The 144,179-nt window shown below is 41.7% G+C and overlaps 3 protein-coding genes and 1 pseudogene across 7 annotated transcripts; 1 reads left to right on the top strand and 3 right to left on the bottom strand.

Annotated features, from left to right (window-relative positions):
* Positions 1 to 2,766: 2,766 nt before the first annotated feature.
* Kcne3 (potassium voltage-gated channel subfamily E regulatory subunit 3) lies at positions 2,767 to 12,735 on the bottom strand. 3 transcript variants are annotated; one of them, XM_074082988.1, is made up of 4 exons: positions 12,570 to 12,735; positions 10,860 to 11,048; positions 7,229 to 7,336; positions 2,767 to 5,007 (listed from the first exon to the last, which is right to left on the bottom strand). In XM_074082988.1, exon 4 carries the CDS (start codon positions 4,968 to 4,970, stop codon positions 4,647 to 4,649), a length of 324 nt encoding a protein of 107 aa, XP_073939089.1. In that variant the 5' UTR covers positions 4,971 to 5,007; positions 7,229 to 7,336; positions 10,860 to 11,048; positions 12,570 to 12,735; the 3' UTR covers positions 2,767 to 4,646. The 3 variants fall into 3 exon arrangements, with proteins under 3 accessions (XP_073939089.1, XP_073939082.1, XP_073939084.1); XM_074082981.1 differs by having other exon boundaries at positions 11,013 to 11,048; XM_074082983.1 differs by lacking the exon at positions 10,860 to 11,048.
* A 15,131-nt stretch (positions 12,736 to 27,866) lies between these two features.
* On the bottom strand, positions 27,867 to 29,991 carry Lipt2 (lipoyl(octanoyl) transferase 2). Of its 2 annotated transcripts, none has more exons than XM_020158657.2 (2): positions 29,503 to 29,991; positions 27,867 to 28,770 (listed from the first exon to the last, which is right to left on the bottom strand). In XM_020158657.2, the coding sequence occupies exons 1-2, from the start codon at positions 29,966 to 29,968 to the stop codon at positions 28,541 to 28,543; spliced, it is 696 nt and encodes a 231-aa protein (XP_020014246.2). In that variant the 5' UTR covers positions 29,969 to 29,991; the 3' UTR covers positions 27,867 to 28,540. The 2 variants fall into 2 exon arrangements, with proteins under 2 accessions (XP_020014246.2, XP_073939078.1); XM_074082977.1 differs by having other exon boundaries at positions 28,559 to 28,770; positions 29,454 to 29,991.
* Positions 29,992 to 43,133: 13,142 nt separating this feature from the next.
* On the bottom strand, positions 43,134 to 59,878 carry LOC109683025 (signal transducer CD24-like; annotated as a pseudogene).
* A 29,422-nt stretch (positions 59,879 to 89,300) lies between these two features.
* Positions 89,301 to 143,950, top strand: Pold3 (DNA polymerase delta 3, accessory subunit). 2 transcript variants are annotated; one of them, XR_012450763.1, is made up of 13 exons: positions 89,301 to 89,486; positions 91,092 to 91,147; positions 99,279 to 99,381; positions 106,175 to 106,214; positions 107,435 to 107,567; positions 111,782 to 112,046; positions 113,259 to 113,331; positions 116,361 to 116,526; positions 119,208 to 119,314; positions 124,192 to 124,307; positions 125,292 to 125,370; positions 129,706 to 129,984; positions 141,776 to 143,950. XR_012450763.1 is itself a non-coding variant. In XM_020158658.2 (12 exons), the coding sequence occupies exons 1-12, from the start codon at positions 89,427 to 89,429 to the stop codon at positions 129,906 to 129,908; spliced, it is 1,401 nt and encodes a 466-aa protein (XP_020014247.2). In that variant the 5' UTR covers positions 89,302 to 89,426; the 3' UTR covers positions 129,909 to 130,987. The 2 variants fall into 2 exon arrangements, 1 of the variants encoding a protein (XP_020014247.2); XM_020158658.2 differs by lacking the exon at positions 141,776 to 143,950 and having other exon boundaries at positions 89,302 to 89,486; positions 129,706 to 130,987.
* Positions 143,951 to 144,179: the final 229 nt, after the last annotated feature.

The following is a 144,179-nucleotide window of genomic DNA, read 5'->3' as shown; positions in this document are numbered from 1 at the left end:
GCTGTGGTGGATGCTGGTGATGCCCCCACACAGGTCCCCTCACCAGGCTGCAGGGAATGTTGGGTGCCATCTCCTCAACACCGCCCTCTTCCCCCAGACACTTAGCCTCAAGCAAATGGGACCACTTCCGGGAGGATAAGTATCCCTCTAGAAGCCAGCAGCCCTAACACAGGATAGAAGAGGACAGTCACAAAAGATGGAATCAACTCTTTGGTAGCTTCAGAACCTTCCCCAGGAACTACACTGTTGATAATCTCCAACAAGAGCTCTTCCTTACTTAGCTTGCTTTCACTGTTCTACCCTGCAATGAATAGCTCACTGCTGTCAGCCCTCAGCTGATAAGAACCTCTCTGTGACCCTCTTCTAGTCCCCCACCTCAGAAGGGTGACTTACAACCAGTGACTGACAGATTTGGGGTTGCAAAAGTGCCCTTCTCAAAGTAGTATACATTCTGCTATTTGGTTTATGTTCTAGCCATAGAAGTTCCCGTGGATCAGATCAGAGCTAGACATAACCTGAGACACACTTTGGCTCTCTTCTTTTCACTGTCTATTTCATTCTCTCTCTCTCTCTCGCAGATTTTTCCTTCAAAGCACTCCTCACCAATAAATGCCTGTCTCAGGTTCTGTTTCTAAGAAGCCCAGCATAAGGCCCCTGGAGTCAATCCTCTGCCTTCATTTTTCCAGATTCAGTTCCTGGGACTTTCAGATCCACTCTCTAGACTGTGAGTGTCACAGGACCTAAATTAGGCCATGGGTGTGTACTGAAGGCCCTAGATAAAAAATAAGTTTGAAGTGATTGTAAGAAATAACCTCCTACATGGTAGTGTTATGAGGATTTTTAAAACTAAATGAGTTGCCAGCCATTGTGGCACACATCTGTAACCCCAGCACTCAGGAGGTGGAAACAAGAGGATAGGGAGTTCCAGGCCAGTCTGGGATAGATTGTGAGTTCCAAGATAGACCCTGTCTCAAAAAAAAAAAAAAAAAGTTGTATAAAATGCCTAAACCTCACAAATAGGAAATGCTCTTAAGTATTACAGCAGGTATTGATTTTGATTACTTATGTATTCTAAGTTTGTCTGGGTGAGTGCTTGGCACATAGTATGCCCTCAATAAAATCTGTTGAATTTACAATTACTGAAGATTTGCTGAAGGCTCAAGGTGATGTGCTAGGATTTGACCAGCAGAGGGCAGAACTTGTGCAGGGAAAGGTCTGATGTACTGAGTGAGACAGTGGGACAGCCCTCCCAGACAATAGGACAGATCTGAGGCAGGACTGGGAGGAATGCCTACATCAGAGCATACTAGACCGTTGAAATGTGCCTCCTTAAAGTCCTACACTTTAATGCACTGAACTCCTGCTTTGTAAATTCAGACAGATAAGTAGTTTCAGGCCCTTAGATCCCTAGAGTTGCTCAAGTGTCTGCAGCTCCTCCTAAACTTGTGAGCTACCCAGTATCTCTCACAAATCCCTTTCATGGGTGTGTTAACATACGCTGGGTTTCCTTAACTTGAAGCATTTGGATTATTTTATGAGTAAGTCCTGGGAATGGAGAACCTCCTTCACAGACGGGGATGCTGAAGTCATAAGAGCAGCCATGCTGGTCCTGCTGCTTGCTCCTCGGTCAACCTGCTCTCTCCAAGACAGTGTTCCCCCACATTTTTGGGGGAGTGGGGAGGACTGGGTTTTGAACTCAAGGTTTTGTGCTTTCTAGGCAGATGCTCTATTACTTGAACCCTTTTTTGCTTTAGTGATTTTTTTGGATAGGGTCTTGAGTTACTGCCTGGGTGTGGCCTCAGACCACGATCCTCTTACCTATACCTCCCTAGTAGTGGGACTACCGGTTCTTGCTATCATGCCCAACTATTTGTTGAGATGGGATCTCGCTAATTTTTTGTCTGGGCTGGCCTCAAACCATGATCCTCCCAATATCCACCTCTCAACTATCAGGGATTACAGATGTGCACTACCATGCCTAGATCTCTCCCACACTTCTGCCTCCAAGCTTCCCTTGTTTTATTATCTTCGCTCACTTTGCTTATTAAAATTGATCCTGTATTTAAAAACTCAGTTTAAGTTCTACCTTTCTTTGACTCTTCCAGAGAACTACTCAGTCTCATTTCTTAAAACTCTTAGAGCATTCATCACATGACCATTCATTCTTTTTTTTTTTTAATTCAGTTAGTTTTTATTTTATTTTGCCCACAATGTGTGTGTGGAGGTGGGGGAGGTGACTGGCTGGCAGTAGCTGGCAGTGACTGCTTGGCTTGTTTTGCTTGCTTTTATTTATTTTTTTTTTTATGATTTTGTGTGGCAGCAGTGACTGCTTTTTTTTTTTTTTTCATAATTTTTCACATGGGCAGCAAGGACAAAGGAGGAATTCCCTGAGTCTATCTGTATGTAATTAAAACTTCTCTCTCTCTCCTCCCTCTCTCTCTCTCCGTGACCATTCCTTCTTACACACAATTGCATTCTGTATTTTATTTGGAGTTTGGGCTTGGTAGTCTTGCAAGTTCTATCAGCTGAAGACTTCAGATGTTACTTCTCCTAAAGGAGGTCTCCACTTCTCCCTCAAGAAGAGATAAGAAAGGTTTGTGCACAAATAGGGCTCAGCACAGATTTGCATGGATTCTGTATACCTGTTCATGGGAAGATGTGTTCTGTAAGCCTCCATTCAAGACACACAGAGGGGGTAAAAGGGTATAGCTCAAGTGGTGGAGCCTCTAGGTGCAAACCTCAGTACCACAAAAAAACAAAATAAAATAAAAAAAGAGAAAGAGAAAGGCATTTATTTTTATTTTTTCAAAGTAGAAGCAGTTTCCTCCCCCCCCCCTTATTTTATAATTAACACACAAATGGCAAATAAGCCAAGTATTACATATATTTATAACAGTGGAAAAGGAGAGTCACCCATAATCCTATGCCACAGAAATAACTTCTATCAAAATATTTCAGAGTTTTGTTATATACAAACATAATGCTTTGGTGACGCCTGTTGAGAACCATGTTGAGATCCTTTGTGATGAAATCAAACAGGACAGTGGGTAGTTCCAGTCTGGGATTTGGAGCAAATAGCTTGTGAAGAATCCACTCACCACAGTGCACAAGTTACACTGAACTATGTGAAGCGACTTATATTCAACTGTTTTGGCCTACAAACACAGAAGTTTTACATGATTTAACTTAATGTATGTGACACCTATGACATCAAAACTGACAGACCCCTGATAGACTTTCAAGTCTAACTATTTCATTGTGCTGAAGAGGACAAATGACCAGAGAGAGAACTGTCCAGCCTAAGGTCATACACCATAGTGGAAGAACTAGAGCTGATTCTCCTTCTACTGAACCATGTGCCTGCCTTTCATACCGGGCATCTTTAAATATGATAATCTTTTAGATGTAATAATAATCTTTAGAAGCAGATTTCAATTTGATATTAGAAAAATTCTCAAAGAATTCAATCAAGGCAGCAGAAGCTACTTCGGAGGTAGTGAAGACCCCATGACTGGAGATGTGGGTGGGACTGGCACTGTGACATGGGCTCAAGAGGCACCTGGACCATGGAGTGCAACATTCACCCTCCTAAGGTTCTAGGGGTGCTCTTGGAAACATATTAACAACACAGTGATACATTTTTGTAATACTAGTAAAAATAAGGTATTTTAGAATTCTATCTATCTGTCTGTCTATCTATCTATCTATCTATCTACCTACCTACCTACCTATCTATCTATCTATCATCTATCTATTGCGAGAAGGGAGGTCTTGTTTTATTGCCTGGGCTAATCTTGAACTTCTGAAGTCAAGTGATCCTCCCACCTCAGTCTCCCAAGTGCAGGGATTACAGCCTCAAGTTCTTCAGGTCTGAATCTATCCCATGTGGCATTGAGTTTCAAAAAGTGGTAGGCAAGGAAGCCAGAGTTCCTGAGTTCCAATCATGGCATTCACCCTGCTTTATTTGCATGGGAGGTAAAATAACAAATGTTAAATGTATTTTTAAAAATAAAATGTGAATTAATACAAATAAGTAACATTACTTAGATTTCCTATCTGTATGGAATAATTATCACTGCTTGTCATAGTTGTTGAAGATCACATATTTTTTTTAAAAAATGTGTCCCCAGAGCACCTTCCTGTTTCATTTCCCTCTGTTACAACTTCCTCTTCTGCCAGTAATCCAGCCATTAGTCACTGGTCTTTATCTTTTCAAAATTTTTTTTTTTCAGAACCAGGCTAGGTAAGCACTTTACCACTTGAACGATGCCCCAAGTCCTTTTGGTTTTTAGTTTTGTTTTTATGGTAGGGTCTTGCTAACTTTGTCCAGGCTGGCCTTGAACTATGATCCTCCTGCCTCTGCCTCCCGAGTAGCTAGACTATAGCTGTGAGCTACCAAACCTGGCTCTTTTCATGCTTCTATGTTTGTTCATGGGCTTCCACTGTTTATAGTTTCTATCTTTGCTTAGAAAAAGTCTTATGCACAGATGCAGGCCTACCAGATCCCCCTATTCCATACCAATGATGACCTCTAAGCACTGATTCATAGGTACAGACATGGAGGCCTGATATGGCCCATAGCTGAGTTCTGGAAGCCCAAGAAAATCTTCAGGTGTCTTGATCTTCCGATCCTCAGGCACCTCATGTCAGATCATAGACACACGGTTCTTTATGTATACATGATAAGGGTCATTACGCTTGTCCACTTTGTGGGAACGAGTGTATCCCAGGATAAGGCTGCCCACAGTGACAGCAAAAAGGAACATAACGAAGAGAATATACATGTAGGAGTTGTCATTACGGCCAGGGAGGCTATTCCGTAGCTCCTCAGTCTGGTTGTCTGGCCCTGGTTCTGACCTTGGTCCTGGTCCCAGACGGCAAAGCAAGTTGTTGTGAAGAGTAGCATTTAGAGCCTTCAATACAGTGTGCAGACTCTCATACCAGGTTTCAGTGCTATTGACAGTCTCCATAGCAACAGAAATGAAGGTGGAAGAATCGGAATATGTTCTGAGGGCAAGAGAAAAAAGGGAAGGGATGGCTTCTGTTACCTGCAGCTTGAATGATCTCCCCAGTCTTCAGGCTCCAGCTAGAATCTCAACATCATGGTCTGTTCTCACTGCTTGTTTACTTGTCTATTTCTTCACTGGACCATAAGTTCAAATGAAGGCAGGCACTAAGTCTGTGTTACTCACGGCTGTATTTAAGCTCTTGTGACTGCACTGTATAGGTGTTCAATAAATACTTGTGGAGCATTGTAAACCCTATTAATCTCTCCTTTCTCTAAATTGTGTAAGTCACTGAACTTCAGGCTAGAAGGGCCTTAGAGATTATTTAATCTAACTCCTTCAATTTTATGCACAAGGGAAAATGAAGCACAAAATGAATAAATGGCCTGTCCATGATCACAGAGAATATCAGAGGTAAAGCAAAGATGTCTACTTTCTCTATCTATTTTTGACATATTTCTCTATATGTCAAATACCCACAATTCACTGACTGATTCCAAAGCCCTCCTTCATCTAGGCAGAATTGTCAACAAACCAAAGTTAACAAACAAGACCATTAACCATAGGGTCTCTTATTCAGAAAAGATGACAGTTCTGACCATGATAAACATTCATGAATGGCTCAATCAGAAGTTGGGGAGAAAAACCCAAATAATATTGCAGCCTCAGAACCAACCCACATTTCATGCAAGGCCTTTGGGACCCTCCACCATCTAGTACTTGTGCTATCTCATCTGATTGATTGATTGGTTGATTAATGGTACTGGGGTTTGAGCTCAGGTCATTATGTTTGCTAGGTAGGCACTCTACCACTTATACCACTCTGCCAGTCCAGTCCAATGCCTTCTCATCTGGATGAAGAAGGGGAAAAGAACAAGGCTCATGAATTAAGATCCGGTAGATAAGAAATTTGCGTCTTCCCTCACATGGGCCCAGTGGCAAGTAGGAGCAGTGCAATGAAATGACTAACTCAATAAATTATTCAACCAGTCATCATTTATCTGGACCAGGCCCCATTCTGGGACACTGGGGAGACTCAAACCCAGTCCCTGCAGTCAGGGACTCACTGCTAGTCTAATATGGGGCAAGCAACAAGCCAGGAGCAGCTTAAAGGAAGAAGTGATGAATTCTGATCAAGGCTCAGAGAATGTTCACAGGTGGAGGCATTTGAATTGGACCTTAAAGGGTTTTTCGGAGGTAGAGAAGGCAAGGGAAGGAAAGAGATGAGCAAAGGCACATCAATAAGAAAATACATAAAATGTTTAGAAGAATGGAAGGTAGCATAAAGAGGTTGGAGCATAAGTGGTACGGAAGGATAAGAGAGATATGGGACAGGAAAAACTGGATCATGGAAGTAAATGAATGCTGTGCTGCAGATGTGGAACTTTATCCTATAACTGGATTTAAAAATGCCATGGAATAATATTTTTAAAGAGCATAAAATAATCAGATCTGTGCTTAGAAAGAACACTCTGGACTCTTTGTGGTCTGAAAGAGATGAGAATCAAGGCAGGGGTCCAGTGACAAAGGTCTTAAAATTGTTTAGGAGCAAAATGCTGAGTCTTGGAACAGGGCAGAGAGAATGACAAAGTGGGGGTGGGGGGACAAATGTGAGATAGCAGAGGTGTTTGGGAGAGGGAATGGCTAGCATGAGGGTTGAAGGAGGAAGGGCTCTTAGACAAGTTTACAGGTAAACAACAAATAACATGAGGCGCCCACTTGGAGGGAAATGAGCTCCTGTTCCTGTTGGACATTGGTTTCCTTATTTATCAGAAAAGATCGTCACTGGGAGTTACACAGTAGGTACACAGCTTCAGTCTTACAAATGGAAAAATTCTAGAGGGGTGTAGCACAACAATGTGAAAACAGTTAACATTACTGAGCTACACATTTAAATGGTTAAGATGGCCAAGCTTTGTATTATGTGTTTTTAGCACAATTAAAATAAAAAAGATTACTGCCCTGCTTCTTTCAAGGCTTGCTATGAATATATACTTTACTACATTGAAGAGAAGTAATTCTTTTCATTTTTTGAGAAGCAAATACACATATGCAGTTTAAAAAAAAAAAAAAACAAGCAGTTTTTTCATATAATGAAAATGAAAACTGCCTCTTCCTAGTCATCCAGGGCAGTTACTACTATCCCTTTTCTTAGATATCCTAGGAAAGGTTTTTAACTGGTAGGGTAGAGGGAGGACAGATTTTCAATATGGAAAACTTACCAAACAGCAGGCAAACTTGCTGGCTCTGAGATGGCTCTGCCTCTTCAAGATGTCTCTGGATACAGCCAGGGTCTCAGTATCGACACTGAGTGTTGAAAATGCCTAGAGCTGGAAAACAGGGTAGAGGCAGAAGAAAAAGGAACCAGAAAACAGAACAAACTTCAGAACCAGGGTGGATCACCCAAGGTCAGTTCCTAAGGGTTGTGCAATACTCTTGCTGTGGGCTCTGAGCCACCCCACCCCCCCATTCCTCTCTGAAATAACTGGGTCACTCAGACCAGTCTGGGGTTGTAGTTACAGGAACTATGCAGTGGCCAAGGGGCATCTGATTATTGTCTCCCAACCCCAGGCTCATGTCTTAACTGGATGACTTCATGAGAAACCTCCATTTAACATGTGGACTCCTACTCAGGACCAGCCAATGATGGAGCCTAAAATCTTCCTCTTCCCAAGAGAACTGGTACCTTAGCAGAAACCTTTTAGAATCCTGACAGAATGATGTGGGTAGTAGAACAGTAGTCATCAGTTACATAGGAACAAACGATATGTTACCAATCAAATCTATTTGGACAGAGAGGATATAAACATGGTCCCAGAATTAACATTGTCTATAGTATAATTTTGTTGTAAAAATTAAAGTAGGACGATATGGAGTGATTGATGCCATCCACAGATGGTGACTGTGGTTTTATTTTGTAGAACAGAGCCTTCAGAGTTCATCTAGTCTAAATGTCCTCATTTTGCAATGAGGGAAATGGAAACCCAGGCATCTGCCTTGGTTTAGCTACTACTTGTGTGGCTTTGGGCAGGTGACTTCCCTTTTCTGGGCCTCAGCTTCTATCTGCATCTGTTAAAATGAAAGGGTCTTGGTCAGCTCTAATGTCCTTTGACAGTATGAATTACAATACCATGCTGTGAGATCTTGGGAGACTGGATAGGCTGGTGAGAGGGGTACTTTGGGGGCTTCGAAAGCCCCTCAAATTCCAAGATACAGAAAGCTGCAGACTTAACTAACAGGCTAAGATATTCCTGAGCCTTGGGTCTGACTCACACTTACTATCCCAGCCTAGGTAAACTGAGAGCCAAGTTGGTTGACTTGTATATTTTTCCTCTTAGCAGCTCACCTGCCAGGGTGGTCTGTTCTGGGGAGGAGAAAGACTGTGTGGAAAGTGGGGCTGGGGGTAGTGTGAGGAACAGGGTGGGCTCTGAGGAAGGGTTTACTGAGAGAAGTGAAGAATCACAAAACCTTTCATCCATCAGGGCCTCCTGGGAGGGACTCTGGATAGGTCTAGATATTTGTGATTCTGATGGGAGATGGAAAGAGGCCATAATTGTATATTGTTTGGTGCCAGGTTTGGGTGGGATTAGAGGCATCCTTTTGGGGTCAGGAAAGACAGACAGCTGATGAAAGGACTTGCTGGTTTTCTATGGTTTGTTTCTGGGACCCATGTTGGGGATTGGCAGTCAACAACATTGAGCATTTTGCTCCTCTTGAATTCCTTGGCTTCCCTCTCCAACAGAGTCATTGATTACCAAGCTCCTGGGATAGAGAAGAGAGAATGACTGTCCTGGAGAGGCCTTGACTTAAAACAAGAGATAAAACAGTTTGAAAGAAAGATGAACAGTTATTGAGCAAGCTGAAAGGAACTTTAAAGATCATCTATAGTCTGGATTCTGAGCCCACACCTCCATTCTGTAGTTGGGAAAACTGATGTTCCAAAAGAGGAAGTGTTTACTCCAAAATAACACAGACACAGTCAGTACATGGCAGAGCTCAGATAAAAACCCAGGTCTTTTTTTTTTGGCAGTACTGGGGTTTGAATTCAGGGCCTCATTGTTTGCTAGGCAAGTGTTCTACCACTTGAGCCACTCTGCCAGCCCTAGATCCCAGGTCTTTGAGGGTGCTGTTGGATGTTCTTTCCACTACAAATGGTAGTGTTCCCTTGCATCTGAGCTGTTTACACACCAAATGCAGCCTCCTTACATCATGGAGCATTCACTCCTCTAACTCCATGAGGAGTGACACCAGAAACCAGGTGTCCTGACTCTTCTTTCATAATCTTTCCAGTGTAAGTTCCCTTCTGCCTGTATATAGGTGAAGTCTAAACTCTTGACTATCAGTCAAACTCCTTGGGATGTGATCTTGCCACTGGCCCCATCTCCTTATGGCTCTCTCCAGTGCCTGTGTCCATGACACTGAGCTACAGGCCATTCTCCAAACATTCCTTGCACTTGGATACCTTTTGCCTTGCTCATACTTTTTTTCTTAGACAGGAATTTCCCTTTTCCTTTCTATCTGTTCAGCAAACTCTTAAGATTCTCATCCTTCAAGACCCAGTTCACTTTCACCTGTTTAGATCCTCTCCTGAGACACCTCCTTCTTTATTCCCTAGCCAGTTAGTCTCTCTCTCTTGGCTGTGTCCAAAGTACTTTTCACAAAGCCCTATCAGTAAGAAAATGTGATATCTATACACAATGGAAATTTATTCAGCCATGAAGAAGAACGAGATGTTATCATTTGCTGGTAAATGGATGGAATTGGAGAACATCATTCTGAGTGAGGTTAGCCTCGCCCAAAAGACCAAAAATCATATGTTCTCCCTCATATGCGGACATTAGATCAAGGGCAAACACAACAAGGGGATTGGACTTTGAGCACATGATAAAAGCGAGAGCACACAAGGGAGGGGTGAGGATAGGTAAGACACCTAAAAAATTAGCTAGCATTTGTTGCCCTCAATGCAGAGAAACTAAAGCAGATACCTTAAAAGCAACTGAGGCCAATAGGAAAAGGGGACCAGGAACTAGAGAAAAGGTTAGATCAAAAAGAATTAACCTAGAAGGTAACACACATGCACAGGAAATCAATGTGAGTCAATGCCCTGTATAGCTATCCTTATCTCAACCAGCAAAAACCCTTGTTCCTTCCTATTATTGCTTATACTCTCTCTACAACAAAATTAGAATTAGGCAAAATAGTTTCTGCTGGGTATTGAGGGGGTGGGGGGGAGAGGGAGGGGGCGGAGTGGGTGGTAAGGGAGGGGGTGGGGGCAGGGGGGAGAAATGACCCAAGCCTTGTATGCACATATGAATAATAAAAGAAAAGAAAAAAAAAAAACCCTATCAGACCTTCATGCTATACTGAAATTACAGGTGTGCCTGTGTGCCCGTGTGTGTGTGTGTGTGTGTGTGTGTGTGTGTGTGTGTGTGTGTGTGTGTTGGGATGTATGAAGACAGGAGTCTGTTCTCAGCAGGCACTCAAGAATAAATGAATCAACACCTCTTCTATAAGAGCATCCTTCCTCAAACCCCATCCACACCCAGCCCTGCATATATTTATGAAAAGCTTTCAATACTTTTTTTTTTTTAACGCAACTTCAAGGGCAGACCAAAACAGATTCCATTTAGGCTGGGAAAGGAGAGGCTCAAAGAAAAGAAGCTTGATCAGATAGCTGAGTTAGGGGAGGAGGAATTCAGAGCCTCCTTTGAAAACCTCTACCTGCACCTGAACCCCATTTAATCCAAAGGGCAAACATTCTTGGCCTCTAAACACCAGCAATGGCTTTGCAGTCCTCTTCCCTGTGTACCCACTTCGGGTGTGGCCATCCACACCCACGAATTGCAGACACACCTTTCAAGTCCCAGTTTTGGCCAGTGATCTTTCTTTTCAAGGGTGCCTTTCATGATGTCAAGGTTGGCTGTATATTTGACTGAGTGACCTTGAGTGCTTATTTCCTCTGAACTACATATGTAAGATGGAGGTAATTATCTCTGCCGTGCTTACCTCACATGAGAACCAGAGATGAAAGTATTTTAGAAACTGCAAACAGAAGAGAAAATTACTGTGCAGCCTGATCACATTGTTTCTCTTCCTGTCTCCATATTTCCCCCCACCCCACATTACCAAGATCAGCCATTCCTATGCCCCCTCTCCCAGGCTCACCAGAAGCCAGGGGGTTCTTGCTAATCTTGATTTTCAGAAACGCTTACATTCTTCAGAAGCTTTCCTTGTTTCCCCTCCCCTCTCTCTGATGATTCCTGCAGTCCCTTACCACTTAGCGGTGTCAGTCTGTGCAATCAAGAGACCTGGATGTCTGCCCCTATTTAATCAACATGTCTAGCCATGCGTTTTGGTTAATTAAGTCCCTTTTTCACTCTGGGCTTCATTTTCATCATCATTAATGTGGAATTTCTTGTCTTGCCTCCCTCTTTTAAGGTATTTTAAGCACCAACACATTATGGACAGAAATACAGTGCTTTGAGAATTCTGAAGTGAGTGGGATGGAGCAGGTTGTTGGTTTTTATCTACAGAGTCAAGAGAATCTGAGAGCAGTTTTCATGCCTCCAGTATGAATCTCCTTCATTTAGAACTGATAAAGTGGCTGGATGAGGAGAGACATGAGGAATTTATACATTTACCATATCCCTTTGTAGGTGAAATAAAGATCCCTGGACTAGGAGTGAGGAAACTTGGGTTCTAATTCTGTTTAGTGTCTGGTGTAAGCCTAGGTAAGTTATCTCCCCTGGACCTCAGTTTCCCTGCAAATAAGCAGGGAGTAGGGAGGGAGATTAGGAAGGCATACTCTCTTCGGGCTCTCACACAAGGGCTGACCTTATTAACTTTCTAGATAAGAGACTCCCAGGTTCATTCCCCTTTTCCTCTCATGTCCCATGGGGTACATGGGGCAACAGGTGCAGGAAATCCATTTTACAGGTGGTGCCCCAGGAAAAGAAAGCACAAGGCACAGAATGGTGGTTGACTAACAGGTTCACACTACCTGAAAACTGGAACCCAAGACTCTTGCAGCCCAGCCTACACCTATGTTACTGGCATCAGAAGATGCCTTTGGGAATCCCCAGGCTTTCCTCAAAACTGGGTCGGGTAGGATGAGAATCAGGGTGGATTAGAACTGGCAAACCAACTCGGCAAAGCCTGCAGCGCTAGCCAAGCAAGAAGACTTGAGTCCTGGAATGTTATTTCCGCGTGTGCACTTGCTGCGGACCAGCAGGTGTTCGCTTGCATATTTACAGACGTGGAGGAGTTATTTGGCCACCTGCAGGGGATCTGGGGGCTCCTAGGCAAACCACCCACGGTTTCCAGGCGAAGCATGCAAGGTGCCCAATTTTCCACCCCCACGTGCTCACCCGGGATCCCTGCTGTCCGCCCTGTGGCAAATCGGCTCTGTATTTGAACTGCACCCTGTTGATCCTTCGGGTCCAACCTTTCAGATAGAAGGCGCCCTGACTTTCGTAAGGGGGGTGTGGTGGTGGGGGGGGGAAGATCCCACATTTTTACCCTTGGCTGCAGCTCAGCTTTCCTAACCCTGAGGGTGTGCCTTACCTGGCTCTCGGCAAGGCTCCGAGGGTGCCCGTTTGCTTGTAGATGCTGCGCTCGGAGGTGGCCTAGACACCGCGCCCCTCTGCGCCAGGTCCACCCCAGCGCTTTCCGCAGACGCCCAGCAGCGCCCGCGCCCTTGCGGCTCTGCGCTCCCGCCCACGCTCGGCTCCCTTTTCGCTTCCACAGCGCCCAGCGCGTCTCCTCCCCCGGCCCCGCCCCATCTCAGCACACCCACTTCTCCCCAGGCTGGCTTCGGGCGCCTCCGCCAGCTTCTTGGCCTCACATGGCTGTGAACTCCGACCTTTCCACCCCCTAACCGCCGCCTGCTTCCTGGACCTGAGACCAAATGCTTCTGGCTTCGCGTTGCTTGGTCTCAGCTAGTCCAGCCTGAAATCCATCTTCCGGAGGATAGGCTAAGCACTGGGTGCTGGTGGAGTCAGCTATTGTCCCATGTAGCTGTGTGGTGGTGGGCAAGACACTGCTCCTCCTTGGGTCCCGTTCCTGCATGCATGTATCACAGGTGGAGTCATATAAGTTCTCACAGTCGGAAATACTCAAACTCAAAGGTCACCGGAGAAAACATCTGATTCTAACACAAACCCTGTTTTCTAGACAGGATGCAGATACCCAGATTGGGGAGGGGATTTGCCATACTTACCAAGCAAGCCAGTGGCAGAGTTCAGACTCTGACTCCACTACACCCTTCTCTCTCCTTAGTAGGAGCAGATGTCTCCCACCAAGCCTCAGCAGCACCTCATGTACCTGACCAACTTGGGAAGAACCATATCTTAGCTGGTATCTGCCCCAGAACACTTCTTTGTCCAGCCACCAGGCTCTCACTCATTGCAGGCCCTAGAGAAGAGAAGCAGCCAGCTTCTGAAATGAAGTTCTTCTTTTGTTGTTGGGACTGGGGTTTGAATTCAGGGTCCTCCACTTGCTAGGCGGGCACTCTACTGCTTAAACCACACCACCAGCACTGAAATGAAATTCAGAAGGCTGGCAGCAAGGAAATGAGAAGAATTGTGCTCAATTCAGAGTTCCTCTTGGGAACTCTGTGGGGAGCCCTTATCCAAGCTTTCTTTACCAGCTGAGGTCCATATCATAATTAATAAACTCAAGCCAGCTCTCTCACTGCCTTGCAAACAAAGATCTGTTCCAGGATATCTGAGGCCATTGCAGAATCTCAAGATATAGTATCTAAGAAGTGCAGTTGTTTAAAAAGATCTACCACATGGTGGACAGTTGTACAAAATTGTTAATCTCCATTAGAAAACATTATTTCTGTGTTGTTTCTGTGGTCACTTTTTCTTTCTTTCTTTCTTTTTGGCAGTATTGGGGTTTGAACTCAGAACTTCTGCAAGTGTTCTACCATTTGAGTCACACCCTGAACTCTTTTGCTTTAGATATTTTTCAAATTGGGTCTTTCATTTTTGCCCCGGGCAGGCCTGGACTCTGATTCTCCTTATTTATATCTCCCTCATAGCTGGGGTGACAGGCACACGACACCATGCTGAGATTTATTAATTGAGATGAGGTTTTGCCAACTTTTTGCCACAGACGACCTTGAACCAGCCCCCCCCCCAGCATAGCTCTGTCCCCCACGTTGCTGGGATTAGAGGTGTGAGCCACTGCATCCAGTTTTGATCTTATGTTTTGACCCAGCTATTCCTCTTTCTCTGGTTGCAAATCACTTCTCAGAGAAAGTCATCCTGATACATTGGAATGCAGTCTCAGTTTTCCATCTGCCTAACAACCACATGGGGAGCTTATTTTAATAAAGTAGACTTTTGGGCTCTACTCCAGAGATTCTGATTGGGAGATCTGGAATAGAGCCCGGAAATCAGCATTTTAAAAAACAAGACTCCCAAATGCTCTGGTGCAAATGGTACTTGAGACTAGCCTTGAGGAAACAGCCCGGGCTCAGTCATGGCTTCCTCCCTGATCTGCCCGCCCTTGCATTCACTCTGCAGGACTAATTAGTAATTGAAAGTAACTGTCTAGTAACTACTAGATTGTTCTACTAGCTGAGTTGAGCAGGTGGCGGTTAGTTCTGTGAAGACAGAGATTTATCTCCTGTTCTAATGACAGTTTAGAATCATAGTTTCGGCATCATCACATCTGAGAGTTCTAGAATCATTTAGTGATAGAGCCTAAGTTGGAAGGACTCGAGTTTTCTAGTCAAATCCTGTACCTAATGAATTCTCTGTATTTCATGTTTGACATGTGGCTGTTCAGCATCACCGGCACACTTTTAGTGACAGGGAGGTCATTGCCTCCATAGCAATGGAACAGTTCTGATTGTTAGGATGTGCTTAGATTTTTTACAAAAACTGCCTCCTCTGACTTACCTTTGGTCCTTGCACCCCCTGGAAACATAAAGTATAAGATTAATCTTATTTCCTTGTTAAGTTCCTTAAGATTTAACAAGTGGAGTGAGGAAGGCCAGGAACCTGTTAGGGAAGGCAGCTGGCGAGGGGCCTCATTTTCCCACTCGTGCTTTGCAGGCTTAGATGAGATAATGTGTCTGATGTGCCCAGAGCTGGGCTTAGAATGAGAAAACAACTTATTTTGTTATTGGATAAGAGGAAATAGAATCCCATAAGAAGAACTCCTTAATCCAAAGAGACACAAAGCCCCGCCCTTGGGGTGGGGGAAGACAAGGGAATAGGGTAGAGGCCAAGTCCAGGATAAGCTGACTGAAGGAATAGGGAGAAAGACTCACCTAGAGATACACCTCCTTTCAGTCTTTGCTTAAATGCCATGTTTGGGGAGGGCTTCCTTGATTATTCTATTTCCAAGGGGTTGTTTGGTTTTGAATTGGATACTGGGTTTTGAATTCTGAGTCTTGCACATGCTAGGCAAGTGATCTACCACTTGAGCCATGCCTCTAGCCCCCATTTCCAAGTTTAGTCCCTCCCTCTGCCTTCCTTGTTTTCCAATAGCATCTAACCAGGTTGTTCTGACATATTTCACCTACTTTTATTTGTTAATTTGTTGGTAGTGTTCTTGCTGCACACCCAACCAAGGCCCCCATCTACCAGCCCTTTCACAGCTCTGCCTGACTCTTGATTCCAGTAATCACTCCTTTCCCTTTCCCATCAGGCCTCAGGGTGGCGATGATGCCAGAGTGTTTCAAGCCCCAGGGTACTTCACGCCCCCTTGTGGTTCCTCACTCTCAGCGCATCTCTGAACAGAGACTTCTCAAATTACTGATTTGAGATGGCCTCTGCTTCCTGCAGGAACCTGACACAGAATGCCATGGTGTTCCTACAGCCCCTTGTGCTCCTACAGTCTCTTGTGCTTCCACTTAACAGCACTTACCATTCTGGGTTTTAACTGTCTGTTTTATTTGTTGACTCCACACCTGAATCATAAACTGCTTAAGGGCACAAAGCCATCTCCAGCACCAAGCCTAGCACAGAGCAGACCTTACTAAGACTGTTGAGTAAATGAATAAATGAGTGATGGTTATAGAAGACAAAATCACTAGGAATTATATTCTTAGGGAAAGCTTCCAAGAAAAGATAAAACCTAGCTGGGCACTGGTGACTTATGCCTGGAAGCCTGGCTACTTGGGAGGCTGAGATATAGAGGATAAAGGTTCAAGGCCAGCCAGGACAAACAGTTCGAAAGGCCCAATCTCCAACATAACCAGAGCAGAAATGGACTGGAGGTGTGGCTGAAGTGGTAGAGCACCTGCTTTGCAAGGGTGCAGCCCTGAGTTCAAACCCCAGCCCCATCAAAAAAAAATAAATAAATAAAATAAAAAGAAAGAAAGAAAAGAAAAAAATCCAAGAAAGCCTTAAAGAATAGCAGGATGTTTTTTCAACCTCTAAGCCAAATCTTTCCTTTTGAGGACCAGACTCCCATATTAACAACCAAATTAACATCTCTGAATAACATGTTGAGGCTGGAACTCTTCATTTCTTTCCCTGGCTTCCCTAAGTCTTCTATCTCTCAGTAAATGGCACCATAATCTATCCAGTTCCCTAATTTATTTTCTTCACAGAACTCAACCCAACCTCCCATTTATTTGTGTACTAATTTGGAGTCTACCTTTTCCATTAGACTATAAACTCTACAGAACAGAGAGCAGATATGTCTTTTCATCATTGTATCTCTAGCATATAACTCACCACCTGTCTAGTGGGGGGAGGAAGAGGGTAGAAAGAAGCTCTCACAGGTAGAGTGAGCATGGATAGTGTCTGTCAATAGTTTAGAAGCCTTGGGCCACCAGGAAAAATGAGGCATGAGTCAGAAGAACTTCAAAGGTCACAACAAGTTATCGATGGCCATTACTCATAAGTCAAGACCTGGAGCCAGGCACTGGTGGCTCCTGCCTATAATCCTAGCTACTCAGGAGGCAGAGATCAGGAGGATTGTGAGACCCTATCTTGAAAAAAACCTATCACAAAAAAGGGCTTGTGGAGTGGCTCAAGTGGTAGAGCAACTGCCTAGCAAAAATGAGGCCCTGAGTTTAAACCCCATTGCCACCAAAAAATAAATAAGTCCAGACTTAGGTTCAAATAATGGACCTGCCTCTAACTAACTACAGCATTCCTCAGTATCTGTGGGGGATTGGTTCCAAGAATCTCATGAATACCAAAATCCAAGAATGCTCAAGTCCCTCATATAAAATGAAAGTAGCATTTGCATATAACCTGTGCACATTCTCCTCTGTACTTTAAATCATCTCTAGATTACTTTAGAATACCTAATGCAATATAAATACAGCATAAATAGTTGTTGTACTGTATTGTTTATGGAATGATGACAAGAAAAAAGTCTGCTACAATGGATAAATGCAATGTTTTTTTCTGAATCTTTTCAATCCATGATTGACTCCAACCAACTGGATAAGAAATCTAAATGTAGATTTTTGACTGTACCTGAAATTGGGCAATTTCTTCTTCTGAACCTCTGTTTCCTCTTCTGAAAACAGGGTCAGTCATACAATACTGGGGACTTTTTACTTGCTGCAAAGATTAGATTCTGTGTGTAGGGTACTTAGACCATCTCTGGGTTATGGTCTTATGGGTTGGGCTGGAGAGTGGTGAGTGGCAGAGCTGAAATGATCTGAATACCAATAACTCTTCACAGTTGCCCACATTTCACAGGGCTCATCATGGCCCTGCCCATTCTCTGACTGTGGACTATGGATCTGTCAGTGTGCCAGCAAGAAACAAGTGGCACCCTGAACTGAGCAATTTGAAGAGAGCAGGGTGGGGTTGGGAAACTAGCAAAGAACAGTGTGGTATACCTGGTTAGCAACTGTGGGGAGAGAAACCACCACTAGGTTGAAAGGCTGAGGGAAGAAAGGAGTTACTAGAACCTGGAGAGGGGAGTGGTGAGGAGAGCAGCCAGGTTGGAGCTGTGGTCTTTGCTGGGGGCCTCAACCAACCATGCTGACCCAGAAAGGAGAGAGCAGCAGAATAAGTACCATCCTCTCTCTCCCCTCCCATCCTGTGGTCTTCTACCACTGCTTCCTATTGGCTCAACCACCAGATGGAAGCTTCAGAGCAAGGAGGCCTATGATGGGTGTAAGGGCAGTGGTACACGAAGGGGAAAGCAGAAAGATTTAGCACCCCTGGGCCAGGGGTGGCAGGGAGGAGTAGCAGAACCCAGAAATGGAGGAGGAGGTTGTAAGCCTGTGTTGTTCACCCTGGAAAGGAGTAGGAGGATGACAAGCTTCAGTTTCTCAAATACCCATATGCTCTCCATCACCTCCAGGCCGCTGCCTATGCTCTTCTCTCTGCCTGGAACACCCTTCCTGCCAGAAACCTCCCCTGACTAGATTAATGCCCTCATCTGTGTCCCTAGATTCCCCTACCATCCCTCTATTTTCCCATTTTTTTGCGTTTATCACCCTGATTTAAGTCCCTGTTTTTGGGGAAGAGTACGGTCTGATGTGGGAAGAGTGGCCCCGACTTCATGAGCCTCCAAACTGTTGGAAAATGTTGCCTTCACTGGAGGTTCCCCCAGTCTGGGCGTGGGGGGGGTGATGTGGTAGTCCCTGAACCATTTTTTTGGGTTTTTTTTTTTTTATGCTTCTATTCTTCTATTTCCAAAGTCCACAAACATTTGGGAAACAAGCAACAGATGTGGTGTCTTTACTGGAGCTCTGGCTGAACCCATAGAAACGTGGGATTCCCTAATTCTTCCTAGTAATAAGAGGCCGCCGTGGATGGTGCTGACATAGGCATTAATTGGAGGGAGTAGTCAGCTGAAGACATCATCAGGCCTGGGCCCCGGGTCTGGGCACCACATTAACCTTGGGTTCCTTCCTGTCAAGCTTTCGTGTCCTGCAAACCTGACAGGGTTCTGAGAAGTAAATCAAGTCATGCTGGCCGAGCGATCGAAGGCTGCAGAGGGATCATTATTGGTTTCCCCACCAAACTAGAAGCTTCTGGAAAGAGGGGGGTCACAACTTGGAAGTTTTAGAGATTTGTAAACCCATAGGAGTCAAAATATGGCAGGAAAACAACAGAAACAGTGTCATTGACTTAGGTTTTCCTTTGAGAAAAACGTATCTAAAGCAAATTTGGATCTCCTAGAAGCAGGCCTTGAAACAAGGAACTGAACACAAATGACTCATGTCTGAGGGGATCCCAAAAAATACCATTAGGATGGGCGCCGGTGGCTCACGCCTGTAATCCTAGCTACTCAGGTAGCAGAGATCTGGAGGATCACAGTTCAAAGCCAGCCCAAACAAAAAAAATTTGTGAGGCTATCCAACACCAAAAAGGGTTGGTGGGGTGGCTCAAGTGGTAGAGCGCCTGCCTAGCAAGTGTATAGCTCTGAGTCCAAACCTCAGTACCACCACCACAAAAAAAAAAGAAAACAAGAAAGAAACACCATTAGGAAAGCGGGGAAGTGTGGGACAGTGATGGAGCAGGGGAATTATAAAAAGGTGTCCCTTTAGCAAACTTAGCCCTGTTAGGGACTCTTAGAGCCCATATAGACCCCCAGAGTTGGCCATTGATGGAGGGCTGTTCCTAGGGGACATTCATTCTCCAGCAAGTGCAGTCTGGCACATGGGTTGATACCTGCTGCCCCTCCAAAAATCCTCAGGCAAAGGTACAGGTGCTGGCAGTTAGAAGTAGATTTGTGGTACAGAAATGGGAAAGCTTTGGGGCTATACATGGGGCACCTGCTATCACCTGGGGCATGCCAGGCACTTGAGTCCCCCAAGCAGCTTCTCACCTCAGAGATGTGCGTGTTTCTCCTTTTACCTGGAACACGCCTCATCTTGTCTACCCCAAAATCCCCTACCTATCTTCTGAGCCTGGTGGATGTCTAGTATCTTGGCCTAATATCATTAATATCTTGTTTTGGGGGGAGTAGAACCTCTCTCTGCCTTTGGGGAGTCACTCCTTTATCCTTCCTTGCCCTGTAGTTCAGATGGAGCTGAGCCCTACTGATTCCCAAGGGGCCATAACCAGTCCTCCTTGGCAGAAAGACTTATTCCAGAATCCTTCCTGTTCCTTAGGCTGAACATATATGAAAATAGAGGTGGATAAATTATAGGATCTAGGTGTGGTATTAACAGAAGTCATCTTTGGTACTCTATAGGACAGAATGAAGTCAATTCCAAGGTAATCAGAGCTAAACACAGAGGAAGAAAGACCAAGTCCTGATGTCATTGTTTCATACCCTGGGTTAATCATGCCTGAAGTCTATCTTCGTACTTTTCAGTTATGAGATCTAAAATACTCTTTTTGTGTGTGTGTGTGGTGCTGGGGATCCAACCCAGGGCCTTGCATGTGCTAGGAAACACTATACCATTGAGCTGCATCCCCAGCCTGAAAATATTCTTTTTTTTTCATTTGAGCTAGTGTGAGCTGGATTTTCCAATAGTTACAACCTAGAATTCTAATTCTAGAGCCTTTTCTGTGCCCCCATCTTCCCTTTTAAGATTTATCACTTCTTTTATGTTCCTGTGGTTCCCCATGCCCACTTCTCTCAGTCCAATTAGCGCTTTTTTGCACATACTTGGTTACAGGTGTGCCACCTCCACAAGGTTGTGAGCTCCTCGAAAACAGGGACCTGGTCTGACCCATCTCTGCACCCTCAGCGTCCAGGACAGGTTGACACATCTTACAGTGGCCAGACCACACCAGTTATGCTATCTTCGGTTCCAAGCAATACAGAGCCAGGGCACATTAGCCAATGGAAGCCCCTTGAAAAGAGGGCTGTGGTGTAGGGTCTAGAAGCCATTTTATGTGAAGAACAGAAGGATCAGGAATGTTGAACTCAAAGAAGAGATCACTTCTGAGAAAGAATTCATTCTCTGAGTTGGCAAACCGTTTCTCCTCCATGTAAGATCTTGGGCTAGGGCTGAGGAAGCCACAGATGACACAGCTACAGTCCCTGCCCACAGAGCTTACAGTCTGGATGGGGTTGGACTCACAAACAAGGAACTACAATACAGTGCGGTCAGTACCATCAGAGAGGGATGAGGGTGTGACCAGGGAAGGCCTCTCAGCGGTGGCCTCATAGGAGGGCAGAATTATGACAGTGTTGGTGGCAGATTTCAGTTTAGGGTGAGGAATAACTTTCCAACAATCAGAACTATGTGACAATGGAAGGCTGGCTCAGGATGCAGTAAGGGCTCTGCGTCTTGGGGTGTGTGAGCAAGGCTGGGAAAACCACGTAATAGAGTGCATGCTCATGTTTACTGACAAAAGCAACAATGTGGAGGCTGTAAAGAATTCTCTTAACACAAGCCATTAAACCACTGCTTTCTTCTATGTTTGAGGCACTGGGATACAAAGACAAAAACAAAAACAGAAGTTCTGGTATAGAAAAGTTCACAGTTCAGGGAAATTGAAAAACTGTAACACCATGGGCTTAGTCCAGTGTCTCCTGAACTTGAATCAGATATGGACCCCTTAAAAATGTATTTTATTAACAGGTACTAGAGAAAAGTTTAGATCAAAAAGAATTAACCTAGAAGGTAACACCCACGCACAGGAAATCAATGTGAGTCAATGCCCTGTATAGCTATCCTTATCTCAACCAGCAAAAACCCTTGTTCCTTCTTATTATTGCTTATACTCTCTCTACAACAAAATTAGAAATAAGGGCAAAATAGTTTCTGCTGGGTATTGAGGGGGGGGAGAGGGAGGGGTGGAGTGGGTGGTAAGGGAGGGGGTGGGGGCAGGGGGGAGAAATGAACCAAGCCTTGTATGCACATATGAATAATAAAAGAAAAATGAAAAAAAATGTATTTTATTAGCATAAATTAATTGTACAAAGGGTTTTTTCCTGCCTCTTGATATAAGACCATACTACTACCTATAAAGCAGACCTGTCCAAAAAAAAAAAACTCACACCTGAATCAGAACAAGTCTCAGGAGCTACCTTTCAATCTTCAGAAATTCAGGAGACAGACATGCTAAATGCTAACACAAGTGCAGTCAACTCAGTCTAGATGGGAAAATTTCACAGGGCAAATCTCCCAGTTTCATCAACAGCAAGAAAGTAAAAGATAAGAAGGTGGAAGGAGAACCTATAGATGAAAAGACACTTAAGAGATAATTTATAAGATACCTGAACCAAATGCAGTATGTAGTCCTTGTTTGGATCCCAGTGTGAACAAATCAAGTGTAAAGAAAACAAAACAAAGTCACCAAAAAAAAATCCAGAAAGAAATCAACTGGAGAAATCTGAATAGTGACTGAATATTTGTTGATATTGAAGACATACGTTTTATGTGGGCTAAAGATACTAAGAATAAACAGAGTTTAAAAGAGACTCTCTTTTGGGAATTCACATGGCTGAATATTTATTGCTGAATTAATATGGTATCTGTGATTTGTTTCACAATAATTATATGGGGAGGCAGGAAGTGGGTGTCAGTTTAAGTAAAGATTGGTTATGAGTTGGAAGGTTTTTTTTTCTTTTAGCTGAGTGATGGTTCCATGGTGTTGAAAATATTTTATTGCATGTTGAAAAAAACTCTAAAAATGGAAAAGTTCTAAGATGCTAGAACATTTAAAATTCAGATTGTACATGGCTGATAGGAAGATAAAGTGGCATCACTACTATGGAAAGTAATATGACAATAGCCATTAAAATTAAAACACATATATCTTTTGGTGCAGAAAATCATTTCTAGAAACACACCCACCCCACACACAGTGTGGGTGGATTCTCATTGCATCCTTGTTTGTAAAATTAAAAGTTAATCACCTAAATGTCTTCAATAGGGACTAGCTAAGTAAATCATGTAAATCATTCGATGGAATACAACATAGTCATTAAAAAGAGTAAGAATTCTCTTAAATGCTGATCTGAAGCAACGTGCATAATGTGTAGGACTATGTGTATGCTACTATGTAAAAAGGAATGTGCTTAGTCATCTATACTTACCCATCATAAATTATCTTTAAAATACTATAAGTAGACATATCATTGTGTGAGCCTGCAGGAAAGGGAACTAGGTTTACAGGAAAAAGGGGTTGCGGCAAGACTTACATTTCAACATTCCATACCTTTTAAATTTTCTTGCATGCATTTGCTTACCTAGATTTAAAAAATTGATCAAATGTTTAACAAAGAAATAAAATTAAGTCATTCAAAAATATAAAGACCATATAAGAATATGGAACATTGTAATATTATGTTTGGTTTAAAAGAGCATACAATATTTTATCCACATAATAATTAAAACTACATGAAAATACTTGCTCACACAAATGAAAAGGCTGTATTAGGTAAGAATGCAAGTTTTTTTTTAATTTTAGGTATTATAATTTCATATGGTAAATGATAGGTTTAAAAAAAATCAGATTTGTACTGTGTTTTAAAAATCTGACTTTCATGGGAGTTTTCAGAGAGAAAAGCCTTTTGTACAGAGCAAGGTGCACCTGGTCATGCTGCAAGATCTGGTTCTGCCTGGTTTCCTGCCAGGCTCACTGGAGAAACCCAGTGTTGGACCAGTAACTGCAGTTGGTCACATCCTGTCCCTCAGCACTCACTCTCTGGACAAACTGTTAATTTATGAGGAAAAGACTCTGAACAATCAAGAAGAGGTTTTCTTGAGGGGGAAAATCAGGGTGTTAAATATCCTCCTTCCTATGCTCAGCTTCCTTCCTTGAGGAGGGGCTCCAGTGAGAAACCGGAGGTGGGATCTGGCCAGGCAGGAAGGAGAGTCAGGAATCCACAGTCAGAGCCTGCTCTGATGCCATGGTCCCAGCCTCTCAACTGTGGACTTCTGCCCTCAGAAGGCTCTGCCCACCTGCTGTTGGAGCTCTTCTCCTGGATGCTGGCTTGGGAAACTGGGACTGACCCTACGCATTACCAACTGCACGACCTCAAGTAAGCTACTTAGCCTCTCTGAGCCTTGGGGTTTTTTTCATCCATAAAATAGACTTACCCATCTTGCCAGGCTGCTAAACAAATGAATGAGACAGACGTGTTATCCCTTTCTGGGCCTCTGCACCACTTCTATGCCATCTGCTTGTCAGTCTCCTTGGCCTGCTCCTCCTCCCCACCCTGTGTGTCACATTTGTCAGTCCTCCACCCTTCTCTCTCTACTATAGCTCCCATATCTAAGCCACCACTCATCATACCATGCTCCAGATCCATTCACCCAACTGCTTCTTGTCTTTCTCCATTTGCATCTTACATCAGGTGTCTCAAAATTAGTTTGCAAACACTGACCTTGTCATTTTCCTCTCCAAACCTGGCCTTTATCCCAGCAACATCTAAGCATCCATCCATGCACTTGCTCAAGCCAGAAACCTTGGGATTCCCCGACTCTACCGCAGTATTCACGGATGGCAGCAGGAGCCATTTCCCACTGAGAAAGCTGAACTGGCGCACAACAGCAACACATACTATGAAGCATGGCAGAAAATCGGTGAGAAAAGACTAGTCAGTTTCCCTAAAGGGCTTCAGGCTCTGGTTCTGTTCTTGAGCCCATATACCAAAGGATGGTCTATGTTATGCGGTCACAATTGACATCCTCTCCATTTAGGTGGGTTAACATTCAGCAGCAGCAGGATATACTGCTTATTGCAGTACCTCAGTCACCATCCTTAATATTATTGGTTACCATTCCAGAGGGAAAGAGAAACTCTAGAGGGTCTGGCACCAGTTATCCAATGCTCCAGTTCAGAAGTGACATGCCACCTCCATTCATAACTCACTAACCAGAACAAGTTACCTGGCCCTACCCAACCATAAAGGAGCCATGAAATACAATCCTGTCCTGTGTCCAGAAGGCAGAAGCCAGAAATATTTAGTGAACATTAATAGCTATAATACATTTCCTACTGTATATTCTGTGCCAGACCCTAAGCTAGAGGCTAGGGACATGGAAATGAGTAAATCATGGCCCACTTCTGTTTTTATTTTTTAAATTAAGTCTTATTTAATTTTTACTGACAATCGTGTAAATTATGGCATACAATGTGATATTTCAATATACTGTTACATTGTGCACAGTCCAAAGTGGGAAATAAGCATATTCATCACCTTAAATATTCAATCATTTCCTTGTGTGGAGAACATTCAAAATCCTTTGTTAGCCATTTTGAAATATATACTAAATTATTAATGATAGTTACCCTACTGTGCAATATTAGGACACCAAAACTACATACTCATTCACATTTACTATTTTTTTTTTTGTCTTTTTGGTAATAGCCATTTGTCTGGACTGAAAATCACTGTAATTCTGATTTGCATTTCCCTGGTGACTAGAGATGTTGAGCATTTTTTTCATATACCCTTTGGAAGTCATGGCCCCTTCCCACAAATAGAATACAGAACTGGTGCTTTGATAGAGGGGTTCACACTCTGCTGCATTTCAGAATAAGGGAATGTCAAGATTAGGGGTCACCAACTCAAATGCCTCCAGGAATCAAGAAACCAATGTCTGCAAAGGGCTGGTGAGAAAAATTTGGGAGGTACTAACTGAAGAACATAATTTAAAACACCTACTTCTCAGCTTCCACCAATTGTCAGGCAGAAGGCCCATTTTTTAGTGTTAGCAACTATTAAATACATACATGCACACAGACATAAGTTTTGTAGGCCACAGAGAACACACCTGCAGGCCAGCAGCGGCCTGTGAGTGTCGGTTTATACCCTCCAAGCCCAGCACAAGAAATGACAATTTTCCAGGTTGTGTGCTGGTCTGTCCACGCCCAGCTCAGCTGGGTGCTCACTTATGGACACTGTACCTAATGTGACACCAATAAGCTGGCACTGGTGCTCAGGCAGGTAGGCAGGACGGGAGATTTTAAATAGTTCAATTTTACTTATGTAAGTACTTACTTATGTGTCAGGCCCAGTGTTATGTGCCAGAGATACAAAGGCAATGAGACAGTCACAGGTATACTCCTGAGGGAGAGTGAAAGGCTCTGGGGATAATTTCCCCATGAAGACTAATGGAAAACAGATTATAACAATACCAACGAGGGTATTTACTGAGCATTTGTTCTGTGTGATACCGTACTGAGTGCTTTACCTGTCATTAGGTCACTTAATTCTTATCACACCCCGAGGCAGATGCTTCCACATCCTTGGTTCATGCAATAAAACTTGAAGGTTAGGAAGGTCAAGTACACTAGCCACTATACCGTGCAACAATCCTCTGTGATCCAGAAGAACAGAACAGGCTGTTGGATGAAAAGAATGTACTTAAGAGGGCGAATACAGTGCCTGGCGCTATAAATATGTGCTGAGTAAATATTTGTTTCTTTCCTCATCTCTGTGGTTGTTCAGGAACAAGCTGTGTAGTCACTTATTACGGGTGCTAGAGAGGGCCAACTATCAGATGGGTAGAAACATTGTGCCTGACCTTCCAACCATGAGAATCGAACTCTGCTTTTCCCAGAATAATTATTTCTCTTCTTGGCAATGATATTGCAAGGTAATTACCAACCACTCCTCAACTCCCACACGCCTAGAACAGCAGCATTTCTCCATGGATGGGAAACTAACAGCTAGAAAGGATATGGGCCAAATTATGGGTGGACAAATTGTCAACTAACTAATATTGACTGAGTGTCTAGGATACATAAAGCATATTGTTTCAAGTGTGCACATCAGGAAAAGAGCATGTGAAAAGGTTTATAACTGGCTTTGTCATCAATTTATTGTGTGACCTTGAGGTTTTTCCTGTCTTGGTTTCATCTCTGTATTCAGCTTGAATGACTCATGCCTGTGGCTCATACCTGTAATCCTAGCTACTTGGGAAGCTGAGACCAAGAAGATTGCAGTTTGAGGCCAGCCTGGACAAATTGTCATGAGACCCCCATCTCCAAAATAACCAGAGCAAAACAGACTGGAGGTGTGGCTCAAGAGGTAGAGCACCTGCTTTGCAAGTGCAAAGCCCTGAGTTCAAACTCCAGCAGCACCGAAAAAATTTTTTTTAAACATCAGACCTCAGAAGTGAAAAAGACTCACTTTTTTCCCTATAAGCTAGGGAGGCCACAGAACCATGGGAACTCAAAATCAGTCTAAGATTATCTCATGTGAACAATAAACACAAATGTGGCTAGTCAAATGAGGTTTTCTTTAAGTACAAAATACACACTAGATTTTGAAGGCTTAGTATGAAAAACTGTAAATTATCTTGTTAAAAATATATTTATATTACTTTGTATACACACACACACACACACACACGCACGCATGCATTTTTTTTTTTTTTTGGTAGGACTGAGATTTGAGCTCAGGGCTTTGCACTTGCAAAGCAGGTGTTCTACCACTTGAGCCACATTTCCTGTCCTAGACTTTTGTTTTTACATAAATTGGATTAAATAAAAATTAACATTACCCCTTTTTTACCTTTTTAATAAGGCTCCTGAAAAATGTCAAATTACAGTATGGCTTATTACACTTACAGTGAACAGCACTGGTCTAAGGGGAAACTGAAGCCCAGAGAGAGGAAACAACTTTTCCAGAGCCAAACCTGAAACCTGGGTCCCCTGACTTTTCAGTCAAGGCTCTTTTCTTCATCTTAGCAGATGGGAGCCATTGTCTAAGATGGCCTCTCACCTGTGATATCCCTTCCTCACTAAATTGGACTCATCTATCAAGAGACTACAGAAATGACTGTATGACTTCCAAGGCTGGTCATAAAAGACATAGTACTTCCTAACTTGTCTCTCTCTGACATCACTTGGCCTGGGGAAGCCAGGTGCCCTATCATGAGAACTGAACCTTCAAATGATAGCTGACATCATTAATGCAAGCTCATGCAAGACCCCAACCTAGAAACGCCCAGCTAAGCTGCTCCCAAACTCCAGAGCCATAAAAAAAAAAATTTTGAGATAATCAATGTTTATTGTTTTAAGATACCACATTTTAGTTTTGTTACACAGCATGAGATAATACACATCCTTACAAACTTAGGGATCTCATATAAGAAAAACTTCTTGGCATTTGTGCAAAGAGATCATTCTTGTCTTTCTTGTAGCCTCTGATCTACTCAGACTACCCCAAGCAAAATAGATAAATTATCAAATTTAGGGACTCCAACTCAGGAAGACAAGATCCCATTTCCTTCTTTGAAGTGGATTTTCTCTTTATTATAGATTGAAAAAGTACTTCACATCACCTTCACCTGGGCATCCAGGGGTTTGATTCCTAAAAAATCAAAAAACTAGATAACAGAAATTGCTTATTTAGATACAGTACTGAGACCATAACAAGTAATTGAGAAATGACAGTCTGTGACATCTGAGTTTCTCTAAGTTGAGAAACTAGTGTTGCTAATCGTGATGTTTTATGTAGCATGCTGCTTTTCATAGTGTTTTCACATCCAGTATCTCTGAGGTAGGTATGGATGGTATCAATACACCAGGATATCAGAATGGTTCAGAACTCATCATTTTGCCCATGGTCACATGGTCAGTGAATGGCAGACCAGTTCTAGAATCGGGTTCTGGTGACTCAAGTTGAACTTCATGCTTTCCAACACAAGACCATCCTGGCTGTGATAATACGAATGCCTTTCAGTTGGGGGTGTCCTCTGAGACCAATGTGCACTTGTAGGCCTCCTTGAAGGCCACAAGGAAAGATGGCATTACTTCATCCACAGTGACATGCCTCTGGAGCTCCTTACTCAGGGATGTGACGCCTGTCCCGACCAGTCCACAGGGCACAATGTGCTCAAACCATGTGAGGTCCGTAGAACAGTTCAGAGCAAGGCCGTGAGATGTGACGTGCCTTCCACAGCGGACTCCTGCAAGGCAAGCCAAAGCATCTTGGAATAGATACCCTTCCCTCCCCAGGATCCCTCTCAGTGTAATGAGGGAACTGGGCTAGATCACTAGTTTTCTTTTTAAAATTAGCATATATTAACTGTACAAAGAGGTTTCAAAGTGGTATTTCCAGGCATAAAAATACTTTGATCCAATTCACTCCCTCTGTTGCTCTTCCTTGTCCCCCACCCCTCCTTTTTAACCCAATTTTAACGGTTTTCTTTATTCTATGTTCATACATGCATACGTACTTCTAACATAATCTCCCATCCCATCTTCTGTTGCCCTCCCCTCTTCCAAAACATTTTACACCAGATCACTGGTTTTCAAATTTTGTTTCTGGATTGTGCATAGCCTGGGAGAACTATGTGGTTCCATCCATATCATCTGTCCTTTTTATAGGGTATTTCTTTATCTTAGAGATTCTGTTGCTTTAGAAGTTTGAAGATTAGCGCTCTGGTGTCTCGTGATTCATAGAAAGCAATAACTTCTGGTGTGTCTCCATTGGTAATAATAAATATTGAACTAGAAGCAGTCAGAGGACTCTTCTACCCCCTGAATATACGATGTATCTGTGAAGAGGCAATAAAACTAGAACGCACGGGATCGCCCTGGTTCAAAGCCCGCCTGGATACTCCACCTCTGGCCTGAGCTCCACACTCACCTCGGTTGGCCCCGCCCCTGGGCCCCAGGCCCCGCCCCGCGGCGCTCACCGATCGCGCAGATCTTGCGCTCGTCCAGCCAGACTCCAGTGTAGGGCGGGGGCCGCGCGCGGGCGCCCGGCAGACCCCGGAACTCGCACAGGCGCACGGCGCACGCCTCCAGCGCCGCCACGTGGGTGCGCAGGCGCAGGCCGAGGCGCCGCAGGTTGAGCAGTGGGTGGCAGAGCAGTTGGCCCGGGCCGTGGAAGGTGGCCAGGCCGCCGCGGCCCGTGACGCGCACCTCGGCTCCCAAGGCCCGCAGCCGCGCGGCCTCCTCGGGCGTCAGGCCGCCGCGCAGCCCAGATGTGTACACGGGCCCCGCTGGCTCGCAGAGGAGGAGCGCGCCCGCCTCGGTCCCCGACAGGGCTTCGGGGCTAGGCTCCGCCTGCAGCCGCCGCAGCCAGCACTCCTGCGATGCCAGCAGCTCGGCGTAGGGCACCCGACCCAGCCACACCAGCCGGACGGCGGGCTGCGGCATAGCGCACGCTGCGGTGTCCGCGGGCCCCGCCCTCCCCTGGGCCTGGGGGCGGGGACTCGGGGCCACGCCCCGAGCCACTTCTCTGGTTTTGGAACGAGCTCTTGCGGGCTCTGTAACCCTAAAGACCCAGGGCAGAATTGACCTTATCCGTGCATTCATTTCAACAACCCGTGTTTGGTATGTGCTGTGTTTTGCAGGCCCAGTCCTAGGCGCGAGATATAGTGGGGCACCGAGTATGAGAAAAAAAATCTGTCCTCGTAGGTTTACCTACCTAGAGCAGAATATAAGAAGGTATTGAAGTGTTAGATAAAGTTATCTCGCATAGTGATAAGTGCAATGAAAAGAAAAAACGGGTTGAGTTCCTCGAAGACTGAAAGGTAAATGAGCGTGCACGAGGTTTATTGGTGGGGAAGCCAGTGCAGAACTTCAAGACCAGCACTTGTTAAGAGAGCAATGGAAGCAGGATAAGGCAGAGGGAGAGTTGAACAGGGAGACAGTTGTATCAGAGTTCCAGGAAGTGCCCTGAGCTTGGTGTGACCCATCAGTTATTCCAATTAAAGCAAGGGGCAGACGTGTATGTCCTTGGCATGGATAGAGGCTACACCTGGGAAGGCGCTGTGATTTCCCTGAACAGAACTCAATTGTGAGTCATTTGCAGTCCACTTGCAGAAGCTGCAATGGGCGATGACTCGCTAGGTCCTGCTTTGCAGTTGGAGTGTCGTTTAAGCTATCTGTAAAAAAAAAAAAAACAACCGAGGAGGGTGTTCTTAAGCATTTTTCTAGGACCTTGGAAAACTTGTTACCTCCAGGTGCTGTGCCTAATGGATACCAGCTTTCTGTGGGTGATGAGGTCACTATCAGAAGTAACGAGGCGGGGTGAATGTAATCTCTCTCTCAGCCTCCCCCACTTCTAGACAGGAAGGCAGCCCCTGTACAGGTGTGTGGCTAGGTGTGGTATGCAATCTGTGGGGCTAAGGTGTAGTCATTCAAGCATAAAAATTAATCCTCATGTAGTTGGGGAATAGTCCTGGTAGTTGGTGAGGCAGGAACCGGGAGAGAAGGAAGGAACCACCAGAATGAGAATCAGGGCCAAGACACTGGGAATGGACACAAACTGGCGGGGGCAAACAGGTTTCAGAGCAGATCACAGAAGTCACTGTGAGTCATTGGTGGCAGGGCTGTGGTTTAGAAAATAAACATAGCATTTAGATAGCCCCGGGCTCTGAGGGAAGAAGAGAGGTTGGATTACATAAGGCTCTGTCCCTGAGCAACTAAAGCTTATTACAAGCATAAGCTGGGGGAAGTAGCTCAAATGGTTTGGTTTCCATAGAAGATGAAGTCGGTGTGCCCACGTGAGACTAGTCCTGACATGAAGTAGGACTCCTGAGCAGGGAGGCCGGGGAACTGGGTTCATGTCTGTCTGTGTCACTATTTCAGAACATGAGCTCTTTGGGGTAGGTAATGCACAATTTTATTCTGGGGTTCCCATCTAGCCTAGAGCCTGACACCCAGTAAGTTTTTAGTAAATATTTGCAGAGTGAATGATGATTTGTTAAATAACTTGCTGTGTGTCCTTGGACAGAGACCTCTTACCAGGGTCTCAACTACAAAAGGAAATATGGGGTCAAAGTGTCCTTCAGGCCCTTAGTGATCCCAAGTTTTCAGGACATGAAGATTGATCTTTGGGTATCATCACGCTAAAAAGTGTTTACTCATAGCATGCTGATTTAAATCTAAACTTAGCCCACAGGTTCATCTCAGAGACTGCCTCCCCCGGCATGCCTCCCCTACCCCTTCCCTCTACACATTGTTTGTACCTCTGGTGACACTGTTACGCCTTGATTGTTCTGAATTGGCATCATCACCTTCCCTGCTCCCTAGTCCTGTGCTCCAAGAATACAGAGTAATAGCCAGCACTTAGTTCATACTTACCCAGTGTTGGGCACTCTAAAAGCTTTAAAATCATCAATACATTAATATCTTAAAGACACATAAAGTAGGTACTCTTATTGTCCTCATATCACCCTGAGAAAACCAAGACATTGAGTAAATTGCTTACCACTGGACTACTAGAAAGTGACCGGGAAAAATTCAAATCTGGGCAGTCAGGCTCCAGAGCCCTTGTCTTCAATCAGGACCCTCTCTTACTGATCTTTACATACCCCATGGCACACATCCCATGGTTCAGCATTTAGTAGGTGAGTTGTAAATGTTTGCTGGATAAGTGAATAGATAAATGACCCTAGTAAGACAGGAAGCTGGGTATCAGAAGGACATGGAGTTTCCCTGAGTACCAGTATGCCTATTGAGCTGTTCCTCCAACATATGGGGTCAATGTGTTGTTCCATCCATCCAGTGAATAGTTACTGTTCTATCCCATTTTTTGCCATCCCACAGTGGGTGCCAAGGATGAAAAAACAAATCAGATTTTGTCCTTGCCCTGGAGAAGCTACCAATCCTGGGGCAGAGATAGACATGTCGCCAGACAATGGCAGTACAGCATGCAATACAATACACAGAAGACAGAGCCACTAATTCTGTTCAGAAGGGTCAGGAAACATGCCCTAGTGTATAGGACAGATTCATTTTGGGGTCTTTCCTGATCCTATCCCACATAGCCAGAGACAGAACAACCTGTCCTCCCAGCTACTGTCTCTTACTCTGCCCTGGGGACCTGACTCTCTCTCTCACACACACACACACACACACACACACACACACACACACTGTGGATTCTGATTCTCGTGACCATTGACCCTGACATTTAACACCTGCCCAGGGGATGAGGTAAAGAAACACATAACTAGGATCTTGGTCTCCAGAATCATTGGTCCTATTTTCAGCCACTAAAGAGGCATGGGTCAGTCTAAGCAAGTAGTCATTCCAGAACAACCACTCTGTGTAGATTTTGTCAGCATTGGCCTGGTGTCAGAAATTATCCAGATCTCTCCCCACTCTGAGGGAATTACCCTTGGGCATGTAGTAAAACAGAGAAAGAACAAGAACTCAGAGCTTCTGGCTGGGTGCAGTTGCTCATGCCTGTATTCTTAACTACTAGGGACGCAGAGATGAGGAAGATCACGGTTAGAAGTCAGTGCCAGGCACGTAGTTCATGAGACCCTGCCTTGAAAAATACCCAACACAAAACAGGGCTGGTGGAGTGGATCAAGTGATAGAGCTCCTGCTTAAGAAGTATGAGTCCCTGAGTTCAAACCCCAGAACCACCAAAAAAAACCCCAAAGCAACACCCCCCCCAAAAAAAAACCCTCAGAGCTTCTGACCTCCAGTCTGATGATCTTTCCATTACAGAAGATTTGAATTCAGTTTATAGTAATGAACCCTTTCCCAATGAAATCTTTCACAGATTCCCCATTATATAAAGCTGAATGGCTCTATTTAAAGTAAGGCTAGGGCATCCACAAGATCACCTTGTTGACTCCTAGCTCCCTGTCTCAGCCTTTAAGTCATTTCTATTAAACTGTCTGATTTTTATCATTAGCTCTTTACAGTGAAAGTCCAGTGAGATCCTAAGCCCAGCATAGACGGCAGACACTTTCCCGGTGTCCCCCTACCTCCTTCCTTCACCTTCTATACTGCAGCCAGAGATCTTTCAAGAACCCAGGCCTATCAGTTCCACCCTCTAGTTTCAAAGCCATCCATTTGTCCAAAAATATTTATTAAATTATTTCATTGATCAAGGTACTCAAGTAGGCACTAGAAGTATAATGAAAATTCCAGTCCCAGCCAGTTTTGGATGGGTAGAGGAGATCACAAACTTGCTGGCAGTCAAATCACTAAGCAAGAAGTGGTGATATAGAATAAAACAGGAGGGTAATCTGAGACAATGTCCACAAAGAGGCCGCTCTGAGCAGGCCAAAGCACAAGCCAGTGTCAATTGGGAGACCATTCCAGGAAGAGAGAAGAGCCTGTGTGAAGGCTTAGGGTGATGGATTGAAGAAAACAAAAGAGTGAGTGAGGTTGGTATGAAAAAAAGCCAGAGAGCTGCATGAAGGTCAGCCCATAGAGAGTCCAGAGGTCACTTCAAGGTTATTGTTGGTCTTTATCTTCAGAGCAAAGAGAATGGTATTGAATGGTTTTAAGCAAGACAGTGACACTTTAAGACCATGCTGGGTGCTGTGGCAAACAGGCTGGAGGAAAGTAAGAATGGAAGCAGAAGCCTATGAAGGAGAGGTTGTTGTAGTCCAAGTGAGTAATGATGGCTACCTGAACTGGAGAAAGGTGCCATTGGAGTTGGAAAGAGGGGAGAGACTTATGATGTACTTTAGAGGTAGAATCTATAGACTCAGCTGATGGATTGGCTATGGAGAGTGAGAAAAAGGGAGGCAGCAAGTAAGCAACAGCACCCATGATCCTGGACAAGAGGGGGCCTCCCCCTTGTTCCCTGTGCTGTAGAGGCCTTCTATATTAGCCCCAGCTGAGCTTCTGTGGGTTGTCTGATGCCCACACCAGAAGTGACCAACGCCTGGAGTAAGGGAAGAATGTGTGTTGGCAAAAACTCTTGGTTAAGAGAGTAGACACATCAATTAACTGTGAAATCTTTTCTCAGACAGCATGAGTACATAAAGAAGGCTACCATTTCCCAGAAGAGCAGAGTCTATTTTCTTCATTCTGTTTGTGTTCTAATTTGTGATCTGGGAGGAACCCAGGAGTTCCTCAGTATCTGCTCCAGTTGCACATAGGAACTAATGAATATTTTGCAATATTAGGCAATTCATATGACTTACATTTATATGAAGACCTAATGGCATGTGTGAATCATGATACTGATTCCTTATAAACTTAATTATTACTTTAATGATGAAAATCATAATATAAGTGGTAGTGATTTATATGATGAACTAAAAACATGATTTGTTACAGTGTTTATAATTTTTCTAAATTTAATGTGTAACTGTAATCATTATGTATTTAATTTGTTATATGTTCAAGAATAATATTTGACTATGAATATACATTTCCTTCTTCCCTTCTGGATTTCTCTCCACCTAGGTTCCAGGGCCACGGCCAAAAGGCAGGGTGAGGGAGAATTGGCAGGGTGTCGAGAGCGGAAGTGATTAAGTGTTGAACGAGGGTCTGGTGATTGTGAGGTCAAAGCCAGGATAGCCCACTGAGAAGGCCAGGTATGGGGAGGCGGTTGTCTCCCTGCCTGGAAGGAAGAAGGATGTCCTGGGGTCACGGATGACACTAGTGTTTTTGGCCATGGGAGATAAGTGAGATATCTAAATTAAGGGGGAAAGGCGGGAGGGAGCTGCAGGATGTCCATATTGCCTATGTGGCAAAAATAAATGTGTCGGAATGTGGAAATAAATGTATATGTAGATAAATAAGTACAGTTTTTTTTTTAAAGCCCCTAACTCCACCTTGTTACAACCATTTTACCAAGGATGAGGGTGGAATTTTAAGCTGAAAAGGGAAACAGATTTTAGATTCCATCTGCTCTGGGGAAATTACAAATGAGGTCTGACGCTATCTTTGTTTCTTTTTCACTATGAAAAATACCTTGCCTGACATGGGCACCCTGCCACCATTGGGAGAACCGTGAGAATCCAGTTTGTTCTCAAAACACTGCCATGGGGGAAGGTGAGGTCACAGGGAACATTGCTTCCCCCCATGGCAGTCCTGACCAAAAATACACAAATGAATAAGTAACAAATGGACAATGTCCTGAAAGAAACACTGGAGAAGGTAGTGGGGCACATGGCTTTTGCTCTGGCACATTTATATATTGCCTGGGGCAAGTCAGTTTTCCCTCTCTTCACTTCATCTCTTTCATGAGCAAAATGAGAGGAGGCACTAGATGACCTCTGAGGGTCATCTTTCATATTGTGTGGATAGGATATGCTCTTTTCAAGCCCTTGCAGAGGCAAAATAGGCATTGGAGAGAGAAAAGAAAATGCTGAGCTGGATGTTGGAGCTGAGAGAGAATCTGAGGGGTCATCTAGCTCATTTGCTCATTCATTCATTCATTCATTCATTCATCCAATATTCCTACACAGAGCCTAGCCCTGTAATGGGAAGTGAGGACCAGAAATGATTGAACTCAGTCCCTACCTTCAGGGAGCTTAGAGTCAAGGGAGAGTGGAGATGACTTTGGGACCAGGCAGGAAGTGGAATGAATGATTATGCTACTGAAATTAATAAGCTGGGGACTGAGCACATAGGATACAGTAAGGTGGTGCAGACCTGCTCAGCTTGTGGAGGCCAGAAAAGTCTTACAGGGGAAGAATCAAAGAGTAAGTAGAAGTTCACAGACAGATGAAGCAGAAAATAGCAGAACAGCCTATGCATAGATGCTGATGTGTGATTCGGACATTCCATGTCCTGCCTTACAGCTTTTGAGTTTCTCAAACCTGAGGTCTGTAGACCCTGTTTGGGTGAATAGATTTATTTTTAGGAGCCTGAAACTTGTTTATGAAAATATTTAAGAATTCTATTTCATTTTGGTGATAATGCAAATAAATGAAAAGAAACATTTTTCAAATTGTCTAGAAGACACAGCACCACCTCCACCATCTCCACCACCCTGCCTGCCCTAAGCACTGTGGTGTTAACTTGTGCTGGTGATCACTTTGGTGCCAAATAGTCCCACATTAATTTTGATAACTTAACCAAAGCAAATTGGGAGGTGGACTTGATGTATGTGATGCTTTTGTACCAAGTGAAGGTCAAAGCAGGTGTTGTTGCATTGGATAATGTGAAGATTTTCCAGACTTCTGATTTGAGCAATAACAAAGGAGCTGGTTTGCAATACACAGAATTATGGGTGTGTAAAACACAAAAAACCTCATGCTAGTGCAATCTGTGCCATATTCAGCAAATTTGCTTTCAGCAAAATGATGACATCTAGCATAATAAATTGCAATACTTAAGTTTTATAGGGTTAGTAGTTTTGTTTATTTACCACTCATCTTGCTTTAGAAAAGCCATCAACACAATGAATTTATATGAGTTGTGTTCTTATAAATATGTAATGTTATTAAAATAAAAATAAGTCAACTGTAGTGTGAATCTGTAAGCATTAGAAAAAGGAGTTTGTGCATTATTTGAGTTTGAGATTCATTCTGTAAGGGTTTTGTGAACAATCCTCATGGTTCAGAATTTCTGCCTGGAGTTGAATGGAGTTTTTTCTGATGTCATTTGAGTTCAAAATGACCTCCAATGGAGATGAACCATAACCTATTATCATGTAGTTCTAAAAAAGAACAGGGCCTCTAGAAGGTAAGTGCATCTTCCAGGGCAAGTTTTCTACTGCCCCTTTCCCTCTGCATATGTACCCTCTGTGGCTGCCATGTGATCAACACCTCAGCAGTGTTCTCTAAACTTGGGTAAAATTCTTCATCTCTCCAAGTTCTGATTTCCTTATCTGTGAAAGTCATGCCAAGAATACCTCACCTCTCAGGGTTGTTTGAGGATGAATTGACAAATGCCTGGAATACAATAATAAGAGTTCTACCAGCCACCACTAATAGTTCCTACTTTATCTCACTTAATCCTCCCCAGGAGTCTACCCAGAGATGATTTATCTCAATTTTATAGTTCAGCAAACAGGATGAGAGAGATGGAGGGAATTTGCTCAATGCTTAAAGTGGGATTCAACCTAACTCTCAGAGGTGCAAATCACTAGCCTTTGCCGTGACCATTGCACAGGCACGACGCACGTGCTGCCAGCTCCACCTGTGGGATCCTACCTGTTTTTTAAAACCTTTACAAGAATTAAGCTCTCCTCCTGTGCTTGTTCATACCTTTTGGTTGGTCCCCTGGACTGCAGGAATTTAATCTAGTTTTGCATCATTCAGGTTCAGTTTACCCAGGACACACCCACTTGGAGGGGCAGGAATAGGGCACATTATCAGCTGTCTAGGAACAATCAAAAGTTCCCTGGCTCTGAGCCTCCACCAGTGAAGTCACCCACATCTACAGCCCCTTCCCAGAAAACTCCCACCACTCCTTTTCCTTGGATGGGTCTCCAGGGGCACGTTTAGGTGTTTGTTACATTGAATGGAGTTGAATTGAGCCAGGAGGCTTGGGCTTCAGCTTCTGTCCTGCAACTACACTATCTGATTTGCATTAGTCATGTCAGCTCTCTGGGCCTCAAGCCGTGCGGAATGTGGTGGCAGTGTGTTTGGAATGGGTACTTGGTGAAATTCTTCTGATCTTTACGTAACTGAGGTTTGAACTCCTGGACTCACACTTGTTCGGTAAGCACTCTACCACTTGAGCCACACCTCTAGCCTCACCAGTCTTAAATATTCTTTGCTTTTAAAGCTGTATCAGAGTGTCAGCATAAGACCTGCAGCCAGATTAAGCTTCTTAAAGCAGGTATTTCCTGAAATTACATTTATTGTAATATACGTTCATGAACTGTAGCAAGAAGGGGAAAAAATGGATATTGGGAAAAAAACTTGCCATAGTTATGTTTGCATTCCAGGGAATGCCATATTTATTAATAAAGGCAAGGCTTTGTCTACAAAAAATACCATAATCATTTTTTTTATGTGAAAGATGAGTCTTTTCCCTCACCCTACTTTCTGTACAATTAAACATTCTATGATTCCATTTTATCACCTTTGTTAGCTTCTTGGCTGTAACAATTTTGTTTTGTTCTTTGTGTTTTAGAGTTTAGAACTTACATTTTTAACTGTCATAGTCCACCTCTAAATAATATTATATGCCATTTTACATATGGTATAAGAATCATAAAATACTATATTTCCATTTCTCTTCTGATTTTTGTGTCATTGCTGTTCATATTTTCTTGAGAATATGAACCTCCTCCTACTAAACCTAACTGGGGGTGACTGGAGATGCAGAAAGGACAAATGATAGAAGACAGACATGCATAAAGCTGGGGCCAGTTGTGCTGGGCACTCGGATGGAGACACACAGCAGCCTCATTTTTTCTTTCTCTAATAGCTCTTCTTTTACTTGGCTTCTTTTCTCTTATTCTTTAAAACCTTACTTCTAAAGTAAGGTTTCTTCTTTTCTGTTAAAGTCTCTTTCCTTAGACTCTCATTGTCCCATGTTTTCTTTAGCTTTTCTTTAGCATAATCTTGGAGTCTTGGCCCTCAGACTTGCACTGTCCCATGTTTCCTCTAATCTCTAGCATAACTCAGCAGCCCACCAATCAATCAACCCCCATCAAAAAACCTCCATCCTCCTTCAGTGAGTCTTTTATATCCAGTGGTTAACAAGGAGGTGGAGCAACAGTTCTAGGGGAGGGGCTGACATTGTAACAAGAGAAACCTGCTTCTCTGAACATAAACAATTTAGGAAAGCAGCTGTGCTGCATTTTGCCTCTTGCTCTCTTCTGCAGCTGGGGCCATGCCAAACTCAGCCTGTAGATCATTGAGCACGACTGTGTTTATGTAAAGTTCTCATAGGCTTCTCATAATCCGCTTCCTCCAATATTTCATTTTTGCACATGTTATAACTCTGTAACAGAAGGGTGATCTCAGAAGACTCTGGTCGAGAAGATCTCAGGTCCTTGTGTCTTAAAACAAAGCATTGGACAGAGATGCAGATGGCAAAGCAGTAGCAAAATTTTGTTGAAAGGGAAAGGAAAGTTAGGCACTGTAAAAGAGTGGTGGGCTTTGGCCAGATGGCTCAGAAGCCCTGATCTTTATTTAAAGGACAAAAGGAGGAAAAAATTAGGGCGGTCACCCATGGTCTGCATGAGCTCATCCTGGAAACCTAACTGGGAGTGATGGGAGATTGAGAAAGGACAAAAAAGAAGACAAACATGCAGAAAACTGGGGTCAGGTGGGCAGGGCACTCTGATGGAGACACAAAAGAGCCTCCACCACCTCCAGCAAGTTTATTATATACAGCAACAAACAAGGAAATAGAGCAACAGTTCTCAGGGCAGAGTGGCACTGTAGTTATTGGAAACAGGGAACTTGCAATTGCTACTCTCTGGATGAGAACATCTTAGGAAAAGCAGCTGTGCTGCATTTTGCCTTTGCCCCCTTCTGCAGTTGGGAGCTATGTCCATCCCAGCCTGCAGATTATTGGGCGTAGCTGTGCTCGCTCCCTTCTGCAGGTGGGGGCTGTACCTGCAGATGGCTGTGCTTATGTCAAGTTCTCACAGGCTTCTCATACTCCACTCTCCATGGCGGTCTTTGCAGGAGGGGCTAGGGTGATTGACAGGTTTGATTGACAAAGTCTAATTACATAACATGTGGCATTTTTCTAATGCACTTATGCTGATTCCCAGGCTTTTGTTGTATGTATGAGATGTGACATTCAATATGTACAAGGTCTTAAGTAGAGGGCTTTGTTAGAGAGGTCAGATTGAGGACAGATTTCCCTTTACTTGCGATGCTCCATTTTTCTGTCTGAACCAGCAAAGAGACTCCCTTGTCTTTGGTGGAACTTACAACTGCAGAGGAATTTATTATTGAGAAAGAATTTACAACTGAGGTACTGGGCAGGGATATGGAGGAATTCAGCATGAAATGACCTTTTGCTGAGGAGGGTCAAGTCACATGGTAAGTCTTCTTTTTTTTCCCCCCCCTGTTACTAACCTGCTTCAACTCTACACTGTTATTTTTGTTAAGCAATTTTCTTTGAAAGAGATTCAAACCATAATTCTCATACATTTGCCCATGCAGATAGCACTCCAGGTACCCTTCATTCCTTTGTACAGATCCATTTTTCCATTTGGTATTATTTTCCTTCTTGCTGAAAATTTTGGTTCAGCATTTCTTGCAGTGCTTGATTCCTGATGATGAAGTCTTTCAGTTTTTATATGTCTGAAAAAAAGGCCTTTGTTTTGTTTTTTTTAAATGTGTTTTCACTGGTTATAGACTTACTGGTTTGCATTTTTGTCAATACTTTAGAGATGTTGCTACACTTTTATTTTCATTTGCATTATTTCCAATAAGAAATATGTTGTCATCCTTATCTTTGTTCCTTTGTATGTAACATGTCTATTTTCCTTAGGTTGCTGTCAGTATTTTCTTTTTATCACTGATTTGGATAAGGTGTCTCTTTTTGCGTGTGTGGTGCTGGGCTTTGCACATGCTACATCCCTGGTCTGTCATGTTTTCTTGTGTTTGGCATTCATTGAGTTCTTTTTTCTTTTTTCCAGTGGGTTTCTAGTTTTGATCAAACTTTTTAAAATTTCAGCTACTATTTCTCCAATATTTTTTCTGTCTCTTCTTTCTCTTCTTTGGAAATTTCAATTATATGTATATTGAACTAATGGATGTGATCTTACAGTTTACTCATGCTCTTTTTTTTTTTTTGCTCAATAAATATTTATTAAAAAGGTGATTTTTAAAATAATACTTTCAAATTTGAAAGAAAAATTCTTTTCAGTTAGATCTGTTCTTTATTTTTTTAATTAATTTATTCACATGTGTGTACATTGTTTGGATCATTTCTCCCCCCTGCCCTCCTCCCTCACCCTCTCCCCTGCCTCATTTCCAGGCAGAACCTGTTCTGCCCTTATCTCTAATTTTGTTGAAGAGAAGACATAAGCATAATAAGGAAGACAAAGTGTTTTTGCTAGTTGAGATAAGGATGGCTATACAGAGAGATTCCTAGCATTGCTTTCATGTACAAATGTGTTACAACACAAGTTGATTCATCTCTAAACTGATCTTTACACTGGTTCCTGAACTCATACTCTTTCCTTAGCCGTGTTCATTAATAATAGTCTTGTTTTTTTCTTTCAGTCATTTATTTCTTTTGTTTACAGTTTGCATTCAGTGCAAATCAATTCCATGAGAAGTCACTATGAGTCAAAACATAAATTTACAAACACAATGCACAATCTTAATAGAGGTGTATGGTGCTCAGGCATGAAGCAAAGGGGAGAGTGTTCATTTGCACATAGATCCATAGCTTCAGGTCCATGAGATCTGGCCATTCCCTGTATAAGTTTCTAAAGTTGGGAAAAATGACTCTGGTTATCATGAATACTGTGGCCATGTTAGATACTGGAACCTGTAAGCATCAGTATGTGAACAAATGATTTTTTTAGGGAGTATCTATTTTTTAAAAGGCTTCTGTGTATTAAGGTTTTCATAAAAGATTTGCTGCAGAATCTAACTCACTTTCCAGGTTAGGTCCAAAGTTCTAACTATCTAAAAATTCTAACTGATAATAGAAAGTGTTCCAAAAGTGGTTATTCTGATCCATTTTTTTTATAAAAGCATTTATAAAAAGAGTGTGAAAGTTTTATGAATCCATGCAAATTAGCTTCCAGTCTTCACTTCCCAAGTGTTTGATTCACAGTTTTGGTTCCTTCACATATTTTCCTTTCTAACTTAAAGATTTGTAATTTCATCCTTAAAACAGACCATAATTTTAAATTGTGAAAAGTATTCAAAACATGCAGAAGTAAAAAGCAGCATTTTAAAATTAGTTGAGGTCAATGCAATTATGCTCTTTGGAATCAGTTAGCTAAATGAATCTGACACTGTTGTTGAATGAAAACAGGTGATGCAAATGTCTGCCATTTGACTTTGAAAGGTTGATTTACTCATGACGTTTGGACTTGGTGGTGGATTCCAGTCCAGCATTGATCTGGCACATGTCAATTACTACATGAAAGGTCAAATGCAATGTCAAATCTAAAGCCATACAGGGAACAACAAAGTTCAGTTCCCAAGAGAACAGTAATGGTAAACAATGTGAAAATTTATTGAGCAGATAGGCGTTAAATTAGTACTGCCAAAACAATACACTGAGAATTTGTATTACACCTGGTAATTCCTTCTAATGTACATAAAAGGGAATCATGGAGGCTTTTTATATTGCCTGACTGTTTAATGTCCTGTAGATTTAACGAACCAAATGAGAACTAAATCTCTATTCTAAAACTTATCCACATTGCTAGATAAAACCTATTCTTGCTTTAGAGTTTTGAGTGTCCACAGTTCTTAAGGCACATTTGAGGAATCATGTCTCAATTTTGGATGGACATTATCTCTCTTCATCTTGTGCATGAAACTCCAGCAGATTCAATATTGGCATTTGTCATTGGCCAATCAAATCTGGATTTTCTGTGTCAATAAAATAAGGTGTGGAATTAGTTGATTTGATGCAGACCTGTTTTTTCCATATCACTCTGGACTTTCAGGTGCCGTTTGGGTTGGGTTTAGAAGATGGGGAAGTAGAGACATTTCTTGGCCTCTGTCTAACTGTAGAGACGTAGAAGAGACAGTGAGACCACAAAAAGTCTGGCTGTAGACTGCAGGGCATTACTACCTTCCCTGGTTGTGGCATTAGTTGGATTTGGGGCATCAGAGGTATTCTGGGAGGAGTTACTTGAAATTAGCACAACACCTGTTTGATGTGATTACATCTGTGTGAGTAAGAGCAATGCCAGGAATAGCAACCCCAGCTCCAGCCTGGCTTCCATCACCCTGCCTGGCCCTCTCTGTTGGTGCACTGGTTCTTCTTGCTGGATGCTAGGTACATGGAGCTGGACTGGCTCAGATGGGCACAGGCAAAGTCATTAATAATATTCCAAATTCATTTTTGTCTCTGTATTTTATTTGGTGTAGTTTATATTGCTGTGATTTCAAAATCACTAATATTTTTCTGTATGCCTAATTTATTATTAATCTCACCTGGTGTATTTTTGATCACAGATAAAGAGGTTTTCATTTCTAAAAGTTTGATTTGTATCTCTTATATTTTCCATGTTTCTATTTTCTTATCTCTTTGAATAATTCTTAATCTTTGATTTTTGATTTGATGTCAGATATTGTGATTTCTACCTCACTGAGTGCTGGATATTTTCATATTCTTGGTGTTTTGTTTTTTTTTTTCAGTACTAGGGTTTGAACTCAGGGCCTCATATTTGCTAGTTAGGCACTCTATTTCTTGAGTCACTCCACCAGCCCCCTATAAATTCTCTTTAGCTTTGCTCTGCAAAATAGTTAAGTTAGTTGGAAGCAGTTTGTTGACCTTATACTGTTTTAGATGGATCTGGAGTAGTGCTCATTCTAGGGCTCGTTATTTCCATTACTGAACCAAGACCTTTCTAATTCCTCCATCCATGGCTTGTGAAAGGTAAGTTTTTCCAGTCTCCCTAGTGGGAATGTGCACTACTCCTGGACAGTACTGAGCATTGTCATCTACAGTCTATTTGGGTGGCTCTTTCTCCAGCTGTGGAAGTTTCCTTGAATGCACACAATGATCACTACTCAACTGGAAGATGCAAGTAAGACTTTCTACAGATCTCTGTAGCTCTGCCTAGGTGAATTTCTCTCTTCTTTATACACTGCCTTTCAACTCTTCCCTAATGAAAATTTGGAAAATTGCTGCAAGTTATAATTGATGAGCATATTAATAAGAATATTTATTGATCAATTATAATTTCTGAATAAGGAAACTGAGCTAAGACAAGTTATTTATCAAACGTCATAAAAACCTGGGCTGGCAGAGTGGCTCAAGTGGTAGAGCACCTGCCTAGAAAGCATGAGGCCATGAGTTCAAACCCCAGTTCCACCAAAGAAAAAAAAAGAGATGGTCTGTCTAGCACTCACACGTTAACCATTAAATCATACTGCCTTCCTCTATGTTTCATGTGGCATTATTAAATCTATAGTTTGGGCTGAATACCAGTGGCTCATGCCTATAATCCTAGCTACCTGGGAGGCTGAGATAGAGAGGATTTCGGTTTGAGACCAGCCTAGGGAAGCATTTTGTGAGACCCATCTCCAAAATAACCAGAGAAAAATAGACTGGAGGTGTGGCACCTGCTTTGCAAGCATGAGGCCCAGAGTTCAAACCCCACTCCCACCAAAAAAAAATCTATAGTTTTGTAAATCGCTGGTTTCAATAGAGAAAGTTTATAATTTAAAAACTGAGCACAAAGAATAAAAGAATGTGAGATAGTGTAAATTACTTAACAATGACAAATATCCTAACATTTATCAAGTGCTTAATCGCAGGCCAGACATTTTGCAATGCTTTGCATACACCCCTGTGCTATTGCAGTCACGCTGGGAAAACAGCGTTAGCTGGAGTCTCTCTTTCCCTGACCTCCCTATTCAGCTGTGGGTCCCATCTGGTATAACACCCAGCTGTTAGGCGCCACTAACTGCTTGCTAATTGCTTTCTCACTTTTTTCAATAATTCTCTAGGGCATTAATTTATCTGTAGCCTAATTTAATTAAATCCAGGTCCTTTTGCAGGAGTAGATTTTGAAACTAGTATTTAAGGGTTGTTATGACACTGAGGGAACTTTTTTTTTTTTCTGTCTCTTTCTGATAAAATAGACCTATGGTTTAACTTGTTGTCATAGAGGTAACAACCTCCTCTTAATTGCCTACCCCTTAAAATCACCCTAGACTTGAACTTGCCACACTTTGTTTTAGGTAAAACCAACTTTTTTGGAAAGAACCTCAGAGTTCTCTGCTCTTATAAGACTATCTCTAGGCAAAACTCTGAGCTATGGCTTTAAGCACTGGCTGAAGTTCATAGCCTCTGATCTTTTAGACTTTTTTTTGTGGTATTGAGGTTTGAACTCAGGGCCTCATGCTTGCTAGGCGGCACTCGAGCACTTGAGTCACCCTGCTGGCCCTTTTTTTGTGTTGGGTATTTTTGAGATAGGGTCTCGTGAACTATTTCCATGGGCTGGCTTTGAACCACAATCCTCCTGATCTCTGTTTTGTGAGTAGTTAGGATTACAGGCGTGAGTCACTGGTGCCTGGCTACTTGCTTCTTCTTGAACAGAACATCTCTCCTGTGTGCAAGGTGGGGTGAAGGTGATCAGAGTCCTGATATTCTCTGCCTGCTACATCTGGGGTAGAAACTCTGCCTATGAGTGGGGGCTGGGTAGAAGAGAGCCCTGACCTCTCGACTATAACAAACTCAAAGCTAGGAAAGATGAAAAATGCTAGTAGCCTGTAAGCAGTAGTCATATACATATCTCTTTAGTGGTTGCTGAGGGAAGAGAAGGCCCCATCTTGGCCACACCTTCTTGCCTGGTGTTTCCAACAGCCAGAGTTGGAGGTAGGGAAGACAGTAATCAGAGAGGGAGTGGATCATGGCCAAGTGCCATATTCATTCTCATTGAGACTTAGTAGACTTTCTTGAATAAGTGTTTGTCATTTGTCATATGCCTTAGGACATTTTTCATATTTTAAGTGGTTGTTTAATAATATTATTTAATAACTTTTGCCCGTTATGGTTGTTTCACTGGGGAATGGGTCTGTGAGGGTTTACTATACTACCTTCCCAGAAGTAGATGCTCTCATTTAACTGCTAAAATCCACTTTCTACTCTTTTCTATCCTGCTTGTTTTTTCTGGAAGGCTGACTGACATCAATACAGGCCCATTTCCTCGGGCTTTCAGTTGTCCATAGATAACCCAGCAGGAGACTGGAGGAAGGAGGATGAGATCAGAGCATTCCCTTGACTCTCTCTAGTTGTCCCACTTTGAATGACTCTTCTTCCCATTCCCAATAACAATTCTGCTGTGGTTCAGGTATTATTTGTCTCCCAAATTCATACAGGATTTTATGCTGGTTAACCATAATTGTCAATTTGATTGGTGGAGACATGCCTAGGAGATTAAGGTACACTTCTTGATGTGTCTGTGAGGGTATTTCCAGAGACAATTAACTAAGGGACAGGGGAAGGAACCTGTCCTGAATGTGGGTGGCACCATCCCATAGGCGGGGGTCCCAATAAACATGGAAGAGGAAGCCAATAGCACAGGCACGCTCTCATCTTCTGTTTCCTGGCTGTCACAAGGTGACACAAAGTTCATTAGAAGAACATGGAAATGTTTGGAGAAACAGGCTAGATAAAGCTTAGAATACTCTAAGCAGAGCTCAATGATTGCTGGCTGAATGGTCCAAGTGGTAGACTGCCTGCCTAGCAACTGTGAGGCCCTGAGTTCAAACCCTAGTCCCACCAAAAAACAAAACAAAAGAAACAAAAAACTCAATGATTGACTCTGATGCATGTTCAAAAGACCAGAATGACAATAAAAATGCAGATGGCAAAGACTGTGCTCATGCAATATCAAATGGAAGTGAAGACTCTATTGGGAATTAGACCAGATGCTATTCATGTTGTGTTCTGGCAAAGAACTTGTCCTTATTTTGTCCACGTCCTGAGATTTTGTGTGCAACTGAGTTTAAAGGTGATGAACTAATGGATTAATTTATCCAATGGAGGAAATTTCAAGGCAGCCCATCATTCAGGCTATAGCATGGATATTGCTGGTAGCTTTTAACCAAATTTGCAGTGAGAATTGGGAGCAAAAATCTGGGCAAAAAGATTTGAAAAACTTGCAGTTTGGCCAAAGAAGAAGTATGTATAAAGATGAAGCCAAGGAAAGTGTGGCTGCTAAGAGATCAGGGCTATTCAAAAGAAACCAAGTGCTTTGTACTGGAGTAATAGAAAAGCTGCCTTAGATTTGTCTCAGAAATCAGTGAGACCCCATCTACTGCAACCACAAGAGTGTAAAAGAGTAAACACACTTGAAAGATTCCCTTGAGAAGAGAGTACCTCTTGGGCACCCTGCTTGTCCATGGCTGCCTAGGAAGTTGTTTCCCCAGGATTTACTTCACAGTGTTCAGCTGCCCAGGCACTCAGCAGACTTTGGTATTATCCAGGTGATGCAGGTTTTGCAGAGTTACAGAGGCTTCCATGAAGATTTGAAAGAAACACATGGAAGGTCAGGCAATGTATGTCAGGATCAGGATTCCTGCAGGCAGCCCCTGAGAGGGCAATATGTGAATCTGTGGAATGAAACCAAAGATGTGGTGGAGACCCCAGGAAGTTAGAGAGGCTGGGAACATGGAACACCCGCTGAGCAAAGCTACAGGTCACGAGCAGAGCCAGTTCAAGGGAGAGGCTACAACCCGCAAGGCTGTAGGGGTGGCACTGCCCAAGCCTCTGGATCTCACCTCATACCACTATGTGTCCTGGATGCAAGACTTGGAACCATGGATTTAATGTTTGCCCTGCTGGGTTGCAGTCTTGCTTTGGTCCCATCCCTCCTTTCTATGCCTCCACTCCTTCCTTCTGGAGTGGAGATGTTTATCCTGTGCCATTGTATGTTGTATGTAACTTGCTTTATGAATTTTACAAGGGCTCATGCTAAGAGTTTGCCTTGAGTCTCTTTGGACTTAACTTTAGAGCAATAGCAGAACTGTTGAAACTTTAGGAGAGGAATTGGTGCACTTTTTTGTTGTGTGCAGGATAGTTACATCATGTTAGGTGGGATTATGACCTTGTTATTATCTTTATTTGGACATTAAGTATGGTTTAAGGAGATGTGTTTGGGTGTCACATTGACAAGGGGTAGACTTGTGATAGTTCTGCTTATCAACTTGGTTGGACAGAGAAATTCTTAGGAGATCAGGAAGGCACACTTGTGGGTGTGTCTGTGATGGCATTTCTAGAGGTCGAAGGGAGGTGGGGGGACCTTCTTTGAATGTGAGTGGCACCTTCAGATAGACTGGGGGCCCACATGGAACAAAAGTGGGAGAAAGAGGAAGCCCACCAGCTCAGGGATGCTCTCTCTTTCCTCTTTGCTTCCTGGCTGCCATGAGGCAAACAGCTTTCCTCTGCCAAGCCCTTCCTTCATGATATTTCTGCCTTACCCCAGGCCAGAAGCAATGGAGCCTGCTGACCAGGTCTGAAACCTGAGACCATGAGCCAAGATGAATCCTTCCTCCTTGAGTTGTTTTCTTAGGTGTTTGTCACGCAATGAAAAGCTCATAGAGTTCAATCCCCAAGTTACATGTTAATGGCACGAGGGTGAAAAATTAATCACTGTGGTATTTAGAGATGAGGCTTTTGGAAAATGATTAGGTTTAGCTATGTCATTAGGGTGGAGTCTCCATCATTGACTCCTAGTGGATTTATAAGGACAGAGACATGCATGCTCCTGTCCCCTGCCATGTGAGACTCTGCATCATCTGTTACTCTGTCAGCAAGCATGCCTCACCAGATGAGGCCCCTGGTCTTTGCACCTCAAGAACTGTGAGCCAAAACAAACACCGTTTCTTTAAAAAGTAGCCTGCTTCAGGTATTTTGTTATAGTAGCGAAAAACACACCAATACACATTGCTTTCCCTTAAAAATGGTTACTTCACTATACCTTGTGATTTCCCTATACATGCCTTTAAAAATCATCCCTTTTTTAGGGGTCGGGGGGAAGGGGGAGAAATGACCCAAACACTGTATGCACATATGAATAAAATAAAAAATTTTAAAAAATCATCCCTTTGCAAAGAACAAAGCAAAACAAACAAACAAAAACCTTGACTTATTCTAATTTGATTGTGCTGTTTCCTGTTGGGACCCCGATTGATATACTACTCATTTCATTTTCATGCATTCTATTAAAATTTTTTCTGAAATCAGGCCAGGCAAAGTGGCTTATGCCCATAACCCTACTTGCTCAGGAGACAGAGATCAGGAGGATTGCAGTTTGAGGGGAAACATTTTGGGAGACCCCATATCAACCAATAAAAAGCTAGGTGTGTTGGTGTATGCCTGTCATCTCAACTGTACAGGAAGTGTAAATAGGATAGCAGTACAGGCCAGCTTGGGCATAAATGACAGATTCTATTTTAAAAATACCTAAAGCAAAAATGGTTGGCAGTGTGGGTCATGTGGCAGAGCACCTGTCTAGCTAAGTGCTAAGTCCTTGAGTTCAAACTCAAGTATTGCAGAGAAAATCTTTTCCAGAAATCTATATTCTTATATGAAATAAGATAAATCTAGTTTCAAATTCTACTTCGACAAATTCTTTTTCTTTGTCTTTCCACAATGTCAGAATTTATGGGATAGCAATAAATCCACAACTACATCAATTTTGTTGACTTAGTTTGCTTACTACTGAGTTTGCTTACCACGAGCCATTGAGAACATAGGCTCTTTTATTCCAAACTTAAATCACTCAGATCACACATTAGGCTTCACAAGGGTTAAAGAGAGCATGGTGCTCCGAGGGCCTGTACTCCAGGCACAGGCAGAGAACTGATGCTGATGCAAGGAGAAGTCTCTGTAGGAGCGGACCACGTAAGAAGCTGTATGAACCACAGGCACAGAGCTGTTTAAGGCACAGGGTTGTCAATGAGGTCCGGTGGCAGGCCATTTTGAGTGTCGGTTTGAGCACTTTGACAAATTCTTGAGCCTTTTTTGTTGTTGTTCTGTTGATTTCTGATGGTTAGTGTGAGGATTAAGGAAGACAGTGGATTTAAAACAAGTAGCATGCAACCTGTGATGTACACAGCTGTGCTGCCTCACAGGCTCCTTCAATAAGGCTTTTTGCCTCAACTTATGGGGGTGCTTCCAGCAGATAACTTCTGGTTGGCAGTTTCTTTGGGGTTTGCTACAGCCATATAGAGAGCTGCCTCATTCAAGGCCTTGTCCTTCCTGGGGCAGACCAGGTTAGGTGTCTGAGCATGGCAGGGTCTGAAGGCTTGGCAATTTCAGCCCACCATGGGATACTCTGCTGGTTTATAAATATTCCAGAAGTCCCCATGGTTAGCAGAAGCTTCATCAGATCTGCAGAGCATTTAGGCTTTATCTTCTCAGTTTTTGTTCCACAGGTGTGATTCTCAGGCTAAATATTTTACAGGCTATACTCATAAACAATATTTGTATCTTGAGAACTCAACCTGTGGAAATGGATGCTAGGATTAGCCAAAAAAAGCAGGTGGTAAGATGGGATTTTAAAGTTGGGTCACTCGCTACCTTGTTGACAATGAAGATGAAGACCACATCCCTGGTGATAGGTGGAGCTGAGACAACACCTCATACAAGTTGGAGAGCCAATCATTAAAACTCTCACCAGTGATGAATTAGGGTGGCATCACTATGAAGGACAGTGCACTAGCTGATGCAATGTGTTTAGCATTTGGGAAGTTGTAAGTAGTTCATTTTCTGTTGCTATAACAAAATACCTGAGGCTGGGAACTTTATAAAGAAGAGAGGTTTATTTAGCTTATAGTTTTAGAGGACTAAGAACATGGTGCTAACATCTGCTCCGCTCTGGTGTCATTGGCCCTTGGCTATGTCACCTCATGGTGGATGACATCATGACAGGAGCACATGTGAGAGGGAATGATGACATGGAGGGATGGGAATCCTTCTCTCAGAAACCAATGGGCATTGCCTGAGAACTACATTAATCCCTTCTGAGAACAGCACCCCCAATGACCTAATTACCTTGCTTAAAGCTCCATCTCTTAAAGGTCCTGACACCACCCAGCATTGCCACACAGGGGTCCAAGCTGCTACCATATGAAGCTACCTTGAGAAAAACACTCAAACCAGATTCAAACCACAGAAGAAATGTGGGAGAAGCACTAACTATTTTCAGTTTGGAAAGTGAGTGAAATAATGGAATCGACTTTTGCTAGGTTCATGCATACCTTAGAAGAAAATAATGGAAACCTGCAGGCAGTTAACAAGAATTCAAAGTCAAGTATGAAAACTTACAAAAAGGCTCTGTCTCTACAGCAGGAGGGTAGAGGACGCTGAAGACCTGGGCTGGGAATTCATACAGCAATCAAATTCTGGAGAAGATTCAATGACCAGTCAAGGAAGCTGAGATATGCTGAGCTTAATGGGACTCTGACTCTTAGGATGGTGACGTCAGTGTATATTTTGAATCTCAAGACTCCCCTAAATCCTTGAGCATGCATAAGCAGCTCCCCGCTCCCTCTAAAAGTCGGAACTCCCCTTCCCCCACTTACTGGAAAGCAATGCAGGTAACTCAGGCATAAACATGAAATATGTCTCCCTCAGGATCTGACGCAATCTCTACTCTTGGCTACCAAGACCCAGCTGGGGATGTGCTTGGCCTGATAAAGGAAGAAAACTATTACTCAACCAAGGAGCTCCTGCTCTTTCTAGCAGGGGTCAGGGCCACACAGAACTGGATTTTGAGGAGGCTTGATCAATGGGGCCAGAATATGAGACTAGTAGAAAAACTTATTGATTTAGTTGATAAGCAAACTTGCTGTTAGGATGGTCCCTAAAATCATGGAACAAGAGACAGCCTATGCTAGGTGAAGTTAGACATGTCAGGACAAATTGTGGAGGAAAGGATTACAGGACTCCTGGGAGTGGGCCTGCTGGCTTGAATACACTATGTAAGGTCAGAGACACACCTGATAACTAGGCTTCAAAGAAATTTATACATTTACTAAAGTCACAAGGAATATGTTGGTGAGAAAGGCACCAGCATTACTAAAAAGTTTAGTGGTGGCTGTCCTGTGCACACCAGGGTTAATCGTAGGAACAACTTACCGAACTAGACACACTAATAGCAAGGGATGACATAAAACGAACCATGACATGACAGAAGCCAGGTGGCCGTACTTAACCACTGGATTGTGGAATTGACTTGAAAACACGTAGAGTCAACTGCAATGAGCAAGTGTTTATTGCCCTACCCCTAGGGGAGATAGCTGCTTAATTCAGTTCTTCTGTTACCTCCATGTTCCCTTTTTTCAGTTCTCTAAATACCCACTTAACTAAATCCCAATTTTTAATTTTTTCATTGAAGTGACTTGTATGGATTCTGTTTTCATGATGGGACTACCTGCTGAAAAGAGTCAAATCATGAGCCTGTTCAGAGTTCCCTCAAGTCAACCCAATCCTGAGTGAGTACCTACTGTGTGCTCAGCACTTAAGTGTATTATGGATACTTGGTGTCACCCCCATCTTTTTTTTTTTTCATCTTTTTTTTTTTTTTTTGCAGTACGGGGGTTGAATTCAGGGCCTACATCTTGAGCCACTCCACAAGCCCTTTTTTGTGAAGGGTGTTTTCGAGATAGGGTCTTGCAAACTTTTTGTCTGGGCTGGCTTTGAACCACGATCCTCCTGATCTCTGCCTCTTGAGTAGCTAGGATTATAGGCATGAGCCACTGGAGCCGCCATCTTAAAAGATAAGAAAACTGAGACTCAGAGAGGTTTAAATAAGTAGTTCACAGTTACCCAGTTAGTAAGGCTAGACAAGGATTCATACCTGGCCTTTTGCTAACTGCCAAACCCAGGCCTTTTCAGTTTACATTTATTTCTTAAACATACTTTTTAAATTAGAAGAGTAATAATATTTTTTATAAGTCAAACAATGGAAATAGTAATATATAAAACACATGTTAATAATTTTCCCTTCTTTCTTTTAATAACTTCTCCCACCACTGTTTCCCATCCCTCTCCCAATTCCCCAATATCAACACTGTGTTGCATATGTACTTTGCCACGTTTCTTTTCCTAATATAAAAATATATTCATACAGAGGAGTTTTACTTTGTTTAAAAAAGAAACAATGACTTGCATTGCACATTACTGTGTATGCTGCTTTTCACTTAACATTTCACGATTATTCCTCCTGGGTGGTAGATATTTAGCTTGTTTTAAATATATTTACGAAGCTCTAACTAACACTTCCTGTTTTTTACATAGCAAAGCCCATATTCTAAAATGGAACATACATGCACAAAAACATAGTCATTTCTCCTTGTTGCACATGCAGGTTATTTCTAATTTTTGTCACTAAAAGCAATATTCTCATACACATCTTTGCACATATATTTTTAGATACAGTATTAAAAGAGATACCTATGTAAAGTTTTAATAGATTCTCCCAGAATACCTTCAAAACAGATTAAGGTATATTGCTATAGCTTCACCAATGTTGTGTAATGATATCTATTTTTTTCCTCTGTAATGATGGGGTTCAAGACATCTACCCCAAAATATGGCACCTTAGCTTTTAATGTATGTGTGCGTGTGAGTGTGTGTGGTGCTGAGGTTTGCACTCAGGGCTTTACACTTACCAGGCAGGTACTCTGCCACTTGGGCCACACCACAGCCCTTAATCTGTTTATTTATTTATTTATAATTTATTTATTTTTTGAATAGGAACTGAATTTATGCCCGGGCCAGCCTAGTCTGTTGTCCTACTATTTATCCTTCCAAGTATCTGGGATGACAGGTGTGTGCTGCCACACCCAGGCTGGCACCTTACATTTGGGAAAACTGCCCCTCTCTACTGAAGGAGGTCATAAACTCTAGGAAAGATTTCTGACCTTCCTCTGGAGCACATGTCCTAAGATCGTCATCTGAGAGGTGCTCTCCCTGTACTCAGAGAAAAGGACATCGTTGCCCCTGAAGACAAACCCACAGGCCTTGCTGCCTTCCTCCAGTTTGTTACCACAGATCTGCCAAGACGTCTCCACAACTATTCACTTCTCCCTCAAGCCTGGCATAAAAAAATAAATAGGTTCAATCTTTTTTTTTTGGATCATCATTTCCTTATGAAGTTCTCCGTACACATAAACCTTACACCAAATAGATGTGTATACTTTTCTCTTGTTAATCTGTCTTTTGTGTAAGGAGCCTCAGCCATGAAACTAAGATGGAGAGGAAAAAGCATCTCTTTTTTCTTACACATACAAGAGTGACTGTTCTCAATCTTTTAAGTTTTGTTAGACATATTGCTGAGAACTGTATCTGATTTTTAAAAATTTGCATTTTGCCGACAAACTAGTGAGTTTGAGTAGCTTTTCACATATCTGCTGTCCATTTGCATTTCTTGTTCTCTGAACTGCTTGTCTAGCCTTTGCCCATACTTCTCTGCAGGTTGTCTGTCTTTTATACAGGTCACACTGCAATTTAGAGGGTCAATGAAAGAACTAGAACTCCTGCCCAGTCTCCCAACTCTCAGTACAGGAATTTCTCCACTCTGGACACTTCCTGAACTGTTACGTGCTTTTGTTATTGTACTGTATATTTCTTTGATCATATGTGTGCCTCCTCTACTATAATGTAGATGTACTAACTCACACTGTTGTAGACAGAAAACCTTATCCCCCCCTGCCACACACACCATTTTCCTTAAAATTCAATTTAGCGAAGGGGTCTTTCCTGTCACTAGATGAAACCTTGGGCAGATCATAGGGTTTTGTGGTTTTTGTGGCTTCTTGGGGAGTAGAAGTTCTTCAGTCCCTTTCGAGTACTAAGCAGTTCAGTCCAGTCTCTGCGATATCTAGTTCCAATCCAGTCCTGTGTCATTATCAAGTCCATGAAAGTTGATTTGTCCTCTTGCCATCCTCGAAGGCAGCCTACTGAGGTGGAGTGAGTGTACAAGGCTTCTCTCTCCCTTACCTCCCAAACTCCCTTGCAGGTTTTTGTTACTCACCCCAGGCAGAGTAGATCCAGTATAAAAGCTGAAGCTTTTATACTTTAAGAAGCCTCGTTTATAGGAGGCAGAATTCTAAAATACCCCCCACGACCTTTGCTCTTGTATAGTCTCCTCTTTGAATATAGGTGGAGCCTGTGAATATCATGAAACATCCCTCCACCCACGATTCTGTTAATGGCAAAAGGGAGATTATTGTGGGTGAGCCTGACATAATCAGGTGAACCCTTGAACAGCAGCTTTCTCCTGGTGACTGCCTGGTGACCCTGGCCTGCTTGGAAGAAAGCAAACGTCTGTATTGTAAACTGCATGAAAGAGGGTATTCATCTTCCCAGGCTGCCATTACAAAATGCTTAAACAATAGAAGTTTATTTTCTCACAGATCTTGAGGCTGGAAGCCTAAGAACAGAGCCCTGGCATGGTCAGTCTCTGCTTGGAGTCCTCTTCATGACTTGCAGATGGCTACCTTGCTGTGTCCTCATATGGCCTTGGTTTATGCACACAGAGAGAGGAAGAGAGAGAAAACATGAACTCTGGTGTGTCTTCTTATAGGTACATTAATCCTGTTGGATCAAGGCCCCACCTTCCTGACTTCATTTAACCTTAGCTACCTCCCAAAGGCCTGTAGGAGCTGAAAGTGGTCCTCAGCTGATAGCTAGCACGAAGATAGGCACCTCAGTCCTCTGAGCACAACCAGTGAGCTTGAAAAAGGACTCTGAATCGCAGACACTCAACACCTTGAGTTCAGCCTGGTTAGACCCTGAGCCAAGAACTGAGTCATATCCTTCCCAGAGTTCTGTCTACAGAAACAAGACACTAAACTTGCCTTATCATTAAGTTTGTGGTAATTAATTATGGGTCAATAGAAAACAAATACACTTTTAAAGAAAAACAAAGCAATCTATAATGCAAAATTTATAGATCTAAAGGGGCTTATGCAAGTGAGGGGCCCTGAAATGTCAGCATGATTAATTTTAAGGTAGGTCAATTTTTGCCTCCAAGAAGGTGAGAAAATGAGGGGAAAGGGCATCAACTGCAGTATGACGTTGCTCTTATGGATGAATCAAAAGTCCAAAACCAATTCTTTCAGGCTGGGTATGTAGCTCAGCAGTAGAGCACTTGACTAGGATGTGTGAGGCCCTGGGTTCAATCCCCAGTGCCACAAATGAAACAAAATAAACGAATCCTTTCTCTTTGAAAGGCTTTAGAGGGTCCTTTGGGACTCTTGCCCTGGAACTTCCAACTTCACTTCCCCAAAATGCCTGTCCTCCACCAGCACCTGAACTGCTAGCATACATCTTCTTTGTTTGGACCATGGTGCCCTCCATGCAATTCTTCTGGAAGCAAGTCACTTTTAAGATCACAGACCAACGAGTTGAGGATTTAGCTCAGTAAAAGAACGCTTGCCTGGCAAGTGCAAGACCCTGAGCTTGGTCCCCTGTACCAGGAAAAAAAAAAAAAGCCAAAAATGATCACAAATCAAACCAGTCATGGAAGTGCATGTCAGTAGTCTCAACCTCTCAGTAGGCGAAGTTAGGAAGATCTCAAATTCAAGGCCAACTGGGCAAAGTTAGTGAGACCCTATCTCAAAATAAAAATTAAAAAAAAATAAATGTGCTAGAGACAGGACTCAAGTGGTAAAGTACTTGCCTAGCATGCACAAGGCCCTGGGTTCAGTCCCCACCACCACTAAAAATACCCCAAAAACCAAATCACTGGTCAGCTCCCTTCTTCCAAGTCCATGTCAGTCCCTAGGTAACACCCATCTTTGCCCCATGGCCAGCTGCACAAGCATTTCTCTCTTATCTTACGAATTCCTTTCAGTTTCTCATCTTTACGTTCCTCAAGCATGTATCAAACATTATCTTCTGATCCCTAAAGTTCAAGATCAGGTCAGATGTCCAGCTAGCTGAGTGGTTTTCTTAAGAGTTTATTGTCCTACTTAGCTTAAGGATGGAGGAGATCGCTACTCTATCCTCCCACCCCGTATATGCTGCTTGTCACCCTGGAGGAAGAACATTGGCAGGGATTTGGAAACCCTGACCTCTATTTCGGTTCTGAACCAACTCCCTGTGTTGGTTCTTTTTCATTTTGGGCCTAGTGCCCCTGGCTCAGTGAAGTGAAGAAGTTGGGCTTGATGTACTTGCTATTTAGTAAATGTTTATTGGGCTCCTAATATATGCCAGGAGCTATTCTAGGCACTGGAAATCATCAGAGAATAAACTAAATAGGCCTCACACTCTTTGATGTTTCTCTCTCACCTAGTTCCCACTCGCCACCCACCCCCAGCAGTGGGCAATCAGTCCAGGTCTCTGAGTTAGCAGTGCACAGCCTCCTGCTGTGGGGACCTTCAATAGACCTAGGGGGGTGGTTCTGAAAGCTGCATTGCTGTCTGTTACTGCTCACTAACCTGGTCTGTCTGGCCCGGAAGTATTGCCTGACCAACGACACCGGAAAAATTTATTTGTAGAGGCCAGGAAGTCCCCATGACCTCTCTCTATCCACCTCTGGGACAGGAAGCCCCAGGAGGAAAAAACAAAAGATGAAACACTGGCTAACTTCCCAGCTTCCAAGTGTTCAGCTGTGCTGTGGTCTGGAGGATCCCTTCTGTCCAATGGACAGAGACCTTCCTCAGCAGCTCCTTCCTTGTCATTGGGCCCCAGGCCCTCAGTTCCTTTCCTGGGGATCCAGAAGGACTTAGGTGACACAAAAGAGGTAAAAGAAAAGAAGATTGAGTCTCTGGGAAAGGATGTGTGATGTCTTTATCCTAAACTAAGTCTCTGTGTCTGGGAGGGAGAGGAGGAGGAGGAATAACAGAAGGGTAAATGTTCACAGGGGTTTCAGAGCTAGTGACTCACCCACTCTGACCTTCCATTACCATGGCTGGCATAGTTTCAGGGAGGGACTGGGGATGGAAGAGATTTCTAAGCCTCAATTTCTATTTATTGGGCAATTTGGAGATCCTTACCTGAGGCACCCTCTTCTATCCATCACTCGTCTCCCAACAGCTTAGATAACTTACCTGAAAGAGTCGCCAAAATGTTTCCAACACGTCAACTGTCTTGGCACAGGTAGACAAGGGAAAAACTAGAGGTTCAGCTAGTCCAGTGGTCTTCCCATTGGGCTCTTTGTCTGAGTAATCACCTCCTCTAAGACACATTGCCACTGGAACCCATTTTCACAACAAAACTTTTGCTTTTGTGGTACTGGGGATCAAACCCAGGGCTTGTGCATCCCGGAAAAGTGCTCTGCCTCTGAGCTATACCCCCAGCCCCACAATCACATTTTTTATTATTTATGTATTTACTTTAATTTTTTTTCATTTTTATTAGTACATACTTATTGTACTGGGGGATTCACTGTGACAGTTCTGAATAGCCTTATATCGTACATTGGTTACATCACCCACCCCACTATCTGCCCCTATAACTCACTCCCCAACAATTAAACTTTTTTTTTTGGTGGTACTATGGTTTGAACTCAGAGCCTCTTACCACTTGAGCCACTCTGCCAGCCCTTTGGTGTGTTGGGTATTTTTGAGATAGGATCTCAGAACTATTTGCCCAGGCTGGCTTCGAACCTTGATCCTCCTGACTTCTGCCTCCTGAGTAGCTAAGATTATAGGCACAAGCCACTGGTGCCCAGTTAAACTTTTTAAAGGGAGTATAACATACATAGAAAATCATACAAATAAGTGTACAGCTCAATGAACTTTCAGAAAGTGTACATCCAGGTAACCAACAGCCAGGTAAAGAAATGAAACATTACCAGTATCCCCAAAACTCCTCTCTGCCCCCTTCCAGGCACATCACCCCATGAAGGTAGCCACTATCCTGATTTCTAACATCATAAGTCAGGTTTGCCCATTTTTGAGCTTTAATAAGTAGATCATAAGTTTGTGTTAGGATTCTTTCACTCACATTAGATTTGTAAGATTCACCCCAGTTGGTGCAAGTAGCATTCTCATTGCTGTATAGTATTCCAGTGATTGGCTATATCATAATGTTCTTAGCCAGTCAACTACCCATGAACATTTAGGTTGTTTTCCAGTTTTTGGCCATTGCAAACAGTGCTGCTGTAGACATTCCTATTCATGCTTTTTGGTAAAAAAAAAAAAAAAAACAGGAGGGAAATGGTTTGGTCATCAGGCATATGTGTGTTCAACTTTAAATAGTGCCAAACTGTTTCTAAAGTGGTTATACCAACTCACACTCCCACAAGCAATGTGTGAGAGTTCCAGCTGTTCCAATCCTCATTAACACTTGATGTCGTTCGTGTTTTTCATTTAGCTATTCTAGCAGATAAGTGATGATGTTTTACTGTTGTTACAGAACAAGAAATAGGGTCTCATTATGCTGCCCAGGCAGGCCCCAAACTCCTGGGCTTAAGTGAGCCTCCTGCCTCAGCCTCCCAAGAACCTGGGATCACCAGTGCATGCCACCGAGCCTGAGGCAAAGCAATGTTTTTGTTTTTGTTTTGTTTGATGTGGTGCCTTGCTCGGGACAGCTTATACTCTACCGCTGAGCTACATCCCTTGCCCTCAGAACTATTTTTTTTTATAACACTCGGATATAAACAGATCACTTGTGTGGATCCCCATAGTTACAGGATTAAACCCAAACTTCCTACCCTGGCATTCAAGGTTCCCAAGATCTAGTGATTACTGACTTATCCAGCTCTACCTCTTGCCTCTTCCCTCTTTCCCCTTTCCATGAGGGAAGGTGTGCACTTCCCCAACCATACCGCATGCTCTGATGCTTCTGTGGCTCTGTTTGTGCTGTGGCTCCTTCTTGGGAAAGATTTATATCACATCTTTGCCATGAAAATTCTTCTTTTCTGCTACCTCTTCTCTTGGGAAGGCCCAATCCCTGTGCATCCCTCAGTCACAGTCCCAATCTCCAAGGGTATCAGTCAGCATTGTGCTACTACAGAGGAATACCCGAGGCAACTAACTTTCTAAGAGAAAATGTTTTGTTAGCTCATAGTTTTGAAGTTTAAGGTCATGCAGGGGGTGAGGGGAGATGGCTGTGGCAGGAGCATATATCAGAGTGAGCAGCAGACATGTTTTAAACTGAAGGAGAGAGAGAGAGAGAGAGAGAGGGAGGGAGAGAGAGAGACAGAGAGAGGTCTTGCTCCCAACAGCCTAAGGACATTATAAGGCCCTCCTTGTTCCACGGGATCCCAGAAGCATCACCCTGGGGACCAAGCCTTTATCACAGGGGCCTTTGGGGGACATAACGTCCAAGGTATAGAACCAAGTGTGGTGATTCTAATCTGCCTGTTTATCTCCCTCACCAGATTGTGACCCTTTGTGGGAAGACCGTGTTGCTTCACCTTCTTTGGGTCCCCAGTACTCAGTGCAGAAGCTGGCACACAGGTGGCATCCCTATTTGTTGATTGATCATTTGAGAATCCCAAATCCTGTCCTGAAGAAGATGCACAGCAAACATAGCCTGCCAAAGTTGTCTTGAATCTTCCCCTTCGTCTTCCCCCTCATCTTCCTGAACATCATCTGCCCTGAGATTCTATTATCTTAGAGGTTTTTTAACTCTTTTGGATCTAGAAGTCATCCCTCTGCCATGTGTGGTAGTGCATGCCTGTAATCTTCCCATGAGAGGTAGAGATAGGAGGATCGTGGTTCAAGTTCAGCCCAGCTACTCAGATGGCAGAGACAGGAGAATTCTAGTTTGAGGCCAGCTGGGCCAAAGTGTGATAACCTATTTTAAAAGCGAACTAAAAACAAAAGGACTGGGGATGTGGCTCAAGTGGCAGATTGCTTACCTAGCAAGCACAGGGTCTTGAACTTAAGCCCTAGTACCTAGTACTGCCACAAAGAGAGAGAGAGACAGAGAGAGAGAATGAAATCATCCTCCTACCCGGGGTACTTGTGTCACAGGTGGTCCTTCCTTATGGACCCCTGGGGGTGGGAAACTTATTCCTTTCTAGAAATCCCCTTTCTTGAGATTTCCCTCCACTTGTGACAGCTGTCTTGAGCACAGGACAGTTCTTCTGAGACAAGGGCGCAGGAAGTATGTTCTTTTCTAGGCTAATGACCACATGACCTCAGCTCCTCTATAAGCCTAGGGAAAATAAGCAGCTCTGAGGCCTATAAGGAACTCTATTTGAGGGCACCCCAGAAAGGCTCCTCACTAGCCCATTCAAGTCTAGAACAGCCTTTCACCACTGAGGAGCTACTCCTTTGAATGTTGAAGCTTCTCTGTTCTTTAATATTCTTCTGCTAACGGAAACAAATTAAAAAATCACTCTTTAGAAGGGAAGGAAATTAACACGAGGGGATGTGACCTGTGCAGATGTCTGGCACCCTGGGCTTGTAAATAGTTCTCAACCTGATTTCGCTGAAAAGCACAACTCCTTACACAGGCCCACAAGTTAACTACAAACAGGAGAAAACCATGACATCTGTCCTTCATTTTGTTTCTGTCTCTGCTCTAAGCTCTTTGAAGTCACCTAGGATTCCAGGAAAGACAGAACTGACAAAATCTTTATGACAAGGAAAGGAAACTACCCCCAACAGTAGACCCTCCTCTGCATGGATCACCCTCCATATAACAAGTCCAGAACCTCTCCCAGAACAAGGACTGAGATTATGACCAACCAGACCACACCTGTGACTGGAACTGTTTAACTATGCATACCATTGTCCCCTGACCCCAGTTCTCTTGTCTACTTAAACCTACAGCTCATGTCTGTACTCAGAAGATGGCTGAAGATGGACTGAATGCATGCTCTGCCTCTTCCCACGGCATGTCCCGAGCTGTGTAATAAATCTCTTTTCTCTGCCTTCACTATGCCTCTTTATTTGGCATATGAGGAAAGTGGCTGAACCAGGCATGAGGAATCCTAGGGTTTGAGTCTTGGGTTCAAAACTCCAGTTTCAGGCATAGAAGGGTCTTGTGCTTAGTGTTCTGCTATTGCCATCTTGAAATGCATGGTGTTTTCTGAAAAGCAGCCCCACGTTCTTATTTTGCTCCAAGCCCTGCAAATCACTGGTCCTGACTCAGAGCAGCCCTGTTTTAGGTTCTATGCCAGGGGCTTTACATATTCATTGAACTCCAGCCTCCCAACTGTGCTGAGCTAGGAACCAGGAACTCTGGAGGAAATTTAGGCTTAGGTAAATAATTTGCTGATAGCCTATACCAAATAGAGGCTGGAGTCAGGATTCAAACCCAAGTCTAACTCCAGAGTTGGTGCTCATTCCTATCCTGAGAGCTGTCTTACCAACATAAATGTCTTTACTTTCCACCTTCTAGAAGAGGTGCATTGGAAAGGATGTTCAGGAGAGTCGGCAGGGGTGGGCAGAAGGGACCTCCACCAGAGCTGGAATTGCAAGCAAATCCTAGGAATATCTCTTTTGCTGATGATCTGTCTGCACACATGCACACATTCACATCGCTGAAACGCATCACCTGACCAGAGCCTGCTTTCAGAAGCAGATCAATTATGTGTGTAAGACCCCTAGGAAAGCATCTGGTCCAATCATCTGATTCCTTCCTTTGGAGGATGAGAAAACGAAAGCTCAGAGAGGGAGGAGACTTGTCTAGAGCACACACTTTCTAAGGGGCAGAGCTAAGGGCCATAGGTTAGTCTCCCGCCCATGTACTGAATAACAGGGCAAGGGGGCGACTGGTGAGAGGCCAGCTCGGGAAACTGTAAGTGTACCTGAACAGCAAGGAAGGTCCATCCTGACGCTAACCAGGCTTTCTTTCTCTTCTGGCCACCATTCTGCTGCGCTCCAAGCAAAACCTATTTATTAGTATCTGAGAAATGCTTTGTTTCTGATGCTTGCTGAACACAGAATTCCCCCAACTCCATCTAAGTGTTCATTGCTGAAGACTCAAATTCACCCAGTTTCAGGGGTCAAGCTGTTTGAATCAGGAAGGCTGAATTGTTCTTTCATTCATAAGTAAAACAAAACACAAAGGTAAGATATAAACAGGATGAGGCATGAGAAGTTTAATTACCCCATAGAAACAGGAAAGTTTCTGTGAAGTAAGAAAACAAACAGGGTACCATAATCTTCCAGGGACTTGCCCTGGAGGAGCAGGTGAACTGGGGTTGGCCCCAGCTTTGGGCATTCTTCTGGCTAGTCACTTAACATAGCCCCCAAAACCAAGCTGGGCTTGCATGGAGTTGTGTGGCTAAAAGAGCAGAGTCAATAATCTCCATCCTTCATTCTAAAGCTTTTCTCCTCATTTTTTGTCCTGGTAGATCTAGGTCCAAATTTTGACTCTGTCACTTACTTTGATTCTGTCACATTCAGGGCACATTGCAGAATCTCTTTAAGCCTCAGTTTTCCTGTCTGTAAAATGACCATGACACTCAAATTTTCAGTGCTAGAACAAGGAGGGTCCCAGGCATACCAGAAATGTTGGTCAAAGTATAGTTTGTTTTCAGTTGCTATAACAGAATGCTTGACACTGGGTAATTTATAAAGGAAAGTTTATTTGACTGGCATCTGCTCAGCTTCTGGTGAGGGCCTCATGCTGTGACATAACATGCTGGAAATGAGGAAGGGCAAGTGGGCACACATAGAAGAGCTAACAGGGGAAACTGAGGAAGCCAACTGACTTTTATTTATTTTTGGCAGTACTAGGATTTGAACTCAGAGCCTCCTTCTTGCTTAGGAGGTGCTATGCCACTTGAGCCTCTACACCAGCCCTTTTTTTGTGGTGGGTATTTTTGAAATAGGGTCTCACTTTTTGCCTGGGCTGGTCTTGACTGAAACTCTCTTGATCTCTGCCTCTCCAGTAGCTAAGATTACAGGTGTGAGCCACCAATGCCCAGCACAACTTGCTTTTAGAACAACCTTCTCTTTCTATAATCTAATCCCACAAGAGCTGGATTATCCCTCTTAAGGACCCCGGCAACTCTTAGTGACATAATGACCTCTTAAAGTTTCCACTCCCTCTCAACACTTGCATGGGGACCAAAGTTCAACATGAGTTTTGGAGGGGACAAACCATAGCAGTCACCTTAGGCTATTAGGAAGATATGTTGAAAAAGTAATGATCATATCTTACTATGTATGTCTACGGCATTTTGTTATAGCATCTTGAGCTGGCTAAGACAGGTGAGGGGTTAAGATCTGGACATAAGATGCTCAGCTTCAGAGCTTAAGGACTCTCGCCTCATGCCACATTCTCTCTCTTCCTAATCTTCTCCATCCTAGTCTTCCTGGGCTGCCTGTAGCTCCTGCTCCTTCTCATCAGTATCTGGCAGATTCCTACTGCAAGCAGCAGAAACAGGTTCTGTTGATGGAAGCAGACAAGGAACTGTTGAAAGGCTATTAAGTAGCTCATAAAATCTCCTGGATGACCCCAAAGAACCAGGCTTGCACCTTTTACCACAGGATCAACTCCCAAATTCACCTTATGATACCTGCCCAGTGCACACATGACAGCCTTCAGTCTGGAGACATGAACCATTGAGATGACAGTGCCTGACCCTGGATTTTGCTGCTACAACTGCTGCTTCTGCTGCCAGCCATGACTCATGCTGATCTGTAGACCCAACTTCTTTGCCTCCTTAGCTTTCTATTATAAGCCTAGCTAAGGCAGTTGTGTCTGATTTGCAGCATGGCACATGCCATGCCTAAACCACATTGGAGGATGAGAAAGGGAGTCTGGCATTTGCCATTACAGTACAGGTTAGCTGGTTCTGACTGCCATATAAGATGAGGACCCCTCCAAATATGAAAAGCTCATCAGCTCAAAACAATGACAACAATTTGCTACTCCATCCCTTCTTTATTCTCTCTGTACTTCTAGGCTATCAACCTCCAAATTTTACATTTTATTTTGTATCAACATATCTCATTAAAATTAACCCAAGTCTTGAAAATTAGCCCAGGGTGAAGTCAAAAATTTTAAGGAATTTACATTTACATAGGTGTCTTGACTAGATGGGATTAAGCATGCAAAGATTTTACTGGTGGAATCATATGTGGAAAAAAAAAAAAGAAGAAGAAGGGAGAGGAAGTGAAGGAAAAGAGGAAGTCCCAATTATTTGGTCTGAGCTCCAAGGTCATTCCGAGTGTGACCCCTGGTGGTCTTTCAACCCTTCTCTTGCTTCACACTCTCAAAAACCCTGACTCCCTTAACAGACAATGATGTCCCCTAATAGGCCTGGTTGGTCCACACCCCTATTTCCTTCCTTCTGCCTAGCAAGGCACCAACCCTCCTTTCAAGACTCCTCCAAGTCATCTCTGTGAAGACTTGCTAGCCCTGTCCCCAAGAGAACTGATCAATCCTTCCTTGTGTCGTCCTTGTGTTCCTTGGGCTTTTAGCATGGGACTCAGAGCACTCCATTTCCCTGCTCAACTATGAGCTCCTTAAGGGAGGAGGCATTCACAGAGAAGAAGGCTTGGCAGAGTATGTTTCTAATTCCATGGGGGCTTTGCATAGGGCCTGGAGCTCGTAGGTTCTTGATAAATACTTTAACTGGTTACATGCTTACATGACCAGACAAGCATGTGAGTAAGTTCCATGAACTAGTGACATTGTAACTGAAGTTGTGTGTGTGTGTGTGTGTGTGCGCGCGCCATGTTTTTAATTTATTTGCTGCTTGATTGGTTAGCTTGCTTGTTTGGTTGGGGCTTAACATCCATGTCCCCTTCTTCTTCTTCTTTTTTTGGTGGTGCTGGGCCTCACGCTTGCTAAGCAGGCACTCTACCACTTGAACCACTCTGCCATCCTGCCCCCTTCTTATATTTGGAGAATTCTCACCATATGAGTCTTGGAGGGGGACAGAGCTTGTCTCCTATTACAGAAGTGAGAAAGGTCAGTTATTTACATTCCCAACACCCACACCCACACCCACACCCCTAAGCTAAAATGTATACACATGGGATTAAGGCTTAATCCAGCAAGTACATCCTATCACAATCTTGTGTGCACAGAAGCAAGAGAAAACTTCCATGTTTAAATCTTGTTATAGTTAGAAAGTTTAAATTAAAATCAGGCTTTTTGATTAGTGAGCCAAATGTAACTCCCTGCCCCTGAACTGGTTTGGATTCTGCACATCACAAGTGGTATTTCAGGAAGTTAGCTTACCCTTGCCCTCCTGATAGCCACTAAGTGTGTTAATCTGAATGTAAGGATGCATGACATTCCTTTCTATGAACTGGGCACCATTACTGATTGTGTTTTGTTAGGAAAGTTCCAACATAATTTGAAAATTGTTGCGTGCCAAGGTCTATGCTTTAGCACAATGAGATTTAATTGCCTCTGGGAGACAGTACAGTTTGTATTTCTTTAATGCTTTTCTCTTAAGAAGAGAAACCTGTGAGTTATGTAGCTAGATCATTCGTTGCATTGGAAAACTGCTTGGACTGGAGGTGTGGCTCAAATGGTAGAGTGTCTGCCTAGCAAGCATAAGGTCCTGAGTTCAAACCCCAGTACCATCAAAATAATAATAAGAAGAAGAAAAATCATAGCAGCACTACTAGAAAGAACTGTGGTAGGAAGGGGAGAAAGAATAAGTTAGGAGAAGCAGTAGTAGGGAAGGAAGAGTAAAAGGAGAGGTGTCAGTAGAAGACCAACATTTGGGGGAGGTATAAATCAGCCTCTGTTACTGCAACAAACACCTGAGATTGTCAGTTTATACAGAGAAAATCTGTTCTTTCAGCATTATAGCTATAAGTGAATGTTATCTTTTGAAAGGAAAATGATCTACTTTTGAGCTGTATGATGTATGATTTTATGAAGCTTATGTTCAATAGCTGCCTTAGAAGATTTTCTCCATTTTCTGCAATGCCGTGCAAGCTGCCAAGCTCACTAATGCACACCTAGACACATTAGGGCTTGGGTCTATAGTCAGCTTCTTTAGGGTTTTGAATTCCTGTGTCTGTGTGATTTGGAGGGAAGTACAAAGCAAGTGTCTTGATTTCTAAGCTCAGGATTTAAAAAACTGACCCCTGAGTGAAGAGTTTGGGAGCTTTGTAAGGTCTTTTTAGCAGTAGTGATCTGTAATTGTAGGCTGAAAACTTCTCTCCGAAAAGGGAATCACCATACCCCCAGAATGGCTGGAGGGGATATGATCTTCTAGATTGGAAAGCTGTCACTTAAGAAAACAAAATACATTTGTTGCCTACTAGCCATGTATCTCTTGCCATTAATTTGTTATGTATACAATAATGGACCTTAATTGTAACAAATTATTAGTTTAATGTTTAACAGTAGTGCCTTTGGTAAATTATTTTACAATCAAGAAGAAAGAAAGGGATGAAGGGAGGGGGGAGGGAGAGAGAGACAGAGGGAGGGAGAGAGAGAGAGAGAGAGAGAGAGAGAGAAGAGACAGAGAGAGAAGCATGGAAGGCTGAGGTGTAGCTCAGTGGTAGAGCACTTGTCTAGCATTCATGGGGCTGTATGTTTAATTTCCAGCACTGCAAAAAATAAAATAAACATTTAGATACAGAGAGAATGCAATTTATTTTGTCCATGGTAGGGACAGTGGCAGTGACATCCAGTCTGAGAGGCAGCCAGCAATGCCAGCAGAGAAAGTGGTGGGTGGCCTCCAGGTCCAGTGTTCGGGGCAGAGATAGAAGTGGCAGTGGTTTTCCTACTGTGCTAAATTAGTTCCATATGATTAGGGCTAAGATTGTACCTGACTTAGTTCCTTTTATTTGTTTGACTTTTTAAAAAGTTTTATTGAAATCTTCACATACCACATAATTTGCCAATTTAAAGTGAACAATTCAGTGATATTTAGCTAGTCAGGGATGTGTGAAACTCACCATCGTCAATTTCAGAACATTTCTGTCACCTGGAAAAGACACTCCATCCATACCCTTTAACTAACATTCTCCACTCCTCCCCATGATACGTCCTCAGCCCTGAGCATTCATCTGCTTTCTGTCTGTGGATTTCCTGATTCTGGACTTTCACAGGAATGGAATCACAGAACATGTGGTCATTGAGACTGGCTGGTTTCATTCACATGTTTACAAGGTCCATGTATGGATCAGTACTCCATTCCTTTTTATGACTAAATAATACTCCACTGTATACTACATTTTGTTTACCCATTCAGCTGTTGACAGTGGTCGGGGTTGTTTCTACATTTCGCCTATTATGAAGAATGCTGCTGTAAGCATTCATATACAAGTTTCTATTTAGACATATGTCTTCATTTTTCTGCCCATGTTTTAGACTCTAAGTTTCCAGGCTTTTGGGTGGCTCCATGAGCTACAGAAAATCATCTTCACAAGTTTATTTCTTACTCAAATCAGCTAGAGTTGATCTCTGTTCTTTATAACCTTGAGGCCTTTTCTCCTTGCTCCTTGGGGCCAGTTTTGAGCCCCAGGACAAGAGTGGTATTGTTGGCTAATATGATACACTTGTCACGCTTGGTGATGTCTTAGCCTTCCCCCACTTTGATGTAGAGAATGAGGTCTAGAAAGAGAAACTGATTCGCTTAGGGTCAGGCAACCACCGACTGGTATAGGTAGGGCTAAAATTTAGGATTCCCGGTGCCTACTTAATGCTCTTTACTCTGCGCTTCTGCACACCAATCCTACAAATGTTTTTATGCTCTGTAGCTACTGTATATGTAGAAGAAGTAGGGAGGATGGAGTCCAAAGACATGATTTTTACTCCTGGTTTTGCCTCTTCCTAGTTTTGTGATCTTGGACAAGTAACTCCATGTCTCTGGGCCTCAGGTGTGTCATCCAAAAAAGTGGGGCTTGAGGACTGCAGGGGGCAGGGACTGGATTAGAGGGTGCAATTTCAAATGCCTCCAGGGGATATCACTGTTTCACTTACCCAACTATAATTTGTTCATTATAATTTATTCCCTCTTAATTACATTCTAGGGCAGAAACATTTCTTTACATCCCAAAGAAAAAAATTCTGCTGAAATCTTGGATCTTTTTTTCCATTTTATTTCCTTTTTTTCAAACCTTTTCCATATTCTTCTCATGATTCTTATTATGTGTTATTTTCATAATGGAATCTTAGATGTGTTCATGCAACCCAGACACACTGCACTTGCTTCATTTTCACAAAGAAATGTGTTCTTCCCCTCCCTCCCACTCTTTTTTTAAAAACTGTGATCCTCTGAATCTAAGTCTGTTAATGCCAGCTTGAGGTGTTGTGGGCTGGTGTCGAGCATCCTTGCCTTCACAGGCCAGAGAACTGGCTCATGAGGCAGGATTGATTTATAAGCCAAATCCAGTAAATGAAGTAGGATTTATTAGAGAGAAAGGAACGGCTACAGCTACAGCAGTGCAGCAGAGCCCAGAAACTGGTAGCTTGCTGCTCAGGTGAAGGCTGGGGTTTTTATGGATGTTCTAACTCTGGATTTGGGTAAGGGTTAGGTGGGTTCTTTTCATTGGCCATGGATTCGCAGGCTTTCTTAGGTGGACTGGTCTGTTTGCCCCTTATGGGAGAGGGGAAACAGTCTTGAGATCATTTTGCTCATCAGCCCTGTGGCAGATCTATCACACCTGGTATCTCCTCTTCAGGATGCAGAAATGCAGATTTACAACTCCTTCTCAGGGTGCAGGAATGCTAGTGCTCTCCATGGGGGATGGGATACTCACTCATCTGCCTTAGGTCTCAGCAAATCCCCCCTTTGAGACAAGTACCCAATGGCTGTTGGGAGAGGGGCAATGACTCATCTAACTGCTTTGTGCTAACAATGGCGCAATGGGGGGTGGAGGGGATAGGGGAGGTGGTACTTGTTTCAGGGGTTGACCTATGTAGTCTCCAGGGGCCCCTGATAGAATGGGATGGAGGGCTCATGCATAGGCAGAGGTGAGTGTTCCTTGACTAAGATCTGGAGTTTGATCCATTGGACCTGTTGAGATATGAATCTGGAGAGAGCATTTATTATACAAGACCAAATAGGAATATTAGTAGAAGCATAAAAAGCAGTCTGGAAAGGAATTCATATCTAGAGATCCAGATTCTGCAAAATCCTGTAACTCCCAAGAAAGCTCTAAGCTGCTTTATGGTATGGGAGAGCGGGAAATGAAGAATTGGGTCGATCCACACATGACTCAGTGTGGGAGTCTGTCCCTTTAAGTCCACACCTAGTTACATGACCTGAGGGAGTCTTAATTGAGCCTTTTCTTTAGAGACTTTGTATCCCTGGGAGACCAGAAAATTTAAAAGGGACTCAGTCACCCTGGAGATGAGGGGCTCTGTGGCTCAATGTGTCATCAACACATTGAAGAAGGGTGGCCTCTAGGTAGTGCCAATCTAATAAGTCTCTGGTTGTTGTGAAGGGTTTATGGGATCTTCAAAGGCCAACAGAGGCTGACTGTCAGGATGCAGAGAAATGCAAAAGAAAGTGTCCTTTAAATCCAGTGCAGAGGGCTGGGATGTAGCTCGGTGGTACAGCGCTTGCCTAGCATGCGTGAGGCCCTGGGTTCGATCCCAGCACCAAAAAAGAAAAGACAAAAAAAAAAAAAAAAATCCAGTGCAGAGTAATATTGGGCTTTTGAGGGTATTTGAGCCCATAGAGTATAGGGATTGGGAACAATTGGTTGGAGGGGACTGACTGCTTCATTAATGAGCTGGAGGTCTCGAACTAATCTCCATTTGTTTGGCCCCTTGTAGACAGCAAGAATAGGAGTTTTGTAGGGGCTGGAGTAACTAATTAGCAGCCCTTGTTTTTTTAAGGAATTTATGATAGGTAAGAGGCCTCTTTGTACCTTGGGTTTGAGGGGATACTGGTTTTGGTGTGGAAACTGTGAGGGATCTTTGAGTTTTATTTGAATTGGGGGTGCTGCTCTGGCTCACCCTACAGTCATTCCATCAGTCCACACTGTGGGATCTACTGGTTCCTGAAGAAGGGGGCAGCAGAGATAGTCACCCAGGGGGAGTAGGATTTGGGCCTTTAGTTGAGATAGTAAATCCCATCCCAGCAGGAGCACTGGAGTCTCAGGAACTATGAGAAAAGAGTGACAGAGGTGGAGGTCTCCCCAAGAGCAGGCCAGAGACCAGGTAAAACAGTGCTCTAGGGGCTGGCCAGAAATGCCCTGAATGATAACCTTGTTATTGGACTGGGGACCAGGAGAGAATGGTAAGACAGAGAAACGGGCTCCACTGTCTAGGAGGAAGATGACCTTTCACTTCTCTACCATTATAGTTACCCAGGGCTCCTCAACATTGATGCTAAGAAGTGCAGCCTGGACAGGAGGTCCCAGAACCCATCAATCCATAGGAGGTGACACCCCACCTTCCATCTGGAGATGGGGGCGCTTAGACCTCCAGAGGTTACCTTTGCAGAGAAGGCAGGGTCCCAGTGGAGCCGGGGCCTCCCGGGTTGTCCGCCTTTTAGGCATTCCTTGTGTAAGTGCCCTTCCTGTCCACAATGGTAGCAAGCTTGGGATGTAGACCCCTGTTGGGTGGGGCACTCCCTGAGAGCTGTAATTAGGTCAAGATTTTTTTTTAATCCTTTTTTCTCTTTTTAGTGATGTCCTGGTTACAGCATACAGACATGGCTAGCTGTATTAATTGGTACAATGATTTTTCCTCTTCAGCCACAGACTTTTGGAGTTTACTATGGATATCTGGGGCTGAGTTAGAAATTTATCTTTGAGGAGAACCTCTCCCACTTATGACTCTGGGTCCACTGTGGTATGCTTTCTGATAGCATCCTTAAGATGCTGTAGAAAGGTAAGGGGGTTTTCTTCAGGGTCTTGTACTACAGTCACCTGGGAATAGTTTAGAGGTTTGACTTTGGCCCTTTTTATCCTCCTTACCATTTTGATCCCTATGTGGATCTGCCAAGGGGACTTCCTGTGCCCCTGTTGGTATAGGCACATTTATTCCCTCATTTCCAGGTTCCATGGGTATTGGAGCTCATTGTGGATAGAAATCATTTCCAACCTGAGAGCCCTGGGCCAGGACCCATTGCTTTTCTAATGAGAAAAGAGTCTGGTCTGGTAGAAGAATAATATCCTTCCATGCCAATTCAAAGGTTTGGATCACAGAGATAAAGGCTTATGTGTATTGGTCTGGGGCATCAGTATAGCTACCCAGATCTTTTTAAATCTCCTTGATCTGATAACCAGAAGGGAACATATGTTGTATGCACATATTAATAAAAATTAAAATAATAAACAAATAAAAGGGAACATAGACCCACCCTCTTCCTACCATTATCTGTTGAAGGGGGAAGCACCCACTAGGAGGTTCTGAATATTGGGGTGGCTTAGAAGGTAGGGCAGAGGGTGGAGTAGTGGGGTGGGGGCCTTGTCATTGACAAGGGGCTTTTCTGGTCCTCCTTCCCCATGTTTATCCTGTGGCTTACAAAGAATGGCCAGCGTTTGAGTATCTAGATAGCAATTATGGAGCCATTCTGGAGATAAAAGAAAAGCTGTATATAGGGGACCTCAGTCTGCCTTTTTTCCCTTTTAAAGAAAAGGTCTAATTGGAGTATGGTATTGTAACTTAAGGAATCCTGTGGAGGCCACTTCTCTTGGTCACCTAAGGGATACTGAGGCCAAGCCTCAGTACAAAGAAAGATGAGGGGTTTTTTCCTTGAGATTAGGGTCAAGATCCTTCCAACATTTCAGTAGACAGGCCAGCGGAGACCACTTGGATACTGAGGCCAGAAGACTGGAGAGGGCAGGTCCCATCTAGAAAGACAACAACAACAACAACAACAAAGGACTGGGTCAGTTCCCCTCTTGTTGGGCTCCTGAGTGGGAACTGACCTAACAAGTCTTGTGACTTTCTTCACCATCCATGACCAGGACCAGAGAAAGTGACTGCATTGGATTAGGTCACCTGACCAGGGCAGTGAGAGGAAACTCTAGGATCCTGTCTTTTAGCCAGAAGCAGGCAGCCTCTTTAAAGGGATGCCTGGAAGGTGAGAGAAGTGTATTTAAAGGGGGTCCCAGGGCCATAACAGTACCACAAGGGACGACTAGTGCTAATCTTTGGAGGGAAAAATTTTTATGCTGAGGTCAAAAGTATAGGAAATTTTAAATGAGAAGTTCAGAGACCATAACAATGGTTACATTAGTGCCTTCTTTTTTTGTGGGGGGAGACCATAAACTTGAGATAAGAATTGGCTCCAAGGGCTCAGTTGGTCAGGTCCGAGGCATGAGGTGGGGCTGGGAATGCCACCCCTCCCACGCCCTGTCTGCCTAGGACAGATCTTGCAACCCATTACCCCTCCCCCTGTGTATGTCCCCTGGTGCGTGGTTCTTTTTCCTCTTATCCCCTTTAGGGGGAGTGGCAGTGGGTCGCAGCTGCCACCATGTATAGCTGGTGGCTTTGGATGCATGCCGGGCTATTTCTATGGATTATCTTAGCTATGGCAGTGTTACTGCTGTGCCCAGACACCGGCATCCTCGTGCACGTGTGTGCCAGTTCGTTTTCCCTCCTCCCCTTGTGGTGGTTGAGTTAGGGCATCTGTGGTGCGGCTGCAGTTTTTCTGAAGGCGCCTTTTCCTCAGCCAGTGCCTAGAGCTGATTTAAAGCTGCTTTGGACCCAGGAGCCTGACAAACAAGGTGTGGGAATAACTTTAAAAAGTCATAAGGTACCATGGTATGAGTTTTTCATGGGAGGCCAGGGTCCCAGTAAGCCCAGGGAGGGGAAGGCAGACAGAGATAACAGACAAGGAGGCAGGAAAATACAAAATGTCATCAGGTGCCACAACCAATCAGGTTTCCTCCAATGTAGCATGAAGCATACCCAAATAAACCCTGGGCTCGGTAGGCCCAGAGCCGGAATCACCATGAGGCCAAAGTTGGCTAGGAGCTGTTGGTTTGATACCATGATGGGAAAGTCCCTCAGGAAGACAGGAACAGGGAGAGAGACAGAGCAAGCAGCACAGGGAAGTCTGCTTTTGGCTAGTTCTCCCTGTTGGTTTGGCACTCAAGTCATACCGACCTTGTTCTAGAAGAAAAGTCCCTTCATGTGGTCACGAAAAATGTTACGTGCTGGTTTGAAGTGTTGCAGGCCAGTGTCCAGCGTCCTTGCCTTCACAGGCCAGAGAACTGGCTCATGAGGCAGCTGATTGACTTATAAGCCAAAGCCAGTATATGAAGTAGGATTTATTAGAGAGAAAGGAAAGGCTACAGCTAGAAGAGTGCAGCAGAGCCCAGAAACTGGTAGCTTGCTGCTCAGGTGAAGGCTGGGGTTTTTATGGACACTCTAACTCTGGATTTGGGTAAGGGTTAGGTGGGTTCTTTTCATTGGCCGTGGATTCGCAGGCTTTCTTAGATGAGCTGGTCTGTTTGCTCCTGATGGGGGAGGGGAAACAGTCTTGAGAGTATTTTGCTCATCAGCCCTGTGGCAGATCTATCAGACCCTGTATTTCCTCTTTAGGATGCAGGAATGCTAGGGCTCTCCATGGGGGGATGGGATACTCATCTGCCTTAGTCTCCAGACCCAGCAAGTCTTTCTTATTTTTGTTGAAGATAATGGCCAAGAAACATTTTATTTATAAGAAATAGGTTTTAGAAAAATGATAATATAAGCATCTAAATTAACAACTGAATAAAATTTAGCCTGTGTATGGGAGAGCCTAGGGAGTGATAAGGACTTTGGCTCATGGTGGAGCCTTGTGGCCTGACAGAGATGGTAGTCATGCCAGGCATGGTGGCACATGCCTGTATTCCCAGCACTCATGAAACCAATGTAGGAGGATCAAGAGTTTGAAGGTACACTGAGCTACACAGTGAGATCCAGGCAGGCCTGGACTACCATAGCAAGATCCTGTCTCAGAAAAAAGCCTGAAATATTATTTCAATATGGAATCCCCTATTCTTTCAATCTAGGCAATTCATTCAATTAAAGTTTGCACCACAGAGCATTTTCTGTTTGGTTGTTGAGGTCCTGTCCTCACTGATACTCTATGAAGGGAAAGAGCACAGCAGCTTCTGGTAGGAGATAGCAAAGGAGAGGTGACTCTGCCATCTGCTGCTCATTGATGGTATGTACCTGTCAGCCCTTCCTGGGGTCAGGTGCCACCCTCATAAAGACTCATACTCTGAAGGCCTTGTCATGGGACATCTATTCCAAGACCCTCATTTCATGGATGGAGTGGGCAAGACACCCCATCCATAAAGGTCTTACATCCCAACACATAGGACCATCTGGCCAGCATCTAAGTAAAGACCATGAGCAGACTCCATCCTTGGTAAGCATTAGTTTTGTGACAGCACGAGGCCAAAGTATGGCTGGAGAAGGATGACAGGGGAGAAGAAGAGGACTGCAGGAGAGACACTAAAAGAAGTTGGAAGTCTTTGCAACACCCCAAGAAAGGGGCAAGGGCTGAAGTAAGAAAATGGAGAGAGAGACAAAGCATGGTGCTTTATGCCTGTGGTCCTTGCACCTAGATGTAATGGTTTACAGAAGCAATCATTTTTTAAGTTCACAGTTCCTAAGACAGGAGGATAATAAGTTCAAGGCCAGCCTGGGTTACATAGCAAGAAGAAAAAGGAGGAGGAAGAAATGAAAAGAAAAACAAATAAAAACAAAAATGGAGAAAAAAAGGGGATTCAAAAAACAACACAGAAAATCAGACTGGTGAGGTCAGATCCAGAGGATAAAGAGGTAGAGCTGCCAGTCCTGCCAATGAGCTACACTTTGTGTACAAACGGCTTTTCATAAATCTTCAGCTTGATCATTCATGAACTCCAGCCTAAGGGGAAAAAAGAAGAAAAACAATAACCAAGAAAAATTATTTAAAAAAAAAAAAACCCACATTCACAAAAATCCAAAAATTCCAGCCTGTTTTGGCTTCCTACTGAAATCAGGACACAAGACAGTTTGTCACCAGGTGGGCACTAAATGTTTCTCCTTAATTCCAGCCAGTCACCCACCACTAGTCTATCAGGAATCCACTACAGGTGAGGATCAGGAAGTTTAAGTCTGAGTCCCAAGTGCAGACATTTTATGGCTGTGTGATCTTGGGAAAAGTCACTAAACATCTCATCTTTAGTTTACTCATCGGAACGGTGGGGCAGTGATAAAATTGGCTCCTTTATGCTGAGCCAAGCTGCATTGGAGCTAATGTCTTACATCAGTCCCCAGGAAGTGGGTACTACCATCGTCTCCACTGTCTTAGTGAGGGCACTGAAGCTCTGAAAGCTGGAGCAGCTGGCCCAGGGCCATATAGCCAGAAAGTGGCAGAGCTGTAATTCAAACCTAGCTTGTTTAGCATTAAAGCTTTATTGCTCTGAATTGCTCTCAGCTTTTGCTATAAAATAACTTGCCCTCAGACATAATGGTTTACAGAAGCAATCGTTTTTTAAGTTCACAGTTCCACCACAGGGTATAGCTCGCAATTCTGGTCTTGGCAGCTCAGGTGATCTATGCAGGGCTCCCACATAGGTGTGGAGTCAGCTAGTGAGTTGGTTGGTAGACGGATGATCTAGCATGGCCTCGCTCATACTTTGGTGAGTGGCTCTCCTACATGTGGCCTTCCCTCCTCCAGCAGGCTGGTTTAGGCTCATTTATATGGTCCCAGGACTCGAAAGAGGCCAGCCTCCATAACCAAGCACGTTTCCAGTTATAGCTTATCACAGAGCTTAACCAGTGTGAAAGGGCACTTCCAAAAGGTGCAGGTAGACGGAAGGGAATAACTTGTGTCCATTTTTACAGTCTGCCATGGCTACTATGCTATAGTCTGTTTATTTCACAGTTTATCAAACGTGATTAAGGATGTAATAAGCTTTGTAAAATTTGGTAAAACACTATCCTGATAAGAAGTGTTAATTATTAGCACTATATTCCACTAGTAACTCAAACTCAGTATGTATGATTATTTTCTCCATTTTACACATGAGAAAACTGAAGTTGAGACAGGTTAGGTGGCTTGCCAATTGTCATAAAGCCAGAATCTGAACCGAGGTGTTTGTATGTAGTACTCTTCAGCAACTTCATTCTCTCTCTCTCTCTCAACAGGGTCTGTGTAGTCCAGGCTGGGAACTCATGATCCTCCTGCCTCTACCGTCCAATAAGCACTGGCTTACGGGCATGCACCACCATCTTGCATCTACTTGACTCTTTATTCTCTTGTTCTCTACTCAGTTTTCCTTAATAGGTCTTGTTTAACTTAACTAAAAGTCCTTGAGGACTTTGTGTGTGTGTGGTGGTTAGCGTTGAACTAAACATAATGTAGACTCTCAGCTGAGACTTATCAAAGACAATTATTCATCATGAATTTATTCACTTTTTAAGCAAACATTTATTGAGCACCAGTTACTCCACAGGTACTGAATACTGCAATACAGAAATAAACAACACACCACTCCTTTTCACAAGGAACTTGCCTAGTAAAAGAAACTATCAAGCAGACAGTATAATATAGTGTGATAGAGAGAAGCTCAAAGGATTATGGGAACAAAGAGGAGCCTTAACCTAGCCTGGGAGGCAGAGACAACACCTGTAGAGGACACTGTGTATTGGGGGGGGTGCTTCTGAAGACAGACCAGCAGAGCAAAGACTTGTCAGTGATAAGTAACACAGAATGTGCAAAGGCTTCTCAGAAACCTGAATTGCTGGAGCATAGGTAAGAAGCAACAATGGGTGAGAGGTGAGGTTGAAAAGTTAATAGTTTAAACTTGATCTTAAGAGCACTGGATCCACCCAAGGGAAGTGAGAACATATTCACACAAAGATTGATATGCAAAAGTTTTAGAAGCAATTTTAGCACCCAAACTGGAAAAAGTCCAAATGTCCATCATCTGGAGAGTAAATAAACAAAACGATAACTCATAAAATTGAATATTATTCGACAATGAAAAGTAATGAACTACTAAGTAGTGAAAACTATGGTTTGGATGTTAGATGTCCCCCAATGGCTCCTGTGTTGAACGCTTGGTCCTTAAGTGCAACACTGTTCACAGCTGAGGCTTTGGGGAGGTGATTGGATCCTGGGAGCTCAAACCTCATCAAAGGATCAATTCATTTGTGGATTCATAGCTTAATGGGCAATTTGAGAGGGGGTTGAAATTTTAGGGGCAGTGCCTAGTTGGAGTAAGTAGATTATTGGGAGGCATGCCCTTGAAGGGTATTTGTCTCTGCCCTCCTCCCCCCAGTCAGTTCCCTGGCTGCCATGAGGTGAGCAGCTTTGCTCTACTTCATGCTCCCTGTCATGACTTCTGCCTTGCAACAGGCCCAGAGCAATGGGGCCAAGCAACCAAGGACTGAAACCTCTGAAACTGATATGCGACAGACAGGTAGCTACTCAGGGGGCAGAGATCAGAAGGGTCACAGTTCAAAGCCACCCCCAGGCAAATAGTTCAAGAGACACTATTTCAAAAATACCCAACACAAAACAGGACTGGTGGAGTGGCTCAAGTGGTAGAACACCTGCCTAGCAAGTGTGAAAAGAAAAGAAAAGAAAGAGAAAAATAATAAAGGATCCAGGGAACAGTTCCAGCACCATATCCAGGTACATTTTGCCAAACATTCTGCTCCACCAATTGACCTGGAGTAACAGTTGATATGGTTGAGGCTACTTCTTGGTACAGCACCAACAGTTCCCAGCAATGACCCCAGTGGGGACAAACTAGCAGTTAGACAGAGGACTCATTTATGTGTCATTATAGCTGCAGTTTTATGCATGCACCTCCACTCAAGTTGCTATCTTGGCTCTGAGGACACCTTATGAGGCAAACTATTCCAGTTCTGGGTTCTTGGAAATGTCCTCCCATTTCTTGGAAAATGTCATATGTATGTACTTATCCTTTGCACATCATTAAACCCTATCCATAAAAGTGTCTAAGACTGGGGGCTCTGGATGCTTGACTGTTTGTTCAAGTGATCCACCCTCAGTTCCTTTTGTGGGTGAGCTATCCTTTCTTTTTACTTGCTAGGCAGTCATTCTCCCACTTGAACCACTCCACCAGCCCAAACTATCACTTTATAATCACTTTTGTTTTTATAAAATCTAGCTTTAGCTTAAATAAATCTTTCTGTTAAAAATGCTACCCCTGAATTCTTTCTTTGGTGAAACAAAGGACTTGCCATCTATCTTCCCTGACAAAGCCATGAGCCAAAATAAACTTTTCCTCCTTTTATTTTGTTTATCTCAGGTATTTTGCCACAGTGACAGAAAGCTGACTAACACTTGGTATTTGCACTAACATGAAAGAAGCTATATTAATTTGCTTGGGCTGCCATAATCAAAGAACCACAGACTGAGTGACTTAAACAATAGGAACTTTTTTTTTCTTAACCCTGGAGGCTCAGAAGTCTGAGATCAAGTATTAATAGAGTCGATTTCCTCGGCAGCTTCTCTTCTTGGCTTGTACATGCCCATCTTCTCCCTGTGTCTTCACGTGGCCTTCCCTCTGTCTGTGTAAATGTCCTAATCTCCTTTTCTCTTTAGGACATGGGTCAAATTAGATTAAGTCTCACTATAATGCACTCATTTTTTTACCTCTTTAAAGACTCTCTTGAAATACAATCGTATCTGAGGTCCTTGAGGTTAGGACTTCAGCCTATTAATCTGTGGGGAGTGAGCATACACTCACAATTCAGCCCATAACAGAGACCATAATAAAAAATGTATACTTCCATTTATATGAAATTTCTAGAAAAGGCAAAATTACAGAGACAGAAACAGATCAGAGGTTATCTGGGGTGGTGGGTGGGGTGGGAGCAGGGGGTGACAGGAAATGAGGGGCCACAGGGAAATTTTGGGGGGAGTAGGTGATTAAGTGTACTAAAATTATATATTGATGGTGGTTTCATAATAAATTTACTGAAACTCATCCAACAGTGCAACTGAAAATGGGTGAATTTTATAATATGTAAAACTTTCTCCAATTAAATCAAAGCAGTGGGAATCCCAGAAACAACTTCACAGAAGGTGAAGGTGGTTGAGGGCAGCTCCACTCTGAAACCATCTTTCTGGTGGTCTGAAGGACAGACTGGAGAAGGTGGTATTATAGACAGGGGGACCAATGGGGAGGCTGAGATGACGAAGCCTGTGTTCAGGGACAAACCTGGCACCTGCTCTTAAGGGAGATGATCTGTGGGAAATATGGCTCCTGTGGACAGCCAAGGAAGGCCCACTTTCTGGAGGAGGAAATGCCTAGTGGAAGTGCCTGGAGAATGGATGGTCCCTTTGTCTGGCTTAATGGGGTTCTGAGAGGCAGAGATTGTTGACAGAGACTGAGAATATATTGCTGAGTATGAATCAGTCCTGAGAACAAGGCAGGGTGGCAGGTAGTGAGAAACCCAACCCTCCGAGATGGGAAGTGAAGACATTCCTCACTGACCTGCTATCCCATGCTGCCCATCTCCATCTAGCCCCATCACAGTTTGGTGGCTCACTGGTGACCCAGCCATGGCAAGGCATTTACTGCTTCTGTATATGCCAGGCCCCAGCTGGACCAAGAAGAATCAAATACTGACAGGCCTGGCTTGAGGAGCTCACAACAAATCTAGGGAGACAGATATGTAAAGTGTGGACACTTCTTTAAATTTTTAGTCAACTGGTGCAAATACCTCCTAAGAAGAGATTAGGAGAATCTAAGATAAAGGGGATATAAACAAACCTATGGTCACCTGGTGCATAAGTAGAGAGACTGTGGGATGTTGTTGCATGAAACAAGGGAGTGTTGCACACACACACACACACGGCTGGGATGCTGGCTGAAGGAAAGGAATTTCAGAGAGGAGAGAACTTGGGTGGGAAATTATGGGTGCAAACTTTGTGGTGTACCCTTCCCCACTCCTCGCATCCTTAATACACTATCCAGACCCCCAAATACCTGCTGTGGTTGGATTTCTGGTGGCAAAGGGAAGCTGAAACAGAATGAGATCACGCCAGAGGAAGGGCAGAATCAGCAAGAGGCTGTGAGGGGGTGCCACGAAGGAGGTTTGGGAGTTTTCAGACTCAAAGGATGGAGTGAACAGGGGGCAGTGTTTGCAGCTGCAGGGAAAGCAGGCAGCAGAGGCACGTGGCTGTGACCCACGTGCTGTTAGATGGTGCATGCACTTCTGTAGTCTGACATTGCCAAAGATAGAGGACAGATCTAGACACTCACTTTTTCTTTGCTAAGATATTAGAACTTTATCTGAAATCCACAGGGAACCACCAAGGGATTTTAAGCGGGGAATAATGCCATCAGATCTGTGTTTTAGAAATATCAACATACTGGAATTGGTGTGAAAGATGGACTGGGGCAAGACAGGACAGATCAGAACACAGATGAGGCCAGAGAAGAGGAGGAACATAAATTTTTTGGGGGGACAAGGTCTTGCTAGGCTGGTCCTGAACTCATGATCCTCCTGCCTCAGACACACACACACACAAAATCCTGTAACTGGGATTATAGGAATGTACCACCATGCCCAGCTATGAATTTGGGTTCTTTGTTTTGTTTTGTTTTGTTTTTTTGTAGTACCAGGGCTTGATCTCAGGGCCTATACCTTAATCCATTCCACCACCCCTTTTTGTGTTAGGTGTTTTTGAAGTAGGGTCTTGCAGAACTATTTGCCCAGGCTGGCTTCTAACCATGATCCTCCTGATCTCTGCCTCCTGGGTAACTAGAATTACAGGTGTGAGCCACCAGCGCCCAGCTGAATTTGCTTTTTTAGCAGGAAAACAACTTATATGGAGGCTTCTTAAAATTCTAAACATAGATCTACCATATGATCCAGCAGTCCTCCTAGGGAGGAACACGACTCAGGTTACTCCAGAGACACCTGCACACCCATGTTTATTGTGGCACTGTTCACAATAGCCAAGTTATGGAAACAACCAAGATGCCCCACTACTGATGAATAGATCAAGAAATGTGGTATTTATGCACAATGGAATTTTACTCAGCCATGAAGAAGAATGAAATCTTATCCTTTGCAAGTAAATGGATGGAACTGGAGAACGTCACCCTGAGCAAGGTTAGCTGGGCTCAGAAGACCAAAAATCGTATGTTCTCCCTCATATGTGGACTTTAGATCTAGGGCAAATGCAGTAATGTGGTTAAACTTGGGTCACACGCTAAGGGGAGAGCACATATGGGAGGAACGGGGACAGGTAGGAAACCCAAAACTTGAAAGTGTTTGATGTCCCCACTGCAGAGGAGCTAATACAGTAACCTTAAAATGACAGAGGTCAATATGGGAAGGTGATGAGAAGTAGTGAAAAGGTCAGGTAGAGATGAATCAGTTTGGGTTGTAATATACTTGTGCATGGAAGCAATGCTAGCAATCTCTCTGTGTAGCTATCCTTATCTCAAATAGCAAAACTGCTTTGTCTTTCTTATTATTGCTTATGTCTACTCTTCAACAAAATTAGAGAAAAAGGCAGAACATGTTCTGCCTGGAAACAAGGGGGGTGGGGGGAGAAATAACCTGAACAATGTATGTACATACGAATAAATGAATAAAGAAAAAAACACTGAGGATAAGGAGGATGTGAAAGAGGGCAGGTGAAAGGAAATTAGAGGTGTGATGGAGGCATCCCCTGGGGTGGTGGGGGAGGGGGAACAAGAGAAGGGGATATGAGGAGAGTTGGTTTGGGGAAGTGTAACATCCAACTTTATCTTTTACTCCAGAGTCTTGGAAGAAAATATCGAAAGGTGAGACTCTTCAATTAATCATCCCAAAGCATGTGGTGTGCTTCTTTAAATTCTAGGGTATAAAGGTCGTGTGTGCAGGAGCCTTTGAAGCCTCCCTCTGGGGTTTCCAATAGCAGTGTGCCTTGCAACTGTCAAACCAGGTTGAGACATGGGCTTGGTCCCAACTAAATCTTAAAAGGTCACTTCTCTCCCCCTCATTTCTGATCACTGGGCCTTTGAAGGAAGCTAGTTTCCCCCCTTGAGCTTATCAACAAAGCTCACCCTGATAAAAGACTATATAGCGACTTTAGTAGTGGAAGGAAAAGTAGATAACACCTTCCACAAACAATAGTCTATAGTTCACAGAAGGGAATGCGCAGCAGAACAATATTTAATTGAGTTTCATTCGTCCATTCATTCAGTTATCAGTCAACAAATATTTGCCAAGGGCCTACCCCATGCTAGCTTTGGCCAGGTAGGGGGCTGGAAATCCAGGGATGAAAAGCCCTTTGAAGAAGTCCCATTCTACAAGAACTGAAGATCTCCTGTGTGCCTTCCTACTGCAGATCAGGTCTTCAGTTTCTACAATCAGTGTCCCTGACTAAGGACTGTAGATGGAGGTGCCCTGAGTTTCTGAGGCAAATGTCCCCCATGTTTTCTCTCCCTGTTGCTTACACAGAGATATTATGAACTTCAGGACATCCTCATCTCCACCTACCTCTCCACTTCCACATGGTTAACTGGCCAGAGTTTGCCCACCTAGTCTTCAGTTCTTCTTCTCGGTCTTCCTCACTTGTTAACTCACTGCACTGGCTGTTGTCCTCTCAGTTCTCTGACCAAGGTCACCAGACTCTTCCTCCAATGCATTCCTCTCCATCCCTATCCAGTGCCATGGGAAGGGGGTATTTGGGACAGTTGGTGATTCCTTTAAATTCACTTCTCTTTTTGTTCCACACTGAGCCCTCCCAGGGCTCCTTCTCCCTTTCAGTTCCCTTTTCAGGCATTTCCTCCTTTACATGTCCCTTAACTTCTGGTATTCCCTTCTGGATTCAGCTCTGTCCCCTCTCATAGCCTGCTACTGTCTATAAGTCACAGATCCTCAATCTAAGCCTGCTCTAAGCACAGACATATTCCTCAGCTTCCTGTTTGTCTCTGATTTGATGCCTCCTGCTCATTTCCTTTTATAATGTGGTCTTTTAACAGTCTATTCACTTACCTGTCTCTATCCAGGGCCATAGGGTCTTGTATTTTATTGGATATCATATACATAGTGAGCTCATAGAAGGAACTCAATGAACAACTGAAGAATGAATGAATGAGCCTATCCAAGGAACATGTCCACTGGCTATTCAGTCTCCTGAAAAAGATTTGATAATATGAATTTTGTTTTTAAACCAAGATAAGCTGGTTCAGCCATTTAGGAATTACAAAACAGAGAACTGTTAAGAAGACAATCTGTTTTGTTTTTTTCTTCTCTGGTGCTGAGGCTCAAACCCAGGGCTTAGTGTATAATAGGCTGAGCTACGCCTCCAGCCTGAGAAGGTCTGTAGTTAGTGATGGGGCAAAAGCTAGAGGTAGTGATAGAGATGAGCCATGGCAACCTATAGCTATTTTTAAATTAAAATTATAAATGGTATGCTAAGGGTAGCGGTGCATACCTGTAATCCCCACAGAGGCAAGAGGATCATGAGTTCAAAGCCAGCCCAGGCAAAGGTATCTGGATTGTTGTTTCCCGAGTTCATGTCCTGGCATAGTTGCCAGACCAGGAGTTAAAAGTTAGAGCAAACATAAAGTTTATTGAAAGGGCAGCAAAGCCTGTTGACAGGTGGAACTTAGTGAAAGAGCTAAGCCAAAGAATGACTGAAGTCCATGATACCGGGTATTAACTGGCTTAGGTCCAAATATTCCATATTTGTGATTGGTTGGCCCCTAATCAACTTCTCATTAAATCTGACCACCTGTCTGTCCTTCTCTTTTTTGAACTGGACATTCCAGGAGGGTCTGGTCAGCTTGTCCTGGCCTTGGAAGTCTGCCCAACTCGTCCTGCCTTGGGGCCCACCATCCACCTTGTGCAGCTGCATCTTGTTACTTTGGGGAGAGGCTTGTTATTTCTCTGAGAAGCCCATTGTTTCCCACACTTCTTTAGATATCTACTTTTAAAGTGCCTCTCTCATCCAAAATGGAGTCACCTCTGTCATTGTTCCCCTTACACTGGGAGCATAGCTCAAGTGGCAGAGCACTTGCCTACCATGCGTGAGGCCCTGGGTTCAATTTGTATACTGCAAAAAAATAAAAAAGAAAGAACTACAAAGGGGTTAGGGGTATAGCTCAGTGACACTGCGTATTCTCAGCATGTATGAGGCCTCAGATCCTCCCAGCACTTACAAAAAATTAAAGGAAAGTGTGGATAAGCCAAAAGAGAAAACATACTAGCCATATGGGAAGAAGTAATGATGTCAAGAGATGAGGAGACAGAGAGAGCAGCTCACTCCAGCAAGACTGGCCAGAATGGCTCTTGCCCTTTTTCACTGGATACTAAGCTGAGTCCACGTGATGTTTCCTTCCCAGCCAGCAGTGTTTGGGGGTGCAACAAGAGTCTCTAAGAGAACAAGTTCTCCTTCTCCTTTTTTAGACAGGGTCTTGCTATGAGACCCAGGCTGGCCTTGAACTCACAATGTGGTCCAGGCTACCCTCAACCCCCCAAATTCTCCTGCTTCTGTTTGCAAGTGCTAGGATCACAGAGAAGCACCACCACACCCAGCTTATATGCTTCTTTCTAGCATTGAACGCCATTCCTCACCTTAAGAATTCAGAAATGATGTGCTTAAGACAAGATGTCTTATAACCAGCTTCCAATTTTCTTCACCATTACCATCCCTATTCTAAAGCAGCCTTCAGGCCCCCAGGAGAAGAGAGAAAGGGAAAAAATATGCAAAGCATATGCATATGGGGATGGGATCCTCCTTTTTTTTTTTTTTCCCTCAATGTTTGAGGCAGCAAATGTGACCAAATGTGACCTTTTGGTGATTGAGCTGAGGAATAAACAGGATGGATGTGGGTGTGGTCAGAGGCAGGATGGGCAGTGTAGGTGTGAGACAGAGGGACCAGCATGTGACGGTCTGAGCGGCTCACCCAGTTAGCTTCAGTAACTGAGGGATTTTACAGTGCCTTTTGTAGAACTGACAGGGTGGTTTCAGAACAAGAACCAGCACCTGGAGGCTTATCTCACTGCCTTGGGCTCCTGTTGCCCCATTTCTCCAGAGTTTTATGTACCCTAGCCTTGGCTGCTCTACATTCTGTAAGTCTATACAAGATATATGTGTTCTCATAAGACAACGTTCTAAAAAAGCAGAACTGGGCTTGTTGTGAGCTTTTTAAAGGCCATAACAAAGACAGCATTCTGAGTTTATTTCTCATGTGTTTTGCCTATGGTGAAAGGATATGATATCTAGCCCTACATACCCAAGTCCAAAGTTTTCCCTTTAGTTCTTTTGACTTTCACCTGTAATCCCAGCAGGACAGTCACCTCCTCTGGGCTCTCAGGCCATCCTGTGATGCCCTCACATTACGTGCTGCTTCTACTCCCCAGACTGTAAACTCCCAAGGTGAAGACCATGTTGTGTCCCTATTAGTCACATAGGGCCTAGTTTGCAGATCTTTAGCAATGTTCATTGAATGAATTACCTACCTAATACCAGTGTGTCAATAAGTCCCAGGTTCCTGACACTTTGAAGTGATGCTTGGGCAGTTCTATGGCTCCTGAGTCATAATCCTTAATCTTGTATTGCTTGGTTCTGACCTGTTACTCTGCCTGAAATGCTATTCCCATGACACCATGATATCCACCCTCCAGGCTTCCTTTCCTGGCAAGGGGCCTGATCCTCTTCCCCTACTCTGAGTCTGGGGATCTGGATTTAAGTAGACTGCTCTTCACCACACCCTAACACTGAACCCTGTCTGGATTTCCCACTCAGGGATCTGTCAGTCATTTGACTCACTTCTGCCAGTCATGTTCTGGGATGATGTAGGGATAAAGAGAAAGACAGGAGAATCTGCCCTTCTATTACTGACATGAATCTTGGTCTCTTTTTTGAGACATGGAGGCTGAGTCTTGATCCTATGGCTCCCACTGCTGGTATCACCTGACACCTACATCCTAACAGTTTCGTATGGCCTCCTGGTTAGCAAATAGGTTGATTGCTGGTCCTGGTTTCTAGAGAACTGCTATGTTCTCAGCATGAGCTGATGACATTAAATCTCATCCTTAAGGAATAGGGAATAAGATTTTTGTTTGTTTTTATAAAGTTTGCCTTTTTTTGTAAAGTTTGCCTTTTTACACTTCAAATAGGGAAAACATTGCAGATATCTAGAATAAAGAAGTTAATTTTATATTGCTAGATGATCCATTTTTCTCAAAATGAACGTTTATTTTTTATGATTATAAAATTACAGACTCTTGTAAAAAGTCACACATGTGTAAGAAAAATAATATAAGGAAGAGAACAAAGATCAGTCAAATGCTATCACCTAAAGACAACCGCACATTGAGAACAAGGGCTTTGGGCACACCTGGTTTGGAAACACATCTCCACCACTTACTGGGCAAATTACTTGTTTGAGTTCCAATTTCTTCATGTGTAAAATAGAGGTAATAATTTAAGCTAGGTGACATCTAAAAATAGGTAGTGGATAGGTGATAAAGATTAAATGAGAATATTTATGTAAAATTTCTAACTCAGTGCCTACACACTCAGTGAATGACAAGTGACAGTGAATATATCTCAGTTCTGCTGGTTTCTTAATCCAGTGTTCTTCCTCTTAAATTTTACTGCCTTTAGTGTAACTGAACTTAAATCAATAAACATTTATTGATAAACTATTAGATGCTGGTATTGTTATTATAAAGAGGGTAGTTCTAAAATCCTATTTAGCTACTTGTTTAAACAAACCTTATTTTGGAATCTATATGGAATTGAATTCACTTTTCCTATTAACAATATAAACTTGATTTCAAATTTGGGCCCTTTCTTTTTTGGTGAAGGATAACAGAATCTAATAAGGTTGTTTGAGTCTTAACTGAGTCATTTACTAGAAGTATGCACAACATGGTAGACACTTGATAAATAATAGATTTTATTATGTGAGAAATGCACACAAATAGATTTTCTTTAGCATTTATGTAAGTGAAGATATTTACTTTTGACCCTAAACTTTTCAGTAATTACATAGATAAGGTACTAATCTCCTGAACATGGTCATAGGTTTATTTACTGGCATTTACTAGCTATTGTTCCCTCCTAAACCAAACAATCATTTGTTTCTATGGACTAAATGAAGTAGAGTAGCACCTGCTACAATATGCCTAGTACTTAATAATGTAATTGCCAACTGTTACTGATTTTATTGTGGGCAGGCACATATTATCTCACTTATATCCCTGGCCAAAAAGAATTATTTCCCTTCAGATCTGCTCTTTCTCCCAGTCTTTTACATCTTACAGGGGGATCACTATTTACCTAAAGATTTAGGTTCCAAATCTAGACATTTTCCTTGCTTCCTGTCTTTTCCACACTCCCCATTCGTTTACTTCATTAGTAGGGTTTGCTGATTCTAAAAGAAAACGCAGGTCAACAGTTCTATTTCCACTACCACTACCCTGTTTTTTTAAAAAAAAAATTTTTTTTGCTTGTTACCACTACCCTATTTTAAGCCACCACTCTACCTCCCAGAACAGTATCTGGCTTTTGCTGTCTTGAATGAACGCATATTGTAGCAAATCTTTGAAGTGGACACTATTGTTATTCTCATTTTATAGGTGAGGAAAGACTGGTGGTAGTTAAATAATTTACCTAAGGTCACACAAATAGCAAATCCAGGATTCAAATCCAGACAGTCTAGTCATAGAGCCTGCTTGGTTATCCACTATGACACAGTATTGAACTAACTTTTCTTCCCTCCCTCCCTTATGAAAAATTTAAGTTGAAATTCTCCAATCTGAAGACTTTTCGCCAAGCTTTCCTGAGAATAAAGTTCATGTGTCTCTTCACACAGCCTGGCAGGCACAGAATGATTTGACTTTTCCAAGTCCCACTTTCCTCACCGGCCTCTTCTCCCAGCCTTCCAGCAACTATAATGAACTTTCTCTTCCTAGCAATGCTCCTGCCTTTATCAGAAACTCTCTCATCAGCTCTGGAAACCCCCCAATTTCTTATTTCTGAAAGATGAACAGGCAGTACTTAATCCCAGCCAGCATCACTTTACCAAAATAACTCGTCTTTACTGTCCACTGCTGCGCACCAGTGCCTAAGAAGCGTCAGGAAACAGAACAGATAGTTAATATATTTTTGTTGAATAAAAGCATCAAATGGCATGGATCACGCCCACTCCGCGTTAAGAGGAATCGAACCCCAAGGCTCTGCGCGCTACCATTCAGCAAAATCCCCAGCCAGCAAGAATTTAGCAATTTCCAGGTGGAAATTGTGAAGTATTTGGTCCTAAGTCTCTGTTTAAGTGACAGAGGTGAGACCTGAAGCCCTGCTCCAAGCTACACACCGTGGAGGACCACCACCAAGCTCTGACATTCATTTCCATCGGCTCCTCCTAGCTCCACCCACCACAGCCCGCGCCGTTCCTGGACTAGTTTGACCCTCAAGCGGCCGCCGTAGCGCGTTGCCTCCGTTGCCGTGGGAGACGACCCCGGACCTGAGAGGGAGCAAAGTTGTTTCCCGCCGGCGGGAGCCGTGGTTGAAGCTAAGAGAGGGGCTCGGAGCCGGTTTGCCAGACGCTGCAGCACCATGGCGGACCAGCTTTATCTGGAAAACATAGACGAGTTCGTCACGGACCAGAACAAGATCGTGAGGCACTAGGACTGGGGAATGCGGGCATGCGAGTGGGGTCCTAGGCCAGGCTAGGGCAGCTGGGGCCTTGACCCCTGTGTTTGTGCCCGCGTGGGGAAGACAGGCCGAGGGGACACAGGTCAGGACGTTTGGTGCCTCGGGGCGCGCGAGGACGCTCCGCGAGCCCGCGTGCCTCGGGTGGGCGCGTGGGATCTGTGCGCCCGTGCCAGCCGCGGTGGGCAGGCCAGGGAGAGACGGGGGCCAGAATTATTTCCAATTCCTTCCCCTCCCCCCAACACCTGTCCTATCACGTGCTTGGCGTGTGAGGTCCCAGGTTTACAGTCGAGAAGGTTGCGTCCTACTCAGGATAAGTCCAAAGTTGTTTATCCTCCACTCGTTTTCCTCTTCCTGATAGAGGCGTGGCCCGCCCCGCAGGCGGGCATAAAGATCAAGTGAGACCGTAGATGTGGACACACTTTGCAAGTAAAACTGTGATGACTGGGAGCCAAGACACCTTGGATATGTATTGTCGCGCGCTTAGTCTTTACAGTGGCCCGCCCCGCTCGCCCTGGAGGGCGGTAGTGGTTTCCCTGGCAGAGGACATTGGAGCAGAGGAGCCATATACCTTGCTTGTGAGCAGTTAGTAAGGGATACAAACTAGCTCTGGAAACTCGCCCTGTCGCCTCCACTAAATGCTACGCTGCCTTTGCCCAACCATTATTAGTCGTGAACGTATGGGAAGCTCAGCATTTAGAATTGGAAGAGACTTTGAGAGAACAAGCATATTGAATGAAGGAAGGATGAATGCTTAATGTCAGTAGTTCCTCATTAACCCTGATACAATGCTTATCCACTTCATTTTTCTGCCCCTGCACCACCTGTGTCCTTTAAAGTTGTATGACTCCAACTTTCCTTAGAAGTTTCTGAGTTATGCTATCTCAAAGTAGTCTAGCTTCTTGGTGAGTTTTAGGATAGTTTTGGGTTGTGGTCCCTCAATGATAAAGTGAAAAAAGGGCATAAGTAAAAGGAGGAGTGTGAGGAAATAAGGGTTTGTTGTTGTTTTTTGAGTATTGGGGTTTAAACTCAGGTTCTCGCGCTTGCCAGGCAGGCGTTCTACCATTTCGGCCATGCCCCTAGTTTTTTCTTTTAATTATTTTTCAATAGGGTCTCTAATTAATGCACCATTGGCCTAAGGGCGCACAACCTCCCTATTTATGCTTAAAGCTTTGCTGTGATGACAGCCATGGGACACTAAGCCTACCTTTTATTGATTGAGGTCACTTGAACTTTTTACCCACGTTGTTGTCAATCTCTGTCACCCTAATCTCTGTCCTCTGGAGCAGCATAAGGTAACACACCTGTTCCCCCCCCCTTTATGTATATTCAGCCTGCATTTTTAGATTCTTTTGTGTAAGTCTGTGGAACAAACTTTTTAGTATTTGTAAGGTAAATATCTTGGTCCTACCCACCCAGATAGATGGTTCTTCTAAATTACAATGACATCTATTATCATTTATACGGTATAATCATCTAAAAATAAGAATCTTTAGGAGTCAACTTTTGGGACTATCTGCATGCTGGAGCAATTTAATTAAACATTTAAAAATGTTCTTTTTCTTGCAGGTGACATACAAATGGCTGAGCTATACCCTAGGGGTTCATGTTAACCAGGCAAAACAGTAAGTTCAATTTACTACCAATTTTAATGACACTGGAGTTTTTTGTTTGGTTTGCTTTGTTTTGACTCTATACATAACCCCTAGGTTAGAACTGATTTTTTTGTTCCCTTGGGTAAATGGGAAAGAATAGTATTTTTATTACCTTTTACTACTTTTGTCTTTCTTAGGAGATTGGTGGACTTGTATACAAATGTGTGGTGATAAATTTACTGGATTTATTTGCAGTCTTGGTCTCTGGTTAATATCACTTTGCTATTTCAAATTTATTAAATGGGCTGGCCAGTTATGTTTATAGCTGAGATTTATGTGTCTGTTGTCTTACATCTTCATCACATTTTCACATGTGCTTCTTAGGCCCATCTTCGGGTGTTATTGAAATATTTCCATAATGAGGCCAACAGGTGTTTGACACAAGCAGTATGACAGTATAAGAAGGGAGAACTATTTACGTAAAACTTAAAAAGGAGTGTTGCCCTTGTTGAATTTTGTCATATCACATTTCCGTGCTGAAAATTGTCCAACTTGAGGCCAAAAGGGAAAATGCAAGCTTTTGAACTAACTTCAGACTTTTTTGAACTGCAAAAGTGCAGATTTTGCCTTATGTCCCAAGGGGAGGAATTGGTGAACTAGCTGAGGACACATGTATTTGGTTAAATGGTCTTCTGGTTTGTTTTCTTCATAAGAGTGGCCTGATTTTTGTCTATCCGATTTTAGCTGTGATATTTAAGCTTTCAGAACCTGAAACTGTGTTAGTCCAGGCATAGATTTGAATTGGTTTTGACTGAGATTTCCCAAGACCAATCCTGGTCCAAACCAGGAACTTCAGTAACTTGGCAATCGATATGTATAAGAGATTTGTTCTGTGAGCAACTGTTACTAAATTTATTTGTTGGAGTTTAAAGATGCATATCATTTTATTGTTTTCTGAAGATGAACTAAAGATGCCTATCATTTTATTGTAGCTTACCTGGTTACATAGGTGGGTTTTTTTTACAGCATTACACGTTGTCTAGCTCCTGCCTGTCTACCCAACTTCATCCCATACCACTCTCTACCTCACTTACTATGTTTTTGCCATATTTGCTTTTCAACAGACTATGCCAGACACATTCTTACCTTAGGATCTCTTTACCATTTCTTCTGCCTGGAATGTTCCTCTCCAAACTTCCCTCATCCTTCAGGTTTCAGCTCAAATTTTTCATTGTAACAAGCCTTCCCTAATGCTCCATTTTAACTATCGGTCATCCTTCCCTAACTCTGTGACACTATTCTGTTAATTTCTTTCATACATAATTTTAAACATAGATTTATTGACATATAATTTGCATGCCATACAACTCACCTAATGTATCATGGTTTTTAGCTATCACAGAGTTGTGCAACTGTCACCACAGCCATTTGTAGAATATTTTCATCACTCCAAAAAGAAATAATATACCCATTTACAGTCACTCACCATTTCCCCAACCTCCACCCCACCTCCCATCCCTAGACAATCATTAATCTTTCTGTCTATAGATTTGCCTGTTCTGGACACTTATATGCATATAAATGGAATCACAAAATGTATAGACTTGTATGTCTGGTTTCTTTCACTTAGTATATATATGTTTCCGAGGTTTGTCCAGGTTGGGGCATGTATTAGTACTTAATCCCTTTTTATGGCTAAATAATAATCCATTATATAGTATATTCATTTTGTAGGTCTAGGAATGCCATAATATATTACTACAAACTGAGTGGCTTAAAACAACAGAAATTTATTGGTTTAGTTCTGGAGGCTGGAAGGCTGAAGTTTTGGCAATGCGGTGCTCCCTCTGAAATGCATAGAAAAGAATCCTTTACTTACCTTTGCCTACTTCCTGGTGGTTTGCTGGCAGTCTTTGGTGCTTCTTGGCTTGCAGCTGCCTAATTGCAGTTTCGGCCCTCATTGTCCCGTAGAATTCTCCCTGTTTGTCTGTATCTTCGAAGCGCCATTTTCTTGTAAAGACACCGTTCACATTGGAATAGGATCCAGAAACACTATGGTACAAACAGACCAATTATGTCTACAGTAACCGTATTTCCAAATAAGGTCACATTTTTAAGGTATTAGGAGTATTTTAACATATCTTTTTTTTAGACATAATTCACCCCATAACATGGATATACCAAATTTTGTTTGTTCTTCTGTTAATGGACATTTGAATTGTTTCACATTTTGACTATTACAAATGATGTGGCTTGTGAGCATTTGTGCACTAGTGTTTGTGACTAGTTGTACTATTCTCCATAATCTCATCAACCACATGTGAGGATTCCAGTTTCTCCACGTTATTGCAAACATCTTTTATTCTGTATTTTGGCTGTCATAGTAGATGTGAAGTGGCATTCTCATGTGGTTTTGATTTGTATTTCCCTAATGATGTGTTCTTACTGGCCATTTGTGTATCTTTGGAGAAATAGCTATCCCAAGATCTTGCCGATTTTTTCATTTGATTGCTTTATCGCTGAGTTTTAAGATTTCTTTATATAGTCTGGATGTAAGACCCTGTTCAGATATATGACTTGCAAAAAAAACCTTCTCCCATTCTTTAGGTTATCTTTGCACTTTCTTGATGCTGCCCTTTGAAATATACTTTTTAAAATTTATTTTTCTTTTATTGCTTACATTTCTTATGTAGTATCTAAGAAGGCTTTGCCTAACTCAAGGGTGGCTAAAGGTTGTGAAGATTTACTCCTGAGGGTTTTGTTTGTTTTGAGACAGAGTCTCAGTATGTAGCCCAGGCTGGCAAGGAACTCACAATCCTTCTGCCTCCATCTCTCATCCAGTATTTTCTTCTAAGGATTTTGTAGATTTTGCTCTTACATTTAATTCTGTCATCCATTTGGAAGTAATTTTAAAAATCATTGCTAATTATCATTCACTATATTTAAGTTTTCTGTAGATCATGTGGGCATTGACCTAAAAATGCTTACATCCTCATCAAAAAAAAAAACCAAAAAACATTAAGACTTTCAGATTAGGTGTTAGTTCATGCCAGTTTTTAAACAAAGCACTAAAATATATAAATATTGACCATGTCTTTTAGGAATCATTGGGGAGGGGGAGTATTTTGCTTTGTTGTATGTTTGTGGTCCTGGGGTTTGACCTCAGAGACTTGAAGTTGCTAGGCAAGGGCTCTACTACTTGAGCCATGCCTCCGGCTGGAGTTAATTTTTTGTGTATGGTGTAAGAAAAGGGTGCAATTAAATTCTTGTGCGTTGTCTCAGCACTTGATAATTCTTATTACTGTGACATTTTCTTGTTATATTGTCTTCCCCAACTAGAAGCTCCATAAAGGCAGGAAACTTGTTAGTCAAGTTCACCACTATTCTGTTTACCGACAATTTACTCCAATATTTAGTGGCTAGAAACAACCATTTTATTACAGTCCTGTCCTTTTGGTCTGGAATTTGGATTGGTCACAGTGGGGATGACTTATGTCATTTCTATGGTGTTTGATGCCTTAGCTGGGAAGTTTCAACAACTGGAGCTCAGTCATCTGTAGGCATCTTTATGCATATGTTTGTGATCAGTGTTGGCCATCAAGTGAGACTTTAGCCAGAGCTGTTAACCAGAGTACTTCATATAGCCTGTCTGTGTGGTCTGGGCTTCCTTACAGCACGGTGTATTCAGGCAGCCAGATTTCTTATACAGCAGCTTAGGACTTCAGAAGTTGTGTTCTAGCAGATGACAAAAGCCAATCCTTATTTCTGACCAGCTCAGAGTGAAGCAGTGAATCACTAACCCTCGCAGATGGGACTGAACTCTGTCTCAGAGCATCTGGAATGGAAGATGCTGTCTCAGCCATGTTTGGAAAATCTATGCTCCACTCATTGTATTTTTAGTACCTGACACATAGTAGGTACCAATAAGTATTTGTTGAATGAGTTTTAAGTACTATGGTAAGTATCTTCACAAACATTTCTTTCACATACTCTTGATAGCAATCCGACGTGATGAGTGTTAACAAGTTCTTTTAACAGATGAGAAAACTGAAACTGAAACGAGATTCTCTTGCATCGTGTGTGTGTTGCTAGAGAGCAGACCCAGGGCCTCATGCACACTAGCAAGTGCTCTACCACTGAGCTACCACTCCCATCCCTCTTGCATCTTTTTTGTCTTTACTTACAGGGTAAGCATTTGTCACTCTTGGCGCTGAAGGCAGTGACTGGCATGGTGGTTACTAATCTGCTTGTATTGATTCAAAAAATGTTTTTTCAGTTCTTACTATGTTTTTAGCAATATTTTACTTTGTCTCCAACAGCCAGGGTCTCTCCCCTCATTGATTTAAAGAAGATAATTTCAGGGTATGAAAATGTGATGGAGGAATAAAATGGGGCTAGGGAGGTTAGTGTGGACTACACAGGATATTCATCCTGGGGGAAATTATGAATGGAATTGATCAGGAAGGAAAATTAATGAACTAAAATGGGAGACTGTAATCATGTGTTAGAAGTATTATTTTATAGGAAGTCATGTTGCCATTCATATTTAAGAAGATTTCATATATTTTGTTAAAAAATTGACTTAATTAGGTAAATGTGGTAGACTTAGTGTGCATACTTTTTTTTGAAAGTTTGTTTTGAACTTGATTCTTACTAATAATATAAAAGAAAAATACATCAAAATGGGGAGATCACATAAAAATGTGAAAAAAATCCTGTAATAGAAAACGTGGGGTTGATTTGAGGAGACCAATGCATGGAGGATGATTGAAGATGTTGGCAAGATTAAGAGTTGTGGTAAAAGACTATTTGGCCAACAAGTGTGTTAGCACCTCAGACATGGTACCTGCCTGTCTTGTCTTTTAGTGGTATGGTCCTAACTAGCATAAATAAACTAAAATGGTCAAGAGTTTGATACCTCTCCTGTCCTTCTACTAACATAATTGCTGTAGTGGAAGGAGACATGAGAGAGCAGCAAAAATGGCGAATAGGGCACATTTTTATCTTCATGGTGCTGATAGTAGTGGGGAAGGCAGACATATAAATTAAGTAATTAGAGTACAGTGGATAAGTGCTATAATAATAGGTGGAGAATAAACTCTGTTAGTGCTTAGAAGGCAAGGTGCCTTGCTGACCTGGTCATGGTGTTAGGGAGGGCTTCGTATAGGAGGTATTAAACGAGCTGCCATCTTAATGAGGAATTGGATGGGTGAGGCCTGAGAGAATAATGTTCCAGGTAGAAGGAAGGGCATATTACAATCAGAGGAGCCAGGGGAAGTACAGAGTTTCAAAGGTTGGACATGGCGTAGGTGAATGGTGAAAGATAGAGATACAGGGTCCAGGACAATAAGGGTCTTACACATGATTAGTAGGGATTTGAAGTTGATCTTTAGAGAATGATGAACTTCTGAAAACTTTGGAACAAGGACTAATATTCCAAACAAGAGCTAACTATCTTTCCATCATTAGTAATAACTAGTAGGCATCTCAAATGTAGCATGCTCCAAAATCTAACTTGATATCTTCCCCCAGCATCTGCTTTGCCTGCTCCCCCGCACTGCCCCCAGTCTCATTCTTTGAGTTGCTTATTCCAGTCGTCCTTTTTTTTTTATTTCTTTTATTCATATGTGCTCCAGTCGTCCTTGACTCCTTTCTCTCACACTCCACAATCAATCCACTAGCAAATCCTGTTGTTTCACTCTAAAATATAACTAGAATTTATTAACAGAATACTACCTCCCCTGCTACTACCTTAGTTTGAGCCGCCATCACCTCTATCCTGGATTACTTCAGTAGTCTCCTAACTGGTCTCCTGCTTACCCTTGCTCTTCTATAGTATGTGTGACACAGCAGTCAGGGATCTTTGTACAGGTGAGATTACAGTACTTCTGCTCCAAACTTTCTGATGGTTTCCTTTCTGAGAGTCCTTTTGGTGACCACAAAGCCAGATATGTCTGGCATCTGCTCTTCTAGTACCCTCCTTCTTTATTCTGCTTCAGCAAATTCACCTCCCTTCTGTTCCTTGAACCTTGTTAACTTTCTTGCCTTAGAACATATGCTGTACTGTCTGCTGGATTCCTTCTCAAGATATCCACATTGGTGCCTCCCTAACTAGGGAGCTCAGCTTATAGGACCTTCCCTAATCACCTTGAGTAAAATTGCAAAGCTTCTTCTTCAGCATGCTCTACCCTCTTTATCTTACTTGATTTGATTTTCCCTGTAGACTTAACTCCCATCCAAGAGTACATATTTGCTTATTTATTTATTGTCTCTTTCCTAGAATGTAAGCTCTAGAAAGGTAGGAACTTTGACTGGTTTATTCACTGCTCTGTCCCCAAAGCATAGGACCTAAAGTGGCTACTTAGTAAATTTTTTTTGATTGAATGACTTGATTTGCATTTTTAAAACTTAACTGTGACAGTAATATGGATAATAAAGGTAGAGAGAGAGGAAGACACTTAAGATTTGGGATCAAAGTAGTCCATTCAAGAGATTTTGGGGGCATGGAGTCAAGAATTACTTGGGAGGGAGAGCTGGGGAGACCTGGCAACTCACTGGATAGGAAGATGTAAAGGGCAGTAACACCCAGATTCCTGGCTTGGGTGTTTTGAGCAAATGATGTTATCAGGGGTAATTGAAGCCATAGGGATGAAAAAATAGACCAAGGAGAATATGTAGTAGGGTGACCAACCATATTCCATGACTTAGGAGAGCCCTTACATCTACGCAAACCAGGATGAGTGGTCACAGTAACACAGATTTAGAAGATGGCCAAAGACAAACCAGCAGTTAAGGAAAGGGAGGAGTAGAGAAGTCTGTGCAGGAAGTAGAGCAGAGACAGTTGGAAGTATAACAGGAGACTCAGTGGGGCGTGGTTTTATGGAAGATAAGAGGGGCAGTCGGAGAAGAGTGATCAACAATATTTTGACTTTCTCTTGGAAATTTTTTTTTTGGTCAGTGCATGGGTTTGAATTTAGGGCCTTGAGCTTACTAGTCAGGTGCTCTACCACTTGAGCCACACCGCCAGTCCTATTTGCTTTAGTTAATCTTCATATAGGGTCTTGCTTTTATGCCCAGGCTGGGACCACAATTCTCCTATTTACACATACTACGTAGTTGGGATCACAATCGTGCCTCACTGCACCCAGCTTTTTATTGGTTGAGATGAGGTCTTGAAAACTGCCTGGGCTGGCCTCAAACATCCTCTCAATCTCTGCCTCCCGAGTAGTTTAGGATTGTAGGCATGAGCCACCATGCCCTACTCTTGGAATTTTTGAGTTTCTGGCTGCCCTGGGCTGAAGTAAGACATTGTAGAAGCTCAATAAATATTTCTTGAAATAAAAGACAAGTGATACATCTCTTTTTGTTGTTAAACTATAAATTATCGAAGGCCATCAACTTCTGATATTTGCTGAATGATAAGGATAAAAATGAATATAAGGATTTTACTGAAAGCAAACTTGTTCATTTGGTGTCTGGCTACATCAGGTTAATGAATATTCTGGATCTGAGTGGTGTAAGTAAGCTGTTACGTTGTGCAGTTATGAGACAGTTGGATCTGAGTAATTGTCAAATTTGGATTTCAGAGCTAAACATTTGTGATCATATGCATAATAGTTTGTAATGTTTTGGAATACTGAACTCCTAGAATTTATTGAAAACCCAGAATAATCTTCCACAAAAAAATGTGTATTTGCTGATACTTTGAGAGTAGGGAGTTATAAAGGGCCATGTGAATCCCAGGTTAAAAGCATCACTAATTTAATATAGGGCTCCAGTTTTATACCTTAAGATACTAGAAAAATTCACTAATATATCCTGGATTCCTTAGCTAGATTATAATGACAGAACTTACTCTTGATTCAGCATTGTAACCATTATGTATCATTGCCACTAATTTTGTGCAAGTTCTGTCCCTCTTGGCCTATCATTAGATTTATTTCAGTTACTGAGTCACTGTGCCAACAAGTTGACGCCAATCTTCATGACCCAATTAAAGTCCATTCTTTTTTAAAAAGTCTGTTTGTAGACTGAACAAAAACTATGTTTAGAAAATTTGATGGATTATCAGATTTCATATATCTAATTTTAAAGTCATGAATTAAGACTTGATGAGGTAAAAATTCTTACTAATGAATTACTTTTTCCTTCTTTGGAACAGGATGCTCTATGATTATGTTGAAAGAAAACGGAAGGAAAATTCAGGAGCCCAACTGCATGTCACCTATTTGGTGTCTGGTAGTCTCATTCAAAATGGACATTCTGTAAGTTCTCAGGATCTTATAATGAGCTTTGATGTGCTTAAGCTGTACAGTGTTATAACCTAACACAGGGGAAAGAAAAAGGATTCAGTATTACTATGGGATTTTTTTTTTTTTTTTTTTTTTTTTTTTTTGCTGTACTCACGTTTGAACTTAGGACCTTGAACTCTCTACCACTTGAGCCATGCTCCCAGATCTTTTTTGCTTTAGTTATTTTTCTGATCAAGTTTCTTGCTTTTTGTGTAGATCCTGTCTTTAGGCCACCATCCTCCTACATATGCCTCCTGCATAGCCAGGATTACAGGGGTGGTTTTTTGCTTTGTTTTGTTTTCTTAGGATCCCAGTATGTAGCCCAGGCTAGCCTTGAACTTTAAATCCTCCTGCCTCAGCCTCCCAAATGCTGAGATTGTAGATGTATGCCACTATCCGCAGCAATTTAATTTTGTGCACTCATTTGGTAGCGTTATGTATAAGTGGCTGACAGTTGAGGGGCTATTGACCTGGGGGCTAAGCTAATACAGTGCAGAGGCATGGGCTGGGAGCATCTTTATGCTTCTGCATCTTGTTACTGCTGATTTTTCAGCATCTCAACAACAAAGCTTTCTTAGTTCTGACTTTCCCTTGGCTACTTCCATGTCTTTCTCAGGTGCACAGTGATCATTCTAATTGTCCCATGCCTTGGTAGGCACCAGAAGCTCTGCTGAGATCTCCTGTTCCATCTGCACCAGACTGAATCCTGGGAACTTTCATATTTCCCCTCTCTGCCTTCCTCCCAAAACTATGGCATATCTTCTCTGTTCTTAATTTCCTAAAGCCTTTCTGGAGGTTCTTTTGCTTTTCCTACCACCATCCTCATGGGACTTGGCCCAAGGATCAGGGCCCCTTCTCAGAGATCCACTCATATGTGTTTTCATTTTCCTTTCTGACTTTCCTTCAAAATCATAGATTTAGAATCCTGATTTGTCAAAAAAAAAAAAAAAAAATTTTTTTTTTTTTTTGACTGGATTTCTCTTTTTTTTTTTCTTTCTTCGGTACTGGGGATTTAACCCAGAGCCTCACACATACTAAGTGCTGTAGCACCTGAGCCATACCTCCCAGCTCTGGATTTGTATTTTAGCAAAGTCCTAAGCATGTGAGATTAAAAACTGGAATGTTAGGTTAGCAATTTACAAGAAGCAACAAAACTGCTGGAGGGATCAGATCCTTATATTCTCTGGCCAGCATTTTCTTTCTTTTGGCAAGCTATTTGGCAAGTCAAATGATTATCAAGATGTTTACAAGTGTGGACTCAAATGTCATTAGATATCTGAAACAAGAAATTAAGCAGACCTGATTGATTTACTCTCTGAGGTAAACCTGCCACTAAAAGTCTCTCCCTGAATCATTCTGGAATGGGTAGTGTCAAAGTTTGTAGCTACATGTCATCTTTCTGTTTCTAATTTTAACTAACTTCCTTTCTCTTTTTGTTTAGTTATGTCAATATCTTCAAGCCAGTAAAGTCAAGTCTTTATCTGGGACTCATTATGTTCCTTTAAAGTACAGGTTGAGTATCCCTTTTCTGAAATGCTTAGGGCCAGAAGTGTTTCAGGTTTTGGATTTTTTTAGATTTTGGAACATTTACATATATATAAGATATCTTGGGAAGGGGACCCAAGTTTATACATGAAATTCATTTAAGGTTCATATATACCTTATATACACAGCCTGAGGTAATCTTGTACAATATAATTAATAATTTTGTGCATGAATTACCCACTTTTGGCATCATATCAGTGCTCAAAAGTTTCCGAGTTTGTAGCATTTTGGATTTTGGGTTAGAAATGCTCAACCTGCAGTGGACTTTTTTTTGTTGTTTATGATCCTTTTGAGAATCTGAAAGAGAAATAATATGTTAACGTTCATGAAAGTTTGAAAGTTCACAGCTCTTCTGGACTAGGACCTAAAGTTAGAATTTATGTCTTAAGAAATATAGATTTTTACTCTGTAACTCACTGTGACAGGGACTCTTAATTTGGAATCCCTAAATGCTCTTTGTGGTTGGTCTTTATGGTTTGGGGGATTCTTGGATGAAGTCTTCATGATGCATTCAAGTTGTACTCTGCATTTTTCTAAGAAAAAAATTTTCCCAAAATGATTTGTAAACTATAGTAATTAAAAGTCAATTAAAAACTTACAGGAGTTGTGTTAGGCAGCTTTCCATTTCTGTAACAAGACACCTCAGATAATAAAAAAAAGGAACGGTTTATTTTAGCTCATGGTTTCAGTCAGTGGATGGTTGGCCCTGTTGCTTTTAGGCCTCTAGTGAGGCAGGACTGCACTAGGAGCATGTAGCAGGGGAAACCTTCATTTCATGGCTGAAAGTAAAAGAGGAAGAGTCTGTAGTGTTCCACAGTCCCTTCCAAGGGCATGCCCCATGACCGAAACCTCCCACTAGACCTCACCTCGTGCAGTTCTATCTCCCAGTAGTGCCAATCTGCTGGCTACGCCTTTAACATGGACCTTTGGGGGACATTTAAGACCCAAGCTATAGCAAAAGGTAAACACTTGCTTACAAAGAAAGGGCCTAGTGTTTCTAAATTTAAGAGGACTTTTAAATTCTCATCTTTTTCAAAGTACTTTTTCAATTAAAGTCTTAATCTGAATCCTAACACCTACATTGGAAGTGAGGTTGCTGTGGTTGAAGTGGTTGTGAGGGTTCTGGAGCTATAGACGCGCCCTCCTTGCAGCTCCCGGGAAGCTCTTTGGAGCCCTGTGAAATTAGTGATCAAGTGCAGGTGCTTACCATGCTCTTTCCTTGAAGGAAGTCCTCCTGAGGAAAGGCAAATTTAAGCATGATATCAGGTTTTATTTTAATTTCTTTTTAAAGTTTTAAGTGTTTTCTTCAAAGAAAAAATTTACATAGGCTTTCTATGGATTCTTTAAAATACAAACAAATATAATTTTTCTAAAATTCATGATTATTATAAAAAATGTTTAACAGTATATAGAAAGTGCCTTCTATTCTCATCCCAGAGAGTCTTATATTTGAAATTTTTGAGGTAATGTTTGGTTTATTGTCTTTTTGTGATGTTAGTTAGGAGTTAACCTGATCTATTCATTGTGAGTTCCTCATTAGCTTTTTTTTTTTCTTCTTTTTTGTGGTACTGAGGTTTGAACTCAGGGACTACATCTTGAACCACTCCACCACCCCTTTTTTTTTTTGTGCAGAATTTTTTTCAAGATAGGGTCTTGTGAACTTTTTGCCCAGGCTGGCTTCGAACATGATCCTCCTGATCTCTGCCTCCTGAGTAGCTAGGATTACAGGGGTGAACCACTGGCGCTCAGCTCCTCATTTGCTTTTCATGTAGTGATTTTTAAATGAGATTGACTTTTATCGTTGCCTAAAACATTAATTCACTAGAGATTACAAAATGATGTTTTTTGGGGGGCTGGGGTCATGGCTCAAATGGTAGAGTGCCTGCCTAGCAAACAAATGTGAAGCCCTGAGTTCAAACTCCAGTACTGCCAAAAAAAAGAAAAAAAGCCAAAATGGTAATTGTTTTCTTTTTATGTGCAAATTCTTCTAATATTGATTCATTTCTAACAAGTCAAAATGGATTTTTTTAAATGACAAAATGGTGATGTTTTAATCTTTTGTAGTTAATTAGTCCAGCTAATGCTAGACTCTTGCTATAAAAAACTTTTACTGGAGCCAGGTGTGGTAGCATGTGCCTGCACTCCCATTACTTGAGAGGCTGAGCAGGTGGGTCACAAAGTCAAGACAAGCCTATGCTACATAGCAAGACCCTGTCTTAAACAAAGCAAAGCAAAACTTCCACTGACTAGCCATTTTTTCCCCTTAACTGTTGTAGCTCCATGGGCTTTCCCTCTGTCATGGTCTAGGTTTGTGATGCTGAACTCACTCCTGTGCTTACCTGATTCAGAGCGCCCCTCGGGTTCCCTCTATTGCTGTACTGGCAAGCTGACGTTTCCACTCTGCTATTTGCATGCATTTTCAATGTGCCAAAAACAGCATTTAGTTGCCCCAAACTAACTGTCTGTCCAGATTCCTGCATAGGTATGAATTATTGTTTCTAGAGCTCTTACTATGAATCTTCAAAGTCTTTGAGCATCTAGTTTCTTCTTTTTTCTCATGAGTGCTTTAATTTTTTTCTGTGTGGGTTTTGCAGAATGTGACATTTTTTTGAATGCCTATTTTTTTTAAGAGAAAACACGATAAAAATATTAATATTCCCAATTCAAAATTGTGATTACATTTTTTTAAACTTATTTATTTGGTGGTGATGCTGAGGTTTGAACTTAAGGTCTTATGTTTGCTAGACAAGCACTCTACTGCTTGAGTCACTCCCCCAACCTTTTTTTGCTTTCGGTTTTTCCAGATCGTGTCTCATGCTTTTTGCCCAGGACTGGCCTTGGACCTTGATCCTTCTAGCTATGGTTCCTGCATCTCTGGGATTACGTACATGCACCACCATGGCGAGCATTTATGGAGTTGGAGCCTTGCTAAACCTTTTGGCTTGGCTGGCCTCGAATTTTGATTTTCCCAATGTCTACCTCACCAGTAGCTGGGATTACATGTGTGCACATCCACATCTAGCTCTTCCTTGATTTTTATTTTTCCCTTTTATGTTAACTTTGATGGCTCCTACTCCTAACATTAAATAAATATGTATCTGCGTTAGCCAAACATAGGAGATTTAGAAAAGCAACACTAACATTGTACTAACAATATGATTGCTGAAAACAGTTTCAGTTTTTTTGTAGCTAGGCAACAATAAAAGGCTAAAAAAGGCTACCAATGCCTATAATCCCAACCCTTGGGAGGCTGAGGTGGGAGGGTTGTGAGTTTGTGGCCAGCCTTGGCTGTGTAGCAAGACCCTGACTCATTAACATAGATATGAATTTGATTTAACCAAATATGTGAGATTTAGAAAAGCAAAACCAATATTTTTGCTAACAATATGATTACTGAGCAGTTTTAAGTTTTTTGGTAGCCAGGCGTATTGATGATGCCTATTGTAATCTCGGCACCTTTGAGGCCAGTCTGGGCTAGATAACAAGACCCTGTCTTAAATAAACAAAAATGTGCATGCACGTGTGTCTGGGTGGGTGAGCGTATTTGCAAGTTTTTTGTATATAGGATATGTCCTGCTAGTATGACTTAAAGTAATCCCTCACTGTGGTTGATCTACCCACATAATATCTATTTAAGTTCAGCCTTTTTTCCATTTTGCTTTTGGTTTGTAAGCTCCCCACTTCTTTTCTTTATAGGTAACTGTTGGTTTTGCTTTCCCCTTTCATTGTTTTTTGTTGCTGTTGAATTTTTAGCACAAGCAATCATATATTCATATTGTCCCCTTTCTTAGATAAATTTTTGTACTATTCAGCCTATTTTGACTATTTTTTATTTTTGTTACTTGACTGTAGGTCCTGAGCATTGTTTTAGATCTAGCAGTTGTAGCTTTCCTCGCTCTTTGTTCTTACAGCCACAGGTGCCCTAGGTGATTCAGCAGTCCCTTGCTGAGTTGTTGCAGCTATTTAAATGTGCGATGAGTAATCTTATTGAAATAATTTTAAATAAATTTAAATTTTATTTTAAATTTTAATTATATTTTATGTTTAAATTTTCGTTTCTTATTTTATATATAAATATTTCATACTTATATTTTACATTTTAAATTATAAGTTTCAAATACGTTTAAATTTTAAACGTCTAAAGGTATTTAAATGGCTGTGATGAGCAGTGCTGCCATGAGCAGCCCTGGGTGTGGGGCTTATCTGTTCTTGCAGTTGCTTTGGGTCAGAGGAAAGTGCTGGTGCTCTTGTGCTGGGTCTGCAGACATCGCCCCTGTTCTTAACCTCAGACCCCATTTGCATTCCTTTGAAGCTGTATTAACCCTTTGTGATATAAATTGCAAATATTTTTCTCATTTTATCTTCTGACTTTGTACTTTTGTTTTTGTTTTCATTCAAGAGTTGTTAGTTTTTATAGATTATTTCAATTTTTGGATTTTGAATTATATGTAGGAAACTTTTCCTTATTCTTAGGTTGTATCAGGTTACAGGAGAACTCACCCATGTTTTCTTCTGTTGCAGATGTTTTCATTTTTAACATTTAGATCTAATCCATTCAGAGTTTGTTTTTTTTTTTTCTTTGTAGTACTGGGATTTGAACTCACAGCCTCTGCTTGTTAGGCAGGCGTGTCATCACTTGTGCCAGACCTGCAGCTCCTCCCATGTGTCATTTTCCCTGGGGCTAGCCTCGACCACAACCCTCCTACTTGGGCTTTATGAGTAGCTGAGGTTACACGTGCACTCTGTGTTCAGCTCATTTGTTAAGATGAGGTCTCACTAATTTTTTGCTGGAGCTGGCCTCAAACCTTGATCCTCCTGATCTCCACCTCCCAAGTAGCTTGGATTGTAGGCATATAACACCTTGCCTCACCTCCATTCAGAATTTATGCTGGTTTATGATGTAAGGGACAGATTGAGTTTTCATTTAGATCCATATCTAGTTTCATATAGTAATTCTCATTAAATCACTTACTAAAAAGTTCCTCACGCTGATTTGCGATTATAGTATTGATATTTATACTCTTCATTTTCCTTAACCTTATTGAGAAGTTTTAAAGTAGGCAAATTAAAAATGAGTCTGACCTTATTAAAATGTAACATTTTCAGGACACTCAGTGTTTACCTAATTTCACATCTAAGCACAATTGAATTATTGGCAAGGAAACTTTAAAACTGCCAAGTTTACTACTTTCAACACTAATGAAGTGTGACTTCCTTTCAGTGCCACAAGGTTGCAGTAGTGAGAGAAGATGATTTGGAAGGTAAGTAGTTCAGCAGCTCAGTGAGCTTTCCCTCTTTCCTCTCACAGCATCCACACAGCAGCAATAAAAAATGTTCCCTAACGTCAGCACATGATACAGTTAGCGATTTAACTGATGGTCCTTGTATTCCTTTTATTACTAGTTTTTGAAACGTTAAAATATGATACTATACTGCCTAACTGCCCATTTTTAGGTCCAGTAGCTGCTGACATTTATAAACCACTGTATCACAGGATTTCAAAACTCGTGACAGACATAGAGAAACCCATGAATTCCGTATCAGGCATCTCACCAACTGTAAGAAGACAGAAGCCTCTTAAGTATTGTGTTGTGTTTTATAGCAGTTTTTTCAAAAAGAGGACCAAAGAATGTTTTTCTAAAAGTCAGACTTCTAAATTAAATAAATCCAATTGTTTCAAGACTGTTGATGCTACTGTTCTATTGTTTAAATAACCAAATCAAAAAAAAATCTTACAACAGTCAGGGTCCTCATGATACTGGATCTATATCTCAAGACAGAATGTCACTGTTGTACTTTCTATATAAAGGCTCCTGTCAGTGGGATGAGGGGGTCCTTACCAAGTTAATTTTGAAGTATTGAACTTTTTCTTTCTGAATTTCCAGTAGTAGGCAAAGCAGATTTCTTCATTGCTACAGGTACACAGTGATTATCAACTCTATATCAAGCTCTGTGGTAGGCGCTGGGGACAAAGGTCAAGTTAGGCACAGTCCCTTCCTTTGTGGAACCTAACATTTGTTCTCATGGTGGTGTTTTGGTTGTCTTCTGCAGACTTACCTAGTTACTAGTAATTGGTATATAATTACTTTGTCTAAACTAAAATTGGAATACATAAACAAGTCTTCTCAGGTAGAGACTATTTAGTTCTCTTCATATGCTAGTGTAAGGTTTTTCCCTGACTGAAAAAAAAATGCATCATAGCCATCATCAATCATTAATGAATATTTGCTCAGTGTCCACTGGATGAATGATACCCTTGCAGGTGCTGTACTTTGAAATGACTCAACACCACCTACCTTGTTATAATGTCCCCATTGGAGACAGAAGAGTTGATGTGCTGTATATGTGGCTATTTGGCCTTTTAGAGTTTTTTGACCACCACAGCTTGCAAGTGGTTTTAATGCAGAAAGGTTTCTTGTTAAAGTCCCCACATGCTATGAAGTTTGTGTATTAACAGACCTCTTTTCCTGTTGACTTGTAGCAGTGAAGTCCAAGCTAGTTGTGACTGCCAGCATCCATGTGTACAGCATCCAGAAAGCTATGCTAAAGGACAGTGGGCCTCTGTTCAATACCGACTATGACATCCTTAAAAGCAACTTGCAGAACTGCAGCAAGTAAGCTCCTTAATGTTCCTTGTGGGCTTCTTTACGAATTGGTTTTGTAAGATGTTTACACAGTGGCTGCCTCTTATGAGTGAATGCCAACTCTAGTAAAACCCCATTTATCTTGCAGTAAGACACATGCCTAGTTTTATTAGTACATCATAAGGTGAAAAATAGCAGCCACAACCCATATTGAAAACCCCAGTGGACTCCCCATAAATCTATTTCTCATATATTTATCCTGTCACTACCACTAGAAATGTTTGTTGTGCCCCCTCGTTACTCCCTTATCCCAGTCTCTGCTTGTCTTAAATCCTACCTATCCTTCAAGAACAAGTTCAAATGTTGACCTTCAAAAAACTGTTCCTAATTTGATATTCCTTTGCCTTCCATCCAAAGCAACTTTTTCTTCAAGTTCTATAGTCTGGGTCAGATCTTGTGAGTCTGTGTCTTCCACAGCACAGGGAGGTGATGGGCTATGGTGTGATGCATGTGCATTTTAGAGATTGGCGATCATAGGCTTGAGCTGTACTTTGCTACTTCCTGCTCAGTGGCTGTGGATAAACTACTCAGAACTCGCTGAGCTTTGCTTTCTTCTTCTTTTAAATTAGATTAATAATGCCTATTTCATGGGATTGTATTGAGAGTTCAAGTCAGTTCCCTAGACATATGTTGTGAATATCTACTACTTAGACAATTACTAAACAAGATAACCTGAACTCATTCAGCAGATACCTATGAATACCTATGACACACCACCCACTGTAGAGAACATGGCCCAGTACCTGATCCTTGGGTTGATGGTCTGATGGGAGACAAGCAGTTGCTGTACAGTGTGGCAGTGCTATCATTGGAGGAAAGAAATAGTGTAGGAAGATGTTGAGCAGGCACTTATCCTCTACCTCTGGGTGAGTGGAGTGAGGTGTAAGACAGAGAAGGCTTCCTAAAGATTAGGACATCTAATCTGAGACCTGAAGGCCCAGCAGAAATAAAATAGCCAGGAAAGAAGTGGGAGAGTGAGGACAGAGCTAAGAGTGAAAACATGAAGCTTGTGTGGAACCACGATAATTAGCTATGCCTAGAACTTAAAGTGAGGGGTAGAAATATTTAGGAGATTGCAGAGGCCTGGTAGGAGTTGGATTGTGCTTTAACTAGCATTAGTTGTTTAGACTTCACTCTGAGAGCACTTAAAAGCCAGTAAAAGTTTTTAAGCAGATGGGGTGAAATGATTAGAACTACATTTTAGAAGAATGGCTCCAGCTACAATGCTGAAAGTAGAGCAGAAAGGGATAAGCTGAAGACAAGGTCATGAGGGAGCATGAATGCTATAGGGGTCCAGAGTGAAGATGATGGTTGTCTCAAGTGCAGTAGTGGTGCTGGATGAGAGATACAAAGGTCGAAGAGTTGTCACCATCAAACCCTAGATGTGTGATAATGGTTGGGGACAAGGTATTGGTATGGGGCGCCGTTTGTGGTGTTAAGGATAATCCCATGATTCTGGTTGAGCAGCTAAGTGCTAAGAAAGGGAATAAGAGGAGGAGCAGGCTTTAGGAAAGAGAGGAAAATGATAGATTGGGGTTTGGACATGTTGAGTTTGAAAAGCTTGTTGGGAAGTCCCAAATAGGGATGTCCATAGATAAGTTAGTCTTGAGCTAAAGAGAGATACTGGGACAAAGACAAAGATTTTACAATCAGAGAAAGTAGGTAAGCAGCTGAGCCATAGTATCAGACATGGTCATTCAGAGAGAATAAATAGAATGAATGGACAGAAAGTAAAACTCTAGGCCACTGTTACTAGCTGTATGACCTTGGAAAAATTATTTAACCTCCTTGGTTCAGCTTCCTTGTCAGTAAATGGAGCTAATGGGAGTGCTAACTTCACATTTAGTAGGGGATTAAATGAACTAAAATATATAGTACTCTTAAAGTAGTATTTGGCACAATGTAAGCACTATTTAATGATAGCTATTTTTTAAGGGATGGACAGAATAAAAGGGGCCCAAGAGAGAGCAGACAGAGCTAAGAGGAAAATCATGAGAGGATGTGGGGTTCTAGAAGCTAAAGGAAGAGTTTTAAGAAGGAAGGACTGCTGGGCAATGTCAAGTGCTGCTGAGAAGCCAAGTAAAATAGAACTGAAAAGTGTCTTGGATCAAGTGATGGCATAGATTGTTTCAGTGCAGCTACCATATTCTGGTGGGAAAAAGATACTGGTGGAGATGAGATAACTGACAGAAGCAGGTCCTTGACAAATAGATACAGAATTGTCAACCATGGTTTCTTTTAAGTCCCATGAAAATAGGGACTGTTGTCTATTTTGTTAACTGTATACTCAGATGGTGCCTGGCAATAGTAAGTGTTCAGTAAATAATTGAGTGAATTATTTGTAGACAGTTTTTTTGTTTGTTTGTTTCTAAACTTTGAGTATAATAAGCATTCAAATATTTTTAAACAAATAATTATCTAGTCAAAATATAATTTATAAGTCCAATATCTTTTAGAGGTTACCCTTTCATGCTTCAAGAAAGCATTAACACCTTGATAGGTTTATGTAAAATATATTATTAGATTTAAAATTTTGTCATAGCATATCACGCTCTATAAATCAGTTCTTTTATATCTAGAAGAAAGGAAGCAAGAACAAAAGTGACTCAAAAGTTCAAAAGGTAATTTACCCAGGGCCCACTAAGAGAAACAGGGCAAGTAAAACTGTGGTATTGAGAGGCACTTAATGCCACTTTCCCTAAATACTTATAGTATCCTCAGTAGAAATGTGAGGAATTTATCTTCAGTAAAGAAGTTTGCCTTGGTCCTGAGAATTATGGGCCAACTGAGATCTGACTCATGATTTTATGTATTTTAAGAAATGCTGTGGCAGGAAGAAAGTTGAAATTTTAGGACCAAGCATATTCTTCTCTGTTCGGACATGGTCCCAGCCTAACTTGGTCTCTTCCTCCTTGCCAATTCCTGATCCTGACCCTAAGGTGTGGAATGCAGACCAGACAGAGAAAGAGTTGTCTTGGGGCCAACTTTAGATGCTGACAATGAAATAAAACATTGCCCTTTCCCTTGTACATGGAAGTACTGCAAGGTCAGAGAGGAAGACCAGTGGATGAGAGTAAATGATTTCCATCTGTTGTTCTTAGCTCTGATGCACCAAAGATGTGAGTTAATGTAAGGTTTTTTGCTGTGGACCATAATGAATCAGTTGAAGGTTTTTGTAGCTTTGGGGCTGTTCATTCTAAAGTAATTTGTGAAATGAAGTTTATGTCAGGGGTTTTTTTCCTTAGGCCAATTATTCTAGCTGTTAGTCTCAAAGTTGTACCTGTGACCTCTGATAATTACCATCTCCATGTAGTTTCTAAACCTCCCCCTGTCCTTTCAGTCACTTAAATAGTCATTCTTCCTTATATTCGCTGTGTGCCAGTGCCTGAAATATAACTACCCCACCCACAAGTACTTTGTTGGGGAGAGTTGGGAAGCTCCCCTTAAAGAAGGCTGAATGAGTTACCCATTCACAATTTGGAACATTATATTATGGATTTGTGTGAAACAGGCACCTTGACAATAAGAGATGACTGTTCCCTTTAGTAATGTCATGCACGCTGTTCACCAATGTCTTCATTCGGCCTTCTGCGTACTTACTTGTCTAGTGCTGCAAGTTGATATTAGAAATTAAGAAGTAATGGCTGTATAGGAACCAGTGGCTCTGTTCCCTGCTTCTTCTCTATCTGAAAGCATAACCCACTCTGGCCAAGAAACTTGCCAAGAAACTCGTTAATATTTAAAGCTTTTAGTTTTGATTCAGTCAATAGTTATTGAATACCTAGCTCTATAAGAGGAATGCCTTTAAATAAGGGATAGACATTTGGTTTCCCAAAGATGGTTGAATTACCAAATCTTTTATTATTGTTTGATATAATCTTGCTCATTCAAATTAGGTTTTTCCTTTTGTCCCCTAAAACTAGCAAGGGTATTCAATATGGTGTGGTAGAAGACTTATAATTCCAATTCTAGCTCTATTACTAAATAGATACATAACTTAGGATTAGTCCTTTATTAACTTCTTACCAATACTTGTTTCTTTATCAAAAATTTTTTCTAAAACCCATTCTACTTCTGAAATCCCTTAGTTTTATATTAGGGTTAGAAGACACCATGTAGAAGAAGCAAGTTTGAAAACAAAATTTGATCCTGACATGAATTTGACCTATCATTTCTGTCCTTAGGTTTAGTGCGATACAGTGTGCAGCAGCAGTCCCAAGGGCTCCTGCAGAATCCTCAGCTTCCAGAAAGTTTGAGCAGTCAGATCTTCAGGCATCAAGTGAGACATATGTCAATAGTGAGCCAACCACCAATGGTCATGGCCCACTTGCTTCTAAACAGGTTTCCCAGCAGCCCAAAGGAATTATGGGAATGTTTGCCTCCAAAGCTGCTACTAAAATGCAAGATACCAACAAGGAAACCAAAACAGAGGCTAAAGAAGTAACAAATGTAAGTATTCTTTAAAGATAACATCTTTATTATATAGCACAAAATGGGTATCTAGGAAGGCAATTAAGTTCAGTTCTGAACATTCAGTTCTGATTTTTCTACTTTAGTTTGAACCCATTCATACTTGATATTTTCATCTGGATTAGTCCTTTTTCTTTTGATAATACTTCTCACCAAGCCTTGGACTCTCTTTCTATAAAATAGTAGCCTTCTCTGTATACATAAGATTGTGGGACCCAGTTGAACTAATGCATGTGAAAACACCTCAAAAATTGTGAAGTTAAAGGAAGTGTATATATTAGCAATGTCATTTTGAGACTATCTTCTCTTCTAGACTTTGCTATGCATACCTTCCCTAGTATATTTAATATTCTTGCTTTGTTTTAAGCAATTTTTTCACCTTTTTTTTCTTCATTGATTTTGTTTTCAATCACCTAAACTAACCTGAGGGCATTGATTTAAGAAAAGTACCGCCTGGCATGGTGGATGCCTGTGATCCCAGTACTCGGGAGGCTGAGGCAGGAGGATCACAAGTTTGAGGCTATCTGGACTATATAGTTGAGACCATGTCTCAAAAAACCCAAAACAAACAACAATCCAAACTAAACAAAACATCAAGATACTATGTTAAAATTCCAGAAATTACAGTCATTGTTATTACTCTTACTACATCATTGTCATTTTTAAGCTTCTGTCTAAAAGGAGAAGGATGGAGGGAAACATAAACGTCCCTACTGTGTGTAACAAAGTTAGATCTTTGTTTAAATTCTCTTATGTTTAGATCTTACCAGTTTTATTTTGTATGTGCTAAAACAGAAGCCTGCATTTGTTAAGTAATTTGCCTGGAGGTCATATTACTATTGAATGGTAGAACCACGATTTAAATCTACTTCTGATGATTAAAAATGTAACATTTTGCTGTTCCCCTCTTTGTGTACCACACTGCCTTGGGTTTGTTTTAATTCTGTTAATCTAAATAGTTTTTAAATGTGCTCAGGAAAAGCTTAGATACATCCCTAGGTAATAATTTTGTAAGAACTCTGAGAAATAAAGCTTTAAAAATTAACATCCAGATACCATCTGGTCTGGATTATTGTTCTAGGTTAGGTTTTACATCTAACACCTATACATTTTGGCATGTTTTTAGGAGAGATTGTTCAAGACCATGCTACTTCAAGAGCAGCCTATGTGTTTTCTTTCCTATGTTTTTAGGCATCTTCAGCAAGCAGCAAAGCACCAGCAAAAGGGAATGTGATGAGCAATTTTTTTGGAAAAGCTGCTATGAGTAAGAATGTTCTTAATTTCCTCTGACTGATAAGTGAATGTTAATGTAATAATGTGTTACACCTGAGGTGAAGGCCCCCTTAGGCTAACTTTTTTTGCCCATCCAGACATCCCTGCTTCCTAAAAGATTTGCACTGTACTAACCAATATATTGATGAAAGTAACAAGCTGGCCCATTGGATTTTTGGTGCTCAGTTGAGATCTCTTGGAGGGTAGTTTGCACTGTTTCTTCATTTATTTTTTGCCTTGAAAAGAGAATGAAATATTTGCTTCATAGTGCTCTAGAAAATAGGTGATTAAAATACAAGGGAGGCTGTCTAATTAAGCAAGATAGTATTGTGGTTAATATCATGGGTACCTGGTATGACCTTTATTACTTCTGTCTCCCAAGGGGCCACAAGAACAAGTCTTTTGCTTCTTTAGTATATCTGTAGATTACTCACAGTACCTAGTTAAATCTCAGTATGAATTAAGAGAGCCCAGAGAGTAATGACCATTTAAGCATATATTTAAATAAGAATTTTTTCTAATGGAAAGAACCAATAGCAACATGTTTTTAGTCTTCTCATATCAAGTACACATCCCCTGGGGAATGTGGCAGAATACCAGGAAGAACAGGAGCCACAGGATAGCACACTGTCTTGGAGCATCAGTTCTATGAAGATTCTGCGGCATTTCGTTACACACCAATGCAAGCAAAAGTAGTCCAGACTCTGCCTTTCCATGACAGTCAGATTGGTATAATAGTGTTTTATTCTTCATGAAAACCCAAAGAAGATCATTTTTGCATGCAGAAAGTATGTAGAAAATGTGATACTTTAAGGTTATTGAGAAGCATAGTGGTATGCTTGCAGGCACAATGCATGTGGGGTCTTCCTACTTTTGTGACCTGCGTGATTGGCACTGGACCACTATGCCCAGTCAGATTATGGCTTCTTTGCAATTTTATTGAGAACCTTGTGTTTGCTTACTGTTTTTATGTGTTTGTAACCTTAACAACAAGTGAACTTTTAAATTGTTTGTAAAACATGTAAGATATGTGAATAATTGGTAATCGAAAAAATACCAAACTATATGTAAGTGTATATTTATTTATTCATGTTTATTGAGCAATTACTATATATACTTGACAGTGCTAGACACTGGTGATGCAATGGGAAAAAACACAAAGTCCCCGCCCTCATGCTCTTACATTCTATTGGAGAGACAAACAAAAAATATATGGAAAAAATAAAAGAATTAATGATTATAATTGCTAGGCAGATGTTATATAGCATGAAATATGGGAAGAGGAAACCTGGACAAATAAAAAGGATTAGATGTTACCTAATAAAAAGAATCACTTACAAAATTGATTTAACAGGTGTTTTTGGAAGGCTTAACGTTCTGGGTAAAGTTATGAGTTTTTACTGTATTTGACACATGATGAGACAACTGCACTGGAAATAAAGCTCGAGAGTTGTGAAGGAAGCACATTGTGGGGCGTGGAGCCATTTTACCTTAATGCTGGACAGCAGCAAGTGTTGGCAGGGTGCAGAGAAACTGAACCTTCCCACGATGTTGTGCAGAACCCAGTATAATACACTCACATTGGAAAACCATGGCAATGCCTTAAAAAGTTAAACAGAGTTACCTAATAATTTCACTCCCCAGTATCTACTCAAGTGAGTTAAAACTGTCCACACAAAAATTTGTATAAAATGTCTGTAGCAGCATTTTCATAATAACCAAAAAGTAGTAACAACCCGTCAGATGTCCACGACCTGAATGACTAATCAAAATGTGGTATGTCCAGACAATGGAATATTATTCAGCCATGAAATGGAATGATATTCTGTCATTGACAACATGTTTACTGTCCTATTCAATTTGGGATATTTTGGTGGGAAAGTTGAGAAGTACTGTATATGTGAGAACAATGGTATTGAAAATGCAAGCAAGTGAGCCACCATTGTGGGCTAGTGGATTCCAAAATCCAGGTTTCCCATTCAGGCCTTCAAAAATATAAACAGATTGCATTTTACATTCTGATCCATCATCTACACTTAAGAAATAATATACATGATTTATAAATTATCACACTAATCTGTATGTAACAGCCAAAGCTGTCAGTCCTTTTCTTAATTACATAGTAGATACCTTAAGCTGTCACAGGACATGTGACTAAAACTACTTAATAAAGAGCCTCCTCCTGCTTATAGTTTTCTAATTTTATTTTGTGACTTTGCTTGTAAAAAGCTCTCAGTGAGTATAGAGTGTGAAGGCTAGATAATAGGCTTTTATAGTTGCTCAGATAGGTAGGCCTATCCTGCTTAATTTCTTTGTCCTGCATGGTGCAGTGTGTATGTATATGTGTGGGGGCGGATGTGTTTCAGCTTGGTGTAAGGAATAGGGTTAGGACTTTGAGGAGTTAAACCAATTTAGGTCCATGTCTTAGCTCTTACTTTTCTTATCAATGTTACAATGAGTCATTTAACCTCCTATCTTTCAATCCTTATGATAATCTTGTAATATCATCTTAGTTTTCACAGAGACAAATGACATTTAGATTTGCCCAGAGGGAGATAGGAGACGAACCAAAGTAGTAGTCTTTCAGTTTTCTCATGAAGGTAGTAGTGAGATAATAAATATCCAGGCATAACAGGCAGAAACTAATTGAAATGATCTTGCTGTAATATTTGCTGTCACCATTTTTAAGCTGTGTACTCTTAATCCCGTGACTCTTGATTCTTCTCATTAGGAAAGTGAGAAAGATAATTCACAAACTGGTTTTCCTTCAGTCTTGTTCTTACTGTCATTCGGCTTGGAGCTGATACAACGAGAGATTAACAGGAGGCAGAAATGAAAAGCTATAGCTAGAGCAGTCATTGGAAAGAAGAAATGTTTTCTGAGCTCTGTTAGGACAGGGACTGTTTTTTATGTTTTTAGTCCTTACTAACATATTTCCTGGCACATAATAAACTGTCAGGAGACTGACGGATTAATATTGCATGATGTAGTTATATATTGTCTGCTGTACTTTATTTGTAGATAAATTTAAAGTCAATTTGGAATCAGAGCAAGCAGTGAAAGAAGAAAAAATAGTGCAGCAACCTCCAGTGTCTGTCACTGAACCAAAGCTGGGAGCTCCCGCTGGTCAGAAGAAATCCAGCAAAAAAGCAGAACCTGCTAAGATGCAGCAAAAGGAGAAAAAATGGTAAGAAATTTTGTCCCTTGCAAGGGAAAAATGTCTACTGGGGGAGAAATGGTCTGCTTGGGCTTACTGACAGCAGGCAGTTTTTGGTCAAGTACTAAGTCCTACTTAATGCCTTAGGGGTACAGCTGTACAACCAGAATGAATAAAGAAGCTAGGTAGTTTATCTTATAAAGTTGGTCTGTGCATTAAGCCAGCCAGGGTGATTTAGGGCCCAAAGTCATATTTTTGTCCTCATTGATCTAAAATGATTATCTTTTGCCCTTACTTCCTTTTAAATTTGTGGACTTACAGCTTTCTATCTCCATTAAAGCTCATTTCAGTAATTTCCAATTCAATAATTACTAGTCTACCATAGTTGAATTTCGTAAGTGTGTGTGCATGTGTGTTTCACTTCAAATTGCCAATGAGAGGTTACTGTTTCCTGTCAAATTTAAGAGAAAAAGTTCTTTGTTTTCTTTTTGTATCAATGAGTTTATTTTTTAAGTGGTAACATGTAATTAGAAAAGAAAATAAAAAGCACACAAGCTGTTAAAAATGGATCCAGGAATTTGAGACACTACCTCATAGTTGGTAGAATTAGTCTGTTGAAAGAAATTCTAAAGGACACTGTCAGCACTGATAGGCCACAAAGAACTTGCTTTTTTGGCAAAGTTGGGGCAAGTTTAGTAGAAAACATCAACAAAATTAAGATGTTTCAGAAGGTCAGGGCTCTGTCCAGTGGGCATCACCTCCTGGGACCATGTGATGTAGATGGATTAAAATGTTCCCAACTATGGGTACAACACTTACTGGTTGTTGCCAGGAATGCATTCAGCATTTCACTACTGAATATGATGTTAAGTATAGGTGTTTAGATTCCCTTCACAGATTGAGAAAGTTCTGTCTCAAGTTTGCCAAGAGGTTTTATCATGAATGGGTGTTGTTTGCTTGTTTGATGGGACTGGGGTTTGAACTGGGTGTTGAGTTCTAACAGATGCTTTCTCTGCATTTACTGAGATGTCCATGGTGTTTCTGCTAATGTGATCCTGATTGGTATTAAAATGTGAAGCCAGCATTACATTCTCAGGATAAACTCCACTTGGTCAGGATGCATTATTTTTTTACATATTACTGGATTAGATTTGTTAATATTACACTAAGGATTTTTTCTTCTATGTTTTTGAGGACTATAAGGTCAGTTATTTTCTTTTCTGGTAATATCTTGATCTAATTTTACTATCAAAGTTGTGATAACTTCATAAAAGTAGTTGAGATGTGAGAGGAGTTTTTCCTCTCTTCCAAAGGAGTTTGTGTAGATACATTTCTTAAATGTATGCTAAAATTCATCAGTGAACCTGGGCCTGGATTTTTTTTATTGTGAATTTGACTCTTGTTTTTTTGGTTATACTGGGGTTTAAACTCAGGGTCACTGAGCAAGTGAGCCTGCCCCCAAGTCCTCTTATGAATTGGACTTCTTTAAATAGTATTATTCAAATTTTCTGCTTCTCCCATAAGTTTTGAATAAGTTGTCTTTTTAAAAGAATTTGTTTATTTCATCAAAGTTGTTGAGTTTTGGCATAAAGTTATTCATAATGCAGCCTTGTTCTTTGAGCATCTGAAGAATCTGTAATTGTCACTGCAGATTCCTTTATTGTTTCATTCCTGGTTGGTAATATACATATTGTTCTCCTTTACTAGTTTCATAAAAAACTTATTAATTTTATTAATCTGTTCCCTAAAAAAAACTTTACCTGGCGGAATGGCTTAAGTGGTAGAGCACCTGCCTAGCAAGTGTGAGGCCCTGAATCCAAATCCCAGTACCACCACCACCAAAATAATAATAATAATAATAATAACAACAGCTTCAGGTTTTGCTAGTTTTCTTTATTTTCTACCACTTTGATTTATGCTCTTTTTAAAATTATTTCCTTTTACTTAGAAAAGTTGATGTTTAGAATTATGTAAGGCATAGGTACTCAATGACAAGGACTCTGTAATGCAAAATCAGCCTTTGATGAATTATATGTTAGTCAGATGAGTAGTATGGCGAACGAAGTATTGAGACAGAGAAGCTAATGCTAAGATAGAGTCTGGGTTTTTTATTATATCATGAGACTCTCCTTACAGTCTTACGTTTATGCTTTTGTTCCTATTGTTTTTTCTCTTTAAAATATTTGTCTCCCCTTTCTACCTATTGAATGTCTCCTTAGCTTTTAAAGTCTTAAAGTAACAGTCATGTCCCATAATATTTTACTTGTCCATTTAAAAAAATGTTGTTTATAGCTACTGGTATTGGCTGGAGCTTTGTTTGGTTTTTTAAGACAGGTCTTGCTAGGTAGTCCAGGTTGGCCTTGAACTCATGATCTTCTTACCTCAGTTTTCCAAGCTGGGACTACAGGCATATACCACTATGCCCTGCCGGCCAGAACTTCTTGAGAACAGTATTTCCTTTTTGCATTCTCAGTTTTTGGCAAAGAGCCTTTACTGTAGGAAGTAGCTGCTTATTCTTATCACCTTATGAGGTGACCTAGTTGTGGGTAGTTTAGCAGCATGTACTTAAACAGGATCCTTATTTGTCTACTTTGACTTTTCTCTTCTCTGGAATTAATACCATGAGTTATAAAGCAAGATGCATAGAAGCATATGAGTACTTACATTTTTTTATGATATAACATGCTTAATTTATTCCTGGATAACAACAGGGGGAAGCGAGTAGAGCTATCTGATAATGAAATAAAGGAAACTGAAAGCATGAAGAAAAAGAGGAGACGAATCAAGCTTCCTCAGTCTGATAGCAGTGACGATGAAGGTGGGCCTTACTATTGATCTTTGACTGGGCGATCAGTTCTTACTGTGATGTTCAAGGAGCTGAAAGGTTACTTACTGTGGGTCACAATGAGAGTAGTCATCTGACATTGAGAAACTATAGCATCTGTTACTATTTGAAATCTACTTGTAAAATAACCCACACAAAGGGAAAGAGGATAAGTACTCCTACAATACACACTGTCTGTAAGACATTTTAAAGAAAAAATGGGGGTTATTTCTTTGGCTTTCATATGAACCTTTTAAGAATTGTGATATTCTAGGCATTGAGGGTATTAGTGGTGTACCACATCACATAAGTAAAATCATGATGAAACTGGAAGAACCTACAGTGTCATTGTTGAAAGAGAGTGACACTGTGGGACCTTCCAGTTTTAGGTTATGGGCAATGTTAATAAGATAAGTAAATAGAATAAAGACAAGAGTCTGGCCAGGAAAATTAATGTGCTTTTTAAAAAGAATATCAGATAGTCTTTAAAGCCAAAATCATGTAAAGTATGTAGAAAGAGAGTAAAGAGAAAGACACTTAGGCTAAATTGGTATTCTGCATGACTCTACTCCAGAAAGCATGCCTGAGAACCAGGGGTGAAAAGCTTGAGCTGCTGTAAACAGTTCTTCAAGAATTCATGGCATAATGTGTAAAAACCACATAGGAATAGGGGGAATCGAGTCCAAAGGAATTCGTCATCACACTAAGTTGTACAGATAAATGCAAACAAACTGATACCAAAAAGAATTAAAGAAAAATAATGAATGCAAAAAAGGAACCTGCTTTTCTGTCAAAGGACAAAACTAAAAATGCAAGTTTTACTAGAAACTGCTGTTGGAAAAACTAAAAACGGTCAGAGGCTCCCCACAAAAGGGTATTTCCTTAACTGTAAAAGTGGATGGAAAAACAGATTACATATGCAGATGACTGTAATGCAAAAGAAATGAACAGACCTAAGAAACAGTACCAGGACGCTAAATCTCTCTATGATAGAAGTGCCATTTTGACTCTTCTATGAATTTAGATCCTACTGTTTGTTCATTGGTAAGTGTCAAGGATTATGGCCTCTGATGTCCTGTGAGAGAAGCTGTGCCCTTCTAGAGGTGTGAGTTTTAGTGGCTCTTTGGAACAAGTAGGGGTAGGGCATTGTAAGACCCCAGAGGGGCAGTTGGTGTATTTTCACATCATATCATTTATCAAAATGCTTTGACCAAAGTTACTGAAAGGAAGATTCCCAAGTAAGTATGTGAATGAAATAGACCATCAGGGAACATTCTGACCAATTAAGAATTGAAATACAGGCGACTCCATGCAGGCACATGAGAAAATAATTAGGGAGTAAACTTAGGAATACGTGCTAATTGGAGCAGTTTTCCCTGTTTGCAATCTGGGAGAGAAATTGGGGAGAAGATTCTGAAAAGGCTTTGAAGCCCTCATTAAAAAGATAAACTGGATACTCTAATATTGGTACAGGAGTTAGCTCTAAATCGAAGAATTACTGTGGTTGACTGAGCATCATTACATACTTCTGAAATATTCTCTGTAGTTCTGATCTACAGCCCACAAAAATAATAATACCCATGGGTGATTAGCAATATGAGTGGGGTTTGGAAAGGAAGAAATGGGTAGAGGTGAGCAGCCTGTAACAACAGATGATAGCAGAGCCTCTCAAATTGTTTTTCTTTGGCAAAGATCATTTTTGTCATCTAACTAAATTTACAAACCTCTGTCATTTTATTCTTAAATTTCTTTGTCTCAAAGCCAATACAATTTTATTTTAAACCTTCATGCAGTCTCTAACTTGATACTGTTTTATTTATGTTACACTGATTGTAATATTAGCTCAATCTGCTGTCTTACAACTCTTAGGAGCAGCAGGAGTGCACAAAATGGAAAAACTTTGGAGTCAGACAACTTGGGCTTAAATCCTTGCTAAACCACTTACTTTATGACTTTAGGCAAATGACTTAACTTCTCTTAAGTCCTTGTTTCCTCCTTTTTAAAATGGGGTGTTATCACAAACTGTGCAGGTGTTTTGTGAAGGTCAAGTAAGACGATGTGTCAGAAGTGCCAAGGCAGTGCTTAACACATACTGGCTTTTCTCATCCCCCACCCTAGCTACCACCTTCCTGTTGAGTGTTTAGCTGTGGTAAATATACCTGTAAGAGCCTCCTCTCAGAGAATTCCCTTCACCTTCATATTTGGGAGTCTACCCATAGGCTTGTTCCTGTTTCCTTCACCCTGGCAGCATCATACTTTCTTTGTAAAGCAAAAATGACCAGACCCAGAAAGAACTAATATTAGAAATAACCACATTGCTGTTGAGAAAGAGTTTGTATGGATACATTTAAAGTATTTACTAACATTTTCAATCCTTCTAAGTTGCTTGTGGAGAATGGTAAGCAAATAGTCCTCTTTTTTTTAGGTAAGGATAGGTATTTAAAAAATATATTGAGTCCTAGGAAGCTGTGAATGCTTTCCAGGAATTGTAATTACCCATCTCTGCCAGAGAACTCTTGACAAACAAGTGGTTACATTGCTGGATTGCTGAAATTAGTTTTACCACAGTTCTTATTCTGCCCCAACAAAAGTTACTTTCCTGAGATGGTGTTTCACTACTTGAGTATCTTTCATCTGAAGAGCTGCATATTTGCTTCAAATATATTTAAAAACATTCCTTATGTTACTGAAAATGTGTTGGGTCTGAATGCTTAGCATGATGATAAAGACTAAAGCAGACAGCATTCTATTCCACTCCATTCCAGCATGTGATTATGGGCAGGTTTTTAAGATTTCTTTGAAACTAAATCATATAAAACAAAAAAAAAAGTGATTTGTGGGATTATGGGAATGTACGATTAATGTTTATGAAGTCTAGAAAATTTTGGTTGTTTAAAGTCTAAACAGAGATACAATTTGTAAAGTCAGATAAAACAGAAGTTTTTTAATAGCTAGCAGTCTCTACCATCTGAATCATTCAATTGATCCTTCTCTTGTCAGTTTTCTCTCATCTGCTTTCCATCTTGCAAGGATTTGATGAAATTTCTTCACTAAGGGCTCTTGACTCCTCCTCTGTTATCTTCCATGGTGCCAGCATTATAACATTTTATTTCTGTATTACAGTGTTTCTCTTGGGGGACATACAGAGGCAGGTATATGCTAAGTCTTCCTTGAACTGGATGCCCCTCATCCCAAATTGTGTTCAGAGTGACTATTTTCCTTTACTCAAAAATACAAAAAAAAGAAAAAAGTTTCTGTTGGTCTGTGTTGAGTACCAGGGGAATTGTGGTATCCCTCCTCCTTGGAGCAGAGTCTGAAGGGGGAATGTGGGTAAACAAACAGTTGTGAGTAGTGCGGTGAGAAGGGTCTGAGTGGGTACCACTGGGATTGTTTTCTTTGGGTAAGTCAAGTGGTTGCAGAACTGGAAATAGAATAAGAACACCTAAATTTATTACTGTGAGTAATCAAAACTCCTTTTCTTTGGCTTCCTCACTGCCTGAACTTTTCTCCAATCACTGTAACACATTTGTCATTGTGGCCCGGCTTTTTGAACGGCTATTCCTACAAAACAATGGGCAGTTGGTTCTGGGCTGTGACACTTCTCTTGCTTAAACTCTTATTGTGTGCTAGCCTCCCGGAGCTGGGTTAATAGCTGGACTCTTTCCTTTTATGTTTCTCAGAGCTTATAAAGTTGGGGCCCCATTTCATATTTGAAGTACATAATTTATTGCTTCGTTCTGGCTCTTGTTCTGCTTCACCTCTAGGTCATTGGCCTTGAACCCTCCACTGTCCTAATTTTTAACACTGACCTAATCAGTTGGGAGAATTTCAGATCCAAGACTTGTGCTAAGAATTTGAATGCTGCCAGGAGATTCAGGGAGCAGGTGAGGCTAAGCAGCTACCCAGTCCCCTGACTAGCAGTTTCTTTGTGGTGATTAAGCAATGGGTCAGCTAAGGATTTTTCACTCCCCTCTCATGGGCCTTCTACTGACTGGAACCACTGTTTCTGAAGCTGCTGAGAACCAGGAGATCCTCTTGTGCTGTCTTCTCAGGTGATAACACCTGCATGCTAGTATTTCCTTACTGACAGGGTTGTTAGGGGTTTTTTTTTTTTTCCCTACTACTCTCAGTGTAAAATAATCCTCATAAGTGGGGTAATCACTAGAAATAGTTCCCATACAAAATAGGAGGCAGGTCTTAGTTGTAAAAGCTTTATTTGTGCTCGTCATTTCAAAGATGATCATTCCCCAAAGTTTATGCTCTTAGTGTCAGTGGGACGTTTTCTGTCTAACAAAATTCTCAGGCAATTGCAAGTAATCCTCAAGTCAAAAATCACATGACTCTGGCACAGAGCATTTGGTATAATCCAAGGAGAATCTTGAGAAAAATGACTGGTTGTGAATGAATGATAAGATAGTTGGATTACGAAGGCTGTGGAATCAGGCTGACTTGAATTTAAAACCTTCTGTCTCGGTTACAAGCTTTGTCAAGTGAAGAAATCTTTCTGAACCTCTATTTACTTATCTATAATGTGAGAAAAATATCTGTTTCTTAGGGTTGTAAGAATAAAGTGACATACATGACACATGATCAGTAGATTTTATAAACCAACTTCGTGCCCTGACTTCTTGTAGAACAAAAGATGACATGAGATACTTTCAATTCTAATAATTTTTGATTCTCTGATTTTAGTTATATAAAATTCATGTGTATTTTAAAGGTAACTGTATAACTACAGCATCCTTGTTGTCATGAATTATTGCTTGCAAAATACTCTTTTTGGACATAGAAGTTTAGAGATACCAGTGGAGAGACATTGTATCAGCTAGAGCTTATAGTTCTCTTAGCTAAGCTTGTTCTATTTTTTTCAGTCTTTCCAGACTCCCCTGGGCCTTATGAAGCTGAGTCACCATCCCCACCTCCTCCTGTATCTCCACCTCCTGATCCAGTGCCAAAGACTGAGCCTGAGCCTCCACCTCCTGTCAAGGTAAAACTTCACTAGGATGTTTTTATTCTATATGTCCTTATTGCACAAGGATCTTCAGTTACAATGCTGAATCATGACTCTTGCTGTAGACTTCACAAGTGCCAGCAGATGGCTCTTGTCTCATTCTGCTCCCCTACAGGTTGACCAAAATGGGTATTCCTTCTCTCCTTACCTGAAGGAAGATGTTGCTGTAGGGCATAGTCTCAGGAAGGTTATAGAAGTGAATTTCGGAACCTGTTTTTTTGGTTTTTTATAACCTTCACCATCAGGGGTGTTCTGCTATACAACTGCAGTCAGACTAGTGCAGAAAAAAGGCCCTGCTACATCAGAGCAAAGTGTGAAAGACAGAAAAAGGACTAGATGAGAAAAGCAAAAGAAAGAAATATAGTTTTGAGTTTTCTTCAGCTGTGTCTTCTCTAAATCAGTGTAGATAATGAAATGTTGAGAAAATGGATACTGATAAGTTTTCCTTTTAATTTGTAGCTATTTGTTTTCTTTAATTCATGTGTTAAAACTCGTTTAAATCTTGCATTTATCTTCTCATTAGCTGAAGAGAAGATGGAATGAGAGAGACCAGTGGAGATAAAAAGAAAGTGACATTAGTAATATCTGTTTCACTAAACTAGCTGGGTATATTGTTGAAATGCCAAGGCTGCCACAGTAAATATCAACAGCAAAGGCATAAGCTGAGGGCCCCTTGGTCTGATTTAGGGGCCACCTCTGTGAGCTTTGCCCCTGGCCTCCATTAAAGCCCTTACACAGTGTGTTTTGGTGATCTGCTTTCCTTGTCTCTTTCTTCCAGTGAAATATCAAACCTCTTTAGACAGAGAGCATAAATTGTCTGTGTAGTAGGGTTGTCCTCTTAAAGTGTGAAGTTTCTTTTTCATTTTTTTATAATGGAATTTTGGGAGGTGGTTGTTATAGATTTAGAAGCTTTTATTTTTCTCTGTTGCTTCATTGTCAGCTTACTCTCTGATCTTTTAGAGCATAAGTGGAGAAAACAAAAGAAAACGAAAGCGTGTACTGAAATCTAAAACCTTTGTGGATGACGAAGGCTGCATAGGTAAGAAAAACTTCTGGCTCCTAATCCAGAAATAAGAGTTATTACCGTAGAGAGGCATCATAATCCCTTGTAGAGCAGTCCATCTCGGACACAAATGTGCCTCTGACTCAGGCCCAAGTGGTGCTGATACTGCTTGTCTCTGACCCACACATGGAGTAGCATAGTATAAAAAGTGCTGTAGATAAAGTCACAGAACCTGGGCTCTTACTTGAACCACACACCATAAAAATAAGCCTTGAGATCTTGGCTAAAAGTCATGTTATCTCTGGTGGGGAGTTTCTTGATCTTTGAAATGAAAGGAAGATATCTATTTTGCCTGTTGGTGGCATTGCTATGAAGAGTCAAGTGAGGAATTAATCTAAAAAAACTTTCCAAATGGAGGAAACTACAATATGAAGTTAAGGTGTTCTCCTGGATGTTGAGAAATACTTGGATTTTTTTTTAGAATGATTGCTTTATAAATTCGAACAGAGGAAAAGAAGCTCCTGCTTCACGCCACTGAAGAGTGAATCAAGAGTCTTCTTTGGTGTTTAGTCCCGCTTGTTAGAGGGCTATGACTCATCCACATTGCTTCCTTTATGTTTCCTCTTTGTGAGCCATGTTAGGTAAAAGCATGTGCTTGTTAGGAAGGCCCAGTGGGAAATTAGAATTCAGGCTTTGAGTCATTGGTTAATTCTTCATCCGTGTTTTAGGTTCTTCTGTCCTTCCCACAATCAAACCAGACTTCTGTGAGGCTTTTAGGATTTAGCACTTGAGGCCTGATGAGATGCTGAGTTCCCAACACTATGCCTTTGTGTCTGGAAATAGTTGTGGATTTGGGCTTATAAACTCCTTGTTTGAGCACCCATAATTGTTGTTTCTCTTTTCTTGTGGTACCTGCCACCGTTTGGATCTCCTAGAGAAGGTTTTTTTCTACTTTGTTGATTTCCTTTTCTAGTTCAAATTTCTATCTCTAAAAGATTGTCTCTGATGAATCAACTTTTTCTAGGCAGTGTGGTTATTTAAAGCTAGTAAATTGGCTGGGTTCAGTGGCACACATCTGTCATCCCAGCTATACTATGAAGCACACATAGGTGGATTGTGTTCTGGGCCAACCTGGACATAAAGCAAAACCCTAATCTCGAAAATAACAAACACAAGGCTGGAGGTGTGGCTCAAGCAGTAGATCACCTGCCTTGCAAACTCTGAGTTTAAACCCCAGTATTGCCTAAAAAAAAAAAAATTAAGCAATAGAGGCCTCCCAAATAGCTAGGATTACAGGTATGAGCCACCAGTGCCTAGCTTCTTGTCAAATTTCTTGTGAGCCTGTGAATTCTGAGCTTTGAGGAGTTTTTTTGTTTGTTTGCTTTTATTCTATTATAGTCCATTTCAAGACAATAGTTTGGCCATTGGTAGTAATGTATATATTTACTATTGAATTTAATTTTTTTCCTTTTAATTGGAAAAAGACAAAAGCATCAGTGCAAGTTCTTTTTTCCTCCTTATACCTTAAAAGAAGAAAGTAAAAGATATCTTTGTGACAGTTCACTAGATATTTGTGGCTAATTATTTATTGCTTGGCTGAAAACACAGTACTCAGGTTTTAGCCAGGTGTGGGTGAGATGTAGACTTTTTTGCACTACAGTCTCTAGACAGGACTATTAAGAACCTTGGATGCAATAATGAAATTGTGCTTACACAGCACTTCTTGTAAGGTTTTTAGTCCAAGTACAACCTAATGAATCTTGGCTCTGGTTGCCAATAAAGTAGTATTGCTTTCCTGTCTTTGCTTAGACTGTTCCAGATGTACCAGCATAGGGGGCTTACCCTGTCCTGTGCTAGATCACATTTGTTCTGTGGGCTAATCTTTCCTTTTCTGTGAATTTGCAGTAGGGATTTGGGAGTTGGGCTCTGAGATAAGTTTGGGATGAACTTCTGGATGTCTAAGAGCAAAGCAGGTAAATGGAAAAGGAATCTGATGTTACCCACACAAACCAGGTTTTTTGTAATGGTAGCCAAAAAAATGTGGCATATTGTTAGACTATATCTTTAGGTTGAAATCTTGTAGTGTAATTTAAAGCCGCTGCAGCTTTGAATGTAGAAACCCTCCTTTTGCTTTTAATGTGTACCAAGTGTGGTGCTTAAGTCATTTTGTTGTCCTGCCCTGATTGTTTTTTAACTCCCCCAAGAAATGTATTACACACAATTGCCAGTGAACAGCCCACGGTTTCATTGAGAAGTCATGAAATAACAAGCTAATTAATGCTGAAGTGTGATAATTATAGACACACTGCCATTTGAATATAGAATATGCCTTATGAAGTAGCAAAAGCTTATACCACCAGCTTGTAGTAAGCCGTTTCCTTTCTGTAGATGGTCCTTCAGAGTTTCCTATAAAATATTGAATAAACAGTTCATAATTTTGTCCCATTAATTGAGTTACCTGATGCTTTTGAAGATTCATATGAGATGGGGCAGTGTTCTGGAATCTTGCTTACTGAGCTAATAGGTATTTCATGGAAATTCCCAATGTATCTTCTCAGAAAGATTGGTAGAGTTCTCAAACTTTGCTGGCTTTGTGCCAGCTAAAATTGAAGTGCTGGTTCAGTAGGCAGGGGTAGGACCTGAGATTTTGAATTTCTGATAAGTTCACAGGAGATTCTAATGCCTGTGAACTGGGGAGCACAGCTTGAGTAATAAGGCCTTCCAAAACACTTAATATGTATTAAAGTTTATCAGTGTTTTTAGCCTCTACGTGGGCAGGAGTCATCAAAATGAGTTCTAGGCTCTTGAAAGAAAAGGCAAATTCTAGGAACTCTTAGGGAAGGGGTTGTTAATTATGTAACCCTCGGGGGATTAGATGGATAAAGGAAAAGGAATGCTACAGTGGCAGTAGCCAGTTGACCTCCAGCACGATCCATTAAGATGAAAATAGCATTGAAAAGCACCAGTTGAAGACTATTCTGTACATCCATACATCCTGAAGCAGTAGTGTTGCCCCGTTTTAATTGGGGTAGGGAGTGGGAGGAAAGAACAATGATTCACAAAATGTCATTCCTCAGACCAGCAGCATCAGCATCATCTGGGAGCATGTTAAAAAAACCAAGTTCTCAGGTCTTACCCTGGACCTGCCGAGTCTGAAATTTTGGAAATAGAATCCAGCAATCTATGTTTTAACAAGCCCTCTAGGTGATTATGATGCATGAGTTTGAGAATATATATGTGGCAGATTAGGAATTAAAACACAGATATAGTTAATCCAATGCCTGTGCCTCTAGGACAGTTTGACTAAGGTATTTTAATCCTAAAGAATTGCCAATAAATAATACCTTGAAACTATCATTGTTCTCTAATGGGAAAAAAATACCTTTCACTTTGAACGTTCATTATGTATATTAGGTTACTCTTTTCAGCTAAGAAAAGATGTTTTCCTTCACTGTTTCTCCATCACTTGCTGCAACCAGGAAGACTGAGAAAGAATGAAGGTACTTGTGCTTGGTGTCTGTAGTGCGATAGGATTGAGGAGACCGTCATAGTCTCTGTGACCACATGGCTGGAAACACTGTTTCTGCTTGTGCCTTGTGGGGCTTGCTTGTGATACTGTTCACTGGTATAGTTCTTTTCCACATTTCTCTTGGTAAGGGTTCATGGAATTTTAATGGCAGAAGAAAAGGTACATTATGCCTTTGGCTGATAAGGAGTAAAAAACTGGTAACTTTGTTTCTATTATTGTCCTTCCTTAAAACAATCAAGTGTGTCATGTAATAGGATTTGCTTGGGACATTTATCTTCATGATGTAGACTACTGAATCTTGGGTTAATTAGTCATTCAGAACTAAGAACTGAATAGTTGAAAAACTAATACTCAATTTTCTTTATTTAAGATGTGTGCAGAGTAGGTGACATCAGGATGGAGCTAGCCAGAAGGGTCCATGCTGGTGAGCCTGGCTAGGCAGAATGGGGGCCTCTGGTAGACCAGACTTAAGACTAGGACAACCAGCAGCAGAAATAGGCAAGCACTATAAGTCATGGAGATGAGACTCAAGAAGCCAGTCAGAGCATAGTATGGGTGTGAGAAGTAGGTGTTTGAGATACACAGTTCAGATGTAGAGCTTGAGAACTTAGCTGGCATAGACCAGGACCCAAAGTGTTTGAGCAGTTAAATGATAAAGGCCCATTCAGTAGCATGGGACATAGCACTGAGGGTGGAGGAGTGAATGTTAATTTTCAGCCCCACTGAGAGGGCTAAATGTGATCTCCCAGAAGGAGAAAGACTCAGTACCAGGTGAAGAAGATATCTCATTCTCTTGATAAATGATTCAACTTACCCATGTCTCCATTTTTCCCTTGTTCTAGTTACTGAAAAAGTCTACACAAGTGAGTCTTGCTCAGATAGTGAAGAAGAGCTTAGGATGAAGACATCTTTTGCTCCCAGACCTGCTGCCATGACTGTGAAAAAAGAGCCCAAAGAGGAACGGAAGGGCACCAAGAAAGTGACTACTGCTCTGAGCAAAGCCAACAGACAAGTGTCTATTACTGGCTTCTTCCAGAAGAAATAAACTGCCATCTCTGGCAAGTCAGAGACTTGGAGTGGTCAAAGGAGAAGACCAAGAAGTATAGACTCTCACTTACTGTGTAAGTTCATCTAGCTCCTCGCCTCACCTGTTATCAAGACTGTTCGTCCCTCCTGTGAGGCTTATACTGTTTCTGGTTTTTAACCAAAAGGGAATCACCTGGAGGCAGGAAGCAAAAGTATTTAAAAAGCTGTTACCTTGTAAAGACATTTTTAAAGCACAATCTCTGACCTGTCTAGGAGAAGAATTCACTCCAAAATTAAATTGGAACAGGTTTTAGAACTAACTGCTGTGCCCCCCTCACCTACTATATCCTGAACCTCATATGCCTCAGGAAGGCGCTCGTATTCTGAGAACATGTGTGTATGTTTTTTTCTTCCCTGACTCTGCAGGATGTGTTTGCCACTCACTCTCCAATCCTCCTTTACCCACCACCATACTTTTGTCCTCTAACCTCATAAAACTGTTTTCTGTAAGTCTTTTCAATCTTGGTTGGACTAAAAGCTGAAACAGAAATCTTCCTGTAATTTTTTCCTCCATTTTATGGTACACTGACATCTGGCTGCAGACCACGATATTGGTTGTATTCTGCCCCCTTCACAAAAGTTGTCTAGCCCTTCGCTTGCAATTAGTGTCAGGGAACAGCCTCAGGCAGAATGCAAATAGAAATTTGGTGATGTATCCAACTCCATCAGCAATTACTTAGAATCAGTATGGATGATATTACAGGAGTTGTCATGTTGCTGACACAGGGTGTGCTATATTTTGTGCTGTTTGTGATTTTTTGCTCCTTTACCTTTCCATTCTCAATATGAAGAGTGAAATCTGTACAATGACATGAAGACTAAAAAGAGAGCTTCTTCCTACGTACAGTGTACAACAATTACATGGAATTTCTCCCTCTCGAGGAAATGGGACCTTCAGAAACAGTTTCCCAGGAAGTTAATGAAAGACCCATTCATACACAAATGTCGTTCCTCTCTATTTTCAACTCCCCATTATAAAGATGCGGCTGAGTGGTTAGTAGATCTAAACAGTAAATAAAACTTTTGCTTTTGTACTTATGGAAATCATCTATTCCAATTATGTCTTTCAAGTACCTTCTATTATGGCTAGGCAGGCAATGAGACCAGTGGATTGAGGTGGCATTGCAGGGGTCTTGCATGGTGAGCTCTGGAGAGGGGAATATGGACTTGACTGCTGATGTGACTCACTCATGGCAGAAAAACGGTGTCTGGCCTGCTCCTTCTGCCTCGGTTGGCCTATGTCATAAGCAATGTAGTCAACCATCTACTGGTGAAGGTTAGGATTGTGACTGACCTTGGGATTAACACGAGCTTCTTTAGCAACCAGACATGGACTAGATTAAGACCAGCAGTTTGGGAGATGAGTCTTGGCATTATGTCAAGATCTTCAGAAGGCAGAGACTTGGTAGCAAGCTGAGAGTAAAGGTTGATGTACTCCAAAATGCCTTTTTTTTTAAATAATAAAGAAATATGGAGCCCAGTGACAGTGGCTCACACCTGTAATCCTAGCTAATTGGGAGGCTGAGATCAGGAGAATTGTGTTTTGAGGTCAGCCTGAGCAAATAGTTCAAGAGACCTCATCTCCAAAATAACTAGAGAAAAGATGGACTGGAGGTATGGCTTAAGCAGAGCACCTGCTTTGCAAGTGTAAAGCCCTGAGTTCAAACCCCAATCCCACCAAAAAAAAAGGGGAGGGGTGATGGAAATCCTGGGATTAAAGCTTAACAAAAAAATCTTTTGGAGAGAATATCTTATTTTAAATTGTTATTTCTATTATTGCCTTAGTTATTTTTCTGAATAGGAGTAAAAAATTAAAAAGCAACAATCCAAACTTTTAAAAAAATTATTATGCTGGAATCTCTAATACTGACTTTGTATTGGAAAAATCTGGTCCTACTTGGAATTCCATCTTTTAAGGTATAATGCATGTCCTGTGATCTCTGTGCCCAATGTGCTGCCTAACTGAATTGTCTGTGAGGCTTAGCAAGTATTTAGTGGTGGCTTTTTTTTTTTTTTTTTAAATACAGTACTCTACCATGTTACCCATATGAGTTAAATAAATTTGAGAAGTTGTTTTAAAACAGTACTTCAAACTCAATGTCTGATGAGTCTGTTATTTGACAGGCCAGCAGCAGTATTTGCAATTATCTAAACTTTGAACAGGAACAAGGCTGGTTTTCAGTTTATATTGTTAAAAGTGCATACCCATAGTCTGAGATGGACAAGTTTTTTGCTGCCTTCATCATTTTTTCAGCCCTGTGGGAAATTTTAGTTTCAGCCAGCCTCATTTTTCAGTTCATTTAGAAGAAAATCTAGTTCTGGTCTTGCATATTGTATTAGTTTGGCTTCATCACTTGTTAACTGTGTGACCTTGGGCAGATTTCTGAGCCTTAGGTTTTTTAACAAAATAGAGCTGTAATGAGTTACTCTGGGTTGTCAAAACTGAACAGTATATATGTAGCATAAATTTGGTATACAGTGGCAGCATATAGTTGCTCTGTATATGGTGGCTTCCTTTCTGATGTCATAAGCAACATAACCAGCCACTGACTTCTTGAAATGTTATCAAGAATATGACCCAAATGGTGTCCTCTCAGAGGCATTTTGGCTGTACATCTGGTCATAAGGGGAAAGATATGTATCCTATAAAAGGGAGTGTTTTTTTTTTAATTGGAAGAATGAGGTTTATAGATGGCTATATTTACTATTCATTAAAACATTTATTGTATTATCTACCATTTGCTGGGATTAAGACATTGAGAAGCTAAATTGGTGAATGGTATGAGGGCCAGGTCTCTGACCTGAGCATTGGTCAGGTCAATAGACATATAATAAAACCATAGAATTTGTCTGTTGTCAGGATCCAGTGGAAGAAACAAGACAATGATATAAAATTATAGAACAATGGCAGATAAACATAGGGTCTTCTGTGAGTTTCTAAGAGGGTGGAGATCAAAGCAGTCTTCCTGGAGGAGAGGGAACCAAGCAATTCTTGGAAGAGTGAGTAGGATTTTGCCAAGCAAAGAAGAGTGGAGGCCCAGCACTGGTGGCTTATGCCTTTAATTCTAGCCACTTCACAGGCTGAGATCAGAAGGATTGCAGTTTGAGGCCAGCCTGGACAGATGGTTTGTGAGACCCCCATCTCCAAAATAATCAAAGCAAAATGGACTGGAGGTGTGGCTCAAACAGTAGAGCACCTGTTTTGCAATTGTGAAGCCCTGAGTTCAAACCCCAGTCCCATCAAAAAAAAGTGGGGGGGGGGTGGAGAAGAGACTACAATTATAGAATTTGAAAATAGAGGGGGAAATGTACGGACAAGTGAAGATGAAGTGGCCTGCTGAGGAGTTGGGATTTTACTTGTAGATAATGGGACCAAAGAATACTAAGAAGAGGGCTGACAACAGAAGTGGGTTCTCAGCTAACAGTGACAGCTAGTGTTTACTGGGATCTTGTATGATGTGATAGTGTTTCTACTCATGTATGTACATTGTATCTTAGGTCTAGTAGTGTGAAAGTTATAACAAGATTAAAGAAAACTACCATGGTTAAAACAATGCTGCTTAATTCTGGCAGCCAACATAGACAATTGCATTGTCCCTTATTCACCCCCCCCCCCCCCGAGCTTAGATTTCTTTAGCAGAGTGTTTTTAAAAAGTGGTTTCAAAAGCTGGTGGTTCTCTAACACACTCAATGATGTGAGCCTCCACTCACCTCCCTGAAAAAACACTGAGGGAGTAAGGGAACGAGTGGAACAGTTCTCTTTTCTATCTTTGTTTCTTTAAGAAGACATTAGTTATTATACAGGAGAGAGCTGAAGAGAAGGGCCTTATAAGGAAACCAAATAGTTTCTTCAGGACATGAGTAGAATGAGTGCCTAATAATGTATTTGCCAGAAATGTACTCTGTGTCAAGACTCGTTTTGGTAAACTTGTCTCCTTTCATTGGTTCCGGGATCTCAGTATGCTGTAATGCAGCTTTTACCACCATGAAATGTTCAGAGGCTGCCTCGTTTTGTTGTGAGAAGGCAGTATTGCTTTCTGAGTTATTGCCCTGGCTCTGTAAATTAGCCTGTGCTGTCACCATGCCCTCCCTGAAGGGCACATTGTACCCAAAAAACTGCATTTAGGATTGACTCTTGCCACTCCCTACTGCATGACACTTCTCTTCACTTGTATCTGTGTCCAGTTTTGTTTTGTTTTTTTTTTGTATTCTTAAGTGTGGGCCACCCACAGATTGCCACCCAGGCTCCTTAGCCAGAGAAACTTGGTAAGGCCTCTGATCCAATAATTTTCCATTGGATCAGAACCCACCTTAACTCTAGAATTCCCTTCTATTTCAAACTAAATGTTGTTTGACTCCCCACACTCCCCCTCCTTTATTTTTCTCTTCTGCTCTTGCCAGATTACTTGTTCTAGAGGCCTCCTCTGGCTCTTGCCACCCTCTGTTTTGAAGGCCCAAAGTTCTCCATGGCTAGTCCTTTGGCTTCCTTCTTTTGGTCATTTAGGCTTTCTTTCTCAAGGTTCTCCTTCATGTGGCATGTCTTTTCTTGGACTGCTCTTGAAGAATGGAAAAACCACTTTGTTCAGTGTCATTCAAATCCAAAGCATCAAGCAATCATTAAATGTGAGGTTTGTCCTGGACAAGATAGTTTGGGGATTACAAGAGTTTGGAAGTTACCATTTTGGAGGGCAGGACCTACACACTAAATAGCATACACTAGTTGAGACAATGCTTAGATGAGTGGTAGACAGGGGACTTAATAATTTTGTCTTCTGAATTCAGAAGAGAACAGGATAGTCATGGGCGAAATTGCATAGCCCTGGGCAAAGAACAACAAAGGATTTAAGACAAGAAGCAGCTGAGGAAATTTCAAAAATTTAGTGGGTTTTCTTTAACTGAACTTCATTCACCACTTATACACCATGATTAGTATAAGTAAACTATAATTAGGTGAATCTTTAATGGAGTTATTTCTATTCTACTCTAAGAGTATGGAGAAGAAAGCAAGCAGGTATCAGGATTATTTCAAAAACCAATTTGTAGGCTATATACAGGTTCTCTGTAAATTCAACTCGATTTTGTACATTCTCAGAAATCTTGGCCTATAGGAAAAGCAGGGCTGAAACAACACAGACTTGAAGGAGGAAGGCTCTGGGTTTAAATCCTGCCTGAGCCGCTGACCTTACGCCAGGTAGTCATGCTCTGGGCCTCAGCTTTTCCATCTCTAAAATGAGCTACCGCCTGTCTTACAGGGCTGTTGTTGGGCATTAGTGAAATAACGCATGCCCAGTCCCGATTTCTGTTGTTGCTTTGTGCATGCTAGTCACACTCGCTGCCACTAAGCTACATTCCCAGGCCTGCCCTAGTATTTTGACATCTATTTAACAAAAACAAAGTGAGAACCTACTATGTGCTAGTCCCTGTTTCAAACTAACTCTTTTACTCCTAGCAACTATGGGGTAGGTACTCTTATTCCTATTTTGTATATGAGGAAACTGAGACAGTTTTCTCAAGATCCCAGAGTTAGCAAGAAGCAGAGCCAGGATATAAATCTCAACAGTTGGACTACATTGCCTACAGTCTTTACTATGCTATGTTGTTACCTCTTGGCTATATATTATTTTATGTTTTTACACTGTCCAATTTGATGACTGATGTTCATTTTTGTAAATGAAAATACAAGTAGTTTTTCAGATCCTGATCATCAGATTCAAAAGCCATCTTATTGTTTGTCTGAGTCAACCACTCATCTATGCTTGAGTTCTTGCTACAGAATTCCTGCCAAGTGGTCTTGAATCTATAAACAAAGATTCAATTATGTTCCATATGCCATACTTACTAAATTACAAAGTTAAATAAGTAGACCAATAAATGTTCGGACAAATTTAAAGAGAGACTTGGATAGAATAGGTTTTCTGATTAATTTTAGATCACCAGGAAACTTCTAAATAGAGCATAGTGCTCTAAACAATCCCTTTATTTCATTTCAGCTTAAGTCAGGAATGCTGTTTTCCTTAATAAAGTCCTTCCAATTCTTGGCCTAAGTCCTTCCAATTCTTGGCCTTGCCTTTGACTTAATCTTTGTAAGAAATACAAAATGAAATTTGGCTTTCCCCCCCACCACCACCAATTGAAGCCATGCTGCAGCTCACAGGTAGAAAAGTGGCCCCAGGCACTTGTTGCCCATTGATTACCACTGGGTTAGGCCAGGGCATTTTGAATATCAAAACCTCATCTTTCTGCAATACTTCTTCAAGCTTAAAGAAAAGATGTATGAAAATGACATAGCCAGTGTGAATATGGTAGGGTGCTATATAGTCTGTCTATGTCTGTGGGATGCACAGAAGGCAGAACCCTTTTCCTGCAAGCCATGGCACAATATGAGTGTCTTGTTACCCTTTACTCTTGTAAGGTCTACATTTATCTAAATGATGTTTTTCTTGATCTGATCTCATCCTTATGATAACCTGCAAGGTCTTTATTGCCCACATTTTGCAGAAAAGAAGCCCAGGGAGTTGAGCTAGTGGGGCTAGCATCTCACAGTGAAGGAATAGAACAGGGCTGGAATGGGAGGTCGTCACACTGCATCACATGGACTCATTCGCAGTATAGCTGCCCTGAAGAAGAATGTGTGGTCCGCTCATAAGTGTGCCTTGGATCCTTGAATGCTCAGATTTGTCCAACAACTACACTGACTGCCATGGATGGTTTAAGAAAAGCACATGTCAGATATTTGGCCTTCCTTGGACTGACATTCTATTGGAAAGGCAAAACGTGTGCATGTTTGTGCATTTCACAGATTTTTATTACAAGCTTACCATGTGCCCAGCACTGGTGCGCTAGCTGCTGAGGATAAAAACATGAATCTTTTGCCCTTGATGAATTTACCATCTAGTAGAGCGACAAACAATTATAATATGCTATAATGCTCATTAAGAATGCTTACCATGAGCCAAAATTTGTGCCAGATATTTAAATACATTTTCTCTCATCCTCATAGCACCTTATTTACAAATGAAGTCAGGAAGGCCCAAAGAGTTTAAATGATTTGCCTAGTAAGTGGCAATGCTGAAACTTTTTTTTTTTTTTTTGGCAGTACTGGGGTTTGACCTTAGGGCCTCATGCTTATCAGGCAAATATTGTACCATACACCCCCAGCCCACTGAGACATTTTTTAAATAATAAATTTATAATGAAAAGTTAAAAGAACTAGGATAGTTGAATGCTTGTGATTAGCCACTCCATGGTTTGTTTCATGCTGACTTCTCATCACTTAAAACAAAAGGAGAAAGGGAGTTGCATTTTTAAAAATTTTTAGTCACAATAGAGATGTTCTTGCCTGTGGTTCAGGACACTGAGCCTTTGGCCACAATCCCTGAGTCAATGTCCACACATGGACTAGTAGGCTAGAGACAAAGGGTTTTTCTCCTCTGGTTGGTGCCCTGGGAGGTGTCTGGAGGAAGGGCCAAAGTGTGGGCTCTAGGCTTTTTGACTTGAAATTTTCTACTGTATCATGTCCTTCCCCTATGGAGCTGTGTGCCAACAGGTCCCAAGGAAGGGTTGTCTGTGACTACCTGAGGAAAGATTTACAGAGGGAGAAGTGCTTAAACTGAAGTTTCAACAAGATAGGGTTTTGCCAGATAAGCAAGTGAAACTGGCATTCCAGGCAGAAGAAACAGAACCATAAGAAAGCATGGAGTATTCAGTTAGAAGTGGCGGAAAGGTGGAATGGTGGGTTATGAAGACTAAGGAGTAGGCAGGGGCCAGGTCTCTGAGGTCTTTGCTAAGTAATCTAGACTTTGCACTATAGGCAATAGGAAGAGTTTTAATATGTCAGATTTCAAAATTAGAAAAATCACCCTTAGTCACAAGAAGAGAGCTACTGGTATGACGTCAGAGTCAAATTGTATCTGCATGTTGAGATAGAACAAGCAGAGGAAAGTAATTTGAAGTTGGATTTTGTTCTGTTTTAGGCAGATGACTCCCTTGATCCCCTTGGAAACTCAGGACAGGAGAGTATTAGCAATGACTTCAATGGGGAGTAATTAGCCTTTGCTGGGTCATCTCATGCTTGGAAATCCTCTGGCTCTTGCTTGAACCATGGTCCTAGTTAAGCATGGAGATGGGATTGGTTCCACAGTTCCACTCAGGATTCACGTCGGCCCTTCTCTGACGCACATGCACAGTCTCATTTAGACCTGGAACTGACTGCATCTCCCTGGAATTCTTTGGGCTAAAGTGACCCCTAGTCTCAGACTGGTCAACTAAATTCATCCCAAGTCATGTTTATCATATACCTATTCTATTGCCAGTGCTTCTGTACACTTTGTGTCATTTAATCATTAACAGTTTTGCAAGATGTGATCAGCCTAATTTCATGAGTTAGGAAATCCAATAACTAACAAAGAAGCTATCCGGCTAGTACATGGTAAAGCTGGGATTTAGGAGGCAGTCTGAGGGCCCTCTTGTCATCCATTCTTTTATTTATTTTCTTTCAGTGCTGGGGATCAAACCCATGGCTTTGCACATGCTAGGCAAGTGTTCTGCCTCTGAGCTACATCCCCTGCCCTTGTCATCCATTATTGCTGAGTTTTTCCCAGTGGTGTAAAACTCAGTAAGCAATCTTACATATCATAATTCCATTCATATTAGGCATTCACTGAACATCCATTATACTTGTGACTGTACAATGGTATAATTCCTCTCTACCAGTAAGTTGTCTTGTGCGTATGTGTGTGTGAACCACAAAGTTCACCCCTAAAACATGGGAAAGTTTCCTGGAGTTCCTTCATGAACTGCCCCCCACCCTAAACTTAGAATCGTGCATAGTTCACAGTATGAGTTGGGTGGATTCTTAGCCTACACATTTTAGAATCAGCAGAACAGCTGGAGGTAGTCACTTTTTGGTTTTGTAGAAAGTACGTGGCCTTTAAAGTCTGGAACTTAGTGTGCCCATTTACTATCAGTATAACTTTCTACAAACTCACTTAATTTATCTGAGTCTCAGCTTGCTCACGTGTAAGGTGAAGGTGAAGGTCATGTCTACCTCAAGGGTACCGTGAGGATTAGAAATAATAAATTGCCCTTGCTGTGCTAACAATTGTTATTTTCAGAACAATACTTTGGGCTTTACTCTTACCCGTGTGAGGAAAAATGAGTTGTCATACTTAATTTTTTTTTCGGTCAATCTTTACCAGAGTGTCCACCTTATAGCCTGCATACCCAACTGTCAAAGCTGATGTCCTAACAAAGTAAGGAGGGGGGGGCAAGGTTTAAGTGCATGTCCTTGTGATTCTGTGCATGACTCCCCCGATCCAGTATCTCTGCCTTTTAGTTGGCTTGTGTGTCATTCTACACACTTACAGAATACACTTTTCTACTGGCAAAAGAGTAGAGGAAAGCCAGTGGTCTGAGTGCGTACATTCTGTTTCCCCAAGTACAGACATCAGAGGGTGTCTTTACTAATGAAAAAAATAAACAGATCTCCAGCAATGAAGAGGCCTCCCTCAGTGAAATATGGGGTGCTCAGGCAGTAGTCACGCCTACAGTCCGAGCCCATCTGTTTTCTTCATTTACCTCCTGAGTCTTGTCCCCTTGTGGTTTGCATCATTCCCTGAGACCAGCCAACTCCAACCCTCCTCAGTTCACTTGTTCAATAGCTGTCTTATTTAAACACACTCCCTTTTCTCTTTGGGCGCCAGATGTGAAGTTTCAAGGCAGCAGAGGCCAGGCTGGCTAATGCCATAACACCTGCTTTAGCAGGCAAGCCAGTCAGCTGCTGCTGCTGCTGATGTTGGCCCTTGTTCATGGAGAGCATAAGGGTTTCACCCCACCAAGTGCACACACAGGCAGCTGAGGGAGCCTCATAAATTATGGTTTTGTTTGTTTACTTCAAGCAGACAGCATGGTGTAGTGGAAAGAGCTCTGTACTTGGAAGCAGAAAGCAGGGGTTTAGTGCTCCCTGGCTATGTGATTTCTATCTACAGAGCTCCTCTTTCTTCATAGCACTTATCACTCTCTCAGATACTATATCTATTATTCTGCTTATCCCATCCACCATGATATAAGTCCCAGGCGTCAGGGGCTGCCTTGCCTGTCATTCTATCTCCAGCACCTAGGACAGTGCCTGGAACATAGTGGGCTCTTAGAAAACATTTATTAAATGAATTCTGAAACTGCTTCTTTCTCCCACTGGCCTTGTGATCCTGGGACAGTCAATTGTCTTCTACGGGTTTCAGTTTTGTCAACTCCAAAGTGAAAACATTAAGTCTTTCCCTAAGAATTTATTCAAGAAATTGCCTGTGTCTCTGTGTTGGACACTCTGCCAAGACTTAAAAATACACAGTCATGAACAAGTCAGAATATAGGACCTGCCCTCATGGAGTTTTAAAAGAAAAATGCACCAAATAAATAATTACATAAACAGTTTGTTTATGTAGGGATTGAACCTAGGGTCTTGCTTTACTTCCAGTAAAGCAAGTGCTTTACTGTTTGAACTATGCCCCCAGCCCTTTTGCTTTTCTTAAGACAGGGTCTCACTGCTATCTTTGTCTGGGCTAGCCTCAAACTTACAGTCCTCCTGCCTCTACCTACTGAGTAGCTGGAATTACAAGCATACACATCCATACTTGGCTTCATATATATTTAATAACCGGTGTGATAATCCTCACAGGGCACTATGAGAGGCTCTGTTGGGGGGACCTAACCATATTGGGGTTGTCAGTGAAGATTTTCTGGTGAAAGTGACATTTAAGATCAGACTTTACAAGTGTTGGCTAGGCAAAAGGGATACAAGAATTTCAGTCAGAGGAATAGTGTATGTGAAGGTCTGGGGCAAGTGTGTGGCTGGAGCACAGTAACCAACAGGGAGCCAAAGGTAAGATCAGAGAGGTAGGTTAGGCCAGATTGTTCAGAACCTTGTAGGCTGGGGGTCAGGATTTGTCAAATTCTTAAGGTAAAAGGAAGTCATTAGAGATAATTCCTCTTAGTACAGACAAAAGGGAAAGCTGTACCCTCCTTATGTGCCTGTCAAAGGTAGATAAGGAAGAGATTACCCTGCTTTTGTTGATAAGGAAACAGGCCCAGAGAAGTTACGTGACTTACCAAGACCAAAGAGCAAGTAGTGGTAGAACTTGTTCTCTAAGATTTTAGCCCACCATAGTCAATACTCTTACCACATTGCAGAGTTGATAATTTTTCTTCCCTTCAAATTCTCCAGATGGCTAAATGTTGGACCTAATGCCTTGTAATAATAACGTTTCTGAAAACTGAACGTTTCATAAGCAAATTTTAAGCAAATCTGATAGAGAACAATTTCTCCTAAGTACAATGCTTGCATTTTGGATAATGACAACCAAATGTTTGAAGCATTTTAGATATTCTTAGGATAGATTCTTAAAATAGAATTATTCTATCAGAGAACATACATTTTTTTGGTAGGTTTGAAATCAGGGCCTCATGGTTGCTAGGCAGGCACTCTACAGCTTGAACCAGCCCTTTTTTGTGTTAGGTATTTTCGACATAGGGTCTCTCAAACTATTTGTCTGAGCTGGCTTTGAATCACAAACCTCCTGATCTCTGCCTCCCGAGTAGCTAAGATTACAGGCATGAGCCACCAGTGCCCAGCCAGAGGATATACATTTATACATTTTTAAGAAACCCTTGATATGTATTACCAAATTGCCCTCCCAAAGTTGTATCCATTTTTATACTTATCAGTACATGAAAATGATTTTCTCACTGCTTCAAGTAATAGAGGACCAAATCTAATTTAAGTAAAACTGAATAGAACCAAGTTTCTAATCCTACCTATTTTTATTCATTTAGAGCCAGGAAAAAACAACTAGGCTTTGACAGTTTTAATTGAAGAAAGAAGATGGAGCTGAAGAGATAGTGCCCAAGAGAGGCAGGTGACTCACCGAGGGATAGGAGAAGTGAAAAGGTACATGCCTTGCATGGGGATCTGGATGTTCACTTGTGGGGAGGCATCTTGTGTGTGCAGCCTCTGCCACCCAGAAACTCGACATCCTTCTTAGAGACTTAAGTGGGGTCTCCAAAGAACAGACCTCTTAAGTTGAGGGCCTTAAAGTTCCTAAGAATCGAGTCAACTGTTGTCCAGCAGAAGCCAAGTCGGGGAGAATAGTGGCGAGTGACCACTGGCAGCAGCACGGAGAGCATCAGCATTAGCAAGAACCAGAGATCTTGGGGATTGTTACCCTCACCCTTGGATCCTTTCCAGGGCTGATGTAATGGGCGCATTTGTATATCTCCCACAGTGCCTTGCCTAACAGTGGGTGCAAGGAAGATGTTTCAGAGTCAGGCTATTTTTGGTAATTTGTTATTAATTCAATAAATAGTTAATGTGGTAGGCAGTGGAAATAAAGTAAAGATTAGGACACTATGGTTGATGCCCCACAGAATTTATGATCTTGTAAGGGTTACCCATAGGAAAATAAGTAATTGCAATAAATTAAGAGAGGGACTATAAGAGGAAAAAATACAGGGTATTATGAAAGCATATAGCCTGTGCCCCAAATCCAGGCTTGGCAAGTATGGTAAAGCTACAGCATAAATTCCAGTGAGGATAGGGACTGCATATATCTTGTGCACCACTACATTCAAGTACCTGGCACCTGGTGGCATCTCCACAAACGCTTGTTGAATGAACAAACAAAAGAATGGATGGGTAAAGTGATTTCTTAATTAACTGGCCAAGTAGAGGGTAGGAAGAATGTTCCATACAGAGACTAAGGTAGTATAAAGGCCAGGATAGTTTAAGAATGTAATTAAATGTGGAACAAAATTAAAGAACTTCAGAGTGGCAAGATTCAAAATTGAGAGGTAGAAAGAGGTCAAGTCATTGTGGGTCTTATAAACCACGTTAAGAAGTATAGACTTTTGTCTTGGAAGAAATAAGAAACCAGGGAAAGGAATTGAGCACATGATACAATCAGATGTTAGAGCTAACAATAGTTATTGAGTGTCAGCTACGTACAGAGATTTTACATATTCTCTTAGTTCACAACAACCCTACAAGGCATATATTATCCTCTATTTTACAAACAAGAATATGTGACTTCAGGGCTGGTAGAGTGGCTCAAGTGGTAGAGTGCCTGCCTCCAAGCATGAGGCCCTGAGTTCAAACTCCAGTACTGCAACAAACCTAAAACTAAAGAATATGTGGCTTGTCTAAGATCAAATAACACATCTGGGATTGCAAACCAGCCTTTTGGAGACTGAAGCCTGTGTGTTCTTTGCATTACATCCCACTGCCGCCATTGTGCTCAGTTCACTTGTTTCCATTTCTCCTTATGGAAAATGCTCTCTATCCAGCCCTTGCCTGTAAGAACACTATCCATTAGCCAGGGATGTTGGTAGCTGGTTAGAACAACCCAAAGCCTACAGACTGTGCCGTCACGGCTGAACTTTTGCTGTTAGGTAGCAGGAGCTGGTGGCTTTGGTTATGATTCCTCACCTGACTGTCATCTCCTATTACCCTTTTTAATTATCTCTGCCCAATACAGATTTTAACACACTGTAACATAACACAGTAATATGCAATAATCATTTGTGGAGCTTCTGCAGTACTCTAGGTGCTAAGTTCAGTAATTCATATACATTATTTCTTTTCTTCTTAATAATACTTTGAAGTAGATACTATCAGCCTGCTTTTGTTGTTGTTGTTTGTTTTTTGAGACAGTCTCACTATGTAGCCCAGATTGGCCTCAAACTCATACTCCTCCTGTCTCAGCCTCCTGACTGCTGGGATTGTGGGCATACACTACCTGACCATACTCTGCCTTTCATTATTGTTTTGTTTTGTTTTTGCTTGGTGATGGGTATTGAACCTAGGGCCTTGCATATGAGCTACATGTGCAAGCTACATTCCCAGCCCTAGCAGTGTGATTTTGACATAAAAAAAATTGAGGTTCAAAGAGGCTACATGACTTGCTCAAGATCACATAGTTTTTTGTTTGTTTTTTTCCATTTACAAGGAATATATTACTTTTATTTTTTTTCTTTTATTCATATGTTCATACAATGTTTGGGCCATTTCTCCCCCCTTCCCCCCCCTTCCCTACCCTGCCCCCTCCCTCTGCCCCTCTACCCCCCTCAATACCCAGCAGAAACTATTTTGCCCTTATCTCTAGTTTTGTTGAAGAGAGAGTATAAGCAATAATAGGAAGGAACAAGGGTTTTTGCTAGTTGAGATAAGGATAGCTATACAGGG

This window comes from Castor canadensis, chromosome 1, assembly GCF_047511655.1.
Source record: "Castor canadensis chromosome 1, mCasCan1.hap1v2, whole genome shotgun sequence".
Lineage (NCBI taxonomy): Eukaryota > Metazoa > Chordata > Mammalia > Rodentia > Castoridae > Castor > Castor canadensis.
Note: the sequence above shows the minus strand (reverse complement) of the source record. Positions and strands in the feature narration are given on the sequence as shown.

Coding starts and splice junctions, on each gene's coding strand:
- Pold3 (XM_020158658.2), top strand. CDS start 89,427: ATGGCGGACCAGCTTTATCTGGAAAACATAGACGAGTTCGTCACGGAC. Junction 106,215..107,434: donor GAGAGAAGATGATTTGGAAG/GTAAGTAGTTCA, acceptor GTTGACTTGTAG/CAGTGAAGTCCAAGCTAGTT. Junction 125,371..129,705: donor GGATGACGAAGGCTGCATAG/GTAAGAAAAACT, acceptor CCCTTGTTCTAG/TTACTGAAAAAGTCTACACA.
- Lipt2 (XM_020158657.2), bottom strand. CDS start 29,968: ATGCCGCAGCCCGCCGTCCGGCTGGTGTGGCTGGGTCGGGTGCCCTAC. Junction 28,771..29,502: donor GCGCAAGATCTGCGCGATCG/GTGAGCGCCGCG, acceptor CTTGCCTTGCAG/GAGTCCGCTGTGGAAGGCAC.
- Kcne3 (XM_074082988.1), bottom strand. CDS start 4,970: ATGGAGACTGTCAATAGCACTGAAACCTGGTATGAGAGTCTGCACACT.